At 37.4% G+C, this 102,546-nt stretch overlaps 5 protein-coding genes across 19 annotated transcripts; all 5 read left to right on the forward strand.

Annotated features, from left to right (window-relative positions):
* Nucleotides 1-3,819: 3,819 nt before the first annotated feature.
* On the forward strand, nt 3,820-23,210 carry bmal2 (basic helix-loop-helix ARNT like 2). Of its 3 annotated transcripts, none has more exons than XM_030136091.1 (17): nt 3,820-4,117; nt 12,231-12,360; nt 12,464-12,517; nt 12,618-12,659; nt 13,474-13,631; nt 14,703-14,782; nt 15,061-15,153; nt 16,008-16,125; nt 16,207-16,356; nt 17,622-17,865; nt 18,340-18,446; nt 18,619-18,769; nt 18,865-18,935; nt 19,044-19,158; nt 19,319-19,409; nt 19,904-20,003; nt 20,282-23,210. In XM_030136091.1, the coding sequence occupies exons 1-17, from the start codon at nt 4,060-4,062 to the stop codon at nt 20,434-20,436; spliced, it is 1,917 nt and encodes a 638-aa protein (XP_029991951.1). In that variant the 5' UTR covers nt 3,820-4,059; the 3' UTR covers nt 20,437-23,210. The 3 variants fall into 3 exon arrangements, with proteins under 3 accessions (XP_029991951.1, XP_029991952.1, XP_029991953.1); XM_030136092.1 differs by having other exon boundaries at nt 19,047-19,158; XM_030136093.1 differs by lacking the exon at nt 15,061-15,153.
* A 1,018-nt stretch (nt 23,211-24,228) lies between these two features.
* LOC115421121 (guanylyl cyclase inhibitory protein) lies at nt 24,229-28,731 on the forward strand. 2 transcript variants are annotated; one of them, XM_030136848.1, is made up of 6 exons: nt 24,474-24,554; nt 24,897-24,934; nt 25,050-25,182; nt 25,315-25,464; nt 26,737-26,842; nt 28,405-28,731. In XM_030136848.1, the coding sequence occupies exons 1-6, from the start codon at nt 24,546-24,548 to the stop codon at nt 28,539-28,541; spliced, it is 573 nt and encodes a 190-aa protein (XP_029992708.1). In that variant the 5' UTR covers nt 24,474-24,545; the 3' UTR covers nt 28,542-28,731. The 2 variants fall into 2 exon arrangements, with proteins under 2 accessions (XP_029992706.1, XP_029992708.1); XM_030136846.1 differs by lacking the exon at nt 24,897-24,934 and having other exon boundaries at nt 24,229-24,554; nt 28,405-28,730.
* Nucleotides 28,732-33,106: 4,375 nt separating this feature from the next.
* On the forward strand, nt 33,107-57,485 carry ppfibp1b (PPFIA binding protein 1b). Of its 12 annotated transcripts, none has more exons than XM_030136055.1 (28): nt 33,107-33,264; nt 40,372-40,459; nt 41,001-41,206; nt 42,521-42,610; nt 42,709-42,822; nt 43,041-43,172; nt 44,042-44,134; nt 44,607-44,699; nt 45,376-45,493; nt 46,110-46,154; nt 47,267-47,328; nt 47,437-47,521; nt 47,950-48,089; nt 48,456-48,550; nt 48,657-48,717; nt 49,254-49,428; nt 49,916-49,948; nt 50,620-50,761; nt 52,011-52,142; nt 52,383-52,533; nt 53,675-53,786; nt 53,889-53,977; nt 54,255-54,377; nt 54,682-54,807; nt 54,890-55,078; nt 55,705-55,869; nt 55,998-56,063; nt 56,491-57,485. In XM_030136055.1, the coding sequence occupies exons 2-28, from the start codon at nt 40,390-40,392 to the stop codon at nt 56,572-56,574; spliced, it is 2,991 nt and encodes a 996-aa protein (XP_029991915.1). In that variant the 5' UTR covers nt 33,107-33,264; nt 40,372-40,389; the 3' UTR covers nt 56,575-57,485. The 12 variants fall into 12 exon arrangements, with proteins under 12 accessions (XP_029991915.1, XP_029991916.1, XP_029991917.1 ...); XM_030136056.1 differs by having other exon boundaries at nt 40,372-40,453; XM_030136057.1 differs by lacking the exon at nt 49,916-49,948.
* Nucleotides 57,486-61,547: 4,062 nt separating this feature from the next.
* endouc (endonuclease, polyU-specific C) lies at nt 61,548-66,542 on the forward strand. The gene is given in 12 exon segments (XM_030136069.1): nt 61,548-61,692; nt 61,872-61,928; nt 62,939-62,985; nt 62,988-63,011; nt 63,014-63,036; nt 63,119-63,230; nt 63,323-63,390; nt 63,392-63,445; nt 65,572-65,620; nt 65,623-65,686; nt 65,828-65,975; nt 66,059-66,542. Coding segments are annotated over 12 exon segments (1,053 nt in total). The 5' UTR covers nt 61,548-61,561; the 3' UTR covers nt 66,335-66,542.
* Nucleotides 66,543-68,221: 1,679 nt separating this feature from the next.
* Nucleotides 68,222-100,488, forward strand: polr3b (polymerase (RNA) III (DNA directed) polypeptide B). The gene is given in 31 exon segments (XM_030136054.1): nt 68,222-68,293; nt 68,608-68,640; nt 69,006-69,062; nt 69,157-69,224; nt 69,302-69,341; nt 69,343-69,378; nt 69,762-69,862; nt 70,094-70,185; nt 70,696-70,813; nt 70,995-71,034; nt 71,036-71,104; nt 71,873-71,995; nt 77,635-77,751; nt 77,823-77,957; nt 79,497-79,551; nt 79,554-79,657; nt 82,196-82,396; nt 84,147-84,309; nt 86,713-86,866; nt 87,932-88,006; nt 88,098-88,196; nt 88,293-88,420; nt 91,686-91,895; nt 92,023-92,181; nt 93,031-93,148; nt 93,266-93,408; nt 95,956-96,059; nt 97,006-97,172; nt 97,710-97,823; nt 97,916-98,089; nt 100,083-100,488. Coding segments are annotated over 31 exon segments (3,399 nt in total). The 3' UTR covers nt 100,213-100,488.
* Nucleotides 100,489-102,546: the final 2,058 nt, after the last annotated feature.

Below are 102,546 nucleotides of genomic sequence, written 5' to 3' on the forward strand. Positions count from 1 at the left end.
TATTCAATGTTTAAAAGCAAGAAAAAAAAAAAAAAAAAAAGAGTAAATATGTAAGTACAGTTTTCCAACAAAAAAAATTGCAAACATGACAGAAAAAAATTAAAGTATTGTTGAAAAAATCTGGAAGACAGCTGATGTCAAATTGGAACTTTCATTGTAAATAGAATAGAATAGAATAGAATAGAATAGAATAGAATAGAATAGAATAGAATAGAATATACAGGAGAGTCAGGTGTTCTAGACCTGACCACTGATGTGGTAAATGCTTGTAGGCAAATGTATTTATATGAGTTACTGTGTAAACAGATGACAGTGTTTTGTGCACTCAGCTTTGGGCCAAAATCGTATCATTTACTAACTATATGATATCAATGAACGGAAGCAAAGTGGTGTATAATGGCCTTGAGACTGACAATTTCCTCTTTTCCCATATGAATGAATAGGATTTGGGGCAAATGGTTTAATCCCGGTTTAAAGGAAATTCATGACTGCCCTCTAATGTTTGGACTGAGGAAGTGACATGTGATTCTGTACAGAAACAACATCAACTTGCCAGTTCAAATATCTACTCATCATTATCTAGCCATGAGATTACATAGCTCTGTGTATGATAAAAGATTTATCAATCCTAAAATGTTTTTTTTTACAAACTTCCTGTGGCATCATCTATTGGTTTCTGAACTGCCTGTTTGAGGCCATTATTTTGGGATTTGGGAAAATAATACAAACTGAGCTGAGTCTGTTCATGCACCACATCAGTTTACCCATAAATTATATTATAGGTTTTCTCACTTGCTAAGAAATTGACAATCCAATTTTCTAAACTCCAAACACAATACCAAAATTGCACACAACCTTCAAACTTTTAGGTCACAACCAAACTTTCTACTCAAAATGTAAACTCTGCTTTTAGTTGTCACACAAAGGTCATCAACAACACAAACTTTACACACTGGTGGGGTCAATTCCAAACACAACTGTAAAACCTGTTATTGCAATGAATAAATGGTTATTATAAAGATGCAACACATGTGAAATTGAGTGAAAATGCGAATGTACTGTAAAAATATGGAACTGATACAGGAGGTTGAATATAGTCTTGTAATGAAATTTTTCATGTATTTCCCAATCCTACTACATAATGCACGTTCTGTGTCTGTCCGTTTGATTGATGTTGCAGCACAGGAGGGCGTTTATACGGATTTTCCTCAGCCTTCACAGGTCCGATCGCCGCCAAACTCGCCAAATGAATAGAAACACTACTTGACTATCTACTAGGCACAATTTTATGTCCGTATTCAAATGTTGTGAGGTATGCCAGGTGATTTTAGCCTCTCATGCTATCGTACAATGGCACCACGGGTACAATGTTGCTAGTATGAAAAAATGTAGTTTGAACAAAAACAATGAAGAAATATCCTTTTTGCAACAAAATGTTAAAATCTAGCTCTAAGTGAACAACTTTCAGAGTAACAACAATATACTAATGTACTGTACAGCAAAAGATTATAAATGATTTCTTTGCATACCTGTTTAAGGTGTATGTTAAAGATTAACCTAAAAACAGAAAGTCTTTATAACAATATAGATTTTTCTGTTGCTGTGACCAAACATTTGATGATGCCTCTGGACACGTCTTCAGTTATGTTCCTGGATGCATCAGATGTTTCGGTATTTTTCAGTATCATACACCCTCCTCTAGGTGACCCATCTAGGGTTAATACCGCAGATGGCTCTCCTCCTCCTCTGTTGCCTATATTTCTTTCAGCTCTGACCAGAGAAGAGCCTGGATCCATTTTCCACTAGGAGACATATTGCCCTCCATCCTACTTGCTGACAGTCACTAACACGTCTTACAAACATGGAGAACTTTTTCCAAGGCTTTCAAATGCTCCAAAGTCCTGACAAAGGCGATGGCAACCTTGGAGGGTTGCAAATGCTTAGCCCGCTCAACTCCTGTGCTGATGTATTCAGGACTTGATCATGCCTCCCTCTGTGCCGTCTTTTCACAGCAGCCGAGGATGTTTTCATGGTTCTTGGTCAGAGATCAGAGGGAATAGGCTGAGAATCATAGCATTAAACATTTCATTTCCCACAGAGGTCCCCAAAGTTTTTACCACAAGATCAATAAGATAAGAGATAAATGTGGTGTCATCCTGTAACACATACTTAACCCTAACCTTAACACATCAATAACTGACCAACATCTATGTTTATTAATTCATTATTTTTAAAAAACAAACATAATTCCAAATATGTATACAAAATGTATTTTCTTATAAAAGTACATCATAGCTGTAATCAAAATACTTCAATTTAATGTTGTGTCTTGTGTCTAATTTGCACTGGAAAAAAAATATATAAAAAGTGCTTGAAAGCCATGAATATTTGGCATGGCTTTAATTATTCAAACACTGCATTTCCCAAAAAAGAAATTGTTGAATTTTTGATTATGGAAACAAATGCATATGTTATAAATACTGAGAAGGAAATATTGTTAGTTAATACAGTGTTGAGAAGGTTGCTTAACTTGTTAACCTATTAAAATGTGATAAGTAATCACTGATTACATCCTCAAATTCATAGGATTTACTTATTTATCATTTAATTATATTATCAATATGTTATCATTATTATTATACTGTTGTTGTTGTTGTTGTTGTTATTAGTAGTTGTAGTAGTAGTAGTAGTAGTAGTAGTAGTAGTAGTAGTAGCAGTAGTAGTAGTAGTAATAGTGGTAGCAGTATAGTAGTAGTATTAAGTTATGTATTTAACCTTGTGAGACCCAGAAAAGTAAAAGTTTGGGCTTTTTTTTTTACATTAAATTGCCTAAATTTGAAACAGTGTGACGCAACCGTTTATAGAGACACATTATTTGTTTATTTTGTTTGTTGGTTAGTTACCTTTTATTGATTCATTTTTATGGAATGTCCTTTGCATCTATCTATCTATCTATCTATCTATCTATCTATCTATCTATCTATCTATCTATCTATCTATCTATCTATCTATTTGTGATTTAGTGATTTATTCCGAACATGCCATGAAATTTAACATATATGCACTAGCAAAACATACATGATAATACAAATATCAAGAATAATAACAATCTTAGTCAGAAGAAAAGCAGAATAATTCCATTTACATGGCTGAAAAGGGGTGAGAAGAAGTGCAACTTCTTTAATCCCACCCCCTCTCTCTACAATATTATTAATAATATATGTCCCTCTTCCTTTTACGTTACTCTTCTTTACTTATATGTATATTCACACACGCAAACACACATACACACACACTCATTCATCCATATACACATATATACGCTTATACATATACACAACATACAAATACACATATAATCTTTTACCAATGCCTTTCTTAGTTGTGCTAGCGAATAAATAAACAAATAATAACTAACTCTCGGAAGGAAATATATACATAAACAACAGTGAACATCTATCTATCTATCTATCTATCTATCTATCTATCTATCTATCTATCTATCTATCTATCTATCTATCTATCTATCTATCTATCTATCTATCTATCTATCTATGTGAAACTCTTGTTCCCTACAGAAAACAAAATGCATTGCTGGGTCTCAGGAGGTTAAAATAAGTTCTACAAGTTGTTTAAAACGAAGTTAGAGTAATAGAAAAAAAACCATATATATTGAGGTTTCCTTGAGCAGTGATTTAATTTGAGCAGTAAATGTGCCTACGGCCCTGAAGGGGCCATCGGAGCACCGCTTGGATCCGCAGCGGTGCCTCCGTTGCGCCGGTAGGAGGAGACTGCGTCCTTCCTTCCGCGTTTCCTGTGTCAGCTCTCCACACAGTCCCGACTACACCGCACACAAACCCGCTTTGCGTACGACTCAGTGTCCTCACCATTTTCGACTCCGCATCCACAGAAAACAGGGCGGTCAGTCGAACCTGTTTCCGCCTCGGTGTCTGCTCCCGCATACCTCTCCCCTTTACCACAGCCGCATTCCGGAGCCGTTGACCGCCTCATCCATGCATTGGCGTCCTGGGCCACAGCACACCGCCTCTGGCTCCAGCCATGTCAGCCAGGAATGCAACGGCTGGCGGCGGTGACAGAGCGGCAGGCGAAGCGGCAGGTAATTCAGCTCTTTAAAACCCCTTTACCCTCACAAATACATACACTGTCCGACCAGGTGACTTTGCGACATTAAGGTTTAACGGCACGAGACAAGTAGTTTTCGCAATTTCACGACGGTTGGACGCAACTTTGCGCTATTCCAAAACTAGGTCAGTAGATCAGTAGAGCAAACTCGCCCTCTACGCCATTTATGTAACGCTGCACGACGTTGTTTATCAAAACGCGACCCTTTTCGGCAGAATATGTCCATATAGCGGCTAGCCATTCAGAGTATTTTCATTAAAGCTGTTTTTGTATGGTCTGAAGGTGACAAATTCAACGGTTAAACCATTGAAATGTTAGCTTAGCAACGATAGCAAGGCCTGGTAATCAGAACAACGCTCTCAGTGAGTCCTGTGTTCAATGGGCTTTTACAGCCATTGACATTTTGTTAGCATGGTTATTTTTGACACTTCTATGGTCAGTGCTTTTTTAAGACATTGCAAAAAAAAGAACACGTTGGTATTCCCTTTATCTTAGCCCTATTTTACAGTGGCTTATCCACCTATTTTTCCAGGTTAATGTTGAATTTTAATGTTAGCACTAGCAAAATATTTATATCTACAAGTTAGCAGGAGCAGAAATTCATGATATGGTACATTAATTTATATCTTTACATATAAATGTAGCATCAGCCTGATGATGAAGCCGGTTAGTGAAATACTTCCTAGCCAACAGTTGTAAACAGTGGTGTCAAGATAAAACAGTCATAAACCATAGAGGAAGTTTGTTTTTGTAATGTTAGCAGTTTATTTATAGCTTATATTTTAGATAGTCATTCAAGACTTTGAACCTGGATACATGCAAAAACATTTTGAGACCTAAATACATTTAAGGAACTGCTACACCATGGGATTCATTCTACTGTTATTTCACTTATAAATATTATTATCGGGCAAATGCATTCTGTTGATGCTAAGCAGGATGTTACAGATATTTATTTTTCACTGTTAATACTTTGATCTCTGCCAAAGACGTGTTTCATGACAGTTATTTAAAATATAGGTCAAACAACCGGATAATCAACATTAGAATCTGGTTATGGGTCACTTTCCCTGATTATGAAAATGGCCATCCTTTTGACCTGCAGTAGAGCAAAACTGCATTTTGGCTGTCTGAGATTGGAGGACAATTCTCTAGGTATGTGTACATGAAAATGAAACCACTAATGTCAGCTCTTAACTTTAAGAATTATGAGGTTAGCCGTTTGGATTTTTCCTACCTCCATTCAAGTGCTAAGGTGGTATTTTCTCAGGTTTTAGAGATCATAAATCCAGTGTGAACTGTCTTTCTGTGACACTTTTGTGGTTCAGGTATCATGTGGGCTGAGTATTCCCAGCAAAAACACAGCTAACATACACAAGTGTTCTGTTCAAGCACATACATCAGTTCAAGAAAATCAGATATGTTGTGGAACTCTGATACACTCTGGATAGTCATTTACATCTTGGTTGTCCTAGTTTTCATATGAATGCAAGCTTCAAAGTAGCCCCAGTTTTTGCTTCTTGTATACAATACAGTCACTGGTTTCTTTAAAAGATAATTCACCCAGGAGACTGTTGAAAAAGACTTCTTTTCAAATGGAATTTAAAGAAAAATGAAGGGTTCTTTTAAATCTAGACGAAGCATATTCTGTTGCTTATACAGAAACTATTCAGAGTTGGGACAGTTCAGGTTTCTATATCTGATGCCAATCCTGATTACAGATAACGTAGTCTTATACTTTTATGAATTAAAACTATGTAATAATTAAATTTTAAGCCCATATTCAAAATGTTGTCACATAAATTAATTTTATTAATAATTAACACATATTCAAAGATAGCTGGTGGACCCTATGTTTTTCTATGAGTTACACGTGCATTCAGAGCTGTGCTGAACCATGAACCCAGTGTAACGTAACATGACACCATCTGCAGCTGAGTGAGTAACACTTGGGTAACTCCACATGTTTGGAGGTATTTTAGTCTCAAAAAGCAACAACATGGCAGCAACTTGTTGGTATAGCTGACTCTCTGCAAGGTGGAAGCTGTGTTGCATCTTATAATGCCACCATTTTAATCAAGAATCTGCAAAAGAATGTAGAAAAAACACTTCAGTATCAGCAGATGTTAAAATTCAGGTATATCAAAATCAAAACTGAAAAAGTTAATTGGTGCATGTCTAATTTTAAACACCTTTTCTCATTGTGCCACTTTCCTATCCCAGTTCCTAGTGTGTTGACATCTGTGTTTTGGTCTGAAATGGGCCTGAGCAATTACATTATTCAGGATTTATATGATAATGTGAGCTGTGATAAATAAACAAACTTTGCAGCTGCCACCAAACTGGCCACCCGTAAATCTGAAGGGAGCTGACAGCTCAGTAAAGCTTCATCTGATTAGCCAAACGAGCCCTTCTAATTGGTCAAAAGTCTGTGTGCTATGTTTGGATGCATTTCACATAAACAAAATGCTTTTTCTTATTAATCATATTACAAGTAGATTGCAATGTGTGAATTTTCATGCCACAATATCACTGAAAATGTTATCAGTGAGCACTAGTCTAAAAACAAGGGAAGCTTTGGAAACCAATCTGCTTATAGTCCAGAAGACAGAATATTATTATGTCCAGATGGCAAGATGATTCTTTTAAGTCAACCAGGATATGACTTAAATGATACTGTGGCATATGGGTGGCATGTGGGTACTGGATATTTTACTCATTGTGTTATGTTTTATGTGCAAGGGTTCATGTTAATATTTATTTAGGTTATGGTGTCTGTTTTACAATGTTTATTGGCCTTTTTATGTTTATTTTTATTAATGTGACACCATTAGTCAAACCTGTAGGATGAAATAATGCCTTGACTGTCAATGTCAGGTTGTTGTCCATTTGCTATTATTCTAACTTGCACTTACAAAATAGAAGTATCTCCTGCATCTCCTGCATCTCCCGCCTACTAAGCAAAACTTCCTACCTTCAATCTATAAGTGCGACAATACTGATGTTAATCTGTCGCAGTCATCTCAGACCCTCCCAATGGGGACCCAACCCCCACTTTGGGAACCCCTGCTTTAAGTAGTAAACACAGAGTTCACTTCCAGATAGATGTTATTTTGTTCGGAATATTGTTAAAACACTAATAATTTTTCTGCAGTGTTAAAATTGACTGCGTGTGTCCTTGTTTATTGGATTTATTTCTCTCCTTTTGTCCTTCCAGTGCCATTCAGGTCTCTGTAGATCTCCACCAGCACTAGTTTATATTCAGCACGTGTTGCATTAGCACAAGTACTTGCTGGCAGTTGAAGCATTATCACAGCAAGCTGTTCATGTGGCTGCAGCAGAAGAATGTGGATTTACTGGGTAGTTTCTAGGTGTGTGTTTAAATGACAAGCTGGGTGGTGCAGGGCAGACTTCAACCTGACCTCACTGTTCACCCTTATTTTCTGTGTGCGAACTTTGCTCTTTGCACACAGTATTGTTACCTAAGTGTACTGCGCATACACCTGCAGTTAAGTTTTGGAGCCAACTTGTAAAGTGAGCGTTGCCAACTTAAAAATATGGCAAACAGATCCATTGTTGTCCCTGCTTTTAAAAGCGTTGAGTGCAGCATGATTTACTGTCCTTGTAAATCACTGTTTAGATTGTCGTTCAACCAGTATTATTTTATGATTATTTTTCTATTGGACACACAAATATGAAACAGTGGTTTTAGCATATTTGTTTAACTTTTGTTTGTGCTTATGTGAGTGTGTGTAATGAAAATGTGCAACCTGCTTACTTTCTGTATGCAAAATTTTTTTTAAAGTAGCATAAAGCTCTCTTAACCTCACAAGCCAGACTTTAACTGCTTTAACTGTAACATCCATCTAACCCCCCCCCCCCAATGAATACGGTTACTCAAGTGCAGCGGATGTTCATTCAAGAACTGAGTGAATGAACATCTTAATGCAGTGAATTGTCTCCATGACCAGGTGTCCAGTCATCTTGCCTTTTCAGTAACCCTGTAATCCAACAGATCTTGACAGAGGGAGCAGGATTAAAAATCAGGTTGTTGCTGATCTGTTAATGGCTATTTGGGTCACAGGGCTTGTGGAACAGAGTTAAAAATAGGGGTCATGGATATCAGCCCTATTTGGTCCATCTTGTGCTGTTCTCTTGAGTCTGTCTCTCACATATCAGGCTTCACATGTCATAGCCGTGGCAGTTTCAGGCTTTGTCAGAAAGGACAAAGGGCTTTGAGAGATGATGGCCGGGACACAGTAGAGCCTCAAACTCCTCTCAGTTGTCTTAGCTGTTTCACCAGAAGAGCTGAGATTTTTATTATCAGATAGATGCATTCATTCATTTGTCAGGCAGTGGCAGAATGAAAGTTTCAAATTGTTGGTTGACTGGCATCGATGGATTGTTTGAGCTGTCGTCAGATGTAGGATACAGCACTGAAAGGATTAGATAATTAATAGATTAGGATGATCACTGGTGTTGAGCAGTAACGGTACTTTTAAAGATTCTGGTGGGTTCATGGTATATCTTCTGGTGGCTTATTGCAGTGTTAGGAGCAAATAGACTATAAAAAAAATATAATTTAAGCTGTATGATTTGATTAAAATAGATTAACCCCACCAAAATATAACATATGAAGGGATCAATCTACATGAAATTTTTATTCCACAAACCGCAGGATAGTAGAAAGAATGCATACACCATAAAGGAAAATTTTGAGCTGAGACAGGTATTAAAAATGGCAATTTGGCTAATGCAGTTCCTGAAGTCATTTATGTTTCAATGTGATATCATGAAATTGCGCAAATATACACTTTTACTTCACGTTAATTGGCGTGTTATCTATATGCATTATAAGCTTTCCACATGTTATGTTCACACCGCATCAAATACCATGCACTGAGGGTTAGAGATATGGTTAGGGGTTTACGGTGATATGACCTGGAGATCTTGGTATAAATTGACATGCAACCAAATAGTATTGAATAACACGCAAAAAGACAAAAATGTGTATGTATAGCATGCCAAATGCCATAAGACCTGGCATGACATACAAGGCGATTTCATGAGATCAGTCTCTTATGTTTATTTATTTATTAGTTGTTGCAGAATGTGCCAGGGAAACGGACAAGTTGTTCAGCCCTTCATTATATTACCTACAAATAAGCATAAATAAACAGGCACACGCATTTATGAACCAACCTGTAATGTAACAAAACAGGTAAATATAAACCACCGCCATCTGTGAAATGGCGTCTTGTATGGCAGTACCAGTATCAGCAATTATTAGAAGACATTAGTGGTATTAGAGGACGTCCACGATGAAAACAGAAAATTAAAATAAACCAATTATATGAACAACTCTAACATTACTTCATTTTAACCACAAAATATTAATCAAATTTACTGTTCCGTTTTGATTACAACCGTTAATAATAGAGATCTTCTTCAATGCACTTTGCCCAGTGTTCTGTTCTGGTAACCAAAAATTTGATAAAGTTCTCTGTCCGTCAAAGTGTTGCAGCTGTTGTTTGCTATGCTATGGTAGTACACTGTATGGACAAAAAGATTTTCTTTGCGGAAAATTAAGCTCATTAAACCGGAAAAATTCACTGGTTAACAGTACTGATGTTCCAGTCTGGATTTTTTTTGGATTAGTTTTGCCAGTACCGATCTGATACCGACTTTTTACAATGAAATTTGATTTAAATTTGGAGTCATTATTTATAGGTTATTATGCTGTTATTTTACTTGGATCACAATTGGGCTGCATATGTAACCTGAACTAAAACAAGTGTGACACCTTTGACTCTTAATAACTGAAATATAACTTTACACTTTTCAATTTCATACTGTGGGCCAAATTAGAACCTTTGGCAGGCCGGTTTTGGCCTGTGGGCCGTATGTTTGCCACTGCTGTAACGCATCTATGGACAGGTCTGTCCAGGGATTATATGGGGGTGTGTTCTGTGCTGTACGTTAGTGATGGGCGGATCAGCGGGTTACTCTCGGGGCAGGTTGGGGCAGGTCAAAAGAATGTCAGCTTATTTGCGGGTCGGGTCAAATAATTCCACAAAAGCCCCGCAGTTGACTCATGCGTCACTAATTTTCCTTTTCCCTACCTTCGCAAACTTTAATTTGAGGGGGCAGGACGTTTGTCGTCCCCCCCTCCTTAAGACCAGGCCTGGATCGGCCCGATCTCATGACTACATTGGATCGGGACATCCCTAGTTAACGGTCAGTGCAGCATGGTGAAAAAGTCATATTTCAGTTATTGTTGTTATTGACACTGGTGTTGTTTCCCCAATGGACACAGTTGTCAAGTAAAAGAATGAACCTGGATGCTGAAATACATTTGTTCTACACTTGGGAGGTCGGGGCTACAGATGTAGTTTACCACCACCAGAGGGAGAATGTGAGAGTGAATGAATAATGGATCAATAATGTAAAGCACTTTGGGTGTCTAGAAAAGCGCCATATAATTCCAATCCATTATTATTATTATTATTATTATTATTATTATTATTATTATTATTGGTATTATTATTGTTGCTGTTGTTGTTGTTATTGGTGCTATTATTGCTGTTGTTTTTATTATATTTGCTGAGTTTCCTTGTTGATATATGGTTCAGACTAAACTATGATGGTTTGGGCCATCTAACAGCGCTATAATGTAAACTATCAGTGAGGGTAATGAAACAGTAATATTTTGACTGTGGTATTGTTTGAAGGGATAAACCTGATGTTATGTTAATATAGATTTGTGTAAACTCAGTGAGTGATTCAGTCTGTTGATAGAGGTAGGGTTAATTTATGTGTGGTTTTGGTAGCTGTGACTGTTGCATTTGGTTTTTGTTGTTTTGGACTTCCAGTTTTGTTTGTTGGTAATAAGATCCATTTCCATCTGGCACCTGTATCCTGATGCAAGTTCAACATACCCAGGATCTCTTTCCATTACCTAGCTCGACAAGACCTTAAAAATGGTCATCACACTAAGTGGTATCATGAAGGTGGTTATCAATCCACTTTGTCAACCCAGGGTTTCTGTGCTGCAGTCAGGAACACAGTAAGAACAAACTATCATCTTAAACAAATGTGAGCAATTTATTTTAATACAGGATAAAAGCTTCACAGTTGCTGTAGCCAAAGACATAAAGGAAAGTTAACAATGGACAGTGATAGAAAGGTCTATACCTCCATTTTTTTTCAAGGTCCATTGGAGTTGATTGTTTAGAAAGTCGTTTTTTCATATGTTGTAATCTGTTATTGATAACATAACTTCCTCTGGAGCAGGTTTGGAACTTCTAGTCTGGTAAAGGTTGCCTACAATAGGTTTGGATTTTTGTTTTTTATTGTAACTTGTTATGGTAATAAAGTAAATCACCTTTCAGACACTTAAAACCAGAGGTTCGGCCAGAAGTCACCTTGCTAACCCATTAATCCAGCTTTGTGATAAAGGTGCCTGGTCTGCACACTGGATAAGTCATATGACTGTAAACTGCATACAGTTCAGAGACTTGATCGGTCATGGCTTGTTGAGTGCACACAAACAGAGAAAATGTTGTCATGTTCCCCTGCACACATTTTTCAATTTAATTACTTTGCAGCCTTTTGTGGTTATATCATCAAACAAGCTGGCATTGCTATATGAGTAATTGTGCAACATTAATCGTTCATTAAAATCATCAGCCTTGGTCTTTGGTTGAAAGAATATTTTAAACATGTTACAAAATACTAAACCAATAGGGAAACTGGTACACGACAGTTTGTGAAGCGTCTTATTCCTTTTAGATTTTAGAAATTCTTTGCTGCTTGTAAAGAGTAAGGTGTGCTCCATGTTGTGTATCATCAGTCATTTGTATGCAATGAACACAATCTTAAGAAAACTGCGACTGTGTTTGTCAAGCCTGGGGCATCCTAATGCAGCCAAGGCATTCTTTATCACTCTTACCTTCATTGTTCTTGTGGAACTGTAAGCTGGTAGATTTATTGCCTGAAATGTAGTAGAACCAAGTATTGTACCCCTGCACTTTATAAACACCTCTTTCTTTACCAACTGCAGACATTTGTGTATTGTATTGTTTCAGAGGATGTACTGGTTGAGGAAAACCAAAGCAGTTCTATGTGTCTGCCGAGCCTGATGACCCCCTCCTCAGCTGCAAGCATGTCCTTGAGCATGGAAATGCCTCGGAAACGCAAGGGCAGCACAGACAACCAGTAAGTATGAGTGTGGTTGTTTGATTGTACAAAAAAAAATGTTTTTAAATTTGACTTCTCTAAACAGACTCTAGCCATTGATAATCAGTAATTTTCTTTATAGGGAAACAAAATCTACTTCCATGCTCGATGCAGATATGGAAGATGACCAAGACAGGTACAATTGAGCGAGTTCTGTGGGGCTGAGTCTGAGTTATTATGCTTTTTTCATGTTATTTCTCAGTATGTCTACATTAAAAATGAAATTGTGTTAACAGGTCAGATGGAGAGGACCAACATGTCAAAATCAAATGCTTCAGGTAGGTTATATTAGAATCCCTGCTGTTACAAATTAATTATTATACCCCCACCTGCCCCAGAGGACTGTGCATATGTCCCAGATTTTTGTCCACCCAATTTCTCAAAGACTGTTTATTTGATTCTTTTCATATTTGACACACATGTTCTTGAGAGGTGCAGTGCACAGTTTGATGGCTGAATTTGAATTTTTTTATTTTTATTTTTTTTACTAATATTTGAATATTTAAATTAACAAAATTTGTCCAACCTATTCCTCGGACACTATTATTTTCTTTTCAAATTTCACATACACATTCTTTACATGTGCCTATCTCTCAATTTTGGTATTTTTTACAAATTTGTGAAATATTTTTGAAAAGACTGAAAGTTAAGAGTCAAAGTTAATCCCTGGGTAGGCAGAGTATCAGTTAGGGGTTGAAGTGTTGTGCAAAAAGGTGGGGGTATTGATAAGCTCTGCTTACTTTTGCACTTATTGTATGTATTATTTTTATTTCCCCCTGAAACCATTTTTTTTTTAAATTCTCTTTTTATTGAAGTTATGTTTTTACAAAAACTGAAAAATTAGGCAGATACACACAAACTGTGTACATCCAGAGAGTAGGTGTAAAGAACAGCAAAAACATTTACAGCAGATCATTATTGTCTTGGCATGCAGGATTTCAGAGTAAAGAATGAATGAATGAATGAATAAATAAAAACACAAAAATACATTTCCTTCAGTTAGAGGATTTTAAGTCTATATTTCATGCAGTCATCCCAGAAAAAATGTGTCTCAAAGGCCTGAAACTGATGCATTTGTCCATGTTTCTGCAGGGAACCACACAGCCAAATTGAAAAGCGAAGACGGGACAAAATGAACAATCTCATTGACAAACTGTCGACCATGATCCCAACTTGTAACCCCATGTCTCGAAAGCTGGACAAACTCACTGTGCTCAGAATGGCTCTGCAGCACCTCAAATCTCTCAAAGGTACCAACATAAGCTCTTGTGCAGAGGTTTGAAACAGGATATACCATGACCTACATAGAAATGTTTGTGTTTTCTTATCACAGGAATGTTTTTCTTCTTCATAGCTATCAGTGCATGTCATTTTATTTCAGAGCAAAGCTGAAAAACCTTTCAGTATTGTCTTGCCAAATTCACTTAGACTTTATTGTTGTGTTTTGGAGTGGTGCTTTTTGCTGCTGAGCAATTTGTGAACCAGAACGGAGCTTAGAACTAAATGCAAACAAGTTTCTTGAACATAACCGTAAAAATGGATAATTGGCATCTGTTCATGTCTCTCATCGTGGCATTTATTGTCATTTTCGTTTCCGGAATAGAACTACAATGCAATACAATTTGATATTTCTACAGTAAATTATTTAAGAAACAACTCCACTTCTTTGGGGCAAACCCACACAAATTAAGCTAATATTAATATGGACCACCTCGACATTTTGTGGAGGCCAGTGTGTTATACCATTTAGTTCTTCCATCATCATTATCTTCTGTTAGCATTTCTTTTTGTCTTTGCTTTTGGTGACAATAGCAGCTTATGATTGGTATTATAGTTGCAACTCCTTAAAAAGTGTTTTCACGCTACAAATGAACCAAACAGTTGTTCTTTTTAATCCACTTCTTGGTTTGGTCTTAAAACCAGCTGTTTGGCCCACACTGTGGTGTTTGGGGAAGTTCCACACTACAAATTTGGTTTGGATTAAATGGAAAAGTCCAGACCAAACACAGTAGTGTGAAGCATCCAAAGAAAACATTTGATTATCTTAACATGATTTGGTGTAAAAAATGAAACTATTACTACTACTATATAAACATTCTATATAGTATGAAATCTTAAGACACCTACAGTCGGTACAGCAAATAAAATGATATCCACTGTAATGAAATAACTTAATAATACCTTTGTGTGCCCAAGGGGTTTGTCTTATCACATCACTGCTTCCCTGTTAGACCTGTTTGTATTGTTATTTGCATGTTGTCAGGGTTTAACAGTGAAACAGAATAATTATTTAATTCACTGTAAATTTTTATTGTTTTCAGGCTCAGCAAGCTCTTTCTCTGAAGCCAACTACAAGCCTTCATTCCTTCCTGACGAGGAGCTCAAACAACTCGTCCTCAAGGTAAATTATACCACTGACATTACTAAATAACACCAGGTCATCTGTAGTTCTGTAATTATGTTGTTATTAAGAAAACAGGAAGCATAATTGTTTTTCTTTTTCCCATTACTTTTTTGGTCTTAGAATATGCGATAGCTTAGGGTAGAGTTTGTATAATTATATTATCAAATTGTTCCTTGAAATTATACTCTAAAATGCGCAACTTAACCTGAATCTATCTGGTTTGTAGGTTTAACCTGATACTTATATTCTCCTTCTCCTGTTTCTTTGTTGTACAGGCTGCAGATGGATTCTTGTTTGTAGTGGGCTGTGATCGTGGAAAAATAGTTTTTGTCTCCGAGTCCGTCACGAAGATATTAAATTATAGTCGGGTAATGTTTTTGCATTGGCTACTGTATCTGCAGCGCGTTTCTTCATATGAAATCCTGGACACACCAGATGGCTTGTGATGTCCTTTTATTAATGCTAATTTGTACTTTGTGTCATGTGCACAGATTTCACAGTTTTTCACTGTGTAGATACATCAGTTGTCAAAAATTATTTAAGAAAAACAACAGAATGACCCAAATAATTACATCTCGGTTATTTTTTTATGTCTGCTTGAACTCGGCAAAACAATATTCTTTTTTGATACTATATGGCATCTATGTGCAGTCTCCTTAAACGGTCTGTGAATTATTTGTCAAAGAAAACAACATCACTGGAGGCATCAACTGGAGAAGCCTTTCACAATTAAATTACAAATTGCATGTTATATTTTGTTGAGCAAAAACAAAATGACTTGTGACTTGGTTAATTGAACAAATTTGAAGAATTGCTGAAGTTCAGTAATTTCAACCATTTCAGTAATACCTGTAAGACACATACATCACCATCAGTTAAGAAATTGATTGAATCACAATGTGGGAATTTTTGCCTAGTGATAGATGCCAGGAAACAATCAAGTTCTGCAGCTTTAATGACAAAAATACATATGTTAGTGTTTATAACTCTGCAATAGGTGTTGGATCACATTTAAGTCCAAATTCTTCAAGTTCATTCACAAATCAAAGTATTTATTAGCTTTAATTAATTGTTATTTAAATGTTACTCTACCTTTATGTTTGTTCCATACATTGTCTGTGTCTCAGGTTCAACTATGCTAATTCCACGACTAATACTTTGCTAATGTATTATTTTAAGCGGGGGCAGATTTTGATTTTCTTCTTGTTTGTTCTTCTTCCAGGCGGAGCTGATCGGGCAGAGTTTATTTGATTACATACACCCTAAGGACATGGGGAAAGTGAAGGAGCAGCTGTCAGCGTCTGAATTATACCCTCGTGAACGGCTAATAGATGCTAAAAGTAAAGCAGTTATTTTTGTGCGCGCATGCTTATACCATTGTGGTGGCGAGAACTCATTTGGCACTCGTGTCATGTCTCCAGCTGGTCTGCAGGTCCAGGCTGACCTCCCAGTAGGTGCAGCACGGCTGTGTTCAGGGGCCCGACGCTCTTTCTTCTGCCGAATGAAGTACAACAAAATTTCTGTCAAAGTGGAGGAGAAGGAATTCCAGGCTGGCACCTCCAAAAAGAAAGGTACGGAGGTGGTACTGTGGATTATGTAGCAGATGACTATTGTACTAGACGGTGACCACATTTCAGCTTTAATCATCCTCGGGTCCACATCGAGTCAGCTATTTCAGTTCATGCATTGCGTTTATCTTTCATCAACTCATCTTCATTCACCTGTCACATCATTCTTTACTGCGATTTGACTGGCTCTGTTTTAGTGGTGTTGCACTTACTCTGGTGCCTGTCATTCTTTGCTTATTTATGTCAAGTCTCCCATGTGCAATTTTTGTTTCAGAAGATTAAAAAAAAAACCAATCAAATATGTATTTTGTGTCTTCATTAGGTGTACTGTATATGATACACTACTGTTAGGCTTAATCCTACTATATAATGCACGTTCTGTGTCCGTCCGTCCGCTCGGTTGCAGCACAGGAGGGCGTTTGTACGGATTTTCCTCAGCCTTCACAGGGCCGATCGCCACCAAACTCGCCAAATGAATAGAAATATTACCTGACTACAACCTCGGAACGGGTCCCAGATCACCACAGACCGGGTCCCAGATCACCTCGGACCAAGTCCGAGCTCACCACAGACCTGATCGCCACCAAACTCGCCAAATGAATGGAAACATTACTTGACTATCTACTAGGCACAATTTTATATTCGAATTCCAATGTTGTGAGGTATGCCAGGCGATTTTAGCCTCTCATGCTGTCGTACAATGGCACCATGGGTACAATGCCGCTAGTATATTATAATATTCAGGATTTTTTGTGTAACAGTTGACCTACCCTGTTTACAGCACCTGTGAAGACTGTGAAGAAGATCAGAATGTGAACATGACCTAAATAATAAAATCTGTTATTTTTTTATGTCTTTATGACATCTATGCACGGCCTAGTAAAACAGTAACAAAAAAGAGCATTTTCAAGGTTATTTGTGAATTATTTAATACAAATTAAAACAAAAAACAGACCATTGGTAAGCAGCAACTGGAAAAACCTATGCACAATTCAGTTGCAAGTGGTATGTTACATTTTATTTAGGAAGGATCTGACTTTTTTTCCCCAAACAGTAACTTGATTAATTGAACAGTACCTGTGAAGGCCTCGATTTTGGACATTCACAGTGTTAACTTAGTGGCTTTCATTTGTTGTAGCTTAGATCATGTTCACAAGGAACAATTTCTTCTATATGTAAGAAGTACTGATGTAACTGAATACATTCAGATTTGGTTTGTGTGTTTGTGTTCACTATATTTATGATTTGTTGTGTGCATGTGCCTACAGAGTCACAGAAGTACTGCACAGTCCACTGTACAGGCTACATGCGGAGCTGGCCTACGAGTCAGCTCGGAGCAGAGGGGGAGGGCGAGGCAGACAAGCAGGACAGTTCCCACTTCAGCTGTCTGGTGGCAGTGGGCCGTGTCCACTACCATTCATCTCCACAGGTTAACGGAGAGGTCCGAGTTAAACCCACAGAGTTCACCACACGCTATGCCATGGATGGAAAATTCACCTTTGTCGATCAAAGGTAAAATGAGGCTAGTTTGGGGGATTTGCAGGTTATTTTCATTAAAATGAGACTGTTGGTAGTCACTCTGTGCAAAAATAATACTTTAAACAGCTAATGGCATCATAGGAAAAGTGAAAATGCAGTTCAGACACAGAATCAACAGTGTCAGATGTGATCGTTATGTAATTGATTCCCATAAAAAGCAGGTAGTAAGAAATTTGAAAAAATGTAAACTTTTATTTTAATGTTAAGATAAACATTTTAGGTGATGAGTCACAGTGCTTGTTGGGTTGCTTTTATGCAGTGAGCAGGGGGTAATGATGATCATATAATAACCATCAATGTATTTTTTTCATCTTTGTTTATACTGATTCCAAAATCTTGAATAGTTTGAGTGCATGCAGCATTGAATATTATACAGTATACAAATGTATATTAGTGACATATAGCACACCAGTACCCTCATAATGTTTTTTCTTCTTTCTACTGCAGAGCCACAACTGTTCTTGGCTACCTCCCACAAGAATTGCTTGGGACATCATGCTATGAGTACTTCCATCAAGATGACTTACCACATTTGGCCGATAGACATCGAAAAGGTAAACAAATTTTTATGGGACCTTATGTAATTTATATTTTCTCAAATTCCCATTGTTTATGAATGCTCTTCCAGTGCTGTTGCACTTGTCTGTCCTTTGTACCCATTGCATAAACAATTCCTAAATAAAGTTATGTCCTCTTACTTGGCCTCTCACTGTTTTTCATCTACAGTGCTGCGGAGTAAAGAGAAAATAGAGACAAACTGCTATAAGTTTAAAACAAAATATGGCTCCTTTGTCAATCTGCAAAGTCAGTGGTTTAGTTTTGTAAATCCGTGGACCAAAGAAGTAGAGTACATCGTGTCAACTAATACAGTCATATCGTGAGTAAATGCTTCAGTTCTTCAATGCATTGCCAAAGTTTCTCCGGACCAGAGTTTGATATGTATTAATCACGTGTTTTTCATCCTGTTACAAGTCATGATCACCATCGGACAAGCCAGTCAGGAAACAAGTCTGAACAATCAAGCAATTCCAAAACTTCAGAAGGTCTGTTAAAAGGTTATTACACATTAAATGAAGAAGTAAAAATAATAATCTTCAGCAGTGAAAATTTTAAAACAGATTAATTTCTTTTACACTTTTTCTTTCTGCCAGAAGATGGCAAAAAGTCCCTGCCAATTATCCCGGGCATCTCCACCACACCTGGAACAATGATCTATGCCGGGAGCATAGGGACTCAAATCGCCAACGAGCTGCTGGATTACAACAGGTGGGGAAAGATTATGATGCACTTTTATTTCTGAATGTAATGTTTTCTTATATGTATTGGTTTGGGCCTCAGTTCTGCCCATCTGTACTGACAATACAAAGCATAAAAAATAAACAATGTCTATGATGTGACTCCTAATTTATCTGTATATGTGTTGTAGGATGAACTCGTCACCCCCCAGTGGTAGTGTCAGTCCATTCAGCCTACCGCAGGACAAGTCTCCTCAAACTCACAGTCAAGTCAGCAGCAATGTGAGTTTTTGTTTCTGCATAGTCTGGTGTGGTCTCTACTGAAACCTTCTGTTGCAGCAGCTCTATGACTCAATAGAACTGTAAGCGATGCAACAGTGTTTGATGTTGCTATGGAAAAGTGAAACCAAGCTGTCCTAGTTAGGAGAGCCCCAGTTTGTGATGAGCCACAGAGTCTTGACAGTGAATTGACACCTTATTTTTTATCTTCCTCGGAAAAGACATGCAATCAAAGTCTATTTTTTGCTCAATGACACCGTCAAGTCCTCTCTTTTGTGTTTTGCATTTTTCAAGCTACAAAATATTTACTTGGAAGTAGGGCAACCATAATGTGAAATGATCAGAGCTGAATGCTCTAGGAAATTATAGTTATTTCCCTCTAAAGATTGAAAGGCATAATTGAACCCCTACACATTTGAGTCTTTTTTTCCCCTCTTCAATAAGCTTCTGTCATGATGTTGCTAGGCATTTAATGTGCTCTTCTTTTTGGCTTTAAGGTGCCAAATGGGGAGGCAACAGACATGGAGATGCCAGGAAAGTCCAGCTCAGAGGATGAGCCCCAGGGAGCTGCATTCTCAGGAGGAGAAACACTCATGGGTACGCACTCTGATCCTGTTAATAACATTAGTTAGAATAGTTTGTAGACACTAAAGTTAAAGTAAAAAACCCTACAGATTCTGAAACATTAAGATTTCCTCTGTGATCTATTTTGCCCATTTTGTGTTACATCTTTTACACTTTTATTTTATGGTTGTTTATAATACACTAAGGGACATTCAAGTGAAATGCAGATCTCTGAAAAGTTTTCCCACTTTTGCATGTTTTAACTCCATCACACTGATTTGTTGTCTTTTTCTCATCCTGTCTCACCTCAGGGGAGAATTCCCAGCTTGATTTGGACAGTGTGGTGGGACCGGGCCTTAGTAGTCTTAGCAATGATGAAGCAGCCATCAACGTGATCATGAGCCTCTTGGAGACGGACACAAATTTAGAGGAGGCTGTGGACTTTGAAGAGATGCACTGGTATTAATGTAAAGCTATTTTCTAAGGTTGTATGATTAGGTACTGTATGTTTCATTAAAATAAGAAGACACCACAGCTCTGGCCCATCTCTGTGACCCCTCAGGATCCAAACCGCAGAGGACCTCGGTAGACCATAACCTTGAAACTTTGAGTGGCCTACTGATGTGCCACTCAAAGATCTTCTCTTAACTTGTCAGTATCTGAACATTTTCCATGAAAAAAGTCCACTAACCTTTTCTCTCTTGTACACTGACTTGAACATATTTGTGACTTTGGTATGACTGCAATCGATGTCTTCAGGCCGTATCTGTTTTAAAGGGATAGATTTTTTTTAGTATATATAAACATTTAGCTTTCTACATTAGCTACCTGATTTTTTTTTTAGCCCTATCTATCTAAACATTATAAATAAGAGAAATTATTCACCTTGATGAATATATTGAGAGCAGGATGTATAAAAACTTAAGTACTACTATGAGTTCTTGCAAAGTGAAATGGTGGTTTTCAGGTGCTGAGATAGATGTTAGGCAGCAACTTGTATCTGCTCCATTTTATTAATTCATCTTTGAGGTCGATCTCTGAGTCTGATGATAGATGTGATAACTCAGGGAGTAATGGAAACCGAGCCGCCCCACATAAACACACAATGTCACAGATCTGCCATTATAGCAGTATTTTGCCCTCTACTGAAAATACTGTACATTTGTATGAGGTGTTATGAATGTGTGCTTGTTGGAGTAACATGTTAAATTGTGTGGTTGTTTTTTAACACTTACTGTTAGCTATTTTATCTTTCAAGTAAGCCATAGCATTCAATTTCATTTCATTTTTTTTGTTTGTGCTAATTTGCTGGCAGTCTTTTTGAAGGAAACTTTTATGTGCTTGTCATATATTCATTTAGTTGTGATGCTATGCAGAGCTATCATTCCATAAATTCTGAACTGAAAGCTATGTAACTATTTTTCTCTGTTATTGTTACTCCAACTTCATTTATGACTCGAGGGACAGAAATACATGAGACATATTGCTGACCTGTGACATAGCAGTGAGAATTTGATTCCTGTTTACCTCATGTATAGTTTAGTTTTGCCCATGCTACAGTTGCACAACTGTAATATTACTAACAAATACTATGGTTATTGCAGTCATAACGTGATTTATTATTTAGGGCGTGACTCTTTGGAATTTCAGCTCTTTGATTTCCCTGCAGAGCTGAAAATTACCTCGCAGTCAGATAGCCTTATTGTGTGGTTTAGTAATTAGCTTAAGACACCCAAATTCTCTTGTTTTTGTCAGGCAATGAAAACAGTTGATTGATATTTTAAGCCTGGCAAATTGCTAGATGTCCTCTTAAAAAAATCACATTGAAAGCTCTTGGAAATATTAGCCCCTTATCCAAATTTAAGATAAATATTTTGTGACTCTAATGTAAGAAAGAAAATTAACTTCAGACTACTGAAATCCCTTTAACTGATGTTAGGCACATTGATTTTCACTTTTTAACATACTGATGACTGTTTATGCAATCACATTTCTCTGTCAGAATGGGTTCAAATACTCATGAGGTCCAAGTTGATATGTGGAAACTAATTTTCCTCAAGATACAGCAGTATGTTTTTTTGTCAAATGTGTTTGGACTGTTTATCTGTTTGCCCTCTGTCATTAGTCATGGTGTAGTATTGCTGTCAGGACTACCTTATAGGAACAGTATTGCTTCTATACCACTTTTCACCTGGTGTTACAGCCATGATTTGTAATTATCTCTTGAGGACTTGTGGATTTTTCATTCACAACTATTGTTTCAAGGATAAAAAATGTTTTTAATGAATCATGAAGAATATGGCCTCTTCATCTCTTATGCTTGAATTATAAGGAGCTGAACTCGAAGGACCTGCCTACCTGTGTCCGAAGTGCCTTTGGACATTTCTACTCGGACACACAGTATAAACCTGTGTTACTCTGGGAGACTGCCTCCCACCTGGCACCTCTGCAGACTGTAAGGAGGGCTATTTGTGTGATCTTAACGTGTCATTGGATGAACTTGATGCAAAATGGCATACTGTGTACATCAGAGTTTGTTCACAGATGAAACCAGAGCTGTTCGTGTTAGCTTCAATACTCACTACCTAACCAAACTAGAAGAGCTACAGAGTTATGCCATAGACACAGGCTGGTCCTTTAAAAGGCAAGACGTCCATTATGTGTTTTTGTTTTGTTTCCTGTTCTTGTTCAGTCATTGCACTCTTGTATCTGTGAGTTCCCCAGTGCAATGAGACTGCTAAGATGTTGCTCTTACATTAGCTTGTTTTGTTGCAACTGAGTGATAAACCTCGCTTAGAGTCACACATTCTGCTTCAGACTCAATTTGAAATAAAACCGTAGATTTTGTATGCCAGGAACATGATGTTTTGATTTCAACCCTGCTTTTATGTCTGTACTGCATGCCACTTTTGTATCATTTAGTGTCATTAGTTTTTGAAATTTGTTGCATCAGTAGAGTTATACAATTAAAACAGACCAGTGTTTGTCCACTGACAGTCAGCTGTCACTCTGTGGGCTTCTGTTGGACATCTGGGAGCTTGTTACTGCTAAGTATGTCATCTGTTTCTGTAGCCTCAATTGTACAACTTCCTCCGACTTCATAAGTTCAGTCATGTTCAATTTATGGGGCTCAAGATGAAGCACTTACTGTATTTGTCTATGGCATCATTGCTGCTACTATCAACAAGTCTGGGGTGTCTTCCCAGGTTGTAATGTTGTAATAAATACTAGTTTACTGAACTCCTGCAAGGAACTTTGGTCATTTATTTTAAGTACAAGTAGATCTAAAAGAAATGCAGTAAGAGTATTAGGGCCTGGCCAAGCGAGTAACGGAGTGAGAAATTAATTTGGCAGCAACCATAATAGCTCAAATTGTAAGTACTTTAACATGCCATTAAGGAATAATAACCAAATGTTTAATAAAAACATGAATTTATCATCATTGATAAAGTAACGGAGTGAGGAAAAATATACAGCAGTTAGTCAAGGTTTGGAAAAAATACGAAAAAGTGCTGTTCCTCAAGGAAAGTGTGAATATTTAGTGTGCCACATTTTTCTTAATGTATGAATGTACATTATATCCAAAAATGAAACTGATATCGTTTGTATTTTAGTTTTAAAAGACATTAATTCATGGTAACGGAGTGAGAATCCAAAAAAGTAACAGTGAGGTGTGTGTTTAGTGTGATGCACCAGAATAATAATCAAAAATTTTATTAAGATACTGATAAAATTCAGTCTTTGACCACATGTTTCATTGCTATCTTTAATACACATCTCTGCTGTTTTTTTATACTTAACATTCAAAATCATTATAGTATTTGATTATTATGAAACATAAGATTAGACACAGGCATATATTTTAAATATTTATTTACACACTGTGATTTATATTCTGAATGTATGCTGTATATGTTCATTTATAACCTTTACTGTTCTTAATTTACACTGTATTCTCATATATTTTCTTATATATTGTTTCGATTCAGCTTTGTCATTGCACGTCACAAGTACAAAGCAACAAAATGCAGTTTGCATCTACCCAGAAATGCTTAAGCAGTGATTAAATATTATATGTTACAAAATAAAATACCCAGGTACAACTTAAACACAGTTTTAGCAACTAGAGATATACATCTTTCATGCTGAGTAATGAAAAATATTGTTTTAGAGAAAAAAGAAATTGACCATGATGTTCACTTTCGCTTTGCCAGGCCCATTAGTTAAAAGTGGTCCTTGGTCCAAAATGTCCAATCTGATCGATGTGTGTTCTATGGTGTTCTGCAGCCTTCTGTCTCCACTGAAGCAGATTGAGAAGTAGCAACTTTGCTGTTTAATTACATTTGCCTGCTATTGTGCACTACAACCTTTCCTTGTTCCACTCCTCCCCTGAGCAGATTAGCTTTGAGTAATTTGTCAAATGTGATAAAGTGCAATTAAGAAAGCACAGCATAATCTGGGATCTGTGTGTATAAAGAGAGTGAATGCAGGGCTCCTACGCCTTCATTACAGAATGGGCCAAGCTGCCACCCTGCCTTGTAGGAGAGGAGAGTCTTATATTACAGAACTTTATGAATGGTACAGGTAAGACTGCATTTGGCTTTTTAAAACATCCACAGAAAAGCAGGCAATTTAGCAATGCATTGTGTTGTGTTCATTCAGGTAAAAAAAAAAAGAGGTGTAGATTTGCACTCCAAGAAGTTTAAGAAATCACTAATCTTTTCTATTTTGTGTTACTCTGTGGTGAATATAAATATACAATACACTATTTATAATTTCAAATATTCAGTCATTATTATAAGCCTGAGAAATTATACCTAATGTGTGCTTTATTTTCTTTACTTCCATTGCTTTTTAACTTCCAGTTTCCCACTAATAGGAAAGTGCTTCTAAATCATTTTTCCTAAACAAGCACTCATGTTCCAGTGTGTAAACAGGCTTTCAGATGTGCGTAATCTCCACAGGTTGGTGATGGATTGACCTCAATTCCCTTAAGTCTCATAAAGAACGAGTTTCCTCTGCTACAAATCTGATCTGTCATCCTCAGCATCTTATTTTATTTTGTCTTTTCTAAAACAGAAAATTTATCAATGAATGTCCAAGTGGCCTGATCACACTTCACGAGTTTCAGAGGCATTTTTGCGAGGGAACAGTGGGCAGTGAGTCAGCAGAGTATGCAGAGCAGATATTCCGCACTCTGGACAGTAACGGGGTAGGCAAACACCTTTTCTCCAGAACTAACAAGGTTGTGAAATAGATGATATTTTTCCCCTAGTAGTGCATCAAAACCAGGAGAAAAATGAATGTTAGATTAAAAGAACAGCCTCACTGTGCTTTTCTTTAGGATGGGGTGGTTGACTTCAGGGAGTATGTCATGGCCATCAGCATGCTTATTGAGGGTTCAGCTGTGAAGAAACTGCGCTGGTCATTCAAGCTCTATGACAAAGACCGAGACGGCGCTATCACAAGGGAGGAAATGCTGGAGATAATGCAGGTGTGTGTCCTACCCAAGCACTGTGTAATGCAGGAGCGTCAGTTATTTTAGTTCAGGGTCCACATACAGCCTCATATGATCTCAAATGGGCCAGACCAGTAAAATGATGACATAATAATCTATAAATGATGTTAACACCAAACTTTTCTCTATATTTTAGGATAATATATGTATGAAAAGGTTTACATCTACAAACTATCCTCTAAACAAGTGGTGCCAGGAACATCAAACCCCGCCCCTTGCACGTATTGTAGCTTACTTCGGCATCGATCCGGCTGATGTTACCATGTCTATGCATGTGCTGATGTCAGCATATCAATTACCTCTATATATGTGCCAAGTTTGAAGTAAATTGAAACAAAATTTATGTTTTATAGACATTTGAAATTTAACTCATTATAAGTAAATGGGAGAAAAAAAACATTTAAAAATTCATAAAAACTTTTAACCTTGAACTACTTTTCCCAAAATGTAACCACATCTATTTTGGGTCACTGGCAATGTATAAATCCAATTTGGTATGAATTCCACCAATAGTTTTGCTGCTAGAGAGTTAAAAAACAAACAAACAAACAAACCTAACCAAAAACAATACCCCTTGTCTCTCCTTCGAGAGTAAAAATTTGCATAACATGAACAACCTGAATTTTTTAAAGAAAAAATGCAATTTTAACAATATTATGCCTCCATTTATCATTTATACATGTGTATTACAACTTACAGATCACAGTGGCTCTACAAATGCATAAAACATTTAGTAACAGCCATAATATTGTTAAAATTGCCCTTCTCGTAAGACATTTCAGGTTGTTCATATTTGTTCAGATTATTCACATTTTTTGTGAAAGGACAGTTTGTAAATGTAAACATTTTCATGTTATTTTACTTTTTTACACTAAAACAAAGATAAATAATTGGAGTTGTCATTGATGTTACTATATTAGTATTTTACTGGTCTGTCCCACTTGATAATGAATTGGCTATATGTGACCCCTGAAATAAAATGATTTTGACACCCTTGACCTTTAATATTGTCAGTGTAATTTTTGCATTTCACAAATTCATCCCATGGGCCAGTTTGGACCCTTTGGCAGGCTGGTTTTGACCCGCAGACCGTATGTTTGACACCCGTGGTCTAATGAAAAGTTACCTTCCACAGTTTTACTCACTAGAGAAAAATATTTAACATTTGTTTGTGTAGTGATCATCACAATCCTGCGAGTGCAACATTTTTTTAACTTCAGTTTTCAATGTGTCTCCTTGTGTTTGCAGGCTGTTTATAAAATGAGTGTAGCAGCAGCTTTAACACAACCTAACCCACTTACAGCCGAAGAATGTACCAACAGGATATTTCTGAGATTAGATAAAGACAATAACGGTAAGAGAACAGGTTGAAATCATGCTGTTGTTATTTCAACATGAAAACAGATTTAGAAACATATTACTCACCCTCGACATGTTTTCTTTTCCTTCAGTAATATTATCATGAGCTGTTATGGGCCAAGTGATGACAGAAGTACTCCAATACTAGGAATTCAACCATGCAGAACTGTAAAAGTCCTGAATTCAAAACATTACTTGAGTAAAAGTACTTCCAGCAAAATGCTGAAATTACTCAGTATGCAAGACAGTTCTTTTCAGAGCACTGAAATCTGTTTTATTATCACTAACAAATACATGTAGGAACATTTTAACATTGTAGTTTGTCAATATGGAGCCAGTTTTAGATGTATATAATTTGTATATTAATAGTTAGATGGAATATTATTAGTATTATTGTACTACTGTATAGCACTGAAGATTATTGTATGTTTGTTTTCCTCTTTTAACATAAAAATGAACAAATTACAACAGAGATAGGTAACTTAAGCCACATGATTTTTATGTTGATGTTGTGGTGTTATCTGTAGAATGTGTGTAATACTACTGATTTAAATTGAACATGTGTAATACTACTGACTTAAATTGAATGTGTGTAGTAGTACTGGCCTGTATATTTATCTGGATGAGTGGGTTGTTGTCAATATTTGAGCATATCGACAGGATCAGTAGATATTTTGTTCACTGGCAGCTGTAAGTGTCTTTGAGGGTTAGAATGAATATTTATCTTAGTATGTTTAAGTTGTGTATATTACTCAAGTAAATATAGCCTTACTTCATTCACTGTGAAGCAGTGTCTTGAAAGAAAACGAATCATACACAATAAAGAAAAACAAAAAGCTCCCTCTTAATCCATAAAGACCCAGTGCTGCTTTTGTGGACGTTCCCAAATGAAATTTTCTCCCTATTTAACCTTTTGTAATTTATTTATTTCCATTTATTATAATATTATCCTCTGCATTCTGTATTTTTCTCTGTGAATCATGTATTTTCTTCTATTTTATTTCTTATATTTAATGTAGATGCTCATGAATACTCAGAGTAAATTCAAAGGTTATTATAAAAAAGAGAAAACTGAAGAAAAAGTGACTTTTTCAGTAAATATATCCATAACTGAGCATAAACCCAGTGTTTCCATCCACTGTCACTGATCCAACTCCATGGGTTTTACTGGTGAATCAATGTTGTAGAAGATGATGGTGTTTCCACGGTAACTACGGAGCCTCTGAATGTCCAAATGGGTCATATCTGATGACCATGGACAGACGAGAAACTGTAATTTACACCAATTATTTACATGTATTGATAGGATTAGTGGATCAACAGGTATTAAACTGTTTCAATCAGTAAATGGTTTTGGTCACCAGTGGCTGTTTGGGTTTTTATGGGTTAAAACTATTACACGCTCATATCTTTTGCCAACTGTTAACTAATACTAAAAACCCACTGATATGAGCTCTTGCAGATACAGGTTAAGAGGTAAAAGAACCAAAGGATATTAATAGAGTCTGTCCTCTGCTATTTGTCTGTAATTATCAGCTGTCCTTGTTATGTCTGCAGCCATCATCAGTCTGGAGGAGTTCATAGAGGGAGCGCTGGATGATGATTGGATCAGAGAGATGCTGGAATGTGACCCCAGCACCGTAAAGGTGGAGAGGCCCCTTCAGAGGGACACCATTCTGGGGACCCATGGTTGACTTAAAGTGGGGTATTCTATTCATGAAAAGCACAGAACTAAACCAATAAATGTTTGGATTGAAATTTCCAGGAAACTGGGGCTAACAGGACATTCACAGGCAAATTGTATTATGCTTTGTTTTGCTCTAAAAAATAGAAAAAATGTAGACTGGGAGATTAGTACACAGCTATAAAATTAAAAACTATAGTGCATTGTTATTATTATTATTATTATTATTATTATTATTATTATTATTATTATTATTATTATTATTATTATTATCCATATTTCATTGTCTGATGCAGTTTTACTGATGGTAATTTGCTGTTTGTTGTTGTGCCTGTATCATGTAATGGTTATTTCTGGGGGATTTTTGTGCCCAAATGCCTACTTTTTCCGTAATGAAAAAATCATGGGGTCTTTATGTTGTGGAAACGTTTTTCTTTGCATATTCATATGACATATTCATGTTAACTTGTCTTTTATTGTGTTGCTTTGTGTCTTATTTATTGTATTTCTGCTTTTATCTGGATGGTGACCTTGAGTGGCAAGAAAGGCACCCATAAATAAAATGTAATATAATTATCGTTGTTGTTGTTGTTGTTATTACTTTTAGTATTATCAATAGTATTATGTATTCTACAGATAAAGATACAGACTGACTTTAGTAATCCCCACAGGGGAAATTCAGTGTTGATCAGTTAATGACAAGAAAGCAAAATAAAAATTAAATGAAGTAATGTTAATTATTGAGTATTCAATCTATCTTTAGTTTAGTCTCCATTCTATTTTCCATTAACAAAATGTTGATATGGATGGGAGTAAGGATAAAGATGAGGATGAAGGACCTCCTGTAACATTAGATCCTACATTGTAGTGACTTTGGTTGATTATTCTTGGTCCAAACAAACCTGGGGCAGTAACTACAGACACCTATTACATTTTGCAATGAAGTTGCAAATCGTGCAAACAGTGACTTGGTTACCTTTACGCTTGGCATCTGTCTTGTATTCTTTTAGTTTCCCATTTTTTGGGCATCACATGTTCAACACATGCTAATGTTAGAACGTGACTACATGCATTTACACAGTTACAGCACTTAAATAGCCAACAGTGTTTGGGCATTGGGTACTTGAGCATTACTGGCACTTTTATTTGGGGAAATTTAAATTATTAGTCCGCTTTGTTTATTTGATTTTTTTTTTTTATGCTTACAGCTGGTTCTTTTGTCACAATTGTAGCCTACTGCTAAGCACAAAAAATGTCCTTCAGTTCTACATTAACATAATATTCGACTGTCATTGAAATACTTTTTCTCACATCTGAGCTAATTATTGATAACAAATGTTCACACTCATACAGCTAAGCACACAAAAAAATGCTCTTCTTGAATGAATTTCAATGTCACATTTTTTGTCCTTAACAGTATGAGTGCAACCTTTGTTTATATACAGTGTATTTAAGACTTACTGCTGGAGTTGAGCTGGGAAAAAACAAGATAAAATAAAATTTTAAAAAATACCCAATTTTGCCCAAATTCATGCCATATGTATGAGTACAAAATTATCAAAAAATGTCGATAAGGGTTAATAATTTATTGTGCACATTAATGAACATTTCTATGAATGAGTTTTGTTGTTGTTTTTTTTTTTTTTGCAAGTTTTTTTTTTTTTTTCATCAGAGGAATTAGAATCAGAATAATCTTTATTCACCAAGTACATAGACACATACAAGGAATTCTTTGCCAGTAGATGTTGTTTCTCTATTAAATTATGAATACAAGATACTCTATAGACACAGAATCGACTTAAGTACAGTTTTAGTGTCTCTGAAAAGTTAAATGCAGAATAAATGATTCAAAATACAGTTATAAAGTTCTTTAATTTCACTAAATTTCTCTTTTAAGCTTAAAGTTTTTATCTGTTAGGTTTTTTGTTTTTTTTTATGCCTATGCTTTTTATTGCTTCCCCTGCACCCCACTGTAATGCATTGAATATTTTATGTAAAGCACTTTAAATTGTCTTGTACATGAAATGTGCTATATAAATAAACCTGCCTTGCTTTGCCTATATGGTTGCAAAACAATAACAAAAAGAAAAGAGAGCATTGACCTTAATGAAAACCATTCACAACATCTATATGGCAGCTGTACTTACCAGTGAAATGCTATGAGTTGCTCTGATAAACAGTGTAATGATAGACTGGTTGCATTGTGGATACTGAGAACTTCTGCATATTTTAATGTTGGCACTGTACTCCTATATTTTCCCCACTACTGACACATGCAGACCACTTGATGTCGCCTTTCATTTAATCAGGATACACAGGCGACGTCCCGGACTTGGAAGAAATCACTGCTTTGGGTCAAGAAAGCCACCACTTTTAGAAGTTGCTGGACTGCATTAAACTTTTTGTGTTTTTAGAGTTGGCAGGACTAGATTTGGCGCTGGTTTCTGTCTGGTTTGGTGCTGGATGTGGTGTTTCATAGTCTATGGGACGTTTAAGGACAGCGGAGGTTTGAGTTTCATGGAAGTGTAACAAGTGCTCCCTCTAGTTGTCAGAATTCAGCAGGGGCACCAAAAGGGGGGAGAAAAGTGATGACGATTTTAAGGGCCCATGACTGACTGGGGCCCTAGAAAATTATAGAACATAGTCATTTTTTATGAAAATCTTTAAACTTGTCCCTGTAAAAGAGTATTTGTCTCAGAAGGCTAATAATCAAATTGTTATTTGCATTAGATTTGTTTTGGGAAAAAATAATAAAATCCAGTCACCTCCCCCTCCTCATTTCATGGTATGGTTTGGTCCAGGTGCCAGCGCTCTTAGCTGATATTTCCATCCAAAAAGTAAAACTATACAGTTGTTGAAAAAAGTTTTCAGACACCATTAAAATCTCAAATATTCTCATGAAATATTTGTGGAAAACTCTTTTTGTGTTTCAAAAGGTCCGGCTGTATCAGACAGACACAAACAAATGCAAATTATTATATTTTGTGTTTATTGTCACCAAGAAAATAACAAGCAAATTCTTGATAGTTACAACATGTCCTGTTCTGGATGTGTTCCATTTTCTTGCTGAAACATCCAGTTCCTACTTTGATGGAACAGTGTACAAACAGAAGGGAACATGTGGGTTTGGAGAATGGATCAATTCTTGGCAGAGTTCAATGACTAAAGAATGATTCTTAATGCAATATATCACAAATACATGGGGTGTCCAAAAACTTTTTCCAACACTAACTAATTTATATTTATATATCAACTGAAAAAATCTAATACTGTTGTCATTAAAAATTATTTTTAAAATGTAGAAGATGGCTTGCACCTTTCTCATCAGTGTTGCACAAAATCATAAATCCAGCCCACGGGATGAATTTTCACAGTGCACGCTGAAGATTACAACTGAGTGTCACGATCACTTTAGTTCAGGGGCCACATACAGCCCAGTGTGATCTTAAGTGGATTGGACCAGTAGAATAATAACATAGAAAACCTGTAAATGATGGCAACTCCAAATGTTTCACTTTTTTCTTTTTTTGGTTTGTTTTAGAGTGAAAAAAGTAAACTTACATGATGAAAATGTATACATTTACAAACTATCCTTTCACAAAAAAAAAAAAAAAAAAAAAAAAAAAAAAAAAAAAAAAAAATATATATATATATATATATATATATATATATATATATATATATATATATATATATATATATATATATAATCTAAACAACCTCAAACAACCTGAAATTTCTTAAGAAAAAGAAATAGCAATTTCACAATATTATGCCAGTTACTAAATGATTTGTGCCTTTATATATCCACTGTGATCTGTAAGGTGTAAATGAGAAGCTAAGGCATGATATTGTTAAAACTGCAATTATTTTCTCAAGAAATTTCAGGTTGTTCGTGGCTGTTCATGTTCTTCACCTTTTTTCTAAAGTATAGTTTGCAGATGTAATCATTTTTATAACATAATTTTACCTTATTTTAAACTATAAAAAATAAAGAAAACTCATAAATTATGATGTTATTATTTTACAGTTCCGGCCCACTTGATATCAAATTATCCTGTATGTTGTTTTGGTTTTTTTTCTTGGAAAGTTTTACTAGAATTTCTTAAACATACAATCTAAATACAGACACAATAAAAAGATACAATCAACTGCCAAATTTATAGATCAGAATTATATAAAAAAAGAGACAAGAACAAAGGACAAACAAGAAAAAAAAAATGAATCAACACATTAAATTTAAAATCAAGTTATAATTTCATTGTTTTAATTAATTCAGATTTTCAATGTTCTGCTAGTATGTTTTGAGGTCTGTTATTCTGAATTTGTAGAAGGAGAGTATATTTTATTGTGCTGTATGTGGCCCCTGAATTAAAATGAGGCTGTTGTTTATAATTACATCAACTGTAGGTGAACGTATCCAACAGCTAAGTCCTGTATCTCATTTTTCCGGCGGGACTTTGAACGCGTCGGGACTTCCACCTACTGCACCGGTTCCTGCTCCGGGGCCAATCCAGGCGGGGGAAGGGCGGGGGAGGGGCGGGGTTTTCCAGCCATGACGACCCCAGTTTTCCAACTAGCCGTCACTTCGACATCATGGCGTAGCGATGTGGACAACCGGGGGCACTGGTGGGCACGGAGAAGTTGAGAAAAGAACCATTGTGGACTTTTAGGGTGAACACTGAAGGAAAGCAATAAACGAAAATCCTGTTATTACTTCCAGCTGAGTTACGGTGAGTGTTTTGGAATTGTTGTTTGACAGTGATTTGTCATTTTTTCCACTAATTTTTCTCCAACGAAACAAACGACTGTTGTGGCTCGAGCTGATGCACACGTTCACGTTTTGTCCCTTCAGTGTTTAACGGTCAACAGTTTTCCAAGCCTGAAACTTCATTTAAGTCTTTGCAACAGGACTTCACAAAAATAACAATAACATTATATATAAGAGTCTACAACACCCCAGATAAGTCAAATAGAACTTTTTTTTAAATATAATTTCACACATTTTGGCAAAAAATAAAGCTGCGTTAAGACTAAACTAGCTTAATGAGCTGTGTTGTCGGAAGCAGTAAAAGGAGGTAACGTCACTGTAAACGTTGTTTTATCTTCACAAGTCAAAACTTTTTGTCGTTAAACTGTAAAAAGTCCACGGTATTATTCATATCGTACACTGATTTACACATTTAGCGTACACTGACGCTAAAGACCCCTGGCGTAAAGCGTCAGTGTAGTTTATGAGTGCCACAGACGCAGCCCTTGTCTAGCAGACATTGTGGTGAGTTACTCCCACTGCCTGAGGCCACATCTTTATGCACAAACTACCCTTCATTTGGTTTGATGTTGCCTTGAGGTTGTGCTTACTGTGGAGATTTCCTTTTAGCGCCCATTATGATGGTGTTGTCCAAGGTGAAGCGACCCAGACAGTAAACAGAGCTAGGTAGTTCAGAGTTTACAGTGTGTAACTTTTCAAAGCCATGAAATGTGATCAGTTGTTACATTGTACACAGGCCGATCCCTTTAACCTCCTCTGTTTGGTCTTTTCAACTGTTTTTCCAAAACATTATGCATGTTTGCCCAGAAGTCCCACCCTTGCCAATGATTCAGCTGCTTCTGAACTTTTTGGTTCTTTTGAGTTTTTGTTGCCTTTTCCTTTTTAGCATAGAAGTTAATGAGACTGTATCGTACATGGTATGATATTCTGCCTTGAGGTTGTCCTCCAAAATGTTTCAGGGAAACCCCAGGAGGACTTTCAATGTCAGACCTAGTACTTGTCTTGACAGCACAAATATGCAAGCAAGAATTCATTCAAGAAGCATATCAACCCTCAGCTCTTGCAGTTGTCTGTACCATGTGCTGATATTTTACTTTTACCTAAGTTGTTTTCATGTGTAATTTTATAACATATAAACTGTATGTTTGTAAAAATAACTTTCAGGTTTTATTCTGTGTGTTTACACTACGTCATACATTGCACAGATGCCTTGTGGGTTTCATATTTTTAGTTCGCGCCAGCCTGATTTACACCCACATCTTGTTGTCGTATATGCCTGGTTATTTGGTGGTACAAAATTAGTTATGATGTGTTCTGCCTGCCACCCATGTCGGAAATAGCTGCAGGTTATTCAAGAGTAGTGTGCTGCAGACGGCTACTGAATACCTCAACTGTATATGTACTCCACAGTTTTGTTTCATGCACTTTTAACATTGAAAACAATAACATTCAAGCATTTCACGTCTGATGTTTGAAGTGTTTTAAAGGTGTCATATGTAGGATTGTGGCCAAAACTGGTACTGCAATCACATTTAAAATACTGTAGAGCATGGTATCCTCTCCGCCTTCCCCCAGACTAGGGGTTGCCAGATCCAGCATGAGCATCTACTACTAGCGTTTCCACTAATCCTTGCCACCACACCATAAATTTCATTTAAAAAAAATCATCACCAGACTTATTATACATCCTACTATATAATGCACGTTTCGGCCTCGCCCCGTGTCCCATCAACGTGTGATCGCCCCGTGTCCCATCGATGTGTGATCGTTGTGTGATCGATGTTGCAGCATAAGAGGTTGTACAGGTACAGTGCTACTGTTGCACCACGGGAGGGCACTATCATACAATGGAACCACGGGTACAATGCTGCTAGTAAGTATAATATATAATAGGCCAGGACAAACGTCCTGCCCACTCCAATGAAAGTTTGCGAAGATTCAGGAGATAGGGAAAAGGTAAATGAGCCTTAAGTCTCACTTTTACTTCCGTGAAGTACAAGCAGCACGGATCACTACCGTACAACCACCCCCTGGCCGAACCATGGACGCTGGACTACCGAACCCCCCTTTGGATCACACACTGCTACATGAAGAGGTCACTTCCACAGAAAACACTGTACTACAAGGAGCTACCATGGCAAGCGACAAGTCCAACACCGGTACCCGGTCTCTTCACCAGTCCCGGACCGGCAGTCTTTTCACCAGGGCCAGGAGAAGAGACTGCAGCCCAGCCCCAGGAGAAGGCTCTGATAGTCTGGGACCAGTTGAAGACACCGCGGCCCTGGCTCTCAGTGGTTCTCACCAGGTGGTTGGACTAAGGGAGATCCGGTGTTGGTCTTCAAATTCTTCTCTGCTTTCAGCCGTCTCCATGTTTCAAAAGCATCTCCTATACATATCCTTGTTTTGTTTCTCACTTTGTCACGACATATTTCAGAATAATAAGAGTCCTTTTAGGTTTATTAACGTCAGACATTTATGATCAGAAATGTTCCAGCTGCAGCTCAGTGGGAACTGGTAACCTGGATGCTGAAAAGCTACTGACTTGGTGAATGGAAGACAGGTGATGGGCGGAGCATCAGACCAAAACACACAATGACAACATAAACATCATTTTGGGGCTGACACTGAGCTTTTCAAATGCAAATATTCTGGCTGGACTACTACTGTCAGTGATGTCAGTATTTAAAATGAACATGATTCCTTAATGTCTGGTGACAATCAGGGCCATTTTATAATTACTTAGAACATAATTCTTACATACTGCACCTTTAATTCCACACATACTCTGTCCAGTGAATATAATGTATAAAGAGAAGCTGTAACACTTGTTTTGATCAAAAACAGAGCACAACATTACTTAAGCACTAACGATATTTTCAGTCAGGATTAGATGAGCATCCCCTACATGAACTAAAATGCCATGTTATTTCAAGAAAACATTAAAATTATGTTTTGGAAACATTGTGTAAAGATAAAATATAAAAGCTGAATGCAGGTCTGGTTGACTCAAGATATTTCATTTTAATTCCTCCCATAATAGAATAAGAACCATACATCAATAAAAAAATAGGCACATTTGTAATCATTAGCCTAAGATTAAACAGGCAAATTCATCACAATCTGTCTGTACCTGTCGTCCTTATCATAATATCTGGAGAGTGTTATGTGGTAAGTCTGGTATCTATTCTTCATTTCCATAGAAATTGTTACCTTTTTTTGAGGAATTTACCTAAATTAAATACGAAAAAGTACAGCTTCAAGCTGCAGTATGATTTATGCCAGGACTGTAAATTCCTCTCCCCGCAGGCCTTTTTACCACCAGTGAAACTTGTCTCAACACAGGCTGTTAAAGCCAGTTGCATGTCTGCTGTAAACACATTTCCCTCAGAGACAAGTGGTCCTGCGGCTTATATTTTGTTTACCATTTCCTGTGTGTGTATGTGTGTGTGAGTGTAGTGTAGTGTACTAGATATTCAGGGATTCAGGGGCTACAAGTTTTTTTTCTCTCTAATACCAGAGATTCATTAGTCTGGACTGTTCTGTGAGGATGGTTTTGCTTGCCTGAAGGAACTCGAGCTGATGGATTTGAAGAGACACTGAAGTGGTCTGCTCTCCCCCTTGTATTCATTATTCTTTGCGTGTCTCATGAATTATATGGCTGTTTTCACCAATGGGCAAGATTGCTTTTTGAATTAGTTCTTTTTTTTTGTCTCTTGGTTTTGTTTTGTGGCTCTTGGCATCTGAAAAGACTGTGCAGGCAGGTGTTGTTGTAAATGCCATGTGTATTGTAGCGTTGCATCGCGTTTTTTTTTCCCTCCTCTCTGTCTTTGTCTTCTCGTTCCTCTCAGTCAAAATACCCTGCTGCCACCGTGAACAATAGCCCTCTCTGTGTGTCTTATGTTTGCTGTAAGTGGCGCTTATAGAGGGGCCGACAGTAGGACTTTGTTTTTGGAAATGATGCTTGCTTGTTCAAATTTTTTGAGATGTCTGTTTCGATACTACATTGCTATGGATGTAATCATATCGAAGTACCAACAGAGAGACAAACCATGTGTTGATGAATATTTACATTAGAGCTCAAGTCAGATTGTTAATAAGCAGCTTAATTCAGCTGGTATTTTTATAATATGTGATCAGAAACACTAGTCAATCAAAAATGCACATTTTCCAGTCCTTGTGTATGTATTATACTGTAGTAGCTATAGTTGTGGATAATTTGTCCATCCCTTTTGTAAACTATCTTTATAATGTGATTAGGACAACTTGGAGAACAGTCAAATGCTTCATCACAAACAGTGAATACAGCGTGAAGTGATAGCAAAAGTAGAAACCACATGGAGCAAAAAAGGAAACACCTTTATTTACATAGCACATTTAATTACAGGTGGAAGCAGAATGAGTGAGGTGCATCCAAAACCTATGTGCATTAGTATTACATAGGAACACAGACATAATCAATAAAAATAAAAAATGTTGCAAATAAGAGGAAATGTGAATCATGAACATTCCCACTAAGGATGACAATAAAAGAGCACTGAAAAGTAAAGGAAAAAAGGAAAATTTTCATTCGTCCTTTAAAGGATGACATAGTGGGAACACTTATTATGTGATTAGGTAGCATGTTCCAGCAGCTTGGAGCATAAAAACTAAGTACAGTAAATTATTTGTGAAAATCCATGGAATAACCAGACTGTTCCAGATGATGTAATGAAGTTTAAGTAGCACATAAAATAACAGAAGAAACAGGTACCAGATTTTATTAATAGCTACAAAAAGATCAAACAGTAAAACTCAGTCTGGCGGTGTCATCTTGATGGACAGCTCTGTTGTGTTTACATGTGACTAACACCATAGAGGCATCCCAGAACTGGAGGACAGACTGCACTTCTCTGTAATTAGACTTTCTTTGTCTCCACTGAATCCAGGATGATGCCATAAGTGTTCTGAGACAGGATCTTTGACACATGGACAGCAGGTTTCCAGGCAGCATGTCTGGTCTTGGCCTGCGGTGTTTGAAGTAAGCCTATGTTTGCCGAAAGCCATGTGCAAACCTCAGCCATGTTTGCCTTTGTGGTGCGAGTGAAAGCCTGACTCGGGTATTTAAAGGGATACCCTGGAGACCTTCTTTTCCAGTTTGACTCATCCTGATCCACATAGTCAAGACTAGTTTTCTGTTCTGCATCAGCTGAGGGAGTGTGTTGACTGCTCTCGATGGCCTTCCTGATTTTTTTTTTTTTCCGTACGGCAGGCTTTTCCTGCGTTATGCTAGTGTATTCCAACATTCTTCTTATTTAACCAAACATGCACTGAAGATCACTGTTGTGTGGTTGCAAATTTGGATCAATGATCTCATATTAATACATTGTGTATGAAAAATGACCACATGGAAAGTCCATTATGAACATGTAAATGATATACTTGACATATATTTTAGGCCTTATATGCAAGTTTTCAATCAGGACTGCAACAAAATGTCAAATTTTAGGCCTAATGCTTGAGTCCATTGTGTCTGTGGCACAATTTGCAACAGATTTCTGTAACATCCATGTCACAGAGGTAGCCCCTCCTCATTTTGTCTTGGCCAGTGGGAATCATTCTGCTGTTCAGAAATACCCTGTTCATTCTCTTCCATGTTAGTTTGTGTTGCTTTCACAAAAAAATCCTGTGTCTGTATTATGTGGAACAACATAAAACAATGTCCAAATGATTAAAAATGTTGCAGTGTTATGTGTGACAAAGAAAAAACAGTAGAAAATCTTATGACAGTACAGGCACAAACCATAGCCCTAATCTGTTTTTGCTTTTTTCTGATATTTATTCTTGCGCTCCTGGTGGTTTTCAGTGGATGCCTCTCCAAATGCACCATTTTATAACATTATTCAGTTATTTAACTTCAGGTCATTGCTTTGACATATGTCTGCTTGTTTGCTCAGACTGAGAGTCATTCTAAGTTTTTTTTCCTTTTAGTTGGAATTGGAAACCAGTCAGCAGTTTACTATGGAACTGAGTGGCATGCTGATTTTTCTTTTCTCCCTTTAGCCTGCTGTGTGTTGGGAAGATCCTTATGTTTTAGCGCATGCTTATTTTACTCATAATGGAAAACGTGACCACAGGAATGTTGAAATAACAGTGTTAGGTCTGTGGGTGGTTTCCATAAAGTTTGAAAATGTGCTACGTCCCCAAGTCGGACACTCCCAGGATGTGAGGCAGCTGATTAAAGGAAGAGGTGTGTGTGTGTTTTCTGTATGTGTGAAGACAGCCTTTGCATTCATGTTTGTGCATGCATTAATACTTACAGCAGGGCCTTTTGGTTTGACATCCAAAGAGAAAGAGACTGCTGTGCTGTTTGGGCTCATGTCCAGAACTGTGACACTAAAATGTATCTTCTCTCAGCTCCAAACAGAGTGTCCAGTGTCCTATTGGAAGGACATTCATTGTGCCAATATTTTAAGTAAATGACCTCATTGATATTCAGAAATGCATTATTCATCAGCCCCCTTCAACATAATTTTGCTGCAGTCTCCACAACATAAAGCTGTTTTTTTGTTTTTTTTTGCATTGTTTAGTATTTTTTTTAATTTTCAATTTGTACAGATGATGGCATATCCTGTAACTGCTTTGAAAGGACGCCTTTCTAATGTATTGCTCAGTTTTTTACTGTTCCTTGAGAAAACATCCTCTTTTGGCAATGAATGTTGTTCAGGATGTACTGCAGTCTAATTCCTGGGTGGGAGCTTTTTGTAATGACATGCTGAAGACAAAAATTGCTGTACCTTTGACATTAAAGCTGTAACTGGTCTGCTGGTGTTGTCTCCACTGTACACTGTTAATATTCATACATGCATAAATTAGGTGCTCTAGTGATTCATGTCACAACACGGAACAGAAACTTATTGAAGTTTCTTAATAAAAGGAATGTTAATGAATGTTGATATTAATATTAATCTCTACTTCCTGTTCAGTGCACTATCTGATCTGAGGTCTGGCAGAAAGAGTCAACATTTAGTCGTTCAGTTACTAATTTGTGGTTTTTAAATCTTTTAAACCATGTTTTGTGCCCTTATTTCAGATTCATCAGTGACTAAAGATGATGTCAGATGCCAGTGACATGTTGGCAGCTGCCTTGGAGCAGATGGATGGCATTATAGCAGGTAAAGATGTCTCACAACTTGTCACTATACACCATATTTTGTCTTCACTTAGGGTTGATAAGATTCAGAGTTAATCTAGTGTAATGTTATGGTTTCATGCAGGGCTGACATTTGAGATCACGTGATGTCTGGAGTTTAGAGTTTGTCCGAACAGAACAGTGTCGACATTTAATTTGTCCCCATTTTGTGCCTTTGAGTCATATCAGGCAGCATGACATAAGAATGTGAATTGGGATCCAGTAACAAATTGTCTGGTCAACCTAATATCCCTTTTGTTACTTCCAACATGTTTTTTCTGACAGCTGCAAATTGCAAAACAGTGAGTACAAACTAATGCATCTGTGCAGTTAGAGACATTGAACAATAAATTAACAGGTATTTTAACAAGTAAAATGAGATCAAACTAGTGGCATCAAAGGGCATCTCCATATAGAGTGATTTAAACCATCCACATCGACTTGAACTCCTGAAAATATAGAAGACTACTAAGTGATAGTTTTCATTCGTTTAAGATGTAGCTGCTCTTCTCTGTTCTACTTCACCTCAGGCTCCAAGGCTCTGGACTACTCTAACGGGTTGTTTGACTGCCAGTCGCCCACCTCTCCTTTCATGGGCAGCCTGCGGGCACTTCACCTTCTGGAAGACCTACGGAGTGTCCTGGAGTTGATGGACACAGACGAAAGGGAGAGCCTCCGTTGTCAGATCCCTGACTCTACAGCTGACAGTCTGGTGGAGTGGTTACAGGGTCACCTGGTAAGAATCTCACCTCTGACAAAACAACTTTGTGCAAAGTTTACAAAACAAAAACTCGCACAGTGCAGATGATAGATATGGAAATCCGCTGTTAGTGTCAATTAAAAACAAGTGTGTTTGTATATGCTTATTTTTTATTTATTTTTTTATATTATTTAATACCATTAAATCAGAGTTTCAGTACGTTAAGAAGTCATTCTGAATTTTAGCAGTTAAAATGTTTTAAAATGCCCAACTAAGAGGGCTTGGAAATGAAGGCATGTCCTGGAAAAAGTTAGTGGAAAATGCCATCAGCAAATGCTTGTTATCACTCGTTATTGTTCTGAATTGACACTGGGAATATGGGACCTTATGAATGTAAGGTCCCAATATGACAATACATGAAATAGATCTTGAAGTGCTTTCGTGGTGGTCTTAAAAAGTCTTAGATATAAAATGTTGAAACAGAACCCCTATAAACATCATCACTGAAGCTGGAGATCATTAAGTAAATCACATAGAAATCTAGACAAAAATAGTGTGAAAATTTAGGGTTCCTTTTAGCATGTTATCATATTGAACTAAATCTACAGAGAATACCTGCCACCTTATTCTTCCATTATGTAATTAATGCCATATTGGATCACATATGCAGCTGAATGTAGAAATAATGACATCCACATTTCTGTTCATGTGGTGGTGAAGGGTGACAAAGTCCCAGTTTTGGAATGAATAAAGTGTTGTAAGCAGGCAAGTGATCTCACTTGTGATTGTTGGACAGAATGTGCTACAAACAAGCTTTAGCACATCTGGTTTGCTTCTTATCTTGCTCATTCTGTGTGCCGAATTAAAACTGTGAAGACTGAAGACAAGCATGGACTATCAGCCTTGTGTGCTAAAACACAACCATTTTGTTTGCTAAGCAAAAACATAACTATGCTCCTCAGCTGAGGTCTGTGGGAATTCTACATGAACTGCTGGTGTTGTCAGTGTCACAGCCATGGTGCTGTGAGAAACACAGCGACTTCTTGGGCGAAAGACTTGTGTTTGGGAGAGTGATGGGCTGTATGCCAGATAGATGCCAGAGTTTTAGTGTAATGCTCTAACTCACTCTGTACCGCCATGTAAGGTTTTGTTTGTGCAAGGTAAAAACAGTCTAATCTGTTGCTTTGATGTGAAGCTCCAGAGGTCACTATACTGAACATGAAAGGTTTGCAGAGGCACACACCCATAAATATCATTAATATACCTTCAGAAACATGCAACGCATCTCTGTGGCCGTAAATTTGCTTCCTTTCTAACAATATTCCTAATCCTTACATTCTTCAACTGTAGTCCAATGGACACATCCCTCTGAGTGGAGGAGACCATTACCAGGAAAGGCTTTCCCGACTAGAGAGTGATAAGGAGTCTCTGGTGCTTCAGGTACAAATCCAACAACCAAAACTCAAATGAATGTCTTTGCTAGACTGTTAGACTTTGTTAAATGCTTCGCTCAATTGAGACTTCTTGGTTTCATGCAGGTGAGTGTACTGACAGACCAGGTGGAGGCACAGGGTGAGAAGATACGGGATCTGGATCTGTGTTTAGACGAGCACAGGGAGAAGCTCAATGCCACTGAGGAGATGTTGCAACAGGTGTGTGTATGTTTTTGTAATAAAACAAAAAGGGAAGCTCTACCATTAACAACAAAAGAGACTGAAAGATCTAAGATTCACATTCTTCTGTCAATATACTGTAGTTTTCATCCATATTATGAATGTTTACAGCTACCACAATACCTAACATTCCTAAGATTCATGATGGCCACGCAACTACAGTATTGATTTATTAGCATTGTTTATTATCATTGCAGGAGCTTCTTTGCAGAACAGCACTTGAAAACCAGAAGCTCGAGCTGATCTCTGAAGTGTCCAACTTAAAGCTGAAGTTGAATTCCATGGAGAAGGAGAGACTGGACTTTGATGACAGATTTAGGGACAGTGAGGTATGTGGGCTAATGCTCAGGACAGGAATCCTCTTTGTTTCTGCCGCTCTCTTTCCTCTCTCACCTCAGTACACACACACAAACACTCATTCACTGACACCCATGTGGGAGAAGGACATCTGGATGCAGAAAAATCTTGCAACAACTCAAGGGAATGTCAGCATTCACGGATCAGGCCAGTGGAAATATTCCAGTGGAGTTTGTTGTGATCTAGACTAAAAACTGTTGTCCACAGTCGATTATCTTTCTCTTTATCATATTTGAACTTGTAACTCTTTTGGTCAGAGGCTTTACAAACACTAAGATAATCATGTTTACTAGAGATGGGGAGATTTGCGGTCTCAGTGTGCAGAAAGATTGGAAAGCTTTCAGACACTTCATGTTATTGTTGTAGCAGCTCTGTTGTCTCTTCCGCCCGACTGGAACAAAAAGCTGATGTCCACGTTCTGCCTCACTGCACAGAAATCACTTCTTTTCTGCAAATGGCTTCCTCTCATTTTATCAGCTCTACTCTCCATAGAGTACAGCCCTTTGAAATGCTGATAGCAAGTCTTTACGGCATTAAAATACTAGATGTTAATATGAATTATGTTAGAATGATATGAACATTTGATTGAAACCATAGTTCAAATATTGCAGGTAGAAATGTACTAGTTTTTAAAGACCTGTAACAGAAAACGTAGATTTTTTTTTTTTTTAATGGATCTTCATTTACGTCAAATCTTTGATATACAAGCACGGGTCTAGATAAAGGCTTACTTTTATTTTCCATTGGAATTCAAATTTTCAGTTTTTTTGTATTGACTTAATTTTAGGTTTTTGTTTACCATTGTTATTGTGTGATATGGAATTGTCTTGTCTTCTTTCAGGATTTGATTCTTGAAATTAATGAACTGCGGTACAGAATGACAGAGCTGGAGACTGAAAAGTTACAGTACGAAAAGAAACTTAAATCTACAAAGGTGAGTTCCTATTGGGAAGTGAAAGTTTTCCAAGGTGTTTTTTTTTTTCTCCAGTTTCAGTCAAAGCAATATCTGGAACTAACTGTCCACAACCACTTTGGTAAACAAACTTTAAGTAAAAAAAAAAAAAAAAAAACTGAATAAACAACAACTTAAAAATCTGTCATCATGTGGTGAAAGTTATTCATGCCATCATCTTGTTTCTCCAAAACTGTACTATATCCTGGCAACCTTTGAGATGTGTACTTGAGTAAACACTGGTTCAGAAATCACATCACCTCATTGTCTGTTTCTGTTCTCTTTTCTGTTTTTACAGAAATCTTTCTTTGCACATATGTGTATCTCTTTTAAATGCACTTACTCAAGCTTTACTTGAGTCATTATTATTATTCCTTCTTCTTATGACCTCATCTGTCTTCACTTCTTGCATCTCTATATTCTCTCTCTTCCTTTTTTGCCTCTTGGCTACTAGTCGCTAATGGCCAAGCTTTCTAGCCTGAAAATCAAAATGGGCCAGATGCAGTATGAAAAACAGAGGAAAGAGCACAAACTCCAAGCTATGAAGGTTGGCTTTTCTCGGGATAACTCATGTGCTTGCTGTATGATTATGGTTTTTGACCTCTCCCTTTGACTCCTCTTCTGGTTTTATTTTTGACATTTTTCACTAAACCCGGTATTCGAGCAGCTTTCCAAGTTTTGGTCTTAATCTTGTAGGCAAAATGATGTCACTGTTGCAAACAATGAAATCTCTAAATTTACTGAACTGCTTAGTTCAGTGAGTTCAGCGTAGTGAGAAATACTCTTCTCCAAAGCTATATCCACAAGGCACCAGTTTAGGTACACATTCACCTTTTCTAACACCAGAGGTATGTTTTAATTTAGTTTCTTGAGTTTGTTCTCATGTGTTTCTCTTTACTTTCCACTTGCCCCACTGGTTTCCTCGTTTTCCTTTTGTTTTCTAAAACCTCCTTACAGTTTGACCTATCATTACCAAGCCTCCTGTTCAAATCACTGTAAGATGTTTTATTTAATCAATCCATTATTTGTTATCACCTCAGTGCTTACCACCTGCCTCACACACATGACTCCTCAGAACAGGTGTGGGCTGCATGCTAGTGTGCCACGTCAGCATCTGTGGACCTTTTTTTTGTTGTTGTTGTGGCCTGTTTGTAGCGTGGGGGGAGGGGAGAACTAGTGTCAGTGTAAAGGGAATTTTCTCACTGGTATCCTCTCTTTGACAGGAGGAACTTGCCATACTGAGGAGGCAGCTGGAGGGCAAAGACGGAGAAATGAGGCGACTACAGGATGAGACGGGCTTCAAAGCTGTCGCCGCGTGCAGTACAGATCCCACAGAGAGAGGTGGGAGAGTCCAGCAACTGAATAGCCTTACTGAAGTCTGGCATCGTACTAAAACAAATCTAATGTCTGTTGTATGTTATATAACTTTGTGATGATTATTCTTAGCTAGAAGGCAGGAAAAGTGTCAACCAGGGCTGGGCGATTTGCTAAAAATATAATGATATTTATCCTGTAATATATATTTTGATGAAGTTTCCAGAGCATATTGATGATGCCTGACAAAAGAGTGTTCATTAGTTACATTTTGGATTATTAATGAGTTTACAAGATACATAATGAAGTCCTGACAGCACCCAGACACTTTTGCATTCAAAGCAATGTAGACTTTACAGTTTCTGAGGTACACCTGAATTCACCATGAAGTCCAGGTCCCCATATGTGTTGACAAACTCCCAACACAGATGGGGCAGAATTTCACAAATGTTTTCCTATTACATGACTATTTCGTGGCGTAGCTGTGATATGATTTTAGAGTTGTTAAAAATGTCCAAAGTTTATCATCCTTAGTGACTTCAGTTGTACTGTTTTCCTGTTTAAATGTCCAGCCCTAATATCAACATTTTTCATAATGTGTAGCCAACCAGCTTTTCTTCTCTTAATTCTTTGTCCTGTTTAGTCTCTCATCCAGATGAAACTCTTAGAAAGAGGCTGAAAGAAAAACGTAAGGGGGGTTTTATGCTTGTGTTTATTTTTGCACTTCATTATTGCACCCATCTAAGTTCCTGTTTGCATGAACGAGCATGAGCCATCTGAACTCTGCTTGTCCATTTTAACCCATTGGAGTTCCAATACATGACCACATCTAGAGCTCCACGTTTGTGAAACTACGTCATTGTCCAACAACTGTTTTAGACAATCACTATGAACAAATCCAATGTTACCCAATTATCATTGTTTTGTTTTGTTTTTTATGTTTTCAACCCTCAGCAGCAACAAGGAATGTCTGCTTTGTGTTTTCAACAGGAATGAGGAATGAATTATGTTGTCTGTCATAACCATTCAGGCTTCTCACTTATCCTCCTGCCTCATGTCCTTCAACAATGTTCACAGCCTGTTACCCAGAAATCTCTGCTTAAACTCCTCTAAATACTCCCTGCTCTCATCAACCAGTGTGTGCCACGCTAACCTTTAATGTTGTCCTATTCACTGTTGTGACAGTATCTTTATTCTGAGTGTTGTCTTAATATCTGTGTTTGAGGACCAGTTTCATTTTTCATTTTGTGCACAGACCTCTACTAAATTATTTAAAATCTACACTAGAGCTCTAGAACTGATCACTGTAGACAATCTGTGTAGATTCTTAGTGATCCATCATACTCCTTCATGCTTTAGTAGAAGGCAACATGACTTCTTTTGGTTCTTTAAGGCATTTCACATCTCATCTAAGAAGCTTTATGTGACTACCTGTATGGTGGACAGTTACTCTCCAAAAGAAATCTAGATGACTTGACTTTTTCCCTGGATTTACATAAAACAGCTCATGGAAATGGGAGGTAGAGTCTGTGTTTTGAAAAATGAAAATGTCCTGCTGAAGTTAAATATGTGAAACAAGTGCTCATACAAGGAAAATGTTTATATCCATTTCAGAGTTTCTAAAAACAAAAGAACTTAAAAATGTTCCTGAAGTGACAGTGATGTTTTAGCCTGTATGGATGCCTCTGTTTGAACTGCGTGTTTAGGATTACAGTATGAGTCATTGTCACTTTTCACTCTGCTCATACTCCACATTCTGAACCCTGCAGCTGTCTCATAATCTTTGTCTCTCCTCGATAGACGTGGAAGTGCAGAGAATGAAAAAGGCAGTTGAATCATTGATGGCAGCCAATGAGGAGAAGGTATGTTTGATAAGTTATGGTTAAATTAATGTTATTTTTAATAAGCACTTTGTAAACAATATGCTATGTAGATAAAGTGGTTTTCATAATTTTTTTTTTTTTTTTAAGGATCGTAAGATTGAAGAACTAAAGCAGTCACTGTTGCGGTACAAGAAAGTTCAAGACATGGTGATGTCAGTACAAGGCAAAAAAGGTGACGGTCTTTTTTTTTTGTTTGTTTGTTTTTGACTAGATGAGTAATTTGAACGTAATAGAAGACAAAAAAGGTACTAAACTCAGCCTTAAAGTCCAAATTCTCACACGAGTATTGACTTTATTTTGAGAAATAGGTTTCATTGCGACCATTGCTTTTTTCTAATTTCCTGTAGCTGTTTGTGTTTATCTTGTCCTGAGTTTGATAAGATAAGATAAGATATTCCTTTATTGATCCCATGGTATGGTATTTGCTTATAAGCTTTAGTAAACAACGTTTATTCAAGTTTCCTTCACAAACACTTATTTTAGGTGATATTTTAAAATCTATTTAAAAAACAACCGCTTTATGTCAGACAGCTGTTTGTGATATTTCATTCACTGTTATATGATCTTATTTCATAGTGTTACATTTATTTTCCACTCCAGAGAAAGCTAAAGACAGCGAGCACTTTGAAAGTCAAGGTGAGGGTTCCACAGGTGTTTCGTCAAATGGTGCTCCATTTGTCGAGCAGGACAAGCAGGAAATGATGGATGTGGAACAAGTGAAAAGGAAGAGCCCAGACGAGGTTTGTCCAGCACAAAATGTCATTAATTGTTTACTTTTAAAATACCAGTCTCAAAACATTTATAGCGAGCTTTATAGAAAAAATGTCAAGTATCATTAGACTTTAAAGCTGCTCAGTGAAAGTAGCTCTAACAAATTTAATACATTTGAAATAAGTGTTGAAGAGCTTGACAGCCAATTAGTTTAATAACCTGTCCAGTCAGCTCTGTACGTACAGATTTATCTAGCGCAGACAGATTTATTTTTAGACTGCCATTTTCTCAAAGCCTCAGGATAAACTACAAGTTAATGTGATGAGGCACACTTAACACAGCAGATTTGTATTTGATTTTTTTCATCTTTTTTCATTTTGTGTTGCGTTTTGAAGGAGAGCCTCAGTAGACTGATTGTGGAGTCTTCGCCTTCTCCCAGTCCCACTGATCAGGAACGAGTATCACAGTCTACACCCACAGATGGCGAAAGGTGAACTTTGAAAAAGACTTTGTCTCTTTCAACAAGCATTGCGTTACTTCAAGTCAGAAATCAGTTTTTTACTTTGAAAATTTCTTTGAATAATTAATAATTTCAGCACTCAAGATAGCACAAAGTTTGGCACCCAGGAGCAGCTGGAGAAAGTGAATAATGAAAAGGTAAGGTTCCCCTTAGGCTGGATTATGTATTAAAAAAAATTGTTTTTGTTTGGTATCTTTTTAAAAAAAAAAATACTAAATAGAGATCTGTGTGACTTCTGTGTGAGACCATTCTAGTTCAACAAAAATGAAAAACCCCTTTGTTGTAACATCATGTATTCAATGTGAATATGTTTGATTTTGGGGGGTTTTAAACACACAATTTACATTGACTCCCTTTTGATTGCTGCTTTTCGGTTAGTCTTGCTGTTTGTGGATATTGCACGTACATGTCCTTCTAATATTTATTTAATCAGATTTTGCCTTGAGTTGATGTACAGGGAAAGAAACATGAATTGTCCTTAACCTTGAAAAATATTTGGTCATATAATGCATCCCTTGTTCCCCCTTTTTTTCTTCTTAGCCTATATCTAAGTTCTGTAAGATGCGCTAAGACATTATACCACTCTTGGTGTCTTTATTCAAATTTATTTCACTTTGTTCACAATGCACTGCTGCTTCATAACTGTATATGTAACTGTTAATTGTTTCCTCAGAATACAAGTGAGGAGATCACTAAGATTAGTGAAAAGCCACCCATTGGTCCTTCTGCCACGTTGCCTGCCACCACCGATGATGAAAGCTTTGGCTCAAGAAAGGCCCGTTCTTCTTTTGGAAAGGGCTTCTTCAAGATCCGTGGGGGCAAAAAGACAACGAGCACCCCTAACCTGGGTAAGAGCAAGTTGCATGATTATGAGGATGCTTGTATTAACGCAGGAAATGCAGAACTGGAGGATGTAATGTCACACAGAGTGCCTTTTATTTACATTTTTTTTCTGATGGAGAGATCGCTGTGGACTAGATTAGTTGTATAGTTAGTGGGCAAGATTTTCTTGGACGTTTTTCTGCCACTTTGTGCAACTTTTTATTTTCCCAAGCCACACCCATGGAATACACACTATATGGCCCAAGACCATAATTTGCAGCCCACACAAACTGTGGTCCCCGTTTAATTATGGAAGTCTGTTCCTGTTGGGTTGTATGCCCTCCGTCCTATGTATGTGCTTTTTTTGTGTGTGTGTGTTGACGTGTGTCTGTGTTTGTTCCACCTCTCCACTCCTGTTTTCAGATGTTGTTCCATTCATAATCTGTACCCTCTGTCTTGTTCTTTTTCTGTCGGACCCTGTCGTGTGTTGTGTGTGCTTTGTTACACATGAAGACCGCAGCCGGAGTGCAAGTGCGCCTATGCTAGGTACAGTATAGCCTACAGGTCTTTGTAGGGCTGCAGTAGTTCTCTGAAGAAAACAAAGGAAGCTCCTGAATATATCCTAACTGTACATCTCTGCCTTTGTGAAGCTTATCCACTCAGCTCACACCTTTTTACAATGCAATGTTTCAAATCCTTAACAACAACACCTTTGCCACTGGAGTCATTGTGTCAACTCCGATGTCCTTCCAACATACAGCAAATGTCTTGTGTATGTTGATTTGCTTGTGTGCCTGCATGTATTTGTTTACAATCATTTGTTTATGTCAAAGCCTTCCCCAAACACAACCCTCCGAATAGATCCAGATTAACAGCTAAAAGTATTTTACCCTCGCTCTAAAAATTTTCTTTTGCAGTTTTCTTGCTGCGATGAACCCTTACTCTCCTTCATTTACTGGGAGAACAAAGTGACTAATAAACTTCCAGTTTATGAACCAAAATGTTGCTGTTTTAGTCAGATTTCAACTTTGTCTGATGCATGCGTACCAGGCAGGCTTAAAGCTCCACACCGTGACTTCTCTTTCTGTCATGTGTCTTGTCTGTTTTCTGCGTCTCCACTCCAGCCTCGTGTAGCAGCTCTGTCTCCACCGATCTCTGCGTGGCTCTGACACCGAGCCGCTGATGATGCTAATGTTGCGCTTCATTTGTTTGTCCAGCTGAAACAGAGCGACAGGGCACTGACCATCTGGATCTGGCTGGGCTGCCTCAGAGGTCAGCTAACAGCGATAGCACCCACACGCTCCCTACAACCCCAGAAAGCAGGAAGAAATCCAAAGGAATAAAGAAACTTTTTGGAAAGTGAGTCCTACTGGAAGATCTGAAAATTGTCCATAGGTTATTAATTGTGTCTAGAAGTCATTAGTAAACAGTTGTAATGAAGTTGTAACACATCATCATCAGGTATTAAGATATGGACATGGTAGATAAATTCTAGTGACTTTTTAGTAAATATTAGTTGATGCTGACTGGTATGAATTCTGGCTGATAGAAAAGGCAAGTTAAGTGGTTACAACCTAAAAATATCCTCATTTATACACATTTATTAAGGGTTGTCTTGGTGCAAAGCAGGACCGCCCGTATTCATATGGGAATAGTTGAAAAACAGCCGTTTAATTACTTTGTGGAAAGCCTTTGCGATAATTGCCAAAATGTGCGTATCTTAAAAGTACCCAAAAATTTAAATTATTATTTAAAATGGGCCAGGCTGTCATTATGTTCCTTTTGACTAAAAAACCTGCCACATACAATTTTAGGCCCTTTCCACTATTTTAAATAGCGAATGTTATTTTGGTTATGCTTATACTTATGTATGCAATGGATGTTGTTTGTTCCTTTATTACTTCAAAAGTACAAGATAAATGTATTAGCCAGTGTCAAATATTCGTGTGGATCTGAGGTGGGCTGTGGGGGATCTGTGGAGATGAAGCAGTAGCAGCAGCAGTAATGATCCAGCACCGCCCTGATGCAGAGGGGGCCCTTATGTGGGGCCCTGATTGAGATCTGCCCCAGGTGCTGTAAAGCTGATTCAGGATTTCAACCCTGTCCTTACTAAACAGGAAGAACACCGACAATACCTGCTACAAATGGTTGAGACCCACAGGTGCCAGTATCCTGGCACAACAAAAGAGAAGTCCACCTAAAAATGAGCACAATTGCAAATTTCAAGTTGAAACATTTTGGAAAAAATGTCACTAATTATGTTGTACAAAATAATTCTCAACTTAATAAAGCTATTTCATTAAAATATTTGTACATATCAAATTATTACAGTGTAAGACGTAACAGACGTTACATTGTAAGACGTAATAAGGTCAATATGTTTTGCTTTACGTAAACTAAGCTTGCTGTACGGTACCACTTAAATAAATAGTACTGCCATAAAGTTTATAAAACATGTTTTTTCATCATTTGGAACATTTTCAGGGGGTGGTCCATTTAAAAAAAAAAAAAATCCAAACTGGATTTTTAAGACACCCAAGTGTGTATAATTTTTATGTTTGTGACAAAAAAGATTTTGCAGATATTAAGACTATCCTTTTATTTCAAGGCTAAAAAGAAGTCAGTCCACCACTTTCAACCTGGATGACAACCTTCCAGAGGGCGAGTTCAAAAGAGGAGGAGTCCGAGCCACAGCAGGACCCAGACTGGGCTGGTCCCGTGACCTCCAGCGAGTCAACAAGTAAGTCCGTGCATTCACCCTGAATAATGAGACGCAGAATGTGGTTTCCTTGTTTTGAATCTCTGGTGTACAATGAAATGCGGAGATGGCGCAGGGATTTTTAACAAAGCAGTCTTTATGGGACCAACAAAGACTTGAAGAATGTGTATGCATCTCACAGCTCAGACTCGTACATGAAGTAGAAGAATGTTCTGTTACGTATATTTTCTACATCTGATTGTCTCTCACCTCTTTTCTTAGTGATGTGGATGCGCCATTTGCACGCTGGTCCAAGGATCAGGTGTGTGACTGGCTGCAGGAGCAGGGTCTCGGCCTTTACGTGAACATGGCTCATGTGTGGATTTCCTCTGGACAGACACTGCTGCAGGCTTCACAGCAAGACCTAGAGAGGGTGAGATAAAGCAGAAGCACTGTTGGTGTAATTTAATGCACTCCTAAACCAAGTAGGAAACCTAATTATAATGTATTTAATACAACATGTTTATTTGTACTGTACTATTTGTACTGGTTTCAATATCAATGTGGAGCATCAGTGCTTTTTTGATTTGTTGCCAATTCCCTTTAACTTATCACAGCCGGTCTTGGGTTCCTCTCACTGTCATGGCAACTGTTTAGGCTTTAGTTTTTAGTCTTTCTTTGTACGCTTCTTCTACTGCCGTCCAAGTTTCTTTCATCTCATACCATAAGTCTGTTATTTTTAATTGTGTAATCCAATTATTTGATCGGAGCGAGGCACATACTGTATGATTGGAGACACATGTCTCTGGGTTACGGAGAATTATCTTTTAAAAATAACTCCTCCTCTGATATGGTGTAGCTTTGTCATGATTTAATTTTGTTTACTCATTTTATACTTTTTTATTTCCTTGGTTAAATACCTAACATACACCAAGATTTTTATTTCAAACTAGTTCATTGTTCTTTCAAGCACTGAAGACTGTGAACAAATCCCATTCTTTTAACAATAAGATCGAAACATTCTGTTCTTCCATAAATCTGCCAAATCAGATAGCGCTAGTTTGACTTAATTCTATTAACCTGCAGTTTTCGTTTAATACAGTAACGTCTACCCTTTTAATATGAATCCTAAAAACTTATTTTTTATGTAGTTGACTGTTGACCCACATTTATTAAGTGTCAATACCTTTTTATCATGTGGAGAAAAACCTGCAACCTCATTTGAGTCAACTTTTATTTTAAAACATCTGTTTGGGGAAAAAAACCCACAGCTAACCAACTTGAGTTCAGTAAAGGAAGTGGGCTGTGAATTTCAACCTGGTTTTCATCAGCATCAAAGCACCGACTTGTTTTTTTAAGGGTCACTAATAATGTTCTGCAGATGATGCAGATGTAGGTGTGTTATATTTTAATAATGGTTGATCTGTCTGCAGAGTTTGATGCTAATGTCAGTGAGCGTAATAATTATAAGTGGAATAATAAGACAAGCAAAGCACCTTATGTTGTTATTGAATATACTCTGTAGCTCCTGGGAGATGTTAGGTGTATTTCTCACTCTATTTGTTGTTGCTCAGGAGCTCGGTATCAAACACCCACTGCACAGAAAGAAGCTTCAGCTCGCTCTGCAGGCTCTGGGCTCAGAAGAAGAGGATAATAAGGGAAAACTGGACTACAACTGGGTGACGAGTGAGTACAAGCTGCCAATGTGAGACATGACATCCAGTCAAACTATGTGTTTAACCAGAATATTTTTTTCCTGACCTCTTTTACTCGTTTTATTTCTCTCAGGATGGCTGGATGACATCGGTCTGCCTCAGTATAAGACCCAGTTTGATGAGGGCAGGGTGGACGGTCGCATGCTGCACTACATGACAGTGGTGAGTGTTGAGTGTGAGATGAGTGTACTCCATCCACAGGCCCTGAAGTTAAGTAGATCTGATGACTCCAGTGTCATGTCACATTAGGATTAGTGCTCAGACTGTGATGAGTTGCCCTCGCACTGTGATATTTGAAGTCACATCACAGAGCTTTGTGCCCAGAGAACATTATTGTCGGCCGCCAAATGAAAAGGCCGTTTTGTGTAGTAATCTATTTAGTCATCTTTTATTGATTGAATTATGCACTGGGTCACTGATATAGTGTTTTATCATTCAGGATGACCTGCTTTCTCTCAAAGTGGGGAGTGTCCTGCATCACCTCAGCATCAAGAGAGCTATTCAAGTACTACGGCTCAACAACTATGAGCCCAACTGCTTGCGTCGCAGGCCATCGGATGAGGTCCGTTCATTTTCTTGTTTTTTTGTTTGTTTGTTTGTTTTTTTAACTGTATTTGTCTTAATTTACTACAAACATGGTTAAACATACATAATACAAACAGAAGGATCAGGGAGTCACAACTTACAAAGGAAAAATAATAGATGAATACATAAATAAATATGCATTCTCACACATTGTAAATGTGTATGGTCCGTTTATTTTAACACACAACAGAGATTACATGATAGTAATACTTACAATTTGATTTAAACACATTCTTTCTAATACATAGATAATTCATTGCCTTTTGAATTTTTATCCATAGAATAATATTTCACCGGCTGAGATCTCCCAGTGGACCAACCACAGGGTGATGGAGTGGCTGAGGTCTGTAGATCTGGCAGAATACGCTCCTAACCTGAGAGGCAGTGGTGTGCACGGAGGCCTGATGGTGAGAGGACTCTTGAAAACTGTTAAAGTGGATCTTCCATTGTTTTTTAACTATACACTAAACATGTATTCTCATGACTCAGGTTCTGGAGCCACGTTTCAATGTGGAGACCATGGCACTGCTGCTGAACATACCCCCCAATAAGACCCTGCTGCGTCGCCACCTCGCCACACACTTCACTCTGCTCATTGGTTCAGAGGCTCAGCAGCTCAAACAGGAGTGTCTCGAAAACCCAGACTATACTTTGCTCACTGCAACCACCAAGGTCAAGGTAATACAATCATAATATGACTGATGAAATGGGCCATTTAACAGTATGAATGCAGCATTTACAGAGTGTTTTGCATCATGGGTTGTTTTTAACATTATCGTTGCTAGGTTAGTGAGTGTATTTAAATCTGCTTAAAGTGATTCTTCAAAGTCTGTTCACTTTAACTTACAGAGCTTTTCGTAATGTATTTTTGTCCCACTGATGAAATAAGTTCAGCTAAATCCTCCAGAAATCCCAGATTTATTCAGGTACATTTGCCAAAGCAATGGCACAGACCACAGTATTAGTTATTATGAGAATATTTTTGGTTAATCAAAGACAAAATGGTTGAAGAAATTCAACTGTGATGGGCTCTAGGTCCAGGTTATTAATGAGAATATACTTCTGTCTTCATCTTTTATTCAAACAAACCCTACAATTGATCATTATTTGTTGTTTATTATTCAATCTTCAGTGTTATGTTTTATGCCAATTGAGAATCCATTAGCCTGTTCTTGTCTGCACTCTATAGTGTTTCAAAACAGAAGAAGAAGCATGAGTCAAATCATAGATTATGATGGTGATTTGGTCTTTTGGCTTAAGTAGTCACATGAATGCCTTGTCCTCTCTTCCCTCCTACACACCAGCCAAGGAAGCTGTCCTTTGGTAACTTTGGCAGCCTGAGGAAGAAGAGGCAGGATGAGAGTGAAGAGTATGTGTGTCCTATGGATGTGGAGATGCCAAAGGGGCGGAGCTTTCAGAAAGGCTTTGAGCTCCAAATCTACGAGGACGACCTCGACAGGCTAGAACAGGTGAACCTCTTTCATTCAGTTGATGTGTAGCTGAAAACAATTGTACAGAACCTAATGGACTTCTGCTGGATATGCATAGTACTATAGATGTGGTTTTATTAGGTTTAAAGCAGCTTCTCTTATCACAGATGGAGGACTCGGAGGGAACTGTGAGACAGATTGGCGCTTTTTCAGAGGGAATCCAAAATCTGACAGTAAGTTGTATTGAATGTAAACAGCCATAGGAGGTAATAGAGACAGAGGTGTGTTTCCATAGTTGTATTTTATGTGCATTTTGACTGAGCAGTTGACTCCATATGACCCCTGGTGTCTTCTCAGATATTCCAATAAAAGCTAAAACATGGTAGTAGCAGCAGGTAGGGTGGACTGATAAAGAAACCTAACTATTCCTCTGTCTAATCTGTGAAAGAACTTCGCAGTGGAATGCTCTACTTTTGTACTTTTATTACAGCCATATGTATCATACCCTGCAGTATCACTATGATTAATCAGTAATGTTTATTCACCTCAAGTCCGCACTTGAAAACGCACGTAATTTGCATTTTCCTTTGAAATTTCTAAGGACACATGGCCATTGTCTATTTTCTTATTTCTCCCTTTTATCTTTTTGTCTTTTATCAGAGCATGTTGAAAGATGATGAATTCTTTAAAGAGATTTCCAATTCACCGAACCCCAGTGTAACAGACGAAGACTCTAATGCATGAAGCCGTCGACTTCATAAGACCTGGTCCTGCTGTGAACAAAACTCTGTGCCAACCCTCTCTACTCACACTGACGGGTCTCGAACAACCACAACAATGTTCCCACTTTTTGTCTTAGTGTCACATTCAAAAATGAGCCAAAAGTATTACATATTCCTTTTTTTAACCTGTTTTTATCAATGGTTTTGTGAAAACCTTCAGTCTAGTTGCCACTATTACTCCTGAACTGTGTCTCGGTCACATGTAGGACAACACCACTGTCTGCCTGCCAGCTGGTTTCTGGAGATATTTTATATTCTGGCTTCTTTCTGTTAATGTTTTAATTAAAGAGTAAACCAACAGAAAAAAAGACATCTATATTATGCCCGTATAGATTTAATATATGTCTTTTAAATTTCCTGTGACTGTAGAAATAATAATATTAAAAAAAGAGATGGTTGTCATTCAGAGGTAATGTTTTCCCATTTTAAGTCACTCTACAGTTAAAACTCCAAAATGCAGCTGCTATGGTTTCTACAGACCTAAACTTTTCTAACTAAATGGAAAATGTCTTATGTTTTATCGTATAATGAACATTTCACAGGTATTTGCATATTTTGCATGCAGTTGCACCGATACATATCATTCAATAAAAAGCATAATGAATATCATTGCATGGTATTGAAACCTGACAGTAATATAAGAGCTTTTCTTAGCTTATCTAACTGTATTTTCACTACAGATGGATTTGAATGGACTCCTGCTGACTCACACCAGGTTAGATTTGGTCAAGTGTTTCAGCAGCAGTTTCAGGTTTATGACATAACGTCAGTAATAATGTTGTAATGCAGCCCATGTCATGCATACCTGAGAAGATGGATTGTTTTTTTTAATGTTTATCCATTTCTAAGATCAATAAAAAGTTATTTAAATTATTTTTGGATTTTTCCTGCATTCATAAAGGGATAAAGGGCCTTCCCAGTAAAAACTAAAGCTCAGAAACCAAGAAAACATGCTTCACCTTGATTTTCTTCTTTAAATATTTTTATAGCGTTTTACCTTCACAAACTATTTGTCTCTGTGCCTCAGTCCTCTCCTCTCCCTAAAAGTTTACTCTTCTCAGCTACCTTTGAATGAGAACAAGTATTGTCAATAGAAAACACATTTCTGAGATTAACACTGATGGTAAAAATAAATCAGATATACCTTTTTCCCCTGGAGGCTTAAACATCATGTCATCCCCCTTTTGATCTGAAATATAAACTAGAAGCACTCGGAGAGCGCAGACCTCTGCCAAGGCTGATCAGTGGGCCCCCCCACCCCCGATCACCACCAAAATTGAATCATTTCTTCCTTATCCCATTTCCAACAAACCCTGAAAATTTCATCCAAATCTGTCCATAACTTTTTGAGTTATGTTGCACACTAACGGACAGACAAACAAACAAACAGACAAACAAACAAACAAACCCTGGCAAAAACATAACCTCCTTGGCGGAGGTAAAAACAAGGAGCAACAAATACTAAGTTTGTGACCTTTCTATGTGTGATCGTGAATCAGGGTTCATATGAGTGCTTGAAATCCTAGTAAATGCTTGAATTTCAATGTTGTGTCTTCAAGGTCTGAAAAGTACTTAAATTTTAGTTTAAGTGCTTGCAATTATAACTGTGATGTGATTAATTTATTTATTATTAATATTAACTCTGCCAGGTTAGATGGCAAGCCAAAGCTACTTAACCTCCTAAGAACCAGCTATGGGTTTTCTGTCCAAGAGTGTCACAGCTTTATAACAAAAAACTGTCCACCACAAAGGACATTCCATAATTTTTTGGAAAAAATACATCTGAAAAAACTTGCATCATGATGTTTCCAATATAGGCAGCTAATTTAAAAAAAAAAAAAAAAGCCAAAACTTTTCCTGGGTCTCAGGAGGTTAAAGAGAGGTGATACATTTTGAAAAATAACACTTTGTCAAAAAAGGAAATTAGCTGGTTCTCTCAGGTCGACTCCAGGTACATTTTTATCTTAATCTTTGGTGAGTGTGTCTGAAGAACGCCAAGTGGCTTCCCTTTTTTTTTTATGGATAAAACTTTATGTTCTTGTTTAATTTCTAAACTTTTTGCTATTATGAAACAGAATTTTAGGTTTTTATAGCATAATACAATGTACATCATTGGGATAAAAGTGAAAACAAGTGCAGACACAACAAAGCCCCCCCCCCATTTATTGTAGCTTATTTCTGCATTGATCCAGCTGATGTCATCATGTCAATACCTGTGCTGATGTCAGCATATCAATTGCTTCTATATATGTGCCAAGTTTGAAGTAAATCCTACTATATAATGCACGTTCTGTGCCCGTCCGTCTGATCGATGTCCTGATGTTGGAGCACAGTTTTGTTTTTTGTGTTTGTACATGTTTTCCTCAGCCTTCAAAGGCCCGATCGCCACCAAACTCACTAATGAATACAAACATAACCTGACTATCTAGGCACAATTTTATGTCTGTATTCAAATGTTGTGAGGTATGCTGGGTGATTTTAGCCTCTCATGCTATCATACAATGGCACCATGGGTACAATGCCGCTAGTTGAAACAAAAGGTATGTTTTTTTTACATTTGAAATTTCGCCCATTATAAGTAAATGGGAGAAAAAAAAATAGATTTAAATTTTTTTTTTTTTTTATATGTAGTTATGTAACTTTATCTTGGGGTTATACTGCACTTACACCTCCATGTATTAGATTTTATTTGCTTAAAACATACTGATATGAACAGTGTCGCTAATTTAGAAAGGTTCCATTGTCCGGTGACCGACAGATGGATGGACAGAAAACAGACAGATAGATACTTAATTCATCCATCCCAGAGGGAAATTTACAGGTTCCAGCATTATTAAAACAAGCTAAAGTCAAGTTATATGGTAGACACTAAGTACTAAACAACAGTACTAGTATTACAATAGTAAAACCACAATTTTACATTTCCGTTAAGGTGCTTAGGAAAAAGGTTTTACTCTGAAGAACTCCCTCCTTTAGGGTTTGATTTATGGTTCTTCTGTCTGAGACACGTACACAGACTGATATCTGATATGTTTTTAGTTTCTCATGGAAACTTAAAACATATCCGATATCAGAATCAGAAGAAAATATTTTTTACCACAGACATATTGACTTGTTAAAGCCTGATGCGCTGAACTGAGGTACTGGTTTAGATCTGGAGTCAGTCCACTGCTTATAAAGTACTGCACCAGGATGGGTTCAGTTCACAGGCTGAGTTTCCCTGTGGGGTCAGATGAAGTGAACTTTTATCAGCAGTAATGTCAGTTCCATTTAGATAGAGTCAGGCATGTTTATTCACTGGGAGATCCCTTAGGGCGACTAAGGGAACAAAGCCATAGAGAGGAAATGACTGCCACATGACAAAGAAACCCTAGACAACAGAACCGACTAGAGACCGGATCAGGAACCTGTTTCACTAAAGCAGAGAGATTAAAAAAAAGAAAAGAAAAAGAAAAAAAGAGAATTGATCTAGTCCATTAAGTCCATATGGGTTTCATCTCAGGCTTTTATCACAAGCAGAAATCATGAATATCTGGTCAAAGAAATGCAAAATTAAAGTAAAAACAATTCAACATATAGAAGAGCAGCAAAAGAATGTAGTGTAATGTTTTATCCCCATAATACAGAAGCATTGGACACATCCATTAACAGTCAATAAACTGGGCGGTGACTATGCTTCTCCATTTAAAATATTTGTTTATAGGAAACAAAAGGATTTTCTCATTAGAAATTTTCTTCATTTCTATCTCTTTCACAACCTGACTGCCTTTAGGATTAAATTACACTTGATTATAGATTCAGTGTCACCTGTCATTACATTTATATACCATACCAACTTTATTTATAAAGCACTTTAAAAACTTTACAGTTGGCCAAAGTGACATGCACAGATCGTAAAACAAGGGGGGAAAAGATTAATTTAAAACAATATAAAACAGTGATAACACATAATGCAAAGTGTGTGTTGCAAAGTGTGTGTTGCAACAAAATACACCCATCATAAAAACAAAGACAAATTCAAATCTGGTAATACATTACAAGACTAATAGATTAGTCTTTGTGAAAACTGAAAAAGTCTCTTGAAGAAATGCATTAATTTCCTGACCTTCTGCATGACCAAATAATTACACATTCTACTATATTACTCCCTCTGTTAAAAACTCCACATATTGTCAAACACCACATCCACTCATGTATATACTGCAGAAAGAGCATTTTTATCTGACATATTACACATTAAATATAGAGTGTAGATATTATTTTACAGCAGCAAAGAGTAATTCCAATCAATATAGGTATTCACCTATGAAATGGGATTAAATTGATACCAAACATGTGAAAGAAAGAAAGAAAGAAAGAAAGAAAGAAAGAAGAAACGAAAGAAAGAAAAGAAAGACAGAAAGAAAGAAAGAAAGAAAGCATTCAACATTCTGATGAAAATACACTGCAAATCATACAATGCCTTAATTTACATATTCAACAAGGAATAAACAACAAGGAATAAATTCATTATTACATTTTATCCAGCTTCATTATTGATTTCAAACTACATTCTAATTAAATTAATTTTGCTTAGTTTTCTTAGATATCCTCCTGAGACCCAGGAAAGTGAAAAGTTTAGCTTTTTTTTTTTTTTTTTTTTTTTACATTAAATAATTGACTTAATTGGAAACTGCACAATGCAACAGTTTTTTCAGATACATTTTTTAAAATTATTTTAATTAATAAATTTTTTTTAATGGAAAATCCTTTGCAATGGACAGCATTTTTTAAGTAAAACTGTCAAACTTTTGTCCCCTTCAGAGGACAAAATGCATTGCTGGGTCTCAGGTGGATATAAGGTACAGAGGTACATGGGAGACAAAAACTCTCTTTCAGGGTCAGGGCGCCCTCTGGTGATTATTTCTTGAATTATATTTTCAATTTCTGGGCATGCGCCTGAGGTGGACATGGGCCAACGCCTGCAGGATAAGCAGCACAGGGTGGAGACTGTCCCTGAACTCATAAGACCAGACTGTTGTAGAAGTTATTTGACCAAACTGCAGAAGGAAAAACTTACAGGAACCATCATGGCTGCAAGGTGTGTGTTTCTATTTTTACCCAGAACATTAGTTTTTATCTCATAATTTAAGATAAATGTTGTTGTTGTTGCAGCTTTAAACACTATGTTATAACTATAAACTGATTATAACTCAATAAGTATGTGTTTATTCTTATTATTTATTAAGAGATGATTAATTAGACCTCTGTAATCTGCAGGTTCTGTGGAGTTTTTGTCTTTCTCGCAGTATGTCTGAGTGGACTGAATGCATCAAGGTACAGTGTCTATGTTAACAGTATTCAGTGATCTGGTGTTGAATGGATTTATGAGGTTTTTAGTCCAGTTTCGATAGACTGTTGGTATCAGTTGTCAGCCATAAACAATTTTTCAAGAATGTTCTTCTCCAAAATCGTCTGTCAAAATGACTTGATATTTGTTGTGGAACATCTTTGGGGTAAGGTCTACCAAGTCTGTTCAAAGAATTGAGGAATATTGAATTTTGAATTTTTTAAGAATATTTGAAATTTTCAAATCCCCATTGGTTTATAATGGGACACATTGCAAAGTGCTATAACTTGAAAACAGTTGAAGATATTGATAGAATTACGATTGGCAATAGATGGGAAGTCACATGTGGGCTTTCATTTGGTGCCATGACCTTTGACCTTGAGTGACCTTGAAAGGCCAAACCCAAGGTCATCTATGTCCAGATTTCTACCAACTTCTTCTCCAAAACCGTCACCCAGAATCAACTGAAATTCATAGCAGAGGGTCCTTGGGGCAGGGTCTACCAAGTTTGGTCAAAGAATTGAGAAATATTGAATTTATATTTTTTTATGGAATTCTTGAAATGTTCAAAATCCCCATTGTTTTGTAATGGGACACATTTCAAAGTGCTATAACTTGAAAACAGTTGAAGATATTGATATAATTACTATTGGCAATAGATAGTAAGTCACATATGGGCTTTCATTTATGTTTATGTTTATGCATTTGGCAGACGCTTTTTTCCAAAGCGACTTACAGGGGAAAACCAATCAAATCACTCAATCAATCAAATTTTATTTATATAGCACCAGATCACAACAAAAAAGTTATCTCATGACACTTTATATATAGAGTTGGTCAAACCAGACTAAGCCAATTTACAGAAACCCAACAGAATTGGAATGGTGCCATGACCTTTGACCTTGAGGGATCTTGAAAGGTAAACAAATGTCAATTAATGTTTTTAAATATGCTGTTGGACTACAGTTTTTTTGTGTGTTGACTTTTACTGTAACAGACCAGCTGTGAACCAGGAACTCTCTACTCTCTTCAATGAGCTCTGGAGGTGGATGTGAACCGTATGAAGCCTGGATTGACTACACAATCACTGTTCAAGTATGGAGTATTTTTTCCTCATACAGTGTTTAATTTTTTAATTCTACACACAGTGAATGTAGTTTGTGGTTGGACTTTTCAGGGTAGGGCTGGGTTTGTAAACCAGGGCAGCCAAGTTGTTCAGGATCATGCATCACTGCCTCTTTTCTCCAACGTTAATGAGGTGAAATTGAGAAACACAACCACCATCTCCAGTGAGTGTCCTCTTTCTCTGACAGGACTGTTTCACATGTTCTGAGTCTAAAACTACAGTCCACTCTGATCAGTCCTGTTTCTGTGCCTCTAGGGTTCATGAAACTCCTGGACAACTATGAGCGGTCCACAGGCGTGACAGAACGAGTCACGACAGAGGAAACTGGCGGAGATGAATCTTTTCCTGGATGCCGTCGTAGATACACAAGCCATGAAGGTAGATTAGACATGTTACAACTAGTTACTCATATCACGCCATTTAACAGCTCATTTAAGTCCAGTTACATGGAACATATTCAGACAGTTTAAAGAGTTTAATCATCATGTCTTTTTTGTCTATTCATACACATCTGACATCATTAATTTATATAAAACAATATTAATACAAATTGGATGGATGAATTGAATGGATTCACAACAAATATGATGAAATATATGTTTGTTGACCAGAAATAGGATAAGCAGGCCAAAGAAATATTCATAAATCAGAAGCAAATATAAAAACAACAACCAAAATTCTGAAACATGGATCTGTTTAGAAAGTATATATCTTTGACATTGACAAATAGATAATTTATCCAGAATTAATGCTTCTCACAGCAGGGAAAGTGTATGTTTTAGGTTTTAAATCAGATGTTTATGTCTCAAAAAAAAAAAAAAGAAAGTCTACCATCACACGATATCCCATGAATATTTTTATTAAAACTAAAAAAATAGCAGTAGTCCCGTGCACTCCTGAAACCATACTCTGTACATTCTGAGCAGATCTGGATCCCCTTTATTAACGTTTTACCTTCAACTGGCTGTAATTATCAATCCAATGCCAAATTCTAGACAGAGGTTTTAACAGTGAGACATATTTTGTTTATTTTACCAAGCTTAAGCATTTTATAATTTTCAAACATTTTTATTCGCAACTAAATCCCATTTATACAAAGAATAGATTTGCGTCACTGCCAAAACGTTCGGCCACAACCAAGGTATCGTTAACGAAAACTAATGAAATGACGAAAACTAGAATTGAAAAAACGTTTTTGTTAACTGAAGTAAATAAAAACTATAATTAAAGGAAAAAACGATAACTAACTGAAACTGTATTGTGTGTTTACAAAACTAACTAAATCGTATAAAAATTATGGATAAAATTCCCTTTGTTTTCGTCTTTGTCAATGTCGGATTGATACAAAATCGATTTATTTCACTCAAGCAATTTTAGCTGCTGGCACCATACGATACTTCACAGTCTGACACTTCTGTATGGGACTTATTTAAATACGATGGCGAAGAAGATAAAAGATAGGACAAAACTAAAATTAATACTAAAACTAAGCATTTAGAAAAAAATGAAAACTAATATAAACTAGCAAACCTTTTCTAAAATGAATTAAAACGAAATGAATTAGAGGGGGAAAAAAGTCAAAACTAAATAAAACTAAACTATAATGAAAAATCCAAAACTATTATAACCTTGGCCACAACTTCATGTAAGGATTAAAGTACAGTGGTGCAAAACTCAAGTGTAGCATAAGAAAAATACATTGTTAACTCAATAGTTTGGATGATTTTTGCTAAACATAAGTAGTCAGAAGCTATAGATCGTCAGGCAGGATGTTTCACAGCAACAATAATCAGTCTGTCCTCTTGTGCCAAGTGGGACCAGCCACCAGATTCCTGTCTGATAATCTAAGGGGATCAGTTCAGATATGCAGTTTATTTTAGAGCATTGAACAGCTTAAAAACTAACAGTTCAAAATGGGCAGCAAGTGTTTGGTCAGTCACACTGGGATGGTATTTGCTCTTTTCTAGGTTTTTGTTTTACATTTTACACCTGTTTGTTTTCAGCCTGTTTGTCGTCTGTTTCTCTGAGATGCTGTTTTCTGTATTTTGTGGTTTGAGTCTTCAGCTGAGCTCCAGTGAGACATTAGCCTCTTCCTGTCTCAGTGTAGCACATGACTCCATGATGTTAGAGATGAGAGAGAGAAAACATCTGAAACATCTGTGTGCAGCTGAGGAATGCTGTGTTGGCCTCCCCACGGAGGATCACCAGAAAAATGTGCACATGTTGTACTTGTACTTGTATTTGGACAAAGACCTGTTTTGGACAAACCTGATCAACACTGGAATACAGGACTTAGTTAAAGTTCTCATGAGTGTTTAACACATAAAGACTTAAAGACAACTTATATTATAATAATTACATACCAACAATGGTAAAATTAAATAAATAAATAAAACTACAATACCACAAGTGGTAAAGAGCAACAATAATTACATACCAACAATGGTAATTGTATTAAATATGTGTGAGGTTTCATTCATTCACTGAGTGTGATTTCTCCACAGCGGGCTCATCAGTATCTGGTCAGTAAAGGACAGTCCAGCTCTAACTTGAGGGGTTTAAGAGTCAGCTGATACTGATCTGGTTCCACCTTTATCACAGACAGAGAACACAGGGTGAGAAAACAAACACACCATTTCACCTCTTCTCCAGAGATTCAGAGTGTGTGTTGAAAGCAACTAATCATGATTGTGTCAAAGACTGTGTTTCATTTTTTGTTTATATTTTGTGTTCTTTCTTATTTGAAACATTCGTCAGTCTGGATTCCTGTGGGTTTGAGCACGTCTTTGTTGGAGAAACAAGGTCTGGGACAGAAATCATCGGTTTCCACAACTGGATCCAGTTCTACCTGCAAGAAAAAAACAGGCAGTTGGACTACAAAGGATACAAAGCCAGGGAGCACGACTTAGTAAGAAAAATCCAATAACGTAAACAATAAAACACATCTGAAACATGATCTGATCACTGAGTCTTCATGTGTTTTGTCTGTAGCCGGATCATGATGACCACGTTCTGAACCTTCAGTTCACCTGGCATGGAGTGGTGAAACCTGTTGGTAGTGCTTTTATTGGGACCAGCCCAGAGTTTGAGATGGCCATCTTCACCGTAGTCTTCCTCATGAACACAGAGAGAAGCACCACAGTGCTCGTCAACATCGCCCAGTGTCAGATGGAGCTGGTGGTCATCAGACATGGACGCTCCCTCGGGACTGCATATCCCAGACTGCTCAGCAGCAACAGCAGACACATGAGGCAGCGCTCACACTGAGGTGGAGCATCTGAGTCTGACACAGCTTCATCTCCATGAATATGAAGCTGAAAATGTGTACCTGCATGCTATTGGCAACATTGTCCAAATCATTGTAAATTTGATCCATTTCATGTTTGTATGCAATGAGTTCATGAAATAAACAGAATTGTATGTCATATTGTAATGTATTTACACAATTTACAATTTTAAAGAAATGAAATTCCACCACAGTTTCAAACATTATTGGAATATACTATGAGTATACTGTATAGTGTACACTTTTAGGTTATACTTGTTTATCACCATTTTTTTTATCTGTTTTATGCAAATCAGAAGTTTAAGTATAGAAATGAGTGGATTAATTCTTTGTCCTAAACACTTATTTGGACGGTCACTTTGTGGGATTTTTTTGAAGCTACAGAAAAACCTCATCTCTGATAAATATTTTAAAATGTAAAAATCTTAAAATCTGTCAGACGTTTACTAAATACCCCAATAAAAATATATTGTTTTTTTTTTTTAGATTAGATTGATCCCTTGGGCAGGGTCCCTCAGGGAAATTGATGTTCAAGCAGCAGCACAGCATCACATGACCATGACAGTAACAGCAGAACATTAGAAAGAAAAAGAAACTAAGAAAATAATAATACCAATAATCAGTAGTAGCAGTAACAGGAAATTGCACATCAGAAGTACTACTATTGCTACTACTACTACTACTACTACTAGAAGAAGAAGGTTTTTTTTTTTCCTTTATTATTCATGAAATGTACAGAACAAATTGGCACATTTAAACAGAAGATGAAATGTGTACAACAAGGCATAAGGCACATAGAGAATCAAAGGGAAGAGGGTACTTCAGAGTTATTAAAAAGAAAATAAAATTAAATAAATAAGCAGGTAAAAAACAAAACAAACAGGAAAAAAAAGGCAAATAAAGTGCATAAAGACATAGGCATCCCTGGGTCTGCGAGGTCAGAGGTCACTGAAGATATTAACCCTTTCGTGCTTAGTGGTCACTACAGTGGACAGCTGTTCAGATGTGTTCTCTTGTATATTCATGGATTTTGTTGTTTTAGTTCCATATCAGCGAACACAGTGGACGCTTATGCACCATCCCATACACTGACATTCATACCATTACTGTAACTTTGCTGTTCTAGATAAACCTGATCTGCAGTGACATGTTTGAGTGTAAAAAAAAACAAAAAACAAATTGTTATTAGACTGTAATAACAGTTTTGTTTGGTTTTGTTTTTGTTTTGGGTTTTTTTTTTTTAGCTTTTTTTTTTTGCATATTATCTCCATGAAGTGATAACTAATATTAGAATATGTTACAATATGAGAAAACATCAGATTAGCAACACTAAAATGTTTTTATTTAATAGGTTTCACACAGTACATCAGTAAATACATGTTTCTTTGCTTCTAAAATCCTACGCACATGGCGTCCAGCTGAGTGGACATTTTTGAAACTCCATGAAAAATAGGTTCATAACAAAAATTCAACTGTATTGTTTTTTTTTTGTTTTTTTTTTTCATGCCTAAAGAGGAATAAAACACTGAGGAAAAAATCTTGATTAAGGTTCTCATAATTCATGCATGAAAGGGTTAAGATCATTATATGCCTGGCAGAGTTGCTGCATTTTTCCTTTCCTCAGTCTTAAAGAGCTGAGAAGAAGAAGAAGAAGAAGAAGAAGAAGAAGAAGAAGAAGAAGAAGAAGAAGAAGGCACAGCTACTGGAATTTAACGAAAGCGGAACCATTCTTTTGTTCCGCCAACACGGTGCTTTTACGGTGATACACACTGGTCGGTCCATGCCGCAGCCACTTCCGTCGCAGCACATCAACACTGATAATGTGACAATAACTCACATTTTCACGTTGCTGAATATTATACATAAACATGGAGGTGCTTGGAGGGGAGTTTTGCGACTTGACTCCTCAGGAGTTGGCGGCTCCTGTCAACACTGTAGCGGTGAGTTTAATCAGATGAAGACCAAGTTAAAACCACGAGTTCAGGGCTGAACATGCAGGATAAGAACAGAACAAACACAACAAACAGCGTCAAACACAGAACATTAGCACATGTCAACCTAAACTACAACACTGGGTTATGGTGGAGCGGTATTTTGGGCGGAAAAGAGTCTGACTTGCATACATTTTGTCGGAGCTGCTGTCATTGTGTTACTGGTTTCATTTTGACAAGTCATCCCTTAAACTATGAAAAGTGTGGAAATTAAATTGGTCTCTTAACAGTTTGTCACAACAATCTGTATTTTCTTTCAACAGGACAAATGGAAACTGTTGCCAGCCTTTCTGAAGGTAACAACACACCTCCCTCTACCTACAGCTCTGCAACCGAGTTACATTTAATCAAAAATTGTTGCTTCTTATAATGGGGTAGATGAGTTAAATCTGCCCCAGTCTACAGGAAATTATATAGATAGTAGTTTTAATCAAACAAAATGTAATGTGTAGAGTAATGGTGCAATGGAAATGCATGATAAAACAAGAAATATATATATAAAAAGTCTTTAAACTATACTAAATCCAATACAGCCTGCTGATTTGCATAATTGCAGCCATATACAGATATGTAAAGTACAAATAACAATTTACAGATCATGAAGGTTAAAGAAAACATTTTATTTATGTCCACATCAACTGTTATTTAAAATGTTTTCCAGGTGAAAGGCTTGGTGAAACAGCACATTGACTCGTTCAATTATTTCATCAATGTGGAGGTAAAAAAAAATTCAACAAAAACTACTTCAACATGACTTTATATTACAGTTAATTTACCTGCGTCGTTTTGTAAATATAAATGTATCTTTGCAGATAAAGAAAATAATGAAAGCCAATGAGAAGATCACTAGTGACGCTGATCCGATGTGGTATCTGAGTAAGTCACATGAGCTTCAATGATCAATCAATAACACACAGATATGCAGATTTTGTTATTTTTTAAATGTTTTCTTTCCAGATATCTAAATATCTATGTTGGCATGCCTGATGTTGAAGAAAAGCTTTAATGTAACCAGACCAGTTTCTCCTCATGAGGTGAGTTCAGTTTAAGAGCAAACCCACTCCTAATGTTATGGGCCTTGTCACTGCTACTAAAGACTCTCAGAAAATCTTTAAAATGTCTCCAGTTCATTGTGAATGACTGAAGCAGGCCAATAGGTCAAAAAAAAGAACAAGTAGTCAGTTAAATAAGTCAAATTGCATCTAACTGAGTGTCCAAAAATGGCAAACATTTGCTTGTTCTTGCTCCTTTACTTTGACTTTTTTTTCCCCACAGTTTTTTTTAATTTCCTTTATTGCAGTAAAATAATTGTAAGTGAAATGTACATCATCAGTAGCTTAACTCCTCTGGGTATTTTTTCTCAGTATTGAAGTAACTTTGAACTCTGGGCTGATGTTTATGTTTGTGTTTGTACCAGTGTCGTCTCAGAGACATGACCTACTCGGCGCCCATCACAGTGGACATAGAGTACACCCGAGGCAGTCAGAGGATCATACGTAATGCTCTGCCTATTGGGAGGTATTGTTCCACAGTGTCTTTAAGTTAGAGTGTCACATTGTTCCCATGTGGATTCATCTTTATCAGATTTTCATTGTTCAAAATTTAGGGCATTTCTTACATTTACAAATCAGTTCATAAAAGTCTTTGACCTTTTTGCAGTGTCTATGTAACTACTTTATGGTCATAATTAAACTGGACAATAGAATATTAGTTATAATTTTTGATTCATTTTAATTCTCTTTTTCTCAGGATGCCCATCATGCTGCGGAGCTCAAACTGTGTTCTCACAGGAAAGACGCCCATGGAGTTTTCAAAGCTCAATGAATGTCCTCTAGATCCAGGTAAACATTGGGGTTCTTCCATTACTTAAGGCCAAACCTCTGGTGGTTTAAAACATGTCTGACCACTACATTCCAAAAATAAATAAGAAACATAGCTGTAACAGTAGCTGTAATAACCAAAATAAATACACTTCTTATCATGGCTATCAGTTTAATGTATTCAGGTTCAGTTTTGGCCACCACAGACTTTAGAGTTTTTACTGAGACAGGGTTGTCCTGTCATTTTTTCATTTCAAAAACTCATCTATTTAGAGTCACGACATGTTAACAGCAGCAAAAACGCATTCAACGTGTTTGACATGATATTCAGACATAAGTGATCACTGAAACATGGACATTAACAAAAATTTTAATCTGAAGCTGAACCACTACCGGTGCATCTAACCACTGGAATAAATCATCCCAAAACTACACATATCCATGACAAAAGCAGTGATTTATTATGTTTTGCAGTTTGTTTGTTTGTTTTTTCAGAAATACTCAATTGCATTGTCTTGATTTTATTTACAGGAGGTTATTTCATTGTAAAAGGTCAAGAAAAAGTCATCCTGATCCAAGAGCAGCTGTCAAAGAATCGAATCATTGTGGAGCAGGACAGGAAGGGCGCAGTCGGAGCCTCAGTCACCAGGTACAGCCTTTAAAAGCAGCAAAATAGAATAGAAAATGATTTATATACCTATTAGGCTGCAACACAAGAATCATAGCAAGAATCTGTGTTTGTTTTCTAAATCACACGCTGGGTTTATGGAAAAAGAATATTGTAAACAGATTTCATCAACTCATTTTTTAATATTGTATTTTATTTCCAGCTCGACTCATGAGAAGAAAAGCAGAACTAATATGATCGTTTAAACAAGGCCGTTTCTATCTGAGACACAACACGCTGTCAGAGGACGCTCCCATCGCCATTATATTCAAGGTAAAAACACTGACAGAGCCCTGATTCTTATGTCCAACAGAGGGCACCATAAAACTACTGATGATGATGATGCTGGATGAAATTGTTTTTTTTCCCCAGAAGCTGAAGCTGAAGTAAAAGACCTGGCACGTTTCCACATGAAAACTTAATCCAAGTCATACACAACATTATTCTGAACCGTCTCTAAAAGTGTGGCTTTGATAATGAGTGTATTCATTTTGCAGGTTTCTAGTGAGTGTACAAGGAAGTCCTCACTGCATCCTCTTCTCACCCGGTTTCTTTGCTGGCCTTTGCTCTCTCTGAAAATGTCATTTAGCCAGCTGGCATCATTAACTTTATTTCCCTCTGAGGACAATGTCTCTAAACATGTCAGCTGTGAGTGTTTCAGGCTGAGGTCATTACCAAACCGCGGGGCATGTTTGCGGCGCTCGCTCTATTTGCTGTGCACTTGTATATCCTGGGTGACTTCTTCTGCGGCTCGCCCCGTGTTTGGCAGCGGCTCCAAAAACCACCTCAGATCCAGTTTGGGACGGACGGATCAGTTCCCACAGCTTCACATTTCCATAAGCAAATGTCAGACAACCTTATGACTCTCAGTTCACCTCTTCCTCCCTTCGTCACAGACAGCGGCTGTTTGTAGAACGTCTGCTCTGTGTACATTTCACCTCATCAGCCCGGTCTTTATCTGGTTAATTAATCACATATGAAGCCATTTTCAGTGCCTTTTAGTTCATATTTCATAGCTCTATGTGCATGTCATTCTCACAGGGGATGGGAGTGGAGAGTGACCAGGAGATCGTACAGATGATCGGCACAGAGGAGAACGTCATGGCCAGTTTTGCCCCGAGTCTCGAAGAGTGTCAGAAAGCCCAGATCTTCACACAGACTCAGGTACCTCAAAGTCCAGAATCACCGAGATGAAGGAACACATTCAACTTTATCACACATTTAAGGCAGTGCAGAAAATCCCCTTTTAATCTGTACTTTTCATAACAGTTAAAGCTGCAACAATGAGTGCACTGCAAAAATCCGAATCTTACCAAGTGTATTTTTCTCATTTCTAGTCAAAATATCTCATCACACTTAAAATAAGACATAATCACCTAAAAAGTAACTTGTAAGTGAGATATAAGAACTTACTTTTAGACAATAGATCTTGAAAATCTAATTTCAAGAAATCTTACCAAGAGATACCAGAGACACCAAGATAATTTTCACTGGTTCCATTGGCAGATTTTTTTGTGCTTGAATTAAGAAAAAAAATTGGAATTAAGCAAAAAAAAAAACCTGCTAATGGAACACAATGAAAATTATCTTGGTAAGATTTCTTGAGATTAGATTTCAAGATCTATTTTCTAAAAATAAGTTCTTATATCCTACTTACAAGTTACTCTTTATGTGAGTTTGTCTTATTTTAAGTGTGATGAGATATTTTGACTAGAAATGAGAAAAATACACTTAAGTAAGATTTAGATTTTTGCAGTGTGGATGTCAACTAAAAAACACTCACTCTTTGTAGCTTCCTGATCAGGGTTCCCACACATCCTGGAAAACCTGGAAAATCTTTGACCAATTTTCCAGTCAGGGAAGACATGGAAAATGAGAAAAAAGGTCAAATGTCCTGGAAACGGTTAAGTTATCCTGGAAAATATTTATCCTCCCCTGCCTTGTGACCTTGTGTGCCTAAACTGAGACGAACAAAGGAAATTGTTTTTCAGTGATTTTATTGAAAATACACAAAAAATTTTTAGAGGAAGTGCAGGAGAGAAAGTAAGAGAGAAGGGAAAGTTGAGTTGGGAATTGCCCAGTTGAACATTGTAACTCCAGTTGGTCAGGCTAATGAAGTGCTACGCTGTAATCTTGTGGGTGTCTTTGCATTATTCTATGATACATTTGTCATAATTATTTTTCATAGATAAATTGTAGCTGTAGATTGCACATCAGATGTCTGAGTAATAAACATGGAAACAATCAGGGTAATGCAAGTTACAACGGTAGAAAAGAACACTTCCAAAGAATGAGGGGGACAGGGGATTGGATTAGTGTATAATGTGATAACTTGTCTCTGTGGCAGCTGAAAAAGTCCTGGAAAGTAATTTCAGGGAAAGAGTTGGAACTCTGCTAATTCATCTGACAGTCAATTAAATATCTGGATTGTAGACCAACCAAAACATTTCAGTGCATCACCTTTTCACCAATATCTGACATCCTATAGACAACAATTAATTGATTAATCCAGATCAAATGTAAAAGACTAGTTTTGCTGCAGACCTTGTGGCAGTGCTTGTTAATGCTGCCACTTTAATGAAATGGGACAGTTTTTACCCAACCCAGTTTTTTTTTTATCAGACTGTTAAACAAACATAAACGTCAGAGATAAACAGTGCAATCTACGGAGGGGATCTCAACCACAATGTGCAAAAATGACTCTACCTGTCAACTTGGGCCATATTCATTGCAATACTTTTTAACATTAGACCAGTATAGTTTTTTATTTTTATCACAGATTTTATTATGTGCATTATTTATTTACAGATTTGTATATATTTTTATACTGACTGTTTTATTATGTCTACAAGTGTTTTATCAGTGTGTTTTTTGAGACCAATGCCTCATCATTTCATTTTTGCATTGAAAACTATGATGGGAATGTTTAAATGACAAATGAAGAATCTGAATCAGAAACAGGTTAGATTAAAGCTAATAATTACAACATCAAACAGAAAACATTAGCAAAGTAAAGAGCAGACACTGATTTCATGATTACTGACATCAAATGTTTCAAATTGTCTCATTATTCAATGTTTTTTACATTATTACTCATCCTAATTTTGTCTGCACTTAACAGTTTTTGGAGAGTGTTGCCATCCTGAATTCTAGGATCAGACGTATATTTATTAATTAAACCAACGATACACAATGTACAATACACCAAACACATGACATATTTTGCTTTCAAATGCTGTCTGCAATGGAAAAACAATACAAAACAATACTGAGTGCTTGTAGAAGTCGACACTTTCTATTCTTAAGTGCATTTTTCATACATTTCTGTTTTCTGGTTAAAGCATCATACTATTTATTTAGTGTGTACGATAAAAACAAAAAGGCAAACGCAAACAAAATGTGCAGATGAGACAAAAAAAACTAAAGTTTTACAAAATTATCTCATCAAACATGTACAAACAAGACCAATAATCTAAAAAAATACAAGTAAGCATCGGTAGATCACAGACACAATGCAATGCTGTTTGGTAAGTGTGTGTGTGTGTGTGTGTGTATGAGAGAAAATACAAATTACAAGAAATTATAAAATACATTCACTTTGTTGTATTGTAGAAAATATAAGATCTGGCATGTTTTGAATAGTACAGGTAGTAAAATGAAATTTGAACCCCTTTTTGCATTTATACTCTTGTGTTCTTTTACTTCTTGTATGTAATAGAATTTAAAAACAACCTGTATGTGACAGTTTAGCGGATGTATGCCTAATTAGGTTAAAATTACTCAACTCCATTAAGCACCCTGCTGTAACAATCTGTACATCATCACCTTATTGCATTTATTTGAGCTAACTACAGTTATTTGCATAATCGTCTTCATTGTAAACGATGAGTAGTGTCTTATTTCATCACTATTTCCACTTTGTTTTCTACCGTGATATTTGACTTGTGACATGACGATTAGTGCTTAATTTGTATATAGTTATGTTCTGGTGTTTAATAACAGTAAATTGTTCTTCATCTTCATTAGGTTGTCCTGTAAATGTAGAAACAAACTATTCTTTTACTTTACTTACTTGTATAATAATGGCATAAAATGAACTAGAAAAGGTTAGTTGTATAACAGTAAATCGTCAAAGAAAGCGTCATACTCAGTCCTTTCATTTAGTCAGACATTGATGTACAGACGATCCACCGCTGTTTGTTGTCAGAAGGTATTTTCGTCTTTGTCTCTGTGATCAGATGACTAAGGTTTTTGTCTCACCAGCCAGTTAAGTAATGATTTTTCAACAGCTCATTCAGGAGGCCCGCGTGTTTTCTGTGACATCTACAGATGAATGCAATCTGCCAATTTGTTTTTCATAAGATTACGTTGTTAGAGGAGCCACTGATGCATTGATGAGGCCCATATTTGTTTCCTAGCAACCGGTCGCTGCAGCCCTCGTGTTCCTGTGTCTGCAGCCTCCACGATGTCTTTTCATTGTATTCATTGGTCATTGTGTTGTGCACAATGAGGCCTAAATCTATATAATTAAAGGAAGATAAGGCTTAAGAAACATTGTTGTCAGATTATGATAAGTAATCTGACCTTCATCTTATTTACTTCCAGTGACCTATGCTTAAGTTAAGGAGATGTGATTTTATCAAGTTAGGATTTTATTTTGACAGTTTGATATTTTCATTTTGGCCTCAGTTACCACCAGGCTGTTTATATGTTGTTATTTAAATATATAATAATGTATGCAGTGGGAGGACAGGGTGGTGGTCTCAGCAAAAGTCTCCACCCTCATTAACCTTTGACCTTGTCTATAGTTTAGTAGACAGATCCAAAGAATCTCTGACTCAGGTGTTTGGGTGTTTGTGAGTGTCTGTGTGTGCACTTTATGCCTTTTTGTGACTCACTTGACTTCTTACAAGGCTGGTATGCACATTTTCCGTGCCTAAATTCCACATGTTAATGATTTAACATTAGAATAAGACACATTCACGAAACATCTTTCATTCTGCAGCAGTTGATTATCATTTTGCTGAACTAAACTGTTGCCTAGAGCTGAGTGTTAATCCAATCTTGTAGAATAGCTACTAAAATTTGTCAAACATGAAAAGTCTGAAGGGTCATCCTGTGGGTTAAAGGGAATAAAGATCTGTAACAATCAAATCATGAACACGAGGCGGTCTGTCTGGATTAAATGTTAGTAAAATCCCAGAAATACTTTAAAAACAGCATCTGCAGTGTTGTCCATTCTCTCATCAGGTTGTTCTGATCAAATTTGGGCAGTTGTATTTAATTAAGTTACTATTTCTTAAAAATATGTAAATTTTTTTCAGTTTCTTATACCTATTATTTAAAGGTGTGGAAGTTTTCACCACATTGTTTATATTATAGATCGCTAAAGTCTTTCTTTCTAAATAAAATGTGCTTTGGATTTATCACACTGCTTGTATTAACTGATGAAAAAGCAGCCATGTGCGGTGATATAGAAAACTGAGGATATAATACATGTATTGAGAAACACTGTACATTTGAATGTTAACCTGTGAATTACAATGGAATCAATTCATGTGGGCAACAAGGATTCACACCTCTAGAAATCATTCAACCGAAGTGCTATTGGCAAAACTCTTCACACAAATCTATGTGGACTACACTGTGAATGATTTAATTTCTCTCACCCAAATTTAGTGAGAAAGTTGTCCAAAATCCATGAATTCTTCTGTTATTTCACCACCTGCAAAACTAAGATTTACAGCACATTTTCCAAACACTAACACATTGAAACAACTACATTTGAAAAACAGAATGATGGTAAACTTCCCACTCTGATGTAACCATCACGTAGTAGTGTTTTTGAATCAAATGAATAATACTCATTCCATGCAGTTTCAGCTGAAATTGAACCAAAAAAAACCCTAAGATATAAATGTACATTAAGCTGCAGCAGAGAGAGAAGACTGTGTAACTGCTGCTTTTAATTGTTTTTTCATTATGTAATGAATACTGGGTATGTTTAAAAAATATTCATGCTCACTGTGTTTTTATATCAGTGTGTTATGGAGTGAGATTTTTCAAAAGTTTTCTGGTCAAATTATTTCATTTTAACCCCTTAAAGACCCAAGCACCCGCCACTGAACAAACCATCTACTGATCTAAACTGTTTAATACCTCTTGGTCCACTAATCCTATCAATACATGTAAATAATTGGTGTAAATGCAGTTTGTCATCTTTTCATGGTCACCAAATATAACCCATTTGGACGTTCAGAGGCTCCATCATGAACGTGGAAACACTGTCATTTTCTACAGCACTATACACCAGTAAAACCCATGGAGTGGATCGATGACAGTGGATGGAGACAGTTGGTTTATATTCAGTAAATGATATGTTCTGATGAAAACGTCACTTTTTCTTCACTTTTCTCTGTTTTCGATATAATAATCCTCAACTTTACTCTGAGTTTTAATGAACATCTGCATGATTAGTAAATTAAATACGGGAAAATACATGGTTTATACTGAAAAAATGCAAACTACAGAGGATAATATTAGAATAAATGGTGATAAATCACTTAAGAAAGGTTAAATATAGGGAACTGTCATAAAAGTAGCACTGGGTCTTTATGGGTTAAGAAGTGTTTTAGTGATTTGTGTGAGCTTTATGAATGAAGAACAACTGAATAAAACTGTAACGCAAGCGTAACAAGTTGTTTATCAAATCATAAAAACTACACTTAAATAAGCACTGTATTGTTGCTGAAAGTAACCCTTAAACACTGACCTCTCCCTGACCTCTGTTGTTTGCGTCTCAGGCTTTGCGATACCTTGGTAATAAAGTGCGTCGGCAGCGTATGTGGGGAGGTCCAAAGAAGACAAAGATGGAGGAGGCCAGAGAGCTGCTGGCGTCGCTGATTCTCACACATGTCCCTGTATGTAAACACACATTCTACTCAGTATTTAACTCCATCTCAGCTGTGATCTTACATTATTTTGTTTTCAGGTCAAAGAGTTTAACTTTCGGGCCAAGTGCATTTACCTGGCGGTGATGGTGCGGAGAGTGATCCTGGCTCAGGGCGACAATAAAGTGGACGACAGAGATTATTATGGAAACAAACGTCTTGAGTTGGCCGGACAGGTAAACACCTCCACTCCTGTCCTCTGTGTGGACACATTAACAGGTTTTTCAAAGATTTAAATACAGTGTTCACACTCGACGCTCATGAATCAACAGGAAACTGTAAACGAGCCAGAGTTCAGTCCCGACATTAAAAGCTGAACCACATGTCCACGTTTTTAATTGCCGAATAACACAAAGGTGTTTACCTCCTTGTCTTTACTCACAGAGCCACTAGAAAGCAAAATGCTTGATGCTAAATAATACATGTTTAGAAATGTACCAGTAATGCACATGTGCTTTAGTGCGAATGGATCACAGGGTTGGACCAGAGGACGGCGGCCGCTCCAGTCCTGATCTCTCACCTGCATCTTTGTTCCTGCCTCCTTCTTTTAATAAGACCCTCATTATTTTCCCTCTGCTTTGTTTTTCCCTGTTTTGTTTTCTTCTCCCCCCCTCCTCCTCCATCCTCCCCCTGTATTTCAGCCTGGCTTTGTCAGGAGAGAGATATGCAGTGGCACTAAAATCCCAAGGCTGTCGAAGCATGGGGATTTTTCTGCACCGTGACAATAGAATTGCTGCCTTGACTGGAGCGATTGAGCTAATCCGCAGGCCCGGCTCTGATAATGTAATTACTGCTGTCTTAAGGCCTTTAATTTTCCCCCCAACCTGCGCTGTATTAAGGAGGCGAGGATGGGAGAAAGGGGGGGCACAGAGCTGTCTTTGAATAGGGGCTTACATACTAACAACGCCAGCAATCTCCTCACTCTCCAATTATAGTTCCCTGACATTCACTAATTGGCCTGGCTGCGCAACAGAAGCTTCATTTCTTTATTAATTTCAAGCAGCGCAGCCTGTTTGTTTGGTTGTATGCTAATGCTCAGGGTGGGTGGGGGGCGGGTATGGGAGAGGTTACCTCCTGTAGGCCTGGCGAACGAGGACAGGGACCTGGGAGGGAGTCCAGGTTAGGCTTATCAGTGAGCTGGCACACCTGGTTATTAGATCTGGCTGTGAACGCTCCTCAGCGCTAATGAGCATGAACAGCCACAGATGCAGCTTTGTATTCCAATTAGAAATGAGAGTTTTTCAAAGTTTTAGAGCATTGAAGACTTATGTGACTATGTAAGCACAGTCTGTCTCTTTGATTCCTTCCAAAACATTCTTAGAAATGCATGTCACACATTCAAAAATCTGTTCATCACCTATTTCATGTTTCAAAGAAGGTGCGCTTCATCGTCTAACTAGAAATATGGATTTTTTTTATGATGTCAACCAGAGAGGATCTTTGTCTTCACCCCAGCGGAACATAAACATGAGGTTTTGTGTCACTACTTGCAGTAAAACCCATGTTTGGAATCATATATTTGTGCACTTGATACACATCTTAAAACCTGACTAGTATCAGCAAATCCTGCATGTGTTAATCAGAAAAAGACCTGCACAACCTCCTGTTTATACAACAAATTCAGAAAGTTGTCATGTGTCAGTAGTGAAATATTAGTGTGCATGTAAGCGCAGTGATTGCAGTGATTTTTTTTTTCCTCTTCTCTTTCCTTTCAGCTTCTCTCTCTGCTGTTTGAAGATCTGTTCAAGAAGTTTAACTCTGAACTGAAGAAATCGCAGACCAGATCATCCCCAAACAGAGAGCTGCTCAGTTCGATGTGGTCAAGCACATGAGGCAGGATCAGATCACCAACGGCATGGTCAACGCTATATCCACAGTGAGTGTGTGCAGCTTCAGAGTCTGAGAGAATAGACGCAGTAGAAATGGTACAAATCTTACTTTATCGGAAGATCATTTTTCCTGCTGCCAGCACTGTCATGTGTGATATGTTTACTTGCATGCTTTATAAAGGAGATGATTTTTTTTTGGAGATTAATGATTTGGTGTGTTTAGGACCTGCTTTTACAAACTTTCTTTAACATGTGCCGTAAAACTCTGAACTCTAATTTCAATGGATAACAAAGAATCACAACCAGCTGTCTTAATCTGGAAGGTTTTCTCTCCTTTGTTGTGACTTTAGTAAGCCTAAACAGTGCATTTCATATGTAGCTTCTTCAGGTTTGTCCGTCTTTCTGAACATAGGACACACATTTTTTTTGTATCTAAAGGCAACACGTGCTTTCAGCTCCTTATACAGTCACAGTGAGGTTCTTACAGTGTAAGTAAAGTAAAGTAAAGTAAATTTTATTTATAGAGCACTTTTCACAGACAGAGTCACAAAGTGCTTTATCAATTCAAATCAGAATCAAATTAAGTTTACAGAGACCCAACAGAATCCTTCAGGAGCAAACACTTGTGATTGGTGACAGTGGCGAGGAAAAACTTCCCTTTAACGGGCAGAAACCTCGAGCAGACCCAGACTCCTGAAGGATGGCTGTCGCTTGACCAGTGGGGTTAAAGAGAGAGAGAGAGAGTAAGGAGGAGAAAAGAGAGAGCGATAGAGATATAGAGAGACTGGGGGGGGGGGGGGGGGATGGACACATGGAGTACGTTATGATGAATACATAGAGTGTAATCAGTCTGTGGTGGTCCTGGGTCAGGTGGGAGACTAAAAGCCTTTTGAACAGGAGGGTTTTGAGGTGTTTCTTTAAAGCTCTCTACAGAGTCCATGGACCGTAGGTGTAGAGGCAGGTCATTCCATAGACGTGGTGCCACAGCTTTAAAGACCTGTCACCGCCGCTGTGCTAAAACAGGTACGTGGAACCATCAGCAGGTGCTGTCCTGAAGACCTCAAGCTACGAGTCGAGCTGTAGGGCTGGATCAGGGAAGCAATGTATGCAGGGGCCTGGCCATGTAGGGCCCGGGAAAGTTAGCACAAGAATTTTGAAATGAAGACGATATAGAACAGGGAGCCAGTGAGAGATTTAAGGATGGGAGTGATGTGGGTTCTCCTGTTTGTGCGGGTCAGGAGCCTGGCAGCAGAGTTCTGGACAAACTGTAGACGGGCCAGCTCCTTCTTGTTTAAGCATGTAAACAGGCTGTTGCAGTCTCTAAAGCGAGGAAGATACGAAAGCACGTGAACGATCATCTCGAGCTCATTGTGGACACATAGATCTGAGTTTGGAGATGTTGCGTAGGTGGAAGAAACAGTTTTTGACTAGGTGTTTGGAGTAGAATTCTAAAGACATGTCCTGGTCAAAGATGACACCCAGATTTCCTCAGTTTTGTCTTTACCGAGGAACTCAGGTCTCCAAGGTGATGTTTGATCCCTGGGATTTGCACTATCCGGGGCAATGATGAGGGTCTCAGTTTTGCTGGAGTTCAGCTGGAGGCTGTTATCATTTAGCCACGGCTTCAGCTCTGACAAGCAGTGATTACGGAACTCAGTTTGTGGGGCTCAGAGGAGTTAAAGGAGCAGTATAATCTGGATGTCATCCGCGAATAGATGATAGGAGACATCACTATACTGTTGGATAATGTGGCCAAGTGGGAGGACATAGAGTAAGAATAGGACTGGTCCCAGGACAGAGCCTTGGGGCCACCACACAGTAGATCCGCTGAGTCAGATTGGAAGTTGTTACAATTGTTGATTTTTTTTTTTTTTTTTCCAGTTGGATAGTAATGAATACTATTAAAAAAATCAGACAAAATCAGGGCCAGAAAAGCTAAAAAGTATCTAATTTTATCATGCATTTTTTTATTGTTTAATTGCAGTAAAAGCAATCCATAAATTAAGGTAGAATATGTAACATCTGTGCATGCACTTAAACATGTGTAGTCTGTGTTTTGCTAAGAAAATTATTTAACAGTAAGTGTTAGGCATTAGAGTATAGATATGTTTAGACTAGGAAGGTTATTATTAATTATTTAAGGAGAGGTGGGAGTTTATAAGTTATACTTCTCACTCTTTTTCGAATATGTATTGTATGTCTTATGCTAAATGTTTTGTTTATTTATTGTTCTTTTTGACATTCGTACGCGAAATAAATACATCAGTTTGGTTGTTTCTCGACAGTAACAGTAGCTTGTGTTGTCACTGAGCAGATGAGAGGCATTGAGGCAGGAGCGAATGCAAGGAGTTTTTAAGTCCTCGCCAAAATCAGTGTAGAGGCTGCACTCACAGGTTGTAGGCGACCAAGACGTTCAGGGAAGGTCATTATGATCAGTGCTGGAAATAGCAGTGATTAATGCATGTACATGTCTTCAGTTTTATTGGATATTGCATTTTATGGGTTCAACTTTTTGATGATAAGAAAAGTTTCATTGTGAGGTCAGATAAAAATTGCAGATACTGATGTTAAGTTTCTTTCCACAGGGCAACTGGTCTCTGAAGAGGTTTAAAATGGACCGTCAAGGTGTCACCCAGGTCCTGTCTCGTCTTTCTTACATCTCGGCCCTCGGCATGATGACCAGGATCTCCTCCCAGTTTGAGAAAACCAGGAAGGTCAGCGGGCCACGTTCGCTGCAGCCTTCACAGTGGGGGATGCTGTGCCCATCTGATACTCCCGAGGGAGAGGTGAGTGGGCTGCAGGACACGCCAACACCTCCCCTGCCTAAAAAAACCCAAAAAACATAACTCCCTGTTAAATATCTTCTAAACTGGGTCACATACAGCCCAATTTGATCTCAAATGGACCAGACCAGTAAAATAACAACACTGAATGAAGTAAAATTACATTATGAAAATGTTTACATCTGCAAACTATCTTTTAAAAAAATGCGAATAACATGAACAACCTGAAATTTTTTAAGACAAATAAGTGAATTTTAACAATATTATGCCTCATCTTATCATTTAAACATGTGCATTACAACTTACAAATAACAGTGGATCTACAAAGGCACAAAACATTTAGTAACAGGCATAATATTGATAAAATTGTACTTACTTCTCTTAAGACATTTGAGGTAGATCATGTTTGTTCAGGTTATTCACATTTTTTGTGAAAGGATAGTTTGTTAATGTAAACAGTTTCATGTAATTTTAATTTTTTTCACTAAAAGAGAAAAATTTGCAGTTGACACTATTTACAGGTTATTCTGATAGTATTTTACTGGTCTGATCCACTTGAGATCGAACTGGGCTGTATGTAAACTAAAATGAGTCTGACACCTTTGATTGGTAATATATTCAGTATATCTTCACTGCTGTAAGACATAACATTCCTCTAAATATTGATTCATGTAGGTGGATTTTGTTCACTGGTACTTATGTTATTTGTTACACTTTATCATTTGTAAGTAACAGCATAATGTTAGAAAGGAATAGGGAATGCTGCAACTAATGATTATTAATTACATTATTATTTAAAGACAGTTTATGCTATATGTTTTGCTTGTGCTTATAAAACAGAACAAGGTAGAGAGCAATGAACAAAAAGCCAACTAGAGAGAGAAACAAATTTGAAACTGAAGAAAAAAAATGTTCCAGATTCTATCACAGTGTGCAGTATTTATACTTTACATGTAAAAACACACATAAGCAAAACTCAATGGGAATGTTCTATAAGCAAAATATAACGGGAGCATCGGTCAGTTGTTTATGATGGCATTTTGCCCAGAGTATTGTCTCTCAGGCAAACTGCGCAATAAGTGAGGCAAGGTTAAAGAAGAGAGAGAGCATGTAACTGAATTTGATTCCTTTTTATATTTTCCTGCCCATTCAGGCTGGGTGACGCAGACTCACTGACCCATGGTTGATGCTCAGAAATATCCCAAACATAGTGAAACAAGAGGAAAATAGAAAATACAGGCAGAGGGCATAGGCTAATACACCAGCACACACACTGACAAATGGTCATGGATGAATAAGAAGGCTTATTAGTTAAAAAGTATAGTGTTCTTTAAATTCTTTATCATTCAGGTGTTTTAATAATTAGTGCATAAATGAGCAGGTTAAAACAAGAAGAATGCAAACAGTATCATATGGGTATAATGTTTTTACACAATAAGAAAAAAGGAAAGGAAAGGTGAGGGACAGAATTGCTAATTAAATCTGCCAGTCCTGTATTAAAACTTCCATTTACAGGGTAGATCAAGACTTAGGTGCAGAGTTCAGTTTTGACTGGAAAGATAATTCATGCACACTTAAGAGTTAGTAGCAGGGACCGCCGCTCACAGGAAGAAAAGAAAAAGGAAAAAATAGAAAATAGATTCTACATTTCATTTTCATCAAGACTTTGGTGCGGTTCCCTTGCGTCTTTCGCTACAGCTCTTCATAAATTCACAGAAATACAACCTGTACATATGTGTTTGTGGATTTGCAGGCCTGTGGTCTGGTCAAGAACTTGGCTTTGATGACCCACATCACCACCGACATGGAGGACGGCCCGATCATCAAACTGGCCTTCAACCTGGGAGTAGAAGATGTGAACCTGCTGTGCGGAGAGGAGCTGTCGTACCCGAGCGTCTTCCTCGTCTTCCTGAACGGTAAAACTCTTGTGTGTACCAGTGAAGTCTAATAAATAAACACAGAGAGAATTAACAATGGCCTCTTACGCTTTAGATCACTTGAAAAGGAAGTCTAATCCTCCCTGTTTTGAATGCATTGCTTATGAACATGAAAGAAAAATATTCTGTTTAGTTTACAGAAGGCAATTTTGCATTTTGCAGAGAAGCTGATAAGTCGTTCATTTCATGGCAGCAGTAGGTATTATTCTTGAGTCAGAACTTGGCCCCTTAATTACTGTATATGTTTGTCTCACCACTGATAACTGTCAAATTATATTAGCTGCCATACCATTTAATTAGTTGGTAGCAGCAGGTGTCAAAGCCCTTCAGAGTGTGTTCGCTGTGAATGTGCCCTCACACAGAGGCAGTGCACAGTGTCTCCTCTGTTCTCCACTCATTTGTCTGTCAGACTTGATATGAGCTCCACAGGCAGTTTGAGCGCTGCTTTCACCAGTCGGTTCAGAGTACACCACTTTATGTCCACGCTTTGCATCGACGCCGCCTTAAAACTTTGCAGATGTTGGGTTTTAGTCAGAAAGCAAACTTATTTTTTGACATACAGTGATGTGAAAAGGTTTCGGACACCCCCATACATTTGTGATATATTACATTAACCCATAAAGACCCAGAGCTGCTTTTGTGGCAGTTTCCAAATAATTTTTCTTTCTATTTAACCTGTCTTCAGCTATTTATCCTTTGTTATAATACAGTATTATCCTCTGTATTTTTCATTTCTCAGTATAAATCAGGCATTTTCTTATGTCGAATTCACTGATCATGTAAACGTTCACAAAAGCTCAGAGTAAACTCAAAGGTTAATATACCAAATCAGAAAGAAATGACAAAAAAAGTGACTTTTAAAGCAAACTATATCATTACCTAAACATAAAATCAAGCACCTCCAACCTCTGCTATCTGTCAAACTCCATGGGTTTTATTGGTGAATCAGTGCTTTAGAAGATGATGGTGTTTCTATGTTCATTACAGAGCCTCTGAACGTCCAAACGGATCATATCTGATGACCATGAAAAGATGACAAACTGCATTTTACACCAATTATTTACATGTATTAGTAGGATTAGTGTTTCAACAGTTTTTTTAACATTCTAGATCAGTAGATGCTCTTGGTTGGCTTTGGATGTTTGGGTGTTTATGGGTTAAGAATCACTCTTAAATCATTGAGCTTAAGTATTGTTCCATTTTCCAAACCCACATGGTCCTTTCTGCATGTTCGGCAACGTTATGTCCATTGAAATACATCCAGGGCATGACATAGGAAGAATTTAGTTTTGTAATTCTTTCTTGTTGGCAATAACAAAAAAAATTATTTACCTTTGTTTGTGTCTGTCTGATGCAGCCACACCTTTTGAAACACAAAAAAAAATGTTTCTGCAAATATTTAAAGATAACATTTGAGATTGTGTCAAATTTAAACTTTTTTTCCACTATTGTAATAAGGCTAAGTTGAAAAATTGTCTGATATTTGCTCAAACACAGACAAAAAATCCAAGGTCAGGAAAGAAATGATCATGTACAGCCTGTGTTTTAACGCAGTGAACAGGTGTCAAATGCTCTACATCTGATCATTAAATTCAACTTGTATTATGTTACACACACATTACACAGCGTAGTGTAGGGTGAAAGTCTTTTCGCAAGTATTCATAAGACACATGATCAAGAAATGACATAATAATTACATAAAAATAATTTCATAGAAAGGGAAGAATATAATGGCAGCACAAATTAATTATTGAAGAGAAGTAAGGAGTATCTTGACTGGCAAGGCTTAACTGAATTAAAGCTATGATATATAATATATCTGCATTAAAATATCTTAAAAAAAAAAGTTTGCTGGGCTTGTATCACATGTTACCAAAAATGTTTAAATTTAGAGAGATCCATAGTTTTCTTCAGTGTAACATTGTGTTTCATTAATTCACCTGTCATTGCTGTCAAAACATTACTGACATTACTTGTGGCTGTTTCTATTAGAATGAAATGGCATGTCACTAAAATAAAACTTTAATACTTTAGCTCATCTGTAAACAGGATTTCTACCCATGTCACGTCAGATTGATTTTCGTTAGTGGTGGAAACAAAAACTCCTGTATCATCATCAAGCTGCTCATTTTATTATTGTTTATAAACACCTAGTTGCAGAAAATACATCCTGTACATTTAATCACTAGACTTATGCATGAGTATTCACAAAAAACACCTCAGAATTTTCCATTTAATCACACTGGAGGCACTTTATAACATCAGACTAATTCGCTGAAAGACTCTATCATAGATTAAAGAAGTGTTCCTGGAGTGAAACGATTCTATGCATTGTCTCAATCTTCATCGTTATCCTTCTTCACCTATGTTTTACATTTGCAGGTAACATTCTGGGTGTCATACGAGATCATCCTAAGCTTGTCAGCACCTTCAGGCTGATGCGCAGAGCAGGGTTTATCAATGAGTTCGTATCCATATCCACAAATTTGACGGATCGCTGCGTCTATATTTCATCTGATGGAGGACGACTCTGCAGGTGGGAAAGACTTAAGACCTTTAACCCTTTAAAGGCGGCCAGTATAACAGACCACTAGGTGTCTTCATGTTTTCTTTGCAATAGATGTGTCAGAAAATGTCTTTTTTGCCAATTTTTTACACCTTTGTTTTCAGGAAGAACTTAACTCTAATATCTGGCCATTAATCAGCCCCTCCAGAAAAATGCAATCACATAATTCAATGCATAATCAAGCAAATAGCGCACATTATACAGGGATCTGCATTTTTTAAAAAAAGGGCGCATATTCACAGCAATAATTGATTATTTCCACGCAAAATATGTGGGGCTCGCATGAATTCATAATCCCCGCATTTTTCTGCATAAAGTTTAAAAAATATTGCATTGCATTTGCAAATTCCCACCATTTCACAGCATAAAATCACATAAAACCTGTGCATATTCCATTGCATAATCAAAGATTTTTGCCTGCATTTTTCTGGAGGAATTGATTAATTATCATTATTATAAGTAATAATTGCTTAAAACTGTGTTTTTGTACAAAAGAAAAAAACAGACTTAAATTTTTTGCATATTTATTATCAGAAACCACTGTAAATGTCCATGATGAAAGTTTTTGAGATTGCAGAAATAAACTTTCAACTATTTTACATCTGCTCACACATGCTTTTTGGCATTGAACATTCAGTATCCATATTATGGCTTCATATTTTTTGTTATTTCTGGGCGTTTTTTAGCCTGTGTGGAAGTCTGAAACAGTTCCTTTCCACTTGTAATAGAGTCCTACATTGCTTCCATAAAGTGTTATATAGTGTCAGAAAGAATATTGTAGATAGTGCAAATGGTTCAGGAGTTACAGTAATTTGAATACTGTAAAGTGCAAAATGCAGTGCTGGAGAGACTGGCGTTTTTAAAGGGTTAAACAAAACTAAAAAAAGTGAGTGTGACCAAAGGAAGCAATATTACTTCATATTAGTTTTGCTGAGTTATTGTACTGAAATGTCTGTTATCTTCAATATTGCATGGTATTTAATATCCAAGAAAATGTGGAAAATGTTAATTGTGACCGTTGTTGTTCTTCATTAGGCCGTACATTATAGTAAAGAAGGGGCAGCCGATGGTGAAAAATAAGCACATTGAGGATCTGTCTCAGGGCTACAGGTAAAGATCGTTGATTGGCAGTGGTATTATTTGTGTGTTGGAACATGTAGCTGCATGATTCGACTAAAGCATGTTGTCTTTTGTGTTTCAGGACATTTGAAGATTTCCTGCATGAGGGTTTGGTGGAGTATCTGGACGTCAATGAGGAGAACGACTGCCAGATCGCTATTTATGAATATATGATTACCAAGTGAGCAGCTCATTATTAAACTCTCCCTTCCTTTATGTACCTTCGTTAAATCACTAGTTTTAACTGGTTTTAAAAACATTCTTACTATTTCTGTAGAGATACAACACATTTGGAGATCGAGCCGTTCACACTGCTCGGGGTCTGTGCCGGCCTCATCCCCTACCCCCACCATAACCAGTCGCCCAGGAACACTTACCAGTGCGCTATGGGCAAACAGGCCATGGGTAAGACTCCCTAATGTTGACGACAATAACACTCACATTTTAGGGTCTGTAAAATGGAGACTTTTAGTTTGGAAACTCCAGAGTTGGCTTGTAATATAATAATAATAATAATAATAATAATAATAATAATAATAATAGATTAGATTTCTATAGTGCTTTTCACGGCACCCAAAGCGCTTTACATTTTTGATCTGTATGAATGAACAGAAAAGGAGGCAGTAGGAAATAATGATGCATACATGTACATTTGCTGCCCGATAACTACTATTCCTCAGTTATTCACTGCTCCCATCCCTTTTCTGGACAAAAAACAGCACATCAGCTTTACAGGGCTTCTGCAGGTCATTAAAAAGCATTAGAAGTCATTAAATAGATTTTGTGAAAATTAAGGCCTTAAATGGCATTAAAAAGCATTAAATTCAATGTTCAGAGGCATTAAAAAATGTAATACACTTGATTGAATAAAAGCGTTGTTATTCCCAATTTATTTTGATTATATACAATTAATAATTTTGATCGGAAGTATAGTGTGATGATTGTCAGGCGAAACCTTTTAATTGGCTATTTATGGCCGATACACGAAGTCACAACACCGGATGCTTGGAATGCAATGTGCTGTGAGGGTGCTCATGCTGTGGCAAAAGAGTGGAGGGAATGTTAGCAAATGTTGGAAAAATGGGAAAATGCAAGTTTCTGCAGAAGTGATTGGAGGAGGAACTATTCAGAACCTGGTTAAAGCCTGTCAAAGCTAAACCATCTTAAAACTATATATAAAACTGTATCTGGAGTTGGACATAGGTATTCAGTTTGTTTAAAGTGGCATTAAAATGCATTACATTAGATTTGCTGATACCTGCAGAAACCCTGGCCTTAAGGACCCGACTTTAATTCAACATGGATAGTGAATTACAGGTGGTTAAATCTTGCATTCTATCGTTCTGCCACTGAAAACTTTCATAGTGGGCATTATCAGCCCCCTGGTCATGTGATATGTATTTGAGGTGTCATGGTGGATGTACAGTATATGATTTCAGAAATTTCACTTATATTACCAAAGTTTCATTTTAAAAACCATAAAAAATATATATATATTAGTTTGGATGTAGCCTCAGCTGAGGAGTGAGCTCCAGTCTGCAGGCAAATCAGTGGACTGTAAAGATCTCAAATCCCTTCTTAAACGTCCTTCACACAGTTTCAGTATTTACTTCTATGCATGCGCACACAAACACAGATGCTCACACTTGTTTAATCTCACACGAACGCTATTTTAAAGCCTCCCAAATCTGCCGGATCAGAGTTGAGAGTTTTATTTGCACAAGTTAAAATCATACAATAGGACTTTGGAAACAATCATTACATTTAGCATTGAGACAAGAAACCTGCTGGTTTGTCTTCACCTAAAACTCTGCTCCTACTCTACTTCTTGTCAGAATACATTTGTATGTGTGATTGAGTGTTTTCTTATGTGTGTGTCAGTGTGTGTATGCGCACGGACATCAAACATGGGGCGCTTGCGTAGGTTTTCTTTTGTGCTATGTGTGTGCGGAGGCCCTTTGCCTGCCAGTCACCCAGAGTGTCATTAGCAATTCATTGTGTCTGCTCTGGCTGTGCTCAGGGGGTCAGTATGCTCAGCTGCGAAAGACTACAGAGTGCGCACCCGCGGCTCCTTGGTAACCGAAACTTCCCCAAACGGCCTTGCTAACATTCGTAAGAGCCGCAGTCACCCCCACCCCACTGCTTTACCTCCGTCCACCCCTTCCTCCCCTCCCCCCATCTTTACAAAAACACAGACTGGAACTATATTTGGCCCAATATCCTCTGCCTTGTCTGTTTTGTGTGGACAGCCCTATACATGTGCAAATCTGGTTGTGTGGCCCGGGCCTATTATCACAGGCTCTGTGCTTGTAGCCTGATTGTGAAGTAATAGCATCTGACAAATGTCAAGGCTTCCAGGGAGGCCAGGCATTATGCCATAACTCGACCCGTTCCTCTGCTACGCTGCTCTGAGGTGGGCTCACCGGGCCAGCCCCGACCCACCCAGAACGACATGTAAACATCTGTAATCCTACATCTGTGGTATCAGCATATCAGCACTAGGGATGGGAACGGACAAGATTCAATTGATGCCAGTGGTGATTCTGTCAAGCAGTCAGATTCCTTCCCTTATGAATATTTTTCTGTGTGGGAAAAATTGTTGTAATATAGAGAACTAAAAAGAAGTAAGTAGTAGAGAATATTACAACAGTCATTTCAATTCCACATGCTGCTTCTGCTACATATACCATCACTTTAAATTGTACTGTAAATAAATAGATAGATAGATAGATAGATAGATAGATAGATAGATAGATAGATAGATAGATAGATAGATAGATAGATAGATAGATAGATAGATAGATAGATAGATAGATAGATAGATAGACAGATAGACTGACTGATTGATTGACTGATTGATTGACTTTATTAATCCCCTAGGGGAAATTCAAAATGCAGTCACCGCTCCACAAACAGCCATACCACATCAACACACAATAAATAAATAAATCCAGAGTAGAAGTAGCTGTGATTAACTTAGATTAAAAAGAGGTAGACTTAAAAGACAAGATGTGTTTTCTACCTGTCACATAAAAGCATAAAAACACTGCATACTGTGAAATTTTGTACATATTAAGAAGTTATTTTGTTATTTTTTATTTTGTTGGCACATTTTATAGTGGTTTTTATTCTACCCTATTTATCTTTTATATACTTTATTTCATATTTTAGCCTTTTATCTTCTATGCTACAAAACCGAGACCTGGGTAACTATATTTCAATGGAATAATAATAAAGCTGAGTCTGACAGAAAAAACTCTGCTAACCTTCAATAACTCTAACTCTCATCAACATGCTGCTCAAATGCCCTTTGTGGAATTGAACCCCATGTTGTCTTTTGGGATTTACTTCAAATAATCACTTTACAGAATTACAGTACATCTAGCACTGTCAGTTGTTGTCTTCCCTTACTGTATGATGCCACACTTGGGAGTTGATAAGCTCACTAACATACAGATCCGATCATTCAGACAATTATGAACAGGGTTTTGATTCCAATCACCACGAACACCAAGTCTTAGACTTCATGCTTTGTTGTCCCCTAAGGGAAATTCACTTTGACACCACTGTGCATTCAGTAAAACACGATCCAATAACTTTAATGAAACTCTGTGAAATCAGTGACTTAAACAAATACATTTTGCTGAACTCTGTGCATCTTCTTTTTTAGGAACGATTGGCTACAACCAGAGGAACCGCATCGACACTCTGATGTATCTGCTGGCGTATCCTATGAGGCCCATGGTCAAAACAAAAACCATTGAGTTGATCGACTTTGAGAAGCTGCCTGCTGGTCAAAACGCCACCGTGGCTGTGATGAGCTACAGCGGCTACGACATTGAGGACGCTCTGGTCCTCAACAAAGCCTCGCTTGACAGAGGTGAGAGATGCTTGTCTTAAAACGATGATTTAGTCCAAGTATTTATCTTTTTAAAGAATATAAAGGACACTGTAATATTTTCATGACACGGACTAATTCAGAAAATGACTCTAATTTGTCACTTCAGGATTTGGTCGGTGCCTCGTCTATAAAAATGCCAAGTGTACACTGCGGCGTTACACAAACCAGACCTTTGATAAAGTGATGGGACCTATGTTGGACGCTGCCACACGAAAGCCCATATGGAGGCACAGCATCCTGGACGCTGATGGTATCTGTTCTCCAGGTAAGAAACCCAGCATGCTTTGCCATTCTTCACCTGATTCTACTGTTCTAATAAACACTGTTCAATGTTTCATCAGTATTGCACATGTGAGCTACATCACTGAAAGTTTCTTTAGGATACGGAGGGAGTTTTTACAACATAACAGCACCATTAAAAAAAAAAAAAAAAAAAAAAAAAAAATAGAAATCATGCCTCCACTTGCCTTGTAACTTATTGATGCAGCTATGATCCATACTTTACCTCAAACACATTTAGCATTTCCTGTTCACCAGAGGAATCTATGGTGTGAATGTCATGCAGCAAATGACTTAAAAGAATCAACCCAAGCTGCTGTGGTTAGACCTCAGCCTCTAAACACTCTAAACCACTGAAACGCCGCCAAAAATACTACATTGATGAGAAGAAATATGAATGTTCTTGGTTTTTTTTTCTTGGAAAATTACCCCCCATCCTGGCTCATTTTGGTTTTACCTGCAGTGGCCTTAGTACACTGCTGTATGTTTTGTACAGATCAGCATCTACAATTCAATTAAAAACACACTGAGGTGTTTTCATAGTCTTTATAACGTGTTCAGGCATTGTTGATTATAATTCAGAGAATAAAATCAGACTTTTTATAGAAAACTTTACTTAACAGACCACCAACAGTTAAAACTGTTAATATTGAAATGCCTGCAGCTGCATGACAGAGGACTTCTCTCTCTCCTCAGAAGTTGACTTTATTTTCAAGTGGAACTGTTAATTTTGGGGTTTCATAGAGGTGATTGTTGGGTAATGCAGCTTCAGATGTAATCTTGGTTTGCCTGACTGGCCTGGCACTTCTTGACAAACTTTACTGTATGTTTTGAGGTGAGAGAGTGGAAAACAAGCAGGTGTTGGTGAACAAGTCGATGCCAACTGTCACCCAGACGCCACTGGAGGGCAGTACCCAGCCAGGCCAACCCCAGTACAGAGATGTGCCCATCAGGTGAGAGCACATCACACTCATAAGAGTTAAACTCACTGCACTTCCACCTCTGTAGCTATCTACACCATACCACATTAAAAACCTTTGAGTGGATGGTGTATCTTTCTTTATTTGCAGCTATAAGGGCTCGACAGACTCTTACATAGAGAAAGTCATGATCTCATCCAACGCTGAAGATGCTTTCCTCATCAAGATCCTCCTGAGGCAGACCAGGAGACCTGAGATCGGAGACAAATTCAGCAGTCGACATGGACAGAAAGGTGCCGTCCTCACCCGTCTTTTCTCTGAAACCAATGCAGCACATTTAGCATAAAGTGTACAACAAACAGATGCGTTGTTTTTTCACATTTAGGGACCAAATGTGAACCTGTTAGTGAAAGACTGTACATGAGTGGAGAAAAAAAAAAAATACTTTGGTCGTCTTTGTGCCGGAGCATTTGTTGAGTCAAGTCCCACTGGCTGTTGCTCTGTCACTGCCCCCTGTCCTCATCTTTCAAGAGCTCTTTTCAATTAATTGGCTCTTTGTCCTGTGCCAGACTATGCAAATTTATTACACCCCAGCAGTATTCTGCAGCTACTGGGGAAAAAGTGTTTACAACCTCCATTGTTTTGCAGCACCTCCCCTATAGAGGGCTTGTATGATGTTTTAATCAAAAAGCTAACTGGCGCCATGCATAATTTACTCTCTTCATTAACGCAGTGGCCACTGGGCGGTCAGCTCAGGATGGGACAATGTCTTCTGTCTCAGATAGTGACGAAGAGCGAGGGGTCACCAGGGGGTTAACTGGAGGAGAATCTGCTGGAAAAGTCCAGATGTGCAACTGATGTGCAGCTAGTTTTTAATCCCAGGCCTTTGCAGTTACATTGACCTGAAGTTAAAGCCTTTTAAAACTTAATTTTTGTCCTAGTGGGATTTTTTTGGGATGAAAAACATTCACATTTTCTTGCTCTAAATATGTTTTGAACAGAATTTTTAAACAATAAACCACAATCCTTAATCATTGTTTTATTATTTAATTAAAGCTACATTTGGCTTGGACCATAGATCTCCCAGCTACTCATGACTAGTCTCATAAGTCCTGGTCAGCAGAGCAGAATAAGTTAATTATTTACCAGTCTCTCACACACACATACACACAGCTGTAGAGGCAGTGCAGGGGTGGCGGTGGGGGGAGGAGGGGGGGTGGGGGGTTTGTCAGTAGTAGGGGCCCATTGTGCGAGCCGCCACTGTGGAGCTGTGTGAGCTGTGATGGAGGGCTCTGGACCCTTGCTGTTGTCTTGCCTTTCTCTGCTGATTTCATGCCTCTTTTATCATTCACTTTCACACAAAACAAACAACACCGAAGATGTCTGCTATGGGAACCAGTGTCCCTGGATTTTTCTGCTCACCTTCTCCACTGTTTGCTGCTCACCGTTTTCCTCTTTTACTCTTTTACCCTGATTTTCCAACTTTTTTTTTTTACTTCCTTTTCTTTCCTTTTATTCCTCCCTTTTAACTTCTCTTCTATTCACCTTTTTTGGCTTCTCTTTTCACCTTCTCTCCTTCCTGCTGTTGGATGACTTTCCAGTAATTCGCTGCACTTGTTCCCAGTCAACATCCTGTTACAACATCCTGCAAAGCATCAACAAAGTGTGTTGTGGCTTTGACTGGTCGGCTAATAGTGAATTTTTCCCACGTGCACAGATTCAATTTCTCCTCTCCAGTTGATCCCCTGCACTTCCTCTGAGTTGAACAGAAAGTCATGGATGTGTAATCCCAGTCTCCCTGTCAAGCTAAGCACCTTTCTCCACTTCCTGCTCTCCTTCTCTTCTCTGCTTTTTTCTTTTTTTCATTTGCAAATGGGTCTACAATCTGTTTACCCTGGCCAGTGAAGAGTGCCTCGACCCCTCAGCAAACATTTGCACTCACACTTAAACTCCTGGCGACCAGCGCACTCATCCCCCACATCATGTGAATTGACAGAGGTTTGTCTGTCCAAGAGTGTGGAAATGTCATGCAGAGGTCCACACCAAACCTCCAAACAGCAACATGCACAAAAAAAAGTTTAAAGAATAGTCAAGTCTGTTTTAGGGCTAACCAGTGAATAAAATTTTGCAGTTTGGCTAAAATAGATCCTGTGTACAAATCATACTCCCGAGACGAAAGCAAACTTTTTTCCCCAGTTGAAATGAAATTTACCTTCACCCGTAAATTGTGATTCATGTTACTGTTGTGTCAAAATGTTACAATATGACTTACTCTAGTTAAACTCTGCTGATTTATTGACTAATCTGCCTGCAGCCCTCCATGTTTAACAAGAGCAGCAATTAAAAATAATTTCTGCACCCATTGAGCTGAAACAACACTGATTAAAAGTATGTATATATATATATATATATATATATATATATATATGTATCAACTGTTTTGTGTATTATTTTATGTTTATATATATATATGTATGTATGTATATATATATATATATATATATATATGTATATACACATATATATATATATATATATATATATACATATATATATATATATACACGTTACATGTCTTATGTAATTTTGTTCTGTAACTTGTTAATCTAGACATAAAATATCACCAAATGTCACATGTAACAAACAGAAATTGGCATATGTGTCATATTTCTCTGCTTTAATCAATGAGTTGATCAAATGATTATTTTCTTACAGGATGCATTCTTCCAATATGAAACTATATGAATTGGCACAATTGCACTAATGCCATTAGTTGTTTCAGTCTGTTTTTGTTGCTTCATTTTGTGCAGACATTGACTTTTTTTTTTTGTGTGTATCAGGTGTTTGTGGCCTCATCGTCCCACAGGAGGACATGCCGTTCTGTGACTCTGGCATCTGTCCAGACATTATCATGAACCCTCATGGATATCCCTCCAGAATGACGGTACGACGCATCACATCTGTGGTTTCTACTCCATATGAATGAGTATTTTATTTACTTTACAGACAAATAATTGAAATATTTGGTAATATCTTGATCTTACGGTGGTGATCTTACGGTGGTTTGATGAATCGACAATTTCATTTCACACTCATTATGAATGTGATTTTGTTTTGGTGAATATGTCATTTGGCACCTAATACAGAACCTGTTGTCAGTTGTCTCTGTGGTTTTCGGCTGAGCTCAGTCTGATGTTCCTGAATCACCTCAGTCACTGTGTTGACCCTCACTCTTCATAAGTTTGTGTCAGCTCTTGTGAGACAAAACCCTCATTATCTCAGCTCCTCTCCTCTCTGAGTTATCATTGGCTCGCAGAGCACACGTCCATTGACGCCGCTAAGCAGCAGTCTTACTGTTCACAAACAGATATTTGTTGCTGCGGAGACGGCTGCCAGCAAAGCAGTGTGTGTGGAGGTTTTATCAAATGTGTAAAGTACATCTGAACAGTAGCATGGCGCTGAATGTGAATGACATGAAACTTGGCCCCGGTTCTGCCTGTTTTTTTTCTGTTTTTTTTATCCTTTACACTGTAAAAACTTGAGTGATCTTTACTGCTGAAGTCGTCGGTGCCAGCGTGTTTGCTAGCTGCGGTTGTCATGGAAAAGACTGAGAAATGTTTGGCTCGGGTGGATGTTTCTGTGGCCTACGAGTAAAATGAGAGTAGGTGTTTCCTTTTATTTGTTGGGGTCAGGGGTCTTCTTTATGTGACCTCAGTGGAATTGTTGAAATCAGTCATCCTTAAGACAGCTTGTCGCACTCACACGGTTATATGTGTATTCTGGTCTCATCCACAATCTAAAAGTACGGGGCCAGTAGAGAATATAAATCATTGCAAACAAAGTAATTGTTTTCTTTCTGGATTGAGCATTATTGTGTCTGATTCTTTCAGGTGGGCAAGCTGATTGAACTACTCGCTGGGAAGGCAGGGGTCCTGGACGGACGCTTTCACTATGGTACAGCCTTCGGAGGCAGTAAGGTGAAGGACGTGTGCGAGGATCTGATCCGTCATGGGTACAACTACCAGGGCAAGGACTACGTCACCTCAGGGATCACTGGGTAATGAAGTAGCATCTCACATGATGCTCAGCACAATTATCCATGTACACACAGTTATTTGTTTAAACATCTAATCTGCTTTTCAGATGTGCCTGTTATTAAAATCACATTAAACACAGTTTGTCAGTTTAATGCTGACGTGCAGTTTTAAATAGAGGTTATATTTGTAAATCCTCTTAGTACATTAAAGGAACCTCTTGATTTGTGACTCAATGGGAGCTGCTTTAACTCGGCAACCTATAAAGAAATGACCAGTGGACAGTTTTGGTATCTGGGGTCGCACATATTTGAACAGAATATTTACCAATCAGTCAGCCAGATCATTAATGTTTCTTTTTTTTTGTTTTTTTTTTTACTTTTTTTCCATCAGTGGTTCTTCCCAGTCGGAACCATCAAGTAGTAATAGAGTAATACATGAAAACGAAATAGAAAAGCAATGCTGATCTGGTTACATTAGTACATTTTAATGTTGATTATTGTCAAATAGGTTGTTTGCAGATGTATGATCTTTATGTTTTGATCCTGTATTTTCCATAGAGAACCTCTGGAGGCTTACATCTACTTTGGACCGATTTATTATCAGAAACTGAAGCACATGGTTCTGGACAAAATGCACGCCCGAGCCCGAGGACCGAGGGCAGTTCTCACCAGGTATAAACAATAGTTACTGTAGTTAACACACCAGTCAGTGCTGCTTCCTAAAATGTTCATCCTGTCATCTGAATACTGAATCCTGTTCACAGGCAGCCAACTGAGGGACGCTCCAGAGATGGAGGTCTGCGTCTGGGTGAGATGGAGCGTGACTGTTTGATCGGCTACGGAGCCAGTATGTTGCTGCTGGAGCGACTCATGATCTCCAGTGATGCCTTCGAGGTGGACGTGTGCGGACAATGTGGCCTGCTGGGATACTCTGGATGGTAAGTCAGAAACATTAGTCAGTCTTGACTGTTGAGGAGTTTTAAATAATGTATTTTTTTGGTCATATTAGTATCAAAATAAAAAAAAGGGCATTATTTTGTGGTATTTTATTGTTTTGGAGTATTTTGTGCTGTAGATCATTGTCAGCATGGCCCCATTTTGGAAAAGCACATAGAGGTACCAACACAGATTCAAAGTAATTTACCGCTGTGGTGTTTTAGGCACATGAAAAGCAGTGTTTTATTCATAAACTATATCCAACTCATGCACTTCAAGTCGCAAAAATGAAAACATGTGGAGCCTTTTCATGAACTGGTTCAGAATTAATAATCAGGGCAGCGTTGTGTCACCAGCAGGGGGCATTGTATGCTACTTTACACATGACTAATTAACAGTAGAAGAAGCAGAGGGCTCTGTTGTTTTACATTGACAATGGCTGTGAAGTCTGTTTTCATAGATGAGACAGGAAGTCTCTTCCCAGTCTGTTGTACCTCAGACTATCTGAGGAGACTCAGCAAACAGCTGATCAGTGAGCTGAGTTAAATGTTGTTTGCATCAGAATTTATTTGACTAAAGTGTTTCCATTTTCCCTTATGCACATTTACTCTCATTTAGTCAGTGCAAAATTTCTAAATGTGTGTTAAACATGTTTATTTAAACGCACTTACTGAGACTAAAGTCTCTACAAAACTAGTGTTTCCCAAAGGTGATTTCAGACTTTTTAGATAAATTTCATCTGGGAGATTTGTGCTCTAATAGTCAGCGGGTGGAGGTGATGTACCCACATCTCCACTGCACAGAGTCCTGCTCCATATTGTATCACACAAGCATCTCCCACCAGGCCACTCCCATAACCACCAGAATTTGGCTTCATGTTCACACACTGGGAGGAAATGGCATTGCAACACCAAACTTTTGATACAGTCTATTCTTAAAGTGTTTGCTATATATAAGTCATATTTTTTCAGGTCATAGCCAGTGATGAAAAATGAAGCAGCAGTGTTGGGAGAGTAAAGTTGCACAGATATCACAGTTTGGCCAAAAATATGACTTAGGCAATTATACAATCACAGGGTCTTTATGAATTTAGGAATTTACAGATCTGCATTTGATACCTTTTAATGAAGTCTTTAAAAGGTATTAAATTTGATACGGTAGGTCTTAAATTATGTTCCCATAAACATGTTCATTGTATTCTGTTTAAATGTGCCTGGTAAATGTCCAAACTAGAAAGAAAGTAACATTAGTCAACTCAGGTCCACCCGTTCCAACCCAACAATATATTAGGAACCAGTTATGGTTAACTTTGCAGCCCCTGATGAGAAATGATCACAGAACATTCAGTTCTGTGTACAGCATGTATGTAATATTCAATCTCTACTGATGTAAATAAATACATTTTTATATATTCTAGGAGTTATGAATTTTTGCCGGTATGGCCATGAAATGGGTATTAAATTTGGTTCTAAGTAGTCTTAAAAAGGTCTCAAAAAGTCTTAAATTTAACTTGTAGAAACCTGTAGGAGCCCTGTATGAGGCTAACAATATTTAGAATATATTTGTTTCTTTATCTTGCTGTCAGATGTTCTTTGGGTGCTACATATTCTCAAAAATACTCCTATGTATAGACTGACAGCAAGGAATAGCACACATCTAAACTCATATTAATGGTTTTACGCTTTTTGCTGCTGGTTTAATCTACAGTCGAATATTGATTTGCGTCCGTGTCCTGAACTTCTGTCTGTTTCTCCAAAATGGAGCCACACTGAGTTAGATCTAATGCTAGTAATAGACTATAGCTAAGTACCTCATAAATCCTGATGTGTGAAGTCTGGACTATAGAGTAGTGTCAGAGTACTTTTTGACAAAATCAATGACTTTTTTTTTTATACCAGTGAGAAATTCAGAGATAACACAGTACAAGTTGTCACATCTTAAGGAGTTAGTCATGTACTTTTTCTCCATCCTCATTCCCTGTTTCTACTCATTCAGGTGTCACTACTGTAAGTCGTCCTGCCATGTTTCCTCCTTGCGGATCCCATACGCCTGCAAACTGCTGTTCCAGGAGCTGCAATCTATGAACATCATCCCCCGACTCAAACTGTCACGCTACAACGAGTGACCAGGTCAGGGACAGAAACACAGTCTGCATGAGTTGAACATGTAGGGATAGTGAACTGATTCACACTGTTTGAAACAGAGTAAGTTGTACGAGATGTTTGAGCTGTGAATGGGCAGAAAGTTAAACTAAGTTTGAATAATTAGCATTTTGACATTTTTGTTATTGTTTACAAACCAAGACAGTGTGACGCTGAGTACATCTTTCTCTGTTCTTCATCATGTTTCATTATTTTTACTTTGTATGTGTAAATAATAAACACAAAAGATTATTTCACAATCAGCTGCTGTGTGTTGTACAATTTACTTGTAATAAATTATCTCCCTTGCATCAGAAATTCGCTCAAAATCAGAAAGGTGCTCAATAAAATACACTCCTTACTACAGCAGTGGCCAAAATTATTAGAACACGCCATATTTAAGAGGTTTCACCTGGTTGATTTGTTTTTTCAAATTGTCCATTAAAATACCCATAAAATGAATAAAGTATCTACAAAGTCATCATTATGCTCTATAAACATTAACAGAGAGATCATAAAGAGATTTAGGTCATTTTCCTACAAAAGTAAGCTAGGTTTATTTCACTGTCAATGTCACAAGATCATGTTCCTTCACAGAAGCCAAATTCCTTGTGTTCCATCGTCAGCTGTGATCGTGGTTAAATAGATGGTGATGCAAGAGTCACAAGACACAACTGTGGGATTGTGTTGAATGTACCCAGCCTATGCTGCTCATACCATGAATATGAAAGTTAAAAGTGGATAAAAACAGTCAGGCTCACTTCATTTTATATTAGTTGTGCTCAGAGCAACCATCTGCATATTTCATGAACATAATGAAATGAAATCACGCTTTGGAGACAAAAAAAGGTCAATATTTTCAGCTCTATCAGGTGTTTTAATAGTTTTGGCCACTTTACTGTTACGGTAAATCTATGTCACCTTGTGTTTTAGGTATGGGTATGATATTACCCATAGTTAATTTCAGCCCAATTTGTTGTCTTTTCTTAATGTTAAAAAGTCTCTCTTCTGTGAGGTGGTGCAACTAAAAATGAAAATTGTACTTATTTCATATTTAGAGATAACTGTGTTCGTGATACAAACACTAAGTGCACTAAAAAAACCTATAGCTTTCTTAAAACACCTTTTAATAGGAATGTACACCACTGAGATGAGTATCTAAATGAAATTATTTTATTCGTAGAACTTTCTGATCAGTATTATTAATTATTATGTAAATGTAATGTTATAATTGGCTGCTCATAAACCATCAGAAGGACCTTTGGTGTTTTGTTGAGGTTAATTCAGTGTCGACACATGGACGTTCATTGCTCAGATTAAAAGTACATATTATAAACAGACAGCTGGACGTCCAACGACAGCGTACAGAAACATGTAAAGGCTCTGCTTGTTGTCTGACCCTCATTCATGTCAAAAGGAATGGAAAGTTGCTTTAATTCATACGGTTTCCTCTTTAAACCAAAGCCTTAATGGCACCAACAGGCCGTATGTAGCGTAACCATACCCCCCACTCGCACATACACGCACAACTCAATTGGGGCCTTTTCACTGAACAAAAGCCGTACACATCCGTTTGTGCGGGTTGAGTGTGTGAGAATAGTAAGAGTGGGAGAGGCTCTTTTGCTGGCTGCACCTGTCCTATTTTATGAGGCACTAATAAGCAGATAACAGTGGAAAAAGCACATCCAATGAGGGAGATACAAGCCCCATCTCATCCTACTTTGACTGAAATTAATTAGATCCTCCTTTAAGGTCACGGCTTCTCATGAACCATGATGAATATTGTGTCATTAAGGTGTTTTTCCAGTTAGATGTTTTCTTATGCACAAAGAACCTTATAAAACAGGTCAGAATCTTGAACTTTTCTTTAGAATCTTCTGCAGCTTCCAGACTGTAAACCTCAATGCTCAATTTAGATTTGTGTAGTTTCTCACATCAGGTTCCTTGGTAAACTGCTTATAAATCTGAGCTGAGCCTCAAGCAGTGATCTTAAAACTATTCAGATGCTTTCCTTTTGTAAAAATACTAATATCTGAGTAACAAGTACAGTAAAAGTGATGCATTCCCAACTTTGCTTGCGTATTATGGAAGCTGTCTCTCCAGGAGCTGCAGTGCGTGAACATCGTTCACTCACCTGAAAGTGTCACTAAAACTATTTAAGTAATTATGCAAAGTGTAAAAACTATGTAGTCATTGTGCTGAAAAATGATCCCTGTCAGAGTTACTGAATTGATTTTACTGCTGCATTTACATGCTCATTACATGTTGTCACCTCCCTAAAATAATATTAGTTTTTTGACAAATATGACTTTCATCAA

The sequence above is a fragment of the Sphaeramia orbicularis genome, chromosome 6 (genome assembly GCF_902148855.1).
Source record: "Sphaeramia orbicularis chromosome 6, fSphaOr1.1, whole genome shotgun sequence".
Taxonomy (NCBI): Eukaryota; Metazoa; Chordata; class Actinopteri; order Kurtiformes; family Apogonidae; genus Sphaeramia; species Sphaeramia orbicularis.

What these genes read in the sequence shown, in the direction of transcription:
- bmal2 (XM_030136091.1), top strand. Translation starts at nt 4,060, where the DNA reads ATGTCAGCCAGGAATGCAACGGCTGGCGGCGGTGACAGAGCGGCAGGC. An exon ending in AAGGGCAGCACAGACAACCA is followed by an intron (nt 12,361 to 12,463) that starts GTAAGTATGAGT and finishes TTTTCTTTATAG; the next exon opens with GGAAACAAAATCTACTTCCA. An exon ending in GAGCTGCTGGATTACAACAG is followed by an intron (nt 19,159 to 19,318) that starts GTGGGGAAAGAT and finishes TATGTGTTGTAG; the next exon opens with GATGAACTCGTCACCCCCCA.
- LOC115421121 (XM_030136846.1), top strand. Translation starts at nt 24,484, where the DNA reads ATGGGCCAAGCTGCCACCCTGCCTTGTAGGAGAGGAGAGTCTTATATT. An exon ending in GCACTCTGGACAGTAACGGG is followed by an intron (nt 25,183 to 25,314) that starts GTAGGCAAACAC and finishes GCTTTTCTTTAG; the next exon opens with GATGGGGTGGTTGACTTCAG. An exon ending in ATTAGATAAAGACAATAACG is followed by an intron (nt 26,843 to 28,404) that starts GTAAGAGAACAG and finishes TTATGTCTGCAG; the next exon opens with CCATCATCAGTCTGGAGGAG.
- ppfibp1b (XM_030136055.1), top strand. Translation starts at nt 40,390, where the DNA reads ATGATGTCAGATGCCAGTGACATGTTGGCAGCTGCCTTGGAGCAGATG. An exon ending in TACAGATCCCACAGAGAGAG is followed by an intron (nt 45,494 to 46,109) that starts GTGGGAGAGTCC and finishes TGTCCTGTTTAG; the next exon opens with TCTCTCATCCAGATGAAACT. An exon ending in AAAGAGGCTGAAAGAAAAAC is followed by an intron (nt 46,155 to 47,266) that starts GTAAGGGGGGTT and finishes TCTCCTCGATAG; the next exon opens with ACGTGGAAGTGCAGAGAATG.